Source organism: Desmodus rotundus, chromosome 6 (assembly GCF_022682495.2).
Source record: "Desmodus rotundus isolate HL8 chromosome 6, HLdesRot8A.1, whole genome shotgun sequence".
Lineage (NCBI taxonomy): Eukaryota > Metazoa > Chordata > Mammalia > Chiroptera > Phyllostomidae > Desmodus > Desmodus rotundus.
In genome coordinates, this window is record NC_071392.1 from 10,045,140 (window position 1) to 10,167,191 (window position 122,052).

Consider the following 122,052-nt stretch of genomic DNA (forward strand, 5'->3'; position numbering starts at 1 on the left):
AAGGTGAATGTTCTGCAGAAGGAAGGGAAGTGACCCCTCTTCAGTTCTATGACATACTGTCAGCTGGAGGGGTAGGGAGAGGACCAGGCAGCCTTGTTTGGGCATCTCGCCCTCACCCTCCACCCTCCAGTCATATATCCCAGGTCACGATATAAGAACCACTTCTCCAGCTTTAGTTGTTAACCCTCCTCTCTTAGAAGGGCTCCTGAACTGTCCGTGGAAACAGAGAAAGCACAGACACCTACATCCTGTCTCCTGGCCTGCAACCCTGCAACTCACCACCTCTCCCTCAAGTGCAAAGATGCCACGTCATTCAAAGAGACCAAATCTTTGGGCCTCTCTGCCTCAGAAGGCCATCAAATGAACCAGGGCATGTCTGAAGTGCCTTGTTTAGGCTCCGCAAGGCTCATCTAATTAATTATATGTAATTCCCTTCATTACAGATGGAGAAAAACATGAGTGAACCCATGAATGTGGCAAAGCCAAATGGTGAGGATTGAAGAGCAGAGACGCAGAGCAGCCCGCTTGAGCTCTGAGGCCACACAATAATGGTGACAATATTCGGGGTTGAGAACAAGCCAGGCTTTGGCATGGCAGACCTTGGGGAAAGGGCTGGTTTTAGAGACGTGCCTTAGGAAAGAGCAGCCAGCCTGCTGATGTGTGGAATGTGTCTGAATCCTTGGCAAAGGGACTTCAGTTGAATCTGAAGTTGTTTGGGCTCCTTTGAAAATCCTGGTATTAATCCAAGTCTGTTATTACCACTGCATTTTCACTTCCTCTTCTCTCTTATGTTTATATGTCTTGTGGCCCACACTAGTCCTGAATGGTTCGCCTACAATTGTGTACACAAACAACACAACCATTTTCAACCGAAGTCAGTTCACCTAGCGTCATTAATAGCCCTTTTGTTCATTCTGAGTGAGAGGAAAAATTTCTTCACATAGATCTTAACTGGGCTTGAACAGAAATATAATTTGATTTTCTCCTTTCATATATTAAGTATCATACCATGCTGACATTTCTCTGGGGCTCACATGATACTGATGGAATAGTGGGTGGAGGGATCCCCCACCCCCAGCTTCCCCTCTTTTGCCTTTTATTGTCCTCCTTCCACACTATTTCCCCCCTCCAAAAAAAAAAGGTGCCTCATGAGTCAGTCAAAATTCGGAATGGAGCCCTTCTGGAATGGCCGGATGCAGTCTGCCTTCTTCCTCCAAGGCAGATCTCTCTCCAGCAGTCATTCCTCTTCCTCGCTACCTAATGAAGCTTATGAGTTATTACAGACTTGGTCCAAGGCCTGGTTCCTATTCATAAAACCCTGTCATCTGTGGATGAACTGCGCTGATTAAGGGCCAAGATGATAATGAAACGCTGGCTTGCCAGTTCACAGCAGTGGGAGTTAGGAAGTACAGGAGATGCTGGCTCCAATGGTGAACAAAGACATTCTGAATACCCAGCGTCACTGCTTCCGAGCCATCGGTGGAAGCTGCCTCCATCCATTCTCTATGCTAACCTTTCCAAGCCTGGATCCTCATACGTTTATTGAAAAACATGTCTTGAGAGCCGTCCAATATCCTTATTTCAGATCTTTCGAAATACCACCTCTTCCAAGAAGCTCACTGCCATGAAGTGGAAGTGAAGTAATGACCATCCTTCCTGATTCTGCTGCCTTGGAACAGCGTCTCACTGCGGAGCACCCACACTGCAACCAACTGTTCGCTTCATTCGTCTCCAGATGGGTTCTTTTATCTATAAATGTGTTACTGTAATATTTTCTAGAACATAAATGGCTGAAGACATGAGAGCTGGCACAGAAGATATTAAAAAACTGGGACTTCGCCTCATTTAATTTTGTGTTTTCTGTAGGGCCCAGTACATAGTAGGTGCCCCACATTAGGTGGATGAATTCACGTAATGATGAATCAGGATGATTTGTCACCTGAAAAGACTTTGAGATGCCTCACATAACCCCCGCCTTCTTTAAGGGCTATTGAAGATTGTGCCTGTGTTTCAAAACACAGAGTATAAGTAACAGAAACCACTTGGACCTTAGACGAACAGGAGCAAAGCCAGGCGAGCCCAGCTCTGAAGCGAGCGAGCAGTGGCAATCATCCAGCCATTGATTTTTTTTTTTTCGTATCAGAACATTTACTGGAATGGTGAGATGTTGCCTTAATAGTGATTCCATGTTGCTGCTTCCTAGCCACTTAGCTTCTCCAAGATAATATTTTCTCTAACCGCAAACCACAACGGTCAGAACCACAGGATGACATGCTGTAACGAGAGCAGCATGCATTGCTACAGCTCTCTGAGAGAGTGATCCACCTAACAACAGTCCAGGAAGCCGTGGCAGGAAGTGTTGGGGTCCAAGTCAGTATCGCGTATCATACCCCCATCTGGGGCATTACAATGTGCAGCTGTGTAGGAAAGACTCTGAGAAGCTGGCCTGCTAAATTTCAGCACAGCATTCTAATTTCATGGAATATCTATCACTTTTGCTTAGAACCCACTTTAAGGAAGTTCATTGATAGTGTTTTCATGCCTATGCAGCAGGGATTTGCAACCCGCAGTATATTTGCACCAGAAATGGTATGCTGGCCCTTCTTTCCTGAACGGTGACCCTGACCATCTGCCACAGGAATTACATTAGACACATACTCTGCACGTGAGGACTGGCAGGTAGACCAGAAGGCCCAGAAAGTCTGACGTTCAATGCAGTCTTGCTAAAGCTGGCGATGTGGTAAGCTGCCAACCCCATCGTGGGTTGAGCGTGCACTCATTCCTAGAGACACAGCCATGTTTCATTGCTCAGGGATAGACTCTTGGCCACTCACAGGCATGGTTGGCAGCCCTGGAAGCACATCTGACACTTATATCAGCGGCAGATCAGAGACAGGCACTATTTGCTGGTTTGGCTATTACTTTGAAATAGGTCCATGACCTGGCAGACTGGCTGGGGAAATGTGCACAGTTTTCTCTACAAAATCCAAATCGTCTCAGGGGTTATGTAGGCTTCTAGGGCAAAAATATGCCCCAGACGTTGGCGTGTGAAACAGGTTTCCCAATCCTGGCTACAAGAAGCTGCGGTGTCCTGTTCAGTCACAGCGTTTTGCTTTCCCTGGTGTGGTCAGGTGCTAGACTGGTGTTTTCTGATGTGTTTTTCCCCTTCCCTCCATCCTTCCACCCTGTGTCCTTTCCCCATCAGTCAGCCTGACACCCAGCCTGCCTCAGAGATGAGGAAACGCCGCAGAAAGCTGAGAAATACATTAAAAAGTCAGCTCTTGGCTTTTGCTTTTCAACAGCCAAAGCCTCATCCAGGAAGAAACATCCAGGGCATGAAAAATTGATTTGGAAGAAAACCTGATGAGGGGACATCCTTTCTCCCTACCCCCACTCCCCAACCCGACCTGGGGTTTTCCCAGTGGGGAAATGGAGCAGAGAAGAAGGGTGCATGGACACCGATGGGTCCCAGAGGGGCGCTGTGCCCTGCTCTCCAATGCAGACTGAGATTCAGCAAGGGCAAGGGGTGACGGAAGGATCCGGAACATGGGAGGGATTGGAGTGTGTAGATTTGTGAAAGTGGCAAGATGGCAGAGAAGATGTGAGCAGACTTTACTGAGTTCTCTGTGAGAGATGCTGGGTTAGCAGGTGCCCAAGAGTGGCACTAACTTCACACAAAGGGAGAGCAGGCCCGGGAGGGAACAAGGGGTCACTCAGCAGTAAATCGACAAGCAAAACTACTAACCCACCACAATCCAAGAATCTGAAAGTGTTGTGAGGCGTCGAGTGGGGACCATGGGAAATGCTTCAGGAAGCTGTACATGATGCGGCAGAGCTAAGCCCGAACCTGCTTCCAGACCTCCGGCCTGGACCTAGGTCCTGGCCTCCTTGACCCCTACTGTCCCTGACAGATGTCCATGAAGACCAGATGTGACTCTCAGGTGCTGGCACTACACAAGTCCTCAGGAACTTGGACAATCTCAAAGGGACGGGTGGTGGCACAGGAGGGATGCTGAATTTATTGAAATTCAATTTCTGCCTCTCCAAGAAGGTTTAGGATAGAAATTAACTTCTCCTGAAGAAAAGTTTTATTTCGTGAATACTTTGTGGGCTCAGATTTGTACTTATGCTAGAACAGATAGCAATTTAATCCTAAATTATATGATCACTTCTGTTCTGACAAGTTATTGATTATCATGCTGAATAGTGATGGAAAAAAAGGGTACAGCCTCATGGTGCTCAGAGATAGACACATGTGGAATCACGGTGACAAGAAATGCCAAGTCATGGTTACAAGAAATGCAGTCATGGTGTCACAAAATGCTGAGTCATGGTGATGAGAAATTCTGAGTCTCAGTGTTGTCATGGTGTCATGAAATGCTGAGTCACAGTACAGAGTCAAGAAATGCTGACTTACCATCTCGGGATATGCTGATTCATGATGATGTGAAGTGCTGAGTCGTGGAGTAGAGAAAAGAAATGTTGATGCATGGTGACATGAAATGCCAGTTCATGGCGACATGAAATGCTGAGTTATGGTATCATGAAATGTTGAGTCATGGTGCCATGTAATCTGAGTCATGGTGACAAGAAATGCTGACTCATGGTGCTGTGAAGTGCTAAGTCATGGTGTAGAGGAATGGAATGCTTGTTCATGGTGACATGAAATGCTGAGTCATCATCACAGGAATGGCATATCATTGGGGCATGAATGCTGAGTCATGGGTACAAGAACGCTCAGTCATGGGAACGATAATGCTGAGTGGACAAACTTCTCTTGTAATGGTCCAGAGAGGAAGTATTTTTGGCTTTGGTCTCTATTGCTGTTACTCAACTCTGTCCTTGTAGGACAAAAGCAAAGACAAAAACAACTCATAGGCAAATGAGTGTGGCTATATTCGGGTAAAACTTCATTTACCCGAACAGGCTGGGTTTGCAACCCATTGTTCTAACTCACACACAGAGTCTTGGTTGGGGGCCTCTCTTGCCTGAACCTACAGGCAGTCTTTTTTGATTCTACAGTCCCATGACTTGAAACATTTCTAAAGCAAGAGATTTTAAAAGAATAATAAACCTTTGTGTTCATCAGCTAAATTCCACCCAATTTTTATAGCCATGATGAGGATGCCGGTTTTCATGGATGTGTGACCTTGGACAAGTCCTTCAATGCCTCTCAGCTTCAGTTTCTTCATTTGTAAAATAGTTAACTTGCTCTACCCTGCTCCCTCATGGGATTGTTGAGAAAGTCGAAATGATGCTGAGGATGATAACACTTTTCATTTGCAAAGTGCTTTATAGTGTTCCAAATTGCTTGCAAACCCATACTTACTTCTAAGTGCTTCATAGTGTTCCAAATTGTTTGCAAACCCATAATCATCTGTATGCAAACAGTGAGGTGCAGACTATGTAAGGAACTTGCTGGAGACTTCCAATTAGTAACCAGAAGAAAGCAGGTCTCAAAACCACATATCTTCATTCTCAGTCTAGGCCCACTTTTACTTCAAATATGTGAGATCTTCCTGTAGTGTATCCCAGTGCTTTTTGAAATATTATTTTTTTTTGTCATGGACCCTTGACCCTCTGAATTATAATTATCCTAATATTTAAATTTACCACAGTCACTAGACGTTTCTTACAACGTCCGTGACACATTTGAGTTATTACTGAACACGCACCATTTGCGCCTATATCTTGGGGTGTGCCAATAGGAACAGAAAACACGCCAACTTTGTTAATTTCTCCCCATCTGTGCTTTTTCATTAGGCTGCCAATGAGTGAGTTCACTGCCAACTTAGCAGTGAATGACATAAACATTGCTTCCTCTATTATCTTTCCCCCTAAAAATGACTCTCACCTGTACAGGTTCAACATGTATTTGGAGGCAGACATTCGAGAAACTTGCCTCTGCTTGATGGGTTTCCATGATTAGATCTGAGGCTGCCTCATTTGTTCATCGTGGCTGTTTACCAAATGGCATCCATTTCCTGATTGTAAATTCCAAGTCCAAGATCAATCTCTCTCATTTCAGTGGAATTACAATTTATCAAATAGCTCTTGAAGCTGAACTGTTTGACTTCTAAGGTTTAGAAATGTTTTGCATTCCGCTTGCTTTTGTGCTAAAGGGATGTAATAACAAATGCGTCCATCACTCATTAAAAATGTGGTTCTTTTCTGACGTTTTCAATCCTGTGAGCTCTCACTTTCATTTTGTTTACATTTAACTCTTCTCTCTCATTGTTTGCCCTTTCTCACATAGATTTGACAATTATATTTAAGATTTTATTTATTTTACTTTTAGAGAGAGGGGAATTTAGGGACAAAGAGAGCGACAGAAACATCAATGTGTGGTTGCCTCTTACATGCCCCTTCCTGGGGACCTGGCCTGCAACCCAGGCCTGTGCCCTGATTGGGAACCGAATTGGAGACTCTTTGGTTCAAAGGCCCACACTCAATCCCCTGAGCCACACCAGCCAAGGGCAGATTGGACAGTTTTAATCTTATAGAGCTGTGCTCCCCAGCATGGTTACTACAGACCACATATGGCTACTTAAATTTAAATTAATTAAATTTGAAAGCTTACTTCTTCTAGCCACATTTCCAGTGCTCCATAGCTCGTGTCACCATGGCTGTAGTGTATGCGGAAGCACAGATCCGGCACATTTCTATTGTCACAGAACGTTCGATTGGACAGCCCTACATATGGATCGAGACACTAATTTTGACAAACTTCATGATCTGGTACCAATTCACTTGAGAACTGCTCTTGGCCTACCTACTTTCCTCCTTCAAACCACCCATACTGATCTGAGGACCGAGACCAAGATTGTCAGTAATCACAGGTACCATTTGCTGACTACGCACCATGTGCCATACACTGAGCTAAGCCCTTATTGAATCTTTATAATAAACTCATGTTATTATCAAGACATTTGGAAACTGAAGCCCAGGGTCACAAACTAAGAGGTCGATTTGATACTGGAACCCAGGTCTTTCTGGCTTCAGAGCCTCAGCTCTCAAACACTCAGCTATACCAAGTCATCATCTTTATCCTCCTCCACCCCCTGCTCTGATGTGGGCTTAGCCAGGCAACCTGGGTTTAGGGCCAAGGCAGCACATCATGCTATCGGGGTACCCTGCCACAGCAAGGGCAGAGCTGGGCCTGAGCAGGCAGCGTGAGTGATCTAGGCGGGGCTATCTCATCCCAGGCTGATTTTGTGCCAAAATGAAAGCAGCATCCCTCATAACACAACCACTGAGTCCGTCCTTCCTCCCTCCCTCCCTCCCTCCCTTCCTTCTTTTCTTCCTTCCTTCCCTCCTGTTCGTTCATTCTTTCATTCTTTCTTTCCCTCCCTTCCTTCCTTCTATTCTTTTTTAAAGATTTTATTCATTTTGTTTTAGAGAGAGGGGAAGGGAGGGAGAAAGAGAGGGAGAAAAAGAGGGAGAGAAAGAGAGGGAGAGAAGCATCGATCAGCTGCCCCTTGCATGCACCCCAACCAGGGATCAAACCCACAACCCAGGCAGGAGCCATGACCAGGAGTTAAACCAGCAACCTTTCACTTTGCAGGGTGATGCCCAACCGACTGAGCCACACCAGTCAAGGCACCACTGAGGCTCTTCACAGACTGGATACTTTTCCACTGGAAAAGCCCAAATAAGAGTAACCACTAGTGGGTCTATTAGAACTGGTGAGTATAATCTGACATTAACCTAAAGAACTGGATGTGTGGGTGGCTTCTTCTTCTTTTCTTCTAATCTTTCCTTTTTTCTTTTCTTTTGGAAAGCATTTATTTCATTGCATAGGTCCCGTGTGCCAACTATCACTACAGAATTGATCTCAAAAACTCTCTCCGGTCCAGCTGGAGAAGGCTAACTGCTGCGACTCGTTCAAAGCAAACAGTCCCTATGTCTGCCCTGAACGTCGAGTTCTACTCTGAAGCTTAAATTGAGTTTTGGTTTTTACGCAGAGTAGATAGCAGGAAATTGTGTCTCTAGGAGACAGCCTAGCGGGTTTCTTTAGCTTGTTAGGGAAACTGTTTTACATCAATCATGGATTTCTTACTAAATTTTCTTTCCTAGCATTCCTTCCTCCCTTCTCCTCTTCCTTTCACACGATTCCCCGAAACTTGGCTTTTCAGTGGCCAAGACTTCCCCTATCTGTCATTACTTCTTAATTAACTCATAACTTTGCCAAAGTGAGTAAATCTAAACTGGAACAAGCAGGGCAGAGTTTTCCCCCAGAAGAATTTTAACAGAAAACATGCTGAACTCAGGATGTGGGGAAATTCCCTTGGAATCAAACATGTGGTCTTCAGCGTCCGATCGGGCCTCCTCAAACCTACATGGAAAGGTAGGTGAGTGGGTGGCAGAATGAGACCTTCATGAACCTCCCTCCCAGGGAGGTTCCGAATACGGTGTTTCAGATCCAGTCATTAGATCGTTCATTAAGTATCCATCTGGCACATCAGACACTCCGGGTAATTAGCAATCATGAGTAGGAACACGAGAGCAGACCAGTTAAAAAATCTCTACCTACTAGTCATATCTCCATGTTAGCAGTTATAAGATACCAGTCAAATTCTGCCCATGATCAAGAATAAAAAACACCTGTCAAGCCCTGGCCCGGTGGCTCGGTTGGTTGGAGCATTGTCCCTACACATGTCCCGAGGGTGCAGATTCGACCCCCAGTCAGGGCACAGACAAGAGTCAACCAATGAGTGCATAAATAAGTGGAACAAATCGATGGAATGAAAAGCATCTACTGAAAAGGCAGGCTCGAGATCATGCCGTCAGGAGTAGACTGAGCTGCAGGAGTCAGAAGGAAATTCACTAGGTCCACAGACAGACAGAATAATGTAAGATGATAAGATGCGAAAGAGAGCCAATGGGCTGGGACGTAAGAGAATCATGTGGACAAAACTGAGTATCAAGATTCTGGCAAAATTGTTACTAGATTTAATAATGTTAAGTGTACTGTAGACTTCAAGAGTCATGGAACATGTCTATTTTTGTTTTCTAATCCTCACCCGAGGACATGTTTATTGATTTTACAGAGAGAGAAGAGAAGAAGAGAGAGAGGGATGGATGTGAAAGATGAATAGCAATTGGTTGCCTCCCATACGTGCCCCGACTGGGGAGCAAACCCGCAACCTCTTTGGTGCACAGGACAACACTCCAACCAGTGGAACCACTGTCCAACCAAAAGAACCAGTCAGCCAGGGTGGACCACATCTGTTTTTACTTCCCATTGCACCTCCAGCAACAGACAGCACCCAGCATCCAGCAGGCATTCAGTATTTTCTAAATTAATAAAGTAACAAACACATAAAGTTTTCTATGCTTTGTCCCAAGTTCTGCTTCTCTTAGTCAGTATCTCCAAGGTGCCCGAGAAGCTGTCTGGCTGCTCGGGGGTCCTTCCTGGGTGGGCAGACTGTGATAAGCAACGGTCTCTTCCTCAGGCGTTTTTGTTTGACCTTGTAACCCCGTTTCCATTTTAACATCATGGTTCAGAGTGAGGACCCTGGATTGGAATGTGCCACTAACAGCTGTAAGACCTGGGCAAGTCACTCAACTCCCCAAGCCTTGGTTTCTTCCTCTGTAACTAAGGCACGTAAATCCTACAATACCTACCTCAAAGCACAGCTGTGAGCACTCAGGAAAACCATCCAGGTCAAGCGCCTGGCACAGTGCCTGTCTACAGAGAGCACAGACTAACCCTCCAGTCCTCAGAGTGGTCCCCAGACTCCAGCGTGGACATCACTGGGAATCCGTTAGACCTGCAAATTCTTGCTCCCGCCCCAAACCTACTGAACCAGAAACTCTGGGTGTAGGGCCCAACAAATTTTGTTTTAATAACATTTCTAGGTGAGCCCTGACCGGTGTGGCTCAGTTGGTTGGGTGCCATCCTGCACAGCAAAAGGTCCTGGGTTTGATTCCCAGTCAGGGCACATGCCTGGGTTGCGGGTTCTGCCCTGGTCGGGGCGTGTATGACAGGCAATCAATCGATGTGACTCTCTCACATCGATGCTTCTCTCCCTCTCTTTCTGCCTCCCTTCCCCCCTCTGAAAGCAAATAAATAAAATCTTTAAAACAAGGAGATGTCTAAGTGACTCTGATGCAACAAGCCCAAGCTTGAGAACCACTGCTGTAAACATCAGCAGTAATAACAACAGCAGCATTGAGATTATGATAATGTATGGGTGTTATTATTATTTTGACAGGGACCATTAGCATACTTCAGTTCTGTTGTTGATTTTGTTTGTTTGTTCATTCTGCTGTTTTCAAACCAAGTTCTGGGAAGCTTTGGGGTTTATGGAGATACATGGGAGACCACAGCAAAATGCTGAGGGGCAGATCAGAGACAAAGATCTAGCTCTGCTCCAGTGAGGGGGGCCCCCCTTATTAGTTTCGTGCACTTCGGTTCCATTCCACGTCAGGTTTGCTTCACAAAAGGTTCTGCTCTGAGGTAAGTCGTGAAGATCGCGGCCTCGCCCCTCATGTCGATGGGAATTAGGCCAGACTGTGGGGGAGGGATGGGGGTGACAGATTCTCCCGGGGCTGTCACCACGTAGGATGATTAACGCTGGCTCTGCCTTCAGAGCCAAACTCCACAGGCATTCTTTGGAACTGTGCTGGGAACCTTTGTCATACATCGTGCCATTGCAGCCTTGCAAAGTGTCACATCCCCTGCTTTCCAGAAAAGAAAATGAAAGCACAAGGAGGGGAAGAAAACATGTCCAAGGTCACATGGCTGGGACTAGAAGCCAGATCAGCTGACATGGAGATTTGTTATCATTCCCCAAGAACGGCTGCTGGTCTCACTTCAGCAGCTGAGCTCCCCGTGCGGGAAAACGGCCCATGGGGGTGCTGGAGGGATCCTGCAGGCACGTTCAGATCGTAACTCTTGGCCTCGCAAGTGGAAGGCAGCTGGCTTTTGCTCCACCATTTGCTCAGCACCAAGGCCTGGGACAACTAGTTTTTTTTCCAAAATGAGTCACAGTCACAAGGAATTAGAAAGTCCCCGTTTGGTGGGGTTATTCCCTTTTTGCCCAATTAGCCAGGCTTGGAAGATGACCTCAACATACCAGATTTGTAGTAGTGAGCTGAGACTCCGAGAATCTCAACCTCTACCTTACTACCACACCGGTTTTAGCGCACGGTCTTAGGCAAGGCAAGACTAACCCTCCAGGCCTTGGTCCAATACCTAACTGAATGGCCAAACCTGTTACTTATCGTCCAAGGTGGACTTTGAAACTGAGTTAGATGATATTGAGAGATCGTTGACCTCCTTGCCAAGTTGCATTAGATAAATACTTTGTCATTAACTGCTGTGTTTTTATTCACTCACTAACCCATTCCACACACGGTTATTGAGCACTCACCATGCGCCAGGCCTTGGGGAGGTGGGGAGGTGTGCCAGGTGGGGAGGGCGCAGCTGTGAACAGGACACGGCTGGACATGGTACTGAGTGTTACACATAAATTACCCCATCAATTCTCCCAACTGTCCCTCCGGGTGGAAATAATGATCTCCCTATTACAGGAGAGGAAGCGAAGGCTCAGAGAGTTTGAGTAACTTGCTAAAGTAGAGTTCACTGTCACTCAGTGGCAGGGTCTACCTGACCTCAGAGCCACGCTCTGAGCCTCTATGTCTTAGGTATTTAGGTACATCATACACACATACAAGAAATACCCCTTTTACTGTGCCTGGAAGAATATCTGACCTGTGGCAAGTTCTTAGTAAGTAGTTATGAAATAAATACACCCATCTGGGTTAAGCTAAAGCCAGAAGGCTCAGATGGTGAGGTGACTGAGGGTTGTGGAAGCTGAAGTGCTCACTCTGAGGAGCAGGGGCAGAAGTGAGGGAGCCCCATGAGGCAGCGGCCCAAGAAACGGGTGCAGGAGCAGAGGGACACCTGACACTGTCATCGGGCTGCCGAGAAGCCCCAGTGCTGCTGGGCGCCGTCCCTGCCCCCAGTTTTCAGGGAGCAGTACAGGGGACATCGGAAGAGAGGGCCAACACTCACATCTCTCCCAGCTGTTGTCACAGAAGGACGTCTGTCCATCAGGGGCTGGTCCATCACACAGACTGGAAGCTGTGTCCACCTGTGTGGCTTAATAAATAAATAAAATCTTTTTAAAAATCCTCAATTTTCTCATCTGTCAAGATGGCAGGGATAATAATAAAAATACAGGGTGGGCAAAAGTAGGGGTATAGTTGTTGGTGTGGAAAATAACACAAGAAGAAACTGTGTTTCACGAGCTCCCAACTATAAACCTACGTTTGCCCACCTTGTATGCCTGCTCTCTGGGAATTAAACTAGAAACTGTGCAAAAAAGTGTGCAAGTGTTGAAATCTCCCAAGCGAATAAGGAGCCCGGGCTCTGCCTGGGCTGAGGTTTGCAGAATGGGGGTGAGAGTGGCGACTGGAATTATACAGGAGTGGCAGGGGCCTCCCTGACCCGTGGAGCTGGGCGCAATGGGAGCTAAAGGCGCCATGTGAAGGGCAGGGCAAGGTGAGGACCCCAGAGACCATCAGAAGAGTTCAGCCAGAGGACAAGCGGGAGCAGTGTCAGGATTATGTGCAGGGAGCCTCTGATAAGGCGCCAGAGAAGCCAATGAGTGGGAAGAGTCGATTAAGGCACTATACTGATTTAGATACACAGAAATCGATTCATGTCAATGGCACTGGAACCCAGGGCTTGGATGCTCCCCACAGCTGGCTCAGAGACCCCACTGCATTTTATTAATGCAACCCCTCTTCACACCACCCCAAGATCCTAGGAGACTCCTCTTCTCATGTGATGCCCAGACCTCTGTCAGACTCCTCCCTCCCACTGCCTGCGGGGCACCTCTACTCGGATATCGGATGGGCATCTGAAATTCAACCTATCCCACTCTGAAGTCCTCACAGTTCCTCCAAGCGCCGCTCCACACACAGCCTTGCTCTGACTGCTCTGCAGGGAACTGAGAGGACAGAAGACAAGAGTAACCTTACAGTACGGGTTGTAAAAGATGCAAAAATCCAGATTAAAGTGTATAGAATAAAAGCTGACATCCTCCTCCCTCCCTCCTGTTGTCTTCACCCCTCTCCCCGGAGGTAACTCCTGTGAACAGTTGGACTTACAGTCTCCTGGACCTGCGCCATGCACCTACTCACAAAAATGAAAATCTATTTACATTATTTTGATGTAAATGCTATTGCCCTACATGGCTTGTTCCCCGACTTGCTTTTTTCAAGTAACCACACCTCGTAGGACTGTTTCTGTGTCGGAACCTAGAGCGCTCCCAGCAATGACCTGCTCACCACCTGTCTGCTGTCGACCAACCGTTAGGATGTTTCCCTGCCATTTTTTAATATCGCGAGCAATCCTACAGGGAACGCCCACATCCGTACGCACCGATACTTCTTCGGGATAGGTTCCTGCAAGTGGGATTGTGAAGTCAAAGTGTTTACACATCAAAAGATCTTTTCATGTGGCTGAACTAATGTATATTCTCACCTATAGTGTGTGATGCTGCACACGATCAACTTTTTAAAAATTTGGCAACAATGAGATGTTGTCTTAATTTGCAGTTTCCTTATGACTAGGGAGCTTGAACACATTGTTATGTATTTATTGGCCATTTGGAGTTGTTTTCCAGTGAACTGCCTCTCTTTACCCTCAGTTCATTTTCCTATTGGATTATTTATTCCAGATTACTAATGGGAAATCTGAGGACTGGAGAGATTAAGTTAGTTGGCTTGAAGTCTCACAAGTCTCTTGAAAATGCACACTGTCACCTACCAGCTCGGTTATTCTGCCTTCTCAGGGGTGGTCAGGGTTAACAATGAATGCAGAAACCTAAAGGCTGCAGAAGGAAGCTAGCAGTGCTCACCTGCATAGGGGTGGCCCTTTCTGCCTTTCCCTGAAGCAGCCCAGCTGTACACTGCGTCCCTTCCAGGGCTGGGCCTGCGGAAGTCCCTGGGGAAGGCTATAAGGCCACCTACACAACCACCATGACTATTGCGCTAGGCTGGCCCTGGCTGCTTGTTCTACAGCATCAAACAATTAAAATGCTCCTAAAGACAGGCAGCCAGAACTAAACAACCACCTCTGGCTTATGGCCATTTCTGTACTTAAGCCAATGAAGCTAGACAGCCCTTGGCTCTTGAAGCAATTCATTCTCCAAAATCCAAACCCCAGGCTGCTCCCTGAATTTGGCAGAACCCAGCTGTAAATGAAGGGAACTCACAGGCAGCTGCCATCCACTCGCCTCACATCATGCCAGGGCCACCCTACCTTTGTGTAGGGCAGAACCACCCCTTTCTTTGGAGAGGTTTGCAGCCCCACCCTTCACTGTCTGTTGGGACTGCTTCTCAGCAGGCCTGAGCGCCTGAGTGGCCAAGGAAAGCCTTCCCTATAAATAGAAGCCCTTTGCAGGGCTCCCACTGGCTGACAGGCCCAACAGCTTCCACGCCACGTTATACATTCTGCATGGGATGGGCTGCCGGCCCCAGAGGCCAGGAAAGTCTCAGGGGAGAAGCCGATTTGCTGAAGGGCAGCTGTTCAAATCCAAGAGCCGGGGACCAGCACACACCAGCACCAGGTGCAGACCCTTCTGCAGATGGCCGTGGCTCGCTCCACCGGGAGTGCAGGCAGCTCAGAAGTGGATTCTTTTTTGACTGGCATGTAAATGAACCTGGTTCTTTTCCCCCACACTCACTCACCCTGGTTCCAGTCTTTGTGACCAGCTCACCCTGACTTGAGGCTCCCTGAGCTCAACACAGACCCTGCTGGGAGAAGTGCTACAGGTGCAAGCGGGTCCCCACCAGAACCCAGTTCTGCCACCCAGTGGCCCGCCCGGCTTTGAGAAAGTGTCGGAGCTCTAATACCGCTCTCCAACCCAAATCCCCATTCCCATCTTTGGAAATAGGGAACCACCACTCCTTCCTCCGTGGGGTCTGCAACAGAAGGGTGGAGCCTGTGGTTGGGGTGACTGTACCTGGTAGCCAAACCTGCTCACATCGTCACGAGGGAGAAAGGCGGGTCTGCCACAGGAAAGGGTGTCAGGGCAGCGTGAGCAGGGAGGTGAGATTAGCACCCACGAGTAGGGAATGAGCACCTACGGCACTGAGATAGAAAGGAAGATGGAAGCGAGAAACACACAGGGACTCTGAGGACAATGAATCTTGAAGGTCCATTGTGCCAATGGCTCCCAGGGAGTTGGTGACCCAGCAGGGGTGGACTGGCCCTGTGATGCCTTCAGGAACCCTCCCCACCCCCTCAGCGACCATGAAATCGTGGGGCCCAATGGGGGTTGGTGAGTATTCATGGATGATTCTTCTAAACAGAGCGTGTTAGGAAAGAGGCCTTAAGAGTTCCTGTGGTTTTGAGAACAGGTGACGGGGCCGGATGTATACAATTCTAGATGTGGAAACTGAGGTGCCTTTATACTATAGACTGAATGTTTGTGTTCCCCCAAAATCCACAGGTGGAACCCTGATCCTCAATGTGAAGGCATTTGGAGGTGTAGCCTTTGGAAGGTGATTGGCTCATGAGGCTGGAGCCCTCATGGACGGGTGAGCGCACTTAAAAGAGACCCCAGAGCACTCCCTCGCCCCTTCAACCATGTGAAGACACAGAAACCAAGAAGCAGACCCTCACCAGACACTGAATCTGCTGCTGTCTTGGTCTTGGACTTCCACCTCCAGACCTGGGAGAGATCAGTTCCTGTTGTTTGTAAGCTGCCAGTCTGTGGTCAGAGCAGCCCAGGCTCATGAAGCCACATGAATAAGCAACGCCGCCCCGGTCTCTCAGCGCTGCCCGGGAGGCACACTGGGCATTTTCCTGCTCCCAGGCCCTCCTGCTGGAATGAAGCCATTTGGGAGTCTCCCCAGAGACAGTGTGTCGGCAAGTGGCCTCGGAGAGCAGCACCTGCCGCCAGAAACTGGGTGTTTTGTGTCTGCGCCTGCCTCTGGCCCTAGGGGAAACCATGCAGAAAGCACGAGGGGCCGCAACACATGTTCTTGCCTTCCCACCTGGATGTGGCTAGGGCTGTGTCCACTTTCCTATCTACTGATGACACTTGCTGGAAGGTCGTTCAGGGGTCACAGGGGGCACAGAGACCTGTGCTGTTCACCCACTCCTGTTCCCATCCCCTGGTAAAACCCACTCAGAGCCATGGCCAACTTTGGGGACTCCTGCCCCTTTGGCCAGTGGCTGGAATAAGAGCTGTCACCAGGGCAGCACCCTCATTGGTGACAGCACCCTGGACCGCACACTCAGGGCCTTGCGGCCTCCCACTGGCAGCCTCAGGGCCCACACTGGCAGGCGGTGGCAGCCACGTGGCACATTTGGTGGACGACCACTGGGCCCATTCTGGGCGCTGACAACCAGCTACCATCCTGGAGTTCTGCAGCGTCAGCAGACACTGTGGGTGAAGCCAGAAAGGAGGGCAGCAGGTGAAGATGAATGAGCTTGTGAATCACACAGGAGACACCCCGGGGACCACCCCTGCACAGTTGGGAGGAATCTGAGGAGGGCGGAAATCCCCAAGGCAGGCGTCAGAGCCAGAGAACTGTGACCTTGAGTCTGTAGTTACTTCTCTTCTCACCCCCAGGCTGGTTTGGGGCAGACGGATGACATCAGTCACTCTTTCTTCAGAGGGTGGGAAAGGGAATTAGTCACCCTGCCCAAGAGGATGTCTCCCCTCATGCCCGCCTCCCTGTCCCATCACTGCTCCAAAGTGGAGCACACTGCGGTGCCACATGACAGTTCTATTTCCAGAGGATCACAAAAGTGCCATTGTTTGACAACAGACTAACAGACGAAGGTCACTGTACTTCCCAGCCCAACCCCACACCCAGGTCACAGCACATCGGTAACCTCTCCATCCGCACGGGAAGGCGGAGGGCTAGCAGCTCACCTGACTCGGCTCTGCTTTCTTTTGTCAAGTCCAGTCCTGAGTCACCAACACTGGCTTCCAAATGGAATTTTCAGAGCACGTGGCAAATTTTGCTTGCGTGCTTCTAGGGCTGAAGAGTGCAGCGTCGGAGCGAGGCCTGAAGTGCCCCCCAGGGAAATGCTTTCCTGCATTAGGCAGAGCGGCTGGCCAGAGTCCTGAGGAGACAGAGTATGTGGATGGGTTGGATGAGTCACGAGCCCCGAGTTGAACTGACACTTTCGGCTTGCTTCTGGCTCGCAGACCTTTTTCCAAAGCTTGCAGGGCGTGTATGGGCGATGCCTCCCACCCAGCACAGAAGGGCACTGGTTTGTTTCTGGTATGGCTCAAGTTTTACACCAAGTCACTAACATGATCTCACTTAGCCCTTTTTGTCACCTGTTCCAGGAGTCCCTGGGGAGCTAGCTGGGCAGGGTCAGAAGTAGTATTGAAGGAAGGGGACATCGAAAGACATCAGGATAGGTTAGCTCTGTCACCAAGTATCACCCCCTCCGCAGCCTACACTGCACGAGCCGGCTTGTAAAAGGCATACTTAGGTACTTGTTATTTTTCATTGGGGATTTCTCTCCGAGTACTAAGTGTGAAAGCTAAGGCCACTTGCAAATATGAGGCCCATGCCACTGGCATAGAATTATCTAGTAAAGGATTTAACTATATCCCCATATGAAATTTAGATGCACTTTGAATTCCAAAGTGCTCAGTGTCGGACGAGGCGGGAGTGGAGGGAGGTGGGTGTGTGGAGGGAGAGGCAGCTGGAGACAGCCCTCACGAGGGTGCATTCAGCTTGAAATCTGACAGCAGAGCGGGACTTGAGGGGAGACTGCAGCTCCCATACTTTTCAGTTATTAATTTACATTCTCACAACAGGGAGTACTGGAGCCAGGAGCTGTGAAACTGATACTTTCCAACCCGATTTGAAGTTGATTCTTCAACAGCTGGTATTTTTATAGCCCCTTGCAGCCCGAGGCCCAGAGTGGCCCGTCAGAGCAGGAGAAACGAAAGGTTTAAAGACCAAGGCCACATGTGAAGCAAGAGTCAGATCCAGAAAGCCAACTGCTCTCCCGGCATCTGTACAGCTTCGTGATTCTTGGAGAGTTCACACATCCAAAGGTTAATGCTGACTCACCGCTTCCGCTTTCCTTCCTCTCCTGGGTGCAGAGTTCAGAAAACAGAAAAGCATCATCGCTCCTGGGGTTTGGCACGCACCCTCTCCCGGTAGCCGCTCACCGGTGAGCCCACGTGCGTCTGCCGGGACCAGGGGCCCTGCATTGTGGGATGTAGTGATGGCATTAAGAGGTCAGGGGCAAGGCAGGCAGGCTTGGGCCCCAGCACTTCCTACAGGACACCAACGTGGCCGGCTGCTCTTTCCCTGTGTCTGTGGAGGTAACCGCGGCAGAGATCATCCAAACCGTGAGCTTCCAAGTGAATTCAATTTGCCTTCGAAGTGTGTTCGCCAGTTTCCACGCACTCCCTCCACGCAAAGCTGTTCTAAGACAAGCATCATTACGTAGCCGCGGCAAGGGGGGCGGGGGGTGGTGGTTCCTGAGACTGGGCACTGTTGCCTCAGCACAGGGGTAGGGAAGGAAAGTTCTAGAAGGCAGGCTGGAAGTGTTTGGATGGTTCAGGGAGCTACATGGAGATGGAAACTGGGTGCATGATGGTGAGTCTGCTGCCTGTCGCCAGCTGGGAGTGGACAGGGAGAGCTCTCCTCTTGCTCTCAGGCCCTGGTCTGACTAAGGGTGAATTTTGGCTCCTGGTTATTTCAGGGTCAGCTGGGATAAGAGCCCTTCATCATGAGGGGTCTGTCATAGCCTCTTCCGTTATAAGAAGAGTCTGTGGTGGCCTTGTAAAGGGCCGTTCAGTGGGCAAGACCTGGTACAAAGGGCACAGAAAGGAGGGCACACTGGTTTTCCGGTAGCCTTGCCCCATCGGAGGCTCCCCATTTACCAGTCACCACGTTATTTCAACAAACTGGTCGACTCAGACCCTCTGATTCTTGTTGGGTGAAAAGCTGCCCTTTGGAGGCTCCCGAGGCTGCCTCTGGGCTGCGCTGTGGCCTCCCGGTCCAGTGAAGTCTGCAGTCATCTTGTGCCCTGGAGCCCCCAGGGGTGCTTACCCGTTTCAGAGGCTCCCACCAGTTCAGTTCTGGCTTGATCTCCTACAGATGCTTCAGTCCTTCCCCAACACCCCTGATCTGTGCAGGCCTCAGGGAGCCTGCTGGCTCCTAATCAGCAAGGTCCAGGCTGCCTCCGCACACAGAGCAGATGAAATGTCCTCTCTGGCATTTCCCCAGCCCTTCGAGAGTGAGAGCTAAATGCCACGCTTCATCGATCAGTCAACAGGTCGGGTTTATTGAACTGACAGTGTGCACAGGGGGGTGTGGGAGCTGTAGAAAAAGACAGATGAGAAGGGGAGGATAAAGTCCACCCGAGTCAAACATTAGTGTTAATGTATAGGAAAAGGACGCTGCACCTTCTGCTGTGTTCAACTGGGCTTTCGCCCCCCTCTTGCCCTTCTAGAGGTCAGCCAGCACTCCATGCTCCCAGGAAGTGGGCGGCTGCCTGCCCAGAACCAGAAACCCCTTTCTCTATGCGGTACTGACCTCTAGAGGCTTCCAATTAAAAAGCATCCCAAAGGACCAACTTAATTTTACTGCCGGTTTCTAAACCTGTGCTATTGCCCTATTTTCCTAGAAAATAAGGAATAAATGTCTCTGCCTCTTTACATGTGACCCGATAGGAAATGGCCATCTTATTTTTTGGCTGCCTAATCACAGCTTGCCCAGGTTTTTATAAATGTCACTGTTTTCTTCTCCAACAAGCAAAAAAAGGTGGGCCAGAGATAAAGTAGGTAAAGTATTTGCCTACTATGGAACTGAGAGGAAAAGTTAAGAGTGTCAGCCATTTCAGGACAAATCTCTTGCATTTCCAGAGAGCCCGTGGCCGAGACAAAAGGAAGGACCAAATGTTTGCTCAGCCCAGTTGGGCGGGGCGCGGGCAAAGCTGTGTGCCCGGTTTTCCCAGGCACACCCACAGTGAGTCCTAGCTCGGGCCCCAGGGCAGAGCCCAAACACTGGGGAGTGGGCTTTGCTTTGTGTGCTGTTTCTCTTTAACCCATTCATGTTCACAATGAACCCTGGGGACAAGGAGGTGGCCCCCTGGCCTGGCTTGACTATGGAGGTGAGACTCATCCTGCAAAGAAACATTTACTATACCCCTAAATGAAACACCCCAGAGCTTCCTAGTTTGTTGTAGTTTTTTATGCCATGTTATCGACTGCAAAGAGAAGGGAAATGTGGGAAGTCGGGAGAATGAAGTCAGCGATGTCAGCTTTAGGGCCACTATTTTGAAGGGGGTTATTTCTGAAAGGCATCCTAGGGAAGAGGCTTTCAAAATCAGAAATTCAGATCTGCCAGCATCCGGCGACCCAGCCCTGGTTTCATGGGACAGTGTTTTCTGTATGAACTTTGCTTCCCACCCTCCCTACCTCACTAGGCAAGACAACATCCATCTCCATGCCACTAGTGGCCAGAGGAAACTTGGAAATCAGTCTGTAGCCTCATTTTTACAGATGAGGAAACAAAGATGGGGGTAGGGGGAGGTGACACACCCATCATCATACAACCTTGACCCCAGCCAACCGAATTCAGAGGCCCTGCAAAGGCCAAGCCGTGGGTCTTTCTAACACCCGGCCCCTGCTTAAAGAAGCCAATCTGCATTTTCAAAGGTATACTTGTGAGTGATCGAATAACAGCAACAAGGGACTCCCCATACGAAAGGCTTAGTCTGGGGGAGACCATGCTGCTGCCCTGCCAAGGTCAGAATCCCACCGAGCAAGGTGTGTGATGCTTGCCCCATGGCCCACCCTTCAGCGCGATCTCTGACGACAGCCATGGCAAAAACAAAGAACCACCAATTACAGTACGCTGTGCCCTGTGCCCATTAAGGCAACTCCAAATCTAATTCAACAGTCTAATTCAACATACTTTTCATTTGAGGGAAGGAACTTCCTCTTAAATAATAGGACTTACCACCGACTTCCAGATTTATTCCTTAAATGCCATTGTTTACCGAATAAGTGGGAGGGAAGTCGTAGGGAAAAGGTGTCAATGCCATCATAGAATGACCACAGATTTTTAAGTGGTGTCACAAAGGAGTCCTGAGGAGGACAGGAAAAACGAGGCCCTTCACATATAAACCTAAAGGGCTAGTTTGAAGAGTGGAAAATTCCTGAATCCCAGCGACAGCATCAGGAGAGATAGTCAGGTCTCCAAACACATCAATTATTGACACTTGAATCCTATCAGTGGTTCCTATAACCACCTCCTCTCTCTCTCCCCCCTCGCTGTACTCCCCAGAGCTGCCAGCCCCAACAAAGGCAACCGCAAAGCTAGCCAAATGGTTCTTCTTCCTTGTTCCTCGATTTTATCAAAGGCCCAGCCATGTGTGGTGCAGGGAGTAAGAAAGAGGCGACAGTCAGTGTTTGGAAGGCTCTTTAATAGCAAGCGTATGGTAATTACATCGTTGGATGAGATTCTCTCTCTCGGGAGAAAGGAGCAGATGTGGACAGGGTTCGGGTCGGGATTCACACCGCCGGAAGCGTCTAACAAAGGGCAACAATGTTTGGCAACCCATTTCACAGTTTTGTCATTTACAAGAGATTTCTTTGAAAGGAAATATAAAGGCAAAGAAAGCATACACACCTTGCATGAAATGTTTTTTGTTGGTTTTTTTTTTTCCTAAGAAACGCCCCACCCCCCTCAAACTCTTCCTTGCTTTTGCTTCTCACTAGACAGCTGAACTGCTTTCACACACAAATTAAGACTGGTTCACGGATAGTTTCAGATTTGTTTAGAATTGACGATTTACTTTCTCCCCTGAAAAGCCCCCACGTGTACCGAGTGCAGACCCCTCTCCTGCTCTGCCCAGCTACCTACCAGAAGGGACTTAACGTAAAAAATAAATCTAACAAAACAAAAGAAAAAAAAACAAAACAGGGAAAGGCAGTTTTATAAAGAACAGACTGTCAGCTTTCCTCTGCTGCACTAAACAACTTGAATTCACAGTTCTCGGTAAATTAAATGTTATTTTTATGTGGCCTGGTTCCTACTGTTCACTGTGTATGCCTCTTCAGGCTTATAATGCTTTAAATGGGCTTTCTAATACAAAATGGTCATAGGTCCTGTATTTTTGCAATCCAAATTTTTAAAAAATATATCAAAGACAACATATTATTAACAATTTGCCCAATAAATGTGGGTAATAGATATTTTACCATGGACACCATGTTGCCGTGGACACCAGAAGCTACTGGCATCCTGGCAAGTTTTAGAATTATTCTGTATAAATCTAAACGACTTCAGCCTTTCACATTATAATATTTGGTATTACAAAACCAAGATAACTGATTGAGTCTTTATGGAAGAGGATTAGTTTTTAATTACAAAAAACCAAAAAACCTGTAGGCTTCTCTGGTAAACTGAAGACTAAGCAGGTGGGATATGAGACCCACCTGAGTTTTAACTGTGCTCTTTCTACACCCCTGAAGCTCAGTGGAGTAGGTGGACTTTGCCCTCAGGTCTGCAGGAGGGGCATTCCTGACCCACTGTGATCTCTGCAGCTGACAGCAAGATCAAGTTCGGTTCCCGTTCAGCCTGGCCTGTGATTGGAGCCTCTCTCAGATATGTTAGCACTTTGGAAAGACAGGCTCCTCTGGCTGACAGCTGGCTTATCTAGGGCAAGGAGTCCCCAGATTTGCAGGACACCTGCTGTCTCCTTGGCTAGGGGGCATTTTCAAAGCCACAAAGCCATTCCCAGCTCAGGCCTTGCGTCTGAACAAGCAGGCAGTTACCTTTGAGTTAAGCTGGCTCCTAGGGGCACAGCCATGAAGAGTTTTCCTGGACCTTACACGCTAATCGCCTCCTGGCGTTTTATTTTATTTTTCTAAAGAATCAGACCCCAATTCACTCTTTTGTTCTCCCTTACTCATCCTCTCCCACCCCAGATTCAAGTCCTGCCTACTCCTCCCTGCCTCCAGGACCATGGCAAATCAGACTGGTTCACACCACCGGTTCCCAACTTGTCAATTTTCATAAGCCAGGCAGAGTCCAATGATGCTCTCCTACCACAGCCCGCCCCCCTCGGCCCACACACTTTGTGCTCCTATCAAACAGAAACAACGTTTAGAGACGTCATTGTGCTAGAGAATGGCTTCCGCTGCCTTGAGAAAAATGACGGTAACTACGAGAGGAGAGCGGTTTCCATCTAAGGACACTGGAACCCTAATTCTGCACCAGGGCACAAGGAGAGCTCCTAAGGAAGAGACTTTTTGTGTTCTAGCCCCCGAAGAACAAAAAGGAATACGTGCTGTACTGAGCCTGGGGGACTGGAGTGGACACCGCATGGCAGGCACTGTGTGGGGTCCCTCCCTGGCTCCCTCATTCACTCTCTGATTCCCCAGAGTCCACTCGGTATGATTATCGGACAGAGAAAAGTAACCAGTAGCCATGAGACAAATGTCTCTGAGGCTCACCGAACCCCAGGACCTGGGTGGGTAAGGTCATCGCAGGCACGCTTCCATAGCCATCCACAGCGCTCACTCCCCTGTGCACACACCCACGCACACACACTCACTCACACTCTTACACACACACACACACTCTTTCTCTCTACTGAATGAGATGGCAAAAAAGATAAACGTCACCCATTTCCAGCTACACTTCATGCAATTTTCCCCTCTCAATGAAGTTAAACTTACTCCACTTCCAAAGCCGCAATCTGTCAGGGCACAAATAAAAATAAAACTATGCCTTCCACAGGCAGAGCTCGGACAACCGAGACAACTGTGTTCTCTGTACCTTCTGGGGCCTGACTCTCACCCAAGGAACAGTGTCATCGGCCCCTCAGGATCAGGCCCTGGGGGGCTCAGACACTCACAGACCAGCAGAAACACGTTCTAAGGTAGCCCGGTGGCCAGGGTCCTCAGGACAGGGAGGGTTTAAATATATTTCCTGCTCATTTCCCTCGAAGTCTCCTTGACTGTTGCCCTTCATACCCACACACATCGTAAGGCAGTTATGGAAGAACAGTGGTTAAAGCAGGAAGGGCAAGCGTCCCTTGTCTCAGGCTAGGTGAGGGACTTGCCCAAGGACACGTGGTCACTGGCAGTCAGTGCTAGAACGCATGTCCCTCCGTTAACTTCAGGGTCAGTGCTCCTCCCACTGTGCCGCATGGCCTCCTGGTGAGTGTGTTTATGTGTCTGTGAAAGTCCGAACTTGTCCAGCCATGGAGCCATTTCCACGCAGGCGACAGGCCGCTCGACTTGCTGACCAACCAGGGGACAGGCTGCACAGTGCCACCTCGAATGCCACACGCGACCCGAACATGTGGGCACATGTGTCAGCGAGTGCTGCAGGGTCATGCAGAGAAAAGGAAGTTTTAGAGGAAACAATCCGATCTGCTAAGCCTTTTGGGGTTCTTCCAGGAAAATAAGTAACATACAGCGATGGTATCCTCGACCCCTGGGCAAAACGAAGACCAGATTTCTCCCCCGCACCAACGCACGGCTGAGTCTACCTCAGCTCAATTTTTAGGAACAGAACATTCACATAAAAATACCAAACTGTATTCGGTTGATACCTAAACAAATTTTTGATAAAATACATTTTACATCAATGTCCATTCCATTTTCAAACATACGCAAATTCAGATGTTAAGCCTCTACTACATACAAAGTTCCAGTTTACCTTTGAATGGAGCAAGCTAGTCAGGCTTCTTCATTTCCGCCGGAGAAGTCATTCTTCCAGCCTGTTGTGTTAAAACAAAAGTGACCACACCTGCGAAACTTCTACCGAAGGTACAGCTTCCCAAACACCTGTGCACAGGTCTGGAGCCAATCAGAACACAGGAGAGGGAGCAAAGCCCAGAGCACCTTCATCCCATTGGATGAAACATCCTGGTTTGTTTTGTTAATAGGCTCCCTGGAAGGACATCCATTGTACTTGAAATTAACTTTGACTATGTTTCCCCATGACAAGAAAAAATGTGGCTACTGACAACAGATAGAAACCACCATCTTATTTTACCCAATGACGTAAAACTGCAGTACACAGTATGACCACCAGTGGCCGCACTCCTCGCAGCCCCAATTAGACAGAAACCACTTGGATAAGCAAGTTTACATCCCCGTGCCTGGAAGATAAGACTCCCAGAAGCTCTGTGCTTCTGCGGCTGCCGTTTTCCCTCCGCCCTTAAAAAAAAAAACAACTTTTTCAACCTAACAGGTACACATGTTAAAAACATCCTCACCCCAGATACTACGTTCAGTGAAATGCTGTAAAAGAAGCATTCGGCATCCTATGTTGTTAGAACCAGAGATGCAGAAGGGTCCAAGAAAATGAATATTTTCAATGAGTCCATAGGAACACGACAAAGGGTACCCCCAAGAGGTGGACCGTCGTTGTTCCTGTGAGTTGTCTGAGTATTTTGATCATTAAAACTTCCCCTCTGAACCATGCTAACCTGCGATGAAAAGAGTCTCACTTTTGTATCACGTTAAAAACTCACTGCAATTAGGTTCCTTGAAGCATGTGATTACAATTTTTAGATAAATTATACAGTGGGATCCTTTTCTTGACTTTTTTTTTAGAAAAAGAATAAAAGACGGATTAAGAAACAAGGATTCCTTCATAGTTTTACAAAATGTTATCCTGGTTTATTTTCCCATTAAATGTATGGCTTCAAAGTTGAAGTGGCCCTTGGATTCTGGATGTTTTCATGATTTTACAAGTTGCCATCTCATTGAGAGAGACGGTAAATGTTGCATTTCGTATGTGGGACGGCTTATAAACATTTTAAAGAAATCGGTAACTGATGGCACCCCATTTATATTCTCCACTGTTAACACTTTAAAAGTGGCTTTGGAATTAGCATGTTTGAAATTAACTGACCACGCAGGTATGTTTACACAGCCGTGAACCAGCTGCCGTGTATCCAGGTAACTCAGTGAGGGCAGCACACTTAAAGGTTCCTTGCCTCCCTTACTCTCTCCATCCAAAGCTAAGCGAAAATCCTTTTCTGCCCTTGTACTTGCACTTGTGCAGTGTAATGACTAGTTATTATAACTCATGCTTTATAAGCAAAACCTTTCACTTACGACACTTACGAGGTACATAAAAGTGCAGACTGCACTTCTTCTCTGCCATGCTTGCCCTCGATCAAGTCACCTATGAGGACTCGAAACACATCCTTAATACGTTCAGAGTTCTCTACATTCGAGTCAGCAAATGTCAGTTCTCCCACCTAAACTCAAGAGAGAATGGTCAGCCACAAAATGGACTCTAAATTCGAAATGGCCAAGGCTACCGAGACAACTCCATAGAAACCCACTGAAACGGGAGTAAAATGCAGGTCACTTCTGAGCACAGCTCATCCCAGATATTTTGTGGTCGTTAAAAAGGTATTTCATTTTCAATTGGAAGCTGGGAGTCAGATGTCCTGTTTCGAAGAGCTGACCCAGGAGCATGCGACCCCACCTCGGGTACCACGGGGCTCACTCCTTGTCAGATGGGAGCCCTCGCAAGGTTACTGCTGACTGACCCCCATTTGGGGGTGGTCTGCCTCTGGTTCCTCCTCCTCCACATCTGCGCTGTACTCTTCAAAGGCATCGTCATCTGCATCCGGGAGCCCCAGTAACTGCAGGGGAGAGAAGAGAAGCAGCTGTGAGCACCAAAGGGCCCCACGCAGGAAGACCACCAGAGGCACAGACTCCAAATTCAACAGCACTTCACAGGACGGCAACTACAGATTTCCCACAGGAGCCAACTACCCTGCAATTGTGTTTACAGACTTCTTAAATGGAAATGGCAGTCCTTCAGCGGACTGGTGGCCAAGGGGCTCTGGTTTACTGGGAAGCCTGGAGACTCTACTTTTAAGCATCAACACGATACCACCTACCACCTACACACTAAGATATAATATCTATGCACACGCATGCACACCTGGGATGTTAGCAGGACAATGAACAGTGCCGTCTCATCAAATGTCAAAAACCTATTCCTTGTTTTTCCCTAAAAACACACTATTATTTACGACACACACACAGAAATGTGCAATCCACTAAAATGTTCAACAAAGCGGTTAAATAAATTACGGTGCGCCTGGAAGATAGTCTTATATAGCCACTTAAGGTAGTATTTTAAATAATGTAATGATATTACAATATGCTCACAAGTATAAGCAAGCATGATAAAATCGTTTTCATTATGATACAGATTTCTTTATACACAAATACATTGAAATACAAAAGACTTCAGTGAAATACATCCAAATTTTAAGAGTGTATTTGTACAGACAGTGTGATTATGGATAAATTTTTTTCCCTTTTAATCATGTTGTATTTTCCAAATGTTCTCTAATTATCACCAGAGAAATTCACAATGATACACAGCAAGCATTTTCTTAAAGTACTGGCTAGCCTTTGGTGAGAAACTGAGCGAGTGCCATTTGCCGGGCCAGATCAATATGGACAAAAAGCTCTGGACTTGGCAGGGAGCTATGACCTTGGGCACGGCTCAGCCTTGTCCATGATCATGGGCATCCCTCCCCCGGCTCCTCAGTGCGATTAACAGCATGCAGGTGGCCAAAGGACTCTCTCACGTGGTGACCCCCTTCCTTCGCTGATCACTTGGAGGCAGCTTCACCAAATGGCCCTGTGATGCGAACTCGAACCGCATTAAGACACTAAAACAAGATCGACCACTCCGTTTACTTTGCATTGACTCCCGAGTGCCCTGCCACCTCCACCTCCTTGTTCCTGCTCCTTCCCAACTGTTTAAATGAGAGAAGGATGAGCAGAGTCCCGACCAAAATGCCGCCTTGACTCTGACATTCTTGAATGTTTCGCAGGTCTGCCAGAGCCCAATGACCACACTTGGGGCAAAATCGTCTGCCAGGCACCACTGGTCCTATTACACCTGTGGCCTGCCAGGGCAGGCACAGCCAACCACGGACACGGGCTTTCACACAGAGCTCCAAGGACGCAGCTGTCTCAAGGGACACCGTTGGCTTGGAGCGGCAGGAGCCCAGCTCAGCGCGGCCGAGTATTTATTTGTAACAACCTTGTGTGTGCCTGGGAGAAGGGAGAGGCTCCTTACTCCTACCGCTGGCTCCCATCCATGTCCTAGCAGATGGAATAAAAGATAAAATTTGCCGCTAAAGAGAGAGATGAGATGGTCGGTTACAATGGACGCAGGTGACTCGCGTTCCAGTGTCCAGTTTTTGTTTGAAAAGTGAAATAAGTCAAGACAGAAAAAGTTAAAAATTGTATGATTTCACTCATATGTGGACATAAAACTGAAAGCAACAAATAAACAAACAAAAAAAACAAACAAAAAACTCACCGACACAAACAACAGTATGGTGGTTACCGGACAGAAGGGGGGTGGGAGGAAGTGTAGGGTAAAGGGGGTCAAATACATGGTGCCAGAAGATTTGACCTTTGGTGGTGGGCACACAGTGCACTATAGAGATCATATATTCTAGAAATGTACACTTGAAACCTATTAACCTTATTAATCAATGTCATCCCAATAAATTTAATAAAAAGAAATAAAATAAATAATAAAAATTAACTGATCCAAAAAAATAAAAGAGCTGCTCGATATCACACAGGTGAAAAGTATCAAAGTAGTTATTATCCGAACAGCTAATATAAATATTGTTACCATCACCCATAACTCCAGAGTCACCTAAATGCTAAAAGAGGCATTCATTCAAAATGAATGTAGCCCCTCATTGCACTAAAGGGGCACCTCGTTAAAGAGGAGTGGCCCATGCGTTCCCTCCCCCTGAACAAATCTGACTGGCAGGGGCTCAGCGGGAAATATCACGGTCAATTAGCCATTAGTCGAAGGTCAAGGGCGCACAGATGAGGCATGCAGCTTTGCAAGCTTGTCCTAAAGAGACTTGCCATTGATTACTCTTTTTCATAATACACTTAGCAATTTTCAAGGACCCAAAGCATAGGTATCCCTCAGCACCCTCTGTCTCCTCAGCTCAGGGTGGGTGGCTTGCAGAAGAGGTTCCAGCTGAGGATGAAACCATTAGCACCTCCCTCCCCCTCCCTCCTCTTCTAGCTCCCTGCCTTACCTTCCACGTGAATCCAAAGCGCATATTCTAGGTCTGGAGCATCAGCCCCACGGGAGGCCCTTCCCTCTGGCAGGAAACATTCAGATGCTACTTTGAGAGCTGCTCACCCCCTGCCCCTGCAGGAGGGAGAAGGAAGAGGCCCCAGGGGCCTCCTGGACTTGGATGACACCTTACAGCAGGGTCAGCAGATCCACTGAGAGGCTGGTGGAAAGGCACTGGACCTGGAGTGCGGAAGCCAGGGCTCTCGCTGGGGACCTCTGCCAAGCCACTGCCTTAGCTGAGCCTCAGCGCCCTTCTCTGTCAGGTGGGGACCATGGCACCTGCCCTACCTCCAGAGAAACTGGGGAGAGCAAACGAGAAAGTGAATGTGGCCACAGTCTGCGAGCTGTGGAGCCCCTTGTGAATGATGCAGCTGTGTCACATGACCTTGACTCTCATCTGAAAGCACAGCCAGGTCAGTTGTTGGCGGAGAGTCGCTGCTGCAGGGCCAGACTGCCTCCCTGTTCATTAGCAATGCAGGAAGCGCAAGCGAAGTAAGAAACCCAGTTCCATTCCCCTCTTCATCTGATTGTCGGGCTTATACCCAGCATTCCACGGAACCCATCAATTTCGTCCTATTTCAGATTTAATAATAATAGGTAACACTGGTTAACTCATTATCTCCTAGACACTGTCTTAAGCAGCTTTACATATGTTAATTGCTTTTGTTCTCATAATAAGGCTATGGAGTAGGTACTACTATTACCCCCATTTTATGGCTAAGACCTGGAGAGGTGAGTAACCTGCCCAGAGTTACTGAGGAAAGTGTCAGAGTTGGGATTCAAACCCAGGCCACCTAGCTGCAGACTTCACATACCTAACCACTGGGCTATGCGGGATATTCCCTTCCAGCTGTCACTGCTGCTCCTATAGCTGGGGGCGTCAGTGGTCTCCACTGGGTAACACACCTTTCTAAGAATCCCATTTGCAGTGCTAATGTCCACACTTAGGAGTATGTGCGATTTAGAAGCATTACAGAGAATAGAATAAGCACCAGAACTAGAATCAGCCTGGGATTCCAAATGACATCACACAGACATGTAATTGTCTAGCATTCCCACCCCATCTCTCTTCCCATCTATGGCGGGTAAGTCTAAATTTAACTTCTGGACCCAAATTTTGAACAGGCAAGAGACATATCAGAGACAGAGTGCAAACAGACTGGTGAGAATTCTGGAGTCCTTGCTTTTACTGAGCCCACACGTTCTCATGGGGAAAAGGAGACAGCCAAGAAATCCTGTCTGGTACATTTAAATTACTGCTGATGGTTATAATCATTAATTCTTAATTCAAGAATTTTTTTCCAATTGACTGGAAGAATCTTTATGCTCACTCTGGACTAGTACTGGCATTTCTGGGTCTCGCAGTCCATCAAGCTTCCTTTGAACAACCTATGACCACATAAGAACTTCCAGGGCCCCTCCATCCAAATAGGACCATAATGAAAAGGAAGTGAGATGCCAACCCTCGAGAATTAAAGTTCTGTAGACCCCAGAGAGTATCAATTATCTGTTGGACTAACTCAGAGTCTTTTGGAAAGTGATGTAAACCAGCTGAAGCCATGTTCAGTTGGCATTTAGCACCTGCTCTCTCCAAAGGCGACCGTCACTCAGCACAGTGGGCTAGAGTGTCTTTATAAAAGGGGAGGGGGGCCTGCCTTGGAGCATAGTCAGCCAGTGAGGGCTTCAGCACTGTCCGTAAGTGCCCTGTGGTTTCAGAGGTCCCTGCGAGCTGCTTCCAGAGGATTCCTTGAAGCAGCAACCCTCCGGCTTCCCTGTGTGTGATTCACCCAGGGGTCTACTGAAAATGCAGATTCTGATTCGGAGGGCCTCAGGGGGGACCCGAGCTCCCGCATTTCTAACAACCCCCTGGGGTACGGGTCACTGCTGGCCCTGGAACCACATGCTAGGTATCGAGACACTAACGCATGCGGAATGAAGCACCGATATTCATCCTAATGGTCCGCAATGCCGGTGGTGCCCAGACCCACGACAGGCTCCGGGTCAGTCTGCCTTTGACACCAGGGAAAAAAAGGGGTTGGCGGCAAGATGACAAAGGGGTAAGAGGGGCAGGTACTCTTACTTTGGGGGGCCACAGTACTTTCTAAAAAGGCCAAGGGCTTGAATGTTTACAATGTAAGCAAAAAACATAAGCCGTAATCGAACTTAAACTGTCAGCTCAACGTCTTTTACTAAAGCCCACACACGCGTGTGTCGCCTTTTCTTCTCGGGCCTCCTGACCTACGAGCAGCACCCCACAGGTGCATTCTTCCTCTTCTTCCAGGCTCTTTTCTTAAAAGTATTACTTATTTATTTTTAGAGAGAAGGGAAGGGAGGGAGAAAGAGAGGGAAACATCAATGTGTGGCTGCCTCTCATGTGGCCCCCACTGGGGACCTGGCCAGCAACCCAGGCATGTGCCCTGCCTGGGCATCGAATTGGCGACCCTTTGGTTCTCAGCCCGTGCTCAATCCACTGAGCCACACCGGCCAAGGGCAGATTTGACAACGTTAATCTTATAGAGCTGTGCTCCCCAGCATGGTTACTACAGACCCCACATGGCTAGTGCCCTTCCAGGCTCTTGAGCAGACGAAGAGAGGAAGCGAGAACTGGACTTTGTCTGGGACACCCAGGGTTCTGCTGGCTTTCCAGGCAACAGTGGCAAACTGAAAACATCAATCTTGCTCATGCGAATAAGCCAGAATTAGGGGAATTTTTCTGGTAGACGTGTCTCTGCTCCTTGAGAGGAAACACGTAGCCACTCAGCATCCCCGGGGATGAGAGCGAGAAAACACGGGGAACCTCAGGCTCTAACTCCAGGTAGTGCCAGCACAGTAACCGCCACCAAAACTGCACACAAAACTGTCACAGGGACAGGCGCCTCGGGAACCTCAAGTCCGCAGTGCTAGTAGGAGAAGAGTTAATGCTCCGGGAAAACAAAATAAAGTTTGGAGAGAATGCAAAAGGGCAAAGACAAGGTTTGGTTTTGCAGCTAATGGAAACGGTGAGCTCTCTCTTCCCTTATGAACTGGTTTGAACGCGGGGGAAGCCTGTGGGTCGTCACTAAAGAAAAGATACAAAAACACGGAGGAGACAAGTGAGTGGCATGATCACCAATATTTAGAACCATAAGCACGGTTTTATTATCTAGCCCAACCATGTGACGACCAGCAACCGTCAACAGAGGGCCATTTAAACAAGAAAAGCGCAGGGCTCCAGAGACGGTCAGTTCCTGTTTACCAAGCCTGCTGACGGGTATCTCTGAAGATACTCATTACTGATTGTATGACACGGACGTCAGTGCCGTCTGCTAGGCACTGTCACTTGCTTACGTGCACCATTTGGGTATGACATTCCGGCAGAAAGGGAACAAAACCAGCTACAAGCAGGAGTCCCTGGAGTGCAGCAAATGTGGTCACCCCGACTCACGGATCCGCCTCTACCACCAGCAGCGATGAGCCAGAAACAAACAGCAGCCTAGTGGGGCAGCTCGGCTATGACCGTCCTTTACGTTCTTAATTTTGAAGCTCCCTACGAATCCACAAGACAGAGAAACCGATATGACGCCCATTTTAAAGATGGGGACACTGAGGTTGAGCAACCAGAGTTCTGGAGGCCATGCGGCCTGGAAACCAGAACTGATAGGGCAGGGCTGAGTCACCTTCCCCCTCCGGGGACATCTGTAAGGACTCTGAGCTAAGGGGCCAAGGGGGGCCTTTCTGGCCTTTCGTCTTGGCCAGCCCTCCTGTCCCTCTGAGCATGTGCAGACCCTGCCGTGTCTTCAAGTCCCACCTCCCCATGAAGCCACTGTCCCGCATGGCATTCCTGGGCGAGCCAGCTGCTCACACCTGCCACTCCTGGCCCTTCTGACACAGTATGGACAGCACAGCTTCTTAAAACACAACATAGTTTCTGATTGTACATGTTCTCTGTGACATCACAGAACACTCAGAAAAATACAGAAAAGGAGAAAATAAACATTGCCCGTCACCCTGTCACCAGAGACTTCTGGGTCACGCACCCCTCTAGGGATGGGAGTGTCCACGGGTCCCCCTCACAGCACTAGCATCCACCACAGCGAGCTGTACGGACCAGCTCCTGAAGGGTGGTCATTATTCTGCCCAAACCAATGCCGAGAAGCTTTTGACTACAGTACTCCAATAATACCTGTCTACCTCCTTTGGGTTAGCCAGACGCCTCTGGTAGGCATGTGCTGAAAGCACTTAGCGACTTGCTTTTTCTCTCCACCAAGAATCTAAGAGCCCTATAAAGCATGTCCCTAAGTCCTGCTCCTTCCTTCTCAACGGGATTTTACCCAGTGTCCCCCGCACGCCGGCATCTTTCATGTTGATTATGTGTAACATGCTTACTAAGTCCCCCACAAGAATTGTGTCATTTAATCATCACGACAACCCTCAGATGACTATTGTCTTTGTTTCCTAACGTTACAACTGATGAAACTGAGAAACAGAGAAGTAATTTGGCTAAGGTCACACAGCCACCAAGTGAGTGGCAGAGCTGGGATTTGAATCACTTCCCCCAGAGCTTGGGTTCCTCATCAGTAAACTACCCTGATTCCACATAACCGGGGGAGGAGACCACAAACAACACCCTGACGTTCACACTTACTAACATCCTCTCAGGAAACGTCTCCCCGAAGAACCAGCGGAGCACGCAGAGCGGGGAATGGAGCTCTTGGCGTGTTCCGCACAGTAAGTATTGGGCAGAGGTCTGGACCAAAATAAACGCTCTGTCCTGTAACGTGGAGTCTCTGTGCATTTCTGTGGCTGTCTCTCCGACCGCAAAGTCAGCTTCCGAGGGCAAGAGCGGGGCAGGGTGCCCGGCCCTCACTCGCCAAAGCTGAGCTGTGGCTAATGCAGGTGATCAATATGTTCCCTGGGTTGAAAATGGGACGAAGAAGTAGAGGAAAAAGACTAAGATGGCAAAACATAACATTTTTCTTTCCTTTCAAATCCAATCATGGATTTCTTGGTGGGGGAGGGAGTGGCTCTGATTGTGATATTGAGCATTTCAGTGGGGAGAAGCCAAACGAGAGAGGGGAGAAAGCACCCTTTACGAAGCGCTGCTGGCCTGCTCAGCCTTTCAGGCAGGGCCGCTGAGGACAGCCGGAAGATGACCCCTCTCTGCAGCTCTCCGCCGGGCAGGCAGGAGGCCGGGGCGTGCAGGAGCGCACGGGCGCCAGCAAACTTAGTAGACTCTGCTTGGCTGATGCCCCAAAAGGCAGCAGCAGGCTGTCGATAAACGGTCCTCATCTTCCTGGAGGGACTGCACAGGACAGGGGCTGGCTAGGGGCTGGCCGAGGGGAAACAAGGATTCAAAGCCACGGAGGAAGCTGTTCTACTGTGAAAGTGAAAATATTCCTGGCAGTTTCCTCGACTGTGAACAAAAACAGCCGCCAGAGTGGATCAGGTTCCCGGGAAGTTCCAGGGAAATGAGGAGCGGAAGCTTACCTGCTTGATCGCCTGGTAGCACTGGGGTATGTGTTACTTCAGCAAATGCTTTCAGCTATAACACAAGACCCCTCCCTATGTCTTAATTCTAAATACAGCGCTCCCTTATATAAAGCAAACAGGCAAAGGGTGGCAGTGGAAAGACGCACACTCTTCAGTGGAGACGGAGAGGGTGAAAGGGTCTCCAGCCGTCCTTCACCTGGCCAGCGACACTCCCTCCCATCCTACCTGGGGCACATCCTGGCAGGCAGAAATCCCCCTGTGCACTTCACCTTCACTAACCCTGAGAAGGTGCCTCCCACGCCCCTCTCCCTGCAGGGCAAAATGACCAAGCCAGAGGGTGCCCAGCACCCAATACCCCCCACCCTCCACACCAGAGAAGGGCGCCATGCTAGGTCAAGGCCTCCTCACCTTGGGAGCATCATCCCTGCCCGTGACTTAAGGCTCTGTGTTAGAAATGAACCCTGAAAGCCCCACACTAATCAAATCTGTCTCCATGACAAGCGGCAGCTGGAAGGGAAAGAAAATACTCAGCCAATAGAATTGTTTTCAGCGATGCATCTGATTTTGGGGGACTGCATTTTCCTCCCATTTACATGTGAAAACAATCCCATGTATTTACTTCCCAGGTGTTCTCACACTGGCAGTGTCCCCAAGCCCTGGCAGAAGGAACTAGAATTCTTCTCTGAAGGAAAGTACCCTCATCTTAGGCCTCAATTCATTCCTATGTATAAATTTACAAATACAATAACCACCACACAGAGATAATCCAGCACACAAAGAAACCCCATAGCAGGAGTGAGGACCAGTCGAAACAACTGGTGATAAACTGGCTTACAAACCTTGAGATACGGGAATGGCAGACACAGTCTATTACACAACCACGCCTACTATGTTCAGGGAAAGAAAAGACACGGTCAAAAATTTCAGCCGAGAAGTAGATACTGTTTTAAAAGATTTGAAAAATAAATCAACAGAAATTCCATAGCAAATGTCCTTGTACACGCAGAGGACAGTAGTCATGGAATTGAACTTGTCGCAACACAGATTTTACCTTCCAAATAGGACAACGGGAAACAAGGAATCTTCAAAATAAGGGGGAGTGTTCATTTTACATGTTTTTCAGCCAGCATGAAGACAAACGGCCAGCTAGCTGCAAACAGACAGATCCCTAAATCCTAAGAGGGGCGGCGGGAAGCAAGCTTTCTATAGTGAGTTTTTAAAAAATGAGAGAAGAGAACCAGCATCCAATGCTACCCTTCTCCTTACCCACGGACGTGGCCGTCCCTCCTGTATAGAGCCTGCAGAACACTTCCAAGCAGTTTGGTTTCAAGTCCCCTGGGTGAGGACAGGGTTACTCAGTTGTCTCAAGAAGGCTCTGTTTGCTTCCCACCCTATCAGAGGTTCTCATCTCCAGCGATGCTAGAAATAAGCATCATCCCCGCACCAAACAGCTGTGTCACATCCTGTTCCCCCCACTCCCGCCCTCAGCCACCCTCCACGAGCTATCTTTGTGCCACCAAGCAGACAAGAGGAAAACAATTAGTCATCCCAGGTTCTGCCTACTGTCCCCACAATCCCTGTCATTCAAAGCTCGGTGGGGGGAGAAAACAAAGAGGGCTCTTGCAGCCAAGCGGGCACCTACAGGTCTGAACGACTTGAAGACTTTTTCCAAGACTTCCTGGAGCGTCTTCTTGCCGCAGGAAGAGATGTAGTCCTGTGCTAGCTGCAAGAAAGGCAGGCAGTCCTCGCTCTCGCTCCACACGTGCTAGGCGCCCACCGGCCGACGGGGGAGAGGAGAAAACAAAGACACAGTCGTTATACTCAGTGTGAAAGACTGAAAGCAACACAGTTTTTTTCATGACATGAATTTGAGGAAGGCTTCCATTCCACACTCATTCCATTCTAACACTCGTGTGTTCCTTCTCGACTGGTCTGCACTGAAGGGTTCAGAGAACGTACGCTCTATACAAAACCCTGTGCTTTCGGTCCAGCTCAGTGCACCATCAGATCTGCTTCTACACTGTGAAAAAGGGCAGCAGGGTCAATATTCCCTCTCCCATGATCTCCACTGCCCCCCTCCTGGTGCAGGCTAAGCGTGGCTCTCAAACTGGGATGAGGAGAAACCAAGAGCCTGCAGGATCCTTACCTTCACCTCTGCCATAGTTTGTAACCACTCCCTTGGAATGAGACCTTTTTACCCAGACTAGCCTGTGGGGGTGATGGTAAACTTACTTCAGAATGAAATTAATTTAGGGGAACACACAGAAATCATCACTAAGTCTCTGGGGGATGGGGAAGACTTCTGAAAGCTCACCTTCCCTTAAAATGCTTTTAAGAGGGATCACACCCCAAGCATCACTTCACAATGTTAACATGCACCAAGAAGAGACTGGCTCTAGGTTTTTATTTTTTTCTTAAGTCTAGACAAGTTTTTCTTTTTTCTTTCTCCTTGTGAGGACATCCATTTTAGCACATCTGTGAGACTAGACAAGTCTCTCCCATAAATGTCCCAGGATTTGGAACAAGCCCGAGAAACAGGTTTGAGAGATCCCATGCAGAGGAGACAGGCGTTGGGCTGCCAGGATAACATCAGGGTATCCATCAGGTATCAAAACTCACTGACTGGAGGGGACCGATTAATGACAGCTCAACACTAGTTTATAAAACGTGTAGAGGTGTGGGAGACAGGGAGACAGTGGCAGATGACAGAAAGCAGCAGGGACTGGGCAGCAGGGGATGAGATTTCTTTGGAGAAATGGTTCGTGTCAAGCACATACTTACTCTCCCCGATTATTACAAATGATTAGGGCATTGTCCCAAAGAGTCCCATGACCATCACTCAATAAGCACATTCCACTGTCTTCCTTCTTGTGGCAGCATTTCTAAGAACTAGGTCTACAGACTTAAGATACTGCTCAGACCTAAGAGAGACTAAGGAGGTGCTGATGTGCCACCTTTACAGCCAATGATCTGTGTTTGGTAGATGCAAAGGTCCCACCTCACAATAAACATAACTTCTAGATTCTCTCACTTTGGAGAATAGCTCAAATATGATTCCCTATTAATTAGGGACCCTTAAAGCTGTCGAGCCACTGAAATGCCATTGATGTCAGTGTCTTCCATGGCACAAAAGTAGAATCACACAAAGTGCTTTTGTGTCCAGTATTGAACTTGATTCTTAATCAGCAAGGATTCAGCCAGAACAATCAGGTCCCACTTTACTGTAAGTTCTGCTCAGCACCCACGTTCATGCTCAAGTTTTAAAAAGTGTATTTCACAGTCTTATCCAAGTTGAAGAGGGGATTTTCATCTAGCGCCACACAATAGGAAATCTTTAAGCCTGTCTTCCCTACACTTGAAGATTAGAGTAAAAGTAGTAAGTTTAATAAGTGCCTGGCACAGGGCCTGGCTGGCACACAGTTGCTATTCAATGCAAGGCAAACCCAAGTGCCCTCTTAGCCTTTTGAATCTGCAGGAGAATGGGGGTGGGCCTTTCCACCAGCCACGTGGCCAAGGTCACACGCTGACCAAATCAGACACTCAATGCAACTTCTCGGAAGACACTACCCAAGGCAACTTGGGTTATAGTTCATTCAGAAGTAGGTGTATCCATGAAAATCTTGTATACTTGTTTTTTTTTTTAAGTGCATTTGGGCTTCAAATTACAGAGTAAACTAAGGAAGTGGACCACTCAAACACCGTCAGAATGAGAGTGTCCCCACCTCTGCTTGGAAGTCACAGTTTCTTTGGTGCAGTGTTATTCGGGCGTGTCAAACCTCACAAGTAGACAGTTCACACCACAGGCTTCATCGCTTCACTTGTGCGGTTGTCAATTTATGAATACATCTTGGAGAAGGAAGACGTAACACCCGAAAAAGGGTTTTCTGTCCAGTCTGCTTAAACTGCCCTCATTTGGCTAACTCACCCTAGATTCCCTGTCGTGTTGGTTTTGTGGGTTTAAAAAACAGTTGTTACTGAATCCTTTCCCTTGTAAACAGGCCTGGCCACTTGCTGGAATAGGACACAGATTTGCCTCCAGAGACCCGTGCAAAGACAGAAGGCAATCAGTGCCCAGGGACAGTGCCCACAGATAAAACAGAGCTCTTGGGAACTAACAGGCAAGATGCCAGAGGCAGGAGGGTTACCTCTTAGGAAAAGTGGAGGGACCCATTCCAACCCCAGGGGAGGGCAGGCAGGGTGGCAGGCGGATGGGCGGATGCTCTTGAAAACAGGATCTCAGGTCCAGTTTTGTACAGAGACAAATGGGTGACCAGAGACCCAGAGTCATGCACTTCAGAGCCTGGCCACTGTGACCTCAACGCAGAAGGTATTTGAAGCACGTGTAACCAAAGGCCATGAAAACACCCTAATGGGCCAGAGAACTCGTGGCTCTGAACAATGTACAGAACTTCCCTGGCAAACACAAATACAGGTACGGAATGTCTTGGCTTCCCAACAGGGCTGTTAAGAGCTCAGGCAGATCACAGACCGCACGTGTTGTAACAGGAGAAATGCCAAAGCAAAGGCTTTGGGAAGGGGAGGACAGCAGTGGGTCCCCAGCAGTCACCTGGGACTGTGACAATCAAAACACATCTGCTGGGTCCCACCTGGGACTGTCCGACGGGGGCAGGGCTGCAAATCTGCATTCCCAGCGGGTTCCCAGGGGATGCTGGTGGGGGGCGGGCGGAGGTCTGGGACCACACACACCTTGAGAACCAGAAGCAGAGCGGAACTTTAACTAACTCCAGATGTGGGGGTGGGGTGGGGAGGAGCATTACATTTAAAACGCTGTGTCATTACTAACACCAAGTCCAAAACTCAGGACAGCATGGGTTGCAGTGAAGAGCCCCTCTCCACACCTCCCCTCAGCAGCCTGCTCTTTCCAATAGGTTCCTCCCATTAGGAGTTGAAAGTCCCCGATGAGAACTTGGATTTTAGAACAAACAGGCCACGGAGGCCACCTAGGCCCTTCTTTCTGGTATTAAGTTGGGCGGGAGTTTGTTATCAAAGCTTGCCTGGCTTAAGACAAGGCACCATGTCATCTGCAAACAGGAACGTGAGCACCTTTCTGTCTTCCACAGTGTAGGTGGCAATACCCAGCTTATCCCAAACTGGCATTAGATCATCAAGGTCATTCAATCCCACAAACAGCTTTTCGAGCACAGTGGGCCGTTGCCATGGGCCTCATGCTCACTGGAGTCCTGCCTTGAGAATCTTCTGCCATCATCATTACGGGGAGGGGGGTGGGGGGCAAGGTGCTGAGTGGGCGTGGCTTAATCCCAAATGGACTGCTGCCCAGAGAAGCGATGGCATAAGATGAAAGCCACAAGCCACCTCAAGCCACCCAACGTATTTCTGCACAGGGTGGGAACAGCATGGCTGGCCGGACCTGTGACCTGTTCTTATGTCGGCCACTGATCTGTTGTGCCAAGGAGGTTACTGAGGCTCAGAGAGGTCAGGCAACTTGTCCATGGTCACACATGGAGCAAGAGGCAAAGCCAGGACATCACCAGGTGCAGGCCTCCAACCAGAACCTCAGCTCCTTCATTTGTAAGACACAGAACATAATCATGCTCACAGGGCAGTTATAAGGTTATAGGACATACCTGTAGACTGATTCTCATTAGCAGGGGTCCATTGATTTGAACTCACATGGGCCTAACTTTAGCCTCCTCAGGAGGAACCATTCCATGAATATACAAAGGCCATCTCTTTTTTCCCTGAAACAGTCTCTCTGTGTAAATAATGCAGCCTTGGAAGAAAGCCTTCTGGTCTACCAACATTCCCCACTGAGTCCTCCCAGTAATAATGTAATGTAGATATGACGATCCCTCTCTGACAGATGAGGAAACTAAGGGTAGAGTTTAAATTAGACAACAGAGTGCTTTCTCTCCGCTCTACCACCATGTGAAACCATGCAAGCTCATGTAAACCAGTTATGTCTTCTTCTCCAAGATCGAAAGGCTGTTACTGGGTCACACAGTTAAGAACAGAGACATGCTTAGACTGAAAACGGGGAGAGAATATAGACATGGCTATAAGCACACATATAAAGTTAAATCACAGAGTTTTTCTATAAATAAAGCTTGGTTCTTTAAAACTATCACAACTGCCATCTTTGTTTTTGTATTGAGGAATGATTAAACTACACGAAACTTTAGAACCAAACATGTTTTGATGGGTGGGCAGAAAAAGGAGGGCAACAGGGGAGTCTTCCCCAGGGAGAGGCGGGCAGTGCTTTGGGTTCAGACAGACCCTTCCTCCTGGGCTAGGGCAGGAGAGAGCAGCAGGGGCCGCCATGCCCAGGAGCACGGGCGCACCTACACATGTGCCCCTCGGGTCCAGCTGGCACATGAGTGGTTGCCCACACCCCGCTCCCCAAACCTGGCAGAGCCCTCGGGACCTTCCCAGTTGGCAGAAGAGGGGAGCGTGCCACCTGTCTGTGATCACTTGCACTCCCCACAGGCAGGGAGCTGGCAGCTTCATTTTATTCCGGGACCTGACCTCAGAGGCCATCCACAGGGAGAGGCCCGAATCAGGGCAGCAGCGTGGGGAGGGACCGCGTGGCCTGGATGGCCTGGGAATCGAGAAGGGGAGAGAGCGCACAAGGGACTGAGGTGCTGCCAGAGCGGAGGGAAAATCAAAGGCAGTCCTTGTTCCTGGGCCACTGGAGCTGCTGACCAGACCCTGCCTGGGGGACATTGTGCATGGCGGAAAGAACAGGCCTCTGGGCTTGGGCTCAAGTCCTGGTTCTGTCACTTCTTAGTGGTGTAGTCCTGGATGGGTCCCTTAAAGTCACCAAGCCTCAGTTTCCTCGCCTATAAAATGGGGATAAGAATACCTACTGCACAGAATTTTTGTGAGGCTCAAGAAGCTGCCCTTGAACCCACAGTCTGAACCGGGTCCCCAGGTCTCACTCCTGTGCTGTGTTTTCAGTGTCGGGCTCTGGTTCAAGCAGCTCTACCACTTAAAATCTGTGGGGAAGTTAGTAAACCTCACCGTGCTTCCGCTTCCTCGTCTGTCAAATGGAGATAATTACAGAGAACCTTGAGGGATTACTAAAACAACCGGAGTTCACGTCCCCCGAGGGCTTAGAGGACTGTCTGACACACAGCAAACGGCACGAGAGTGGTAGCTGTTATTGTTGTCGGACACCGTCATTCTTGAAATCTAACCTCTGTCTTCTACACTAGACTGTCATTCATTCATCTATCCTTACAAACACGGACTGAACACCTATCATGTGTCGGACCCTGTCCCAAGGGCTGGGATACCATGAGGACTAAGACAGCCAAGGTCACTGCTCTCATAAAGCTTCTAAGTCTGGTGAGGGAGGCAGGGAGCACTTATGAAGACTACTAAGTACTAATGAGTGCCATGATAAAAGACTGGAAGGGGAAGAGGTGCGGGAGTATGTGGTCAGAAGGTTTCTCCCGGGGCTAACTGGCGTAAAGGAGCTCCCCACATAAAGGTGTGGGTGAAGAATGTTCTAGGCAGAGGGAACAGCAAGTGCAAAGGCCCTGCCTGAGCTTGGCATGTCTGAAGACCAGACAGGCCAGTGGGGCAGGAACATAGCAAGCAAGGGGGTGGGGGCAGTGGAGGAATGGTGGAAGACAAGGTCAGAAAGGCTGCAAGAGACAGATCCCGTGTGGGCTTGAAGTCAGGACGAGGGCTTAGGTTTCGTGGTAAAAATAATGGGAAGTCAGTGCAGATGTGGTGGGGACATGACCTGGATTACATCTGAGATAGATCCAGAGACTCTGCCAGACTCACTAACATCACCACACCCATTTTAGGCACTGTTCCAAATAAGCCAGCCGGCGAAGTGCTAGTGTTATCTCCCCGTTTTACAGGTGCGGAAATCATGGGATAGGGAGATTAAATAAGGCTTCCACCAAGACGTACAGCTAGACGTGGTGGGTTGGGTGCAAACCCAAGTACCCTCGCCCCAGAGCCTGTGCGCTCCTAACCACTACATCACACCACGGTAGATGGCTAGACCGGCCCCAGGAGGATGAGGGCAGAGACCCTGTTTTTATTCTAGGTAGCCCTGACCTGGTGCAAAAATCAGCCCTTGATAAATGCTTGCTGAATAAATGATGTGAAAACACTTTGAGAGATGTTATGTAAATATTCTTAAGAAATCCTTCAGATTATAGCAATTCCAATGATTTCAAATTCCTTTCAATACTTAATAGATTTTCCTGGGAGAGGGAAAAGAACAGAGTTAGGACATTTACTTCCTGCCTAGGCTCCTTTAACTGGAGCAAACAGCAGCTTGCAAACCTGGCCTGGGGCAGACTGGAGCAGCCGCCTGGGCTAAGAAAACTTGGCTTGCAGTGGTTGGTGTCTTGTCCATTAAAGTCTTTAGAAACTTCGAGAAAGTGCCAGTCTACCCAAGGAATTACTTTTCTCATTTTCTTTCTTCCTTATCCTATTTCATTTAATTGTCAGCTATTGAATATATTCAAGCATTTCATTCACACAGGGGGGACATTTGCAATATAGGTGGCCTTGAAAAGGCCTGATAGACATTCTAAATAGCTCGATATACATATTGCAGCAAGACAATGGCCTTGCATTTTCTCCCCCCACCTAATCTCCCTGGAGTAGTTCTGGTGTCTCCTTCAGTTCCAGCAGGAAGGCTGTGTGGATCTCTCCCCATCAGAGCCACCACCTCCAGAGATTTGTGCCCTAGGTCACACAGTAAGGAGGGGGAAAGGCCACTGGCAGACTGAGGAAGCCCAGGGCTGGGCGGGACTCCTGACCAAACCCTACCGTAGCAGTTAGTTGGGTCCTGGTGCCCTTTCCACTCTATCCGTGGGGATTTCTCACACGTTTACAACGGAGTGAGTCCCTTTTTAGTGACCTCTCACTCCTCTCCGTAACAAGTCACACTTATTTACTTATTCTAACTACAGTTAACAGTGTTCTTACACACGTTTATAGCTTGGTCACTCTTCGCAAGTGCCTGTGATGGAGGCATTCCGATTTACTCATTTTACAGGTGAGAACATTGAGGCTCTTTAAAGAGACAAGCTCTAAACTCAGGGAACCCCAGATCCAACCTCTGATCCAGAATTTGTGGGGCTCTGGGTGTTGAGTGGAGACTGTCAGGTGCTTTATCTATCCAATCGCTGGGGCGCTGGTATTACCCCCATTTTTTTGGACGTGTAAAGTGAGCGGGGTGACTGTGACTGAGCAGTCACACGGCCAGAACTCAAATCTGGCTGTCACCCAAGGACATCCCTCTTTCAGAGTGTCGCAGGGCTAGGGTCCAGGTGGGTTCTTCCTCTCCGTAGGGTGGGGTGGAGGTGGTGGGGGCGGGTGCTTTATTGCCGGACCACCTCTCTGGGACCAAGAAAGGCGATTTCGCTGTCTCTCTAACTCCTTGGAGAACTTCCCATTGGTGGTAGGGGTGCGCGTGGGCGCGGACCTCCGCCCAGCTTTTCCTCACCCCACCTGAGGACCCCACCCGAGGAGCCAGGGCCAGGCATGCTCGTGGCGCCACCCTACCTCCGTCCGCAGGGGCAGCAACAGCGCCAGCTCCAGGCTCAAGCCGGTGACCACACGGTAACCCGAGCCCAAAGCCGCCTCCATCTTACATTTGGGGGACCATTATTTTTCCCTGTCCTTACAGACACTTCATAGAGCGCCATTCTGGCCCAGTCTTCCTATCTCCCACCCCAACTCCCTGCCCTCTGCATCCGCTTCCTAAATTGCCAGCGCCAAGATCCCAAATGGGCGCAGGGTGCAAAGTTAAAGATTTGGACACAGCAATTTCTGGTCCCGGTTCCTCCGAGCCCGGGACAGGAGCGGGGATGGGTAATTCCCTCTCATCTGGAAAAACCACAGGGCTTTTGGGGGCCGCGGCCGGTGCCTCAGCCGGACAGAACCCACTCAGAAGCTCATAGAGGAGCAATGGAAGCACAGGGGATAGGCGTGCCCAAGTGTGTGTGTGTGTGTGCACGCGCACGCGCGCGTGCGTTTTTAAGATCCTGGGTGTAATTCCGCAAAGAAGGTCCAGGAGATGGGGCATCGCTAGTGTGGACAGAGGCTTTGTGTCCAAACACGCAGCTTAGGGGATAACCTGGGGGGGCGGGTGGGTTTCCCCAGGCGGGAACAACTGGAGGACTTTGTCTGCGCATCGGGAGGGAAACGGGATTCCTCCTCCAGACCGGACGCCTGGGTGGAGGAAGCTCCTGACTCTGGATCCTGCGGGAGGGTCCGTGCGCCCCCAGCCGGGCTGGTGCGACGCGGGATACCCTGGAGATGCTCCAAGCCAAGTATCGCGCACTGGCCTCGGGGTTGCGTCGAAATAGCCCGCCCCAGCCCTGCTCTCTGTATGCTAAGGGTGCCCCTGCCCGCCGCCCACCGGCCCCACCCCGGGTGCTGACGACGCCTCGGCGGGCCCGAGGGCTTCCCCGGCGGAGAGCGGAGCAGCCGGGTGCGCGGCGGCGACCGGTTACGCCCCCGCCCCCACCTCGCGCCCACAGCCTCCGGAGCGGGAGGGAGCTCGGGCGCAGGGTAGCGGCCGCGCAGCCACACTCCCTCGCGCTGCTGTGGTCCCTCCCACAAGCACTCACAAAATTGTCCCCGCAGCCGTTGTCCGGACACAGCACGTAGAAGGAGACGCCGGGGTCGGCGTAGAAATCCATCCTGCGCTCGGTCTCCTCGGTGGCGATGAGCTCGAAGGGCGTGTTGGAGCACCATTTCTCCGCAACGTCAGCTAGCTGCTGGAAATCCATCCTGGCCCGCCGCGCCCGCCGCGCCCTCCGCTGCCTCAGCCTCCTCTCCGCCGCCCGCCTCCCGTTCCCTCCGCCTCCCGCCCTCCTCTCCTCCGGCGCCCTCCTCCCGGGCGGGTAGCGCGCAGCTTCGCGAGCTCTCGGGCAGGCGGCGGGGCCGGGCTGCGCGGGATCCCTCCAGTCCCGGGGCTCCTCCCGGCGGGCTCTGTTTACATGCTGTGTGTAACGGGGTGGGCGGTGGCCAGGGACCGCGCTGCGCCGCGCCCGGCTCCTCCTCGGTCCGCCTCCCCGCCCGCCCCCTTTCGGGCCGTCCGGGAACCTGGCGCCGGCTGCGGCCGGACGGGGCGGGGCGGGAGGAGCCGGTCGCTCAGCGGGCTCCCCAGCCCCTCCCCCCTTTTTTAAAATAAAGGGACGGGGAGCATCCCGGGGCCCTTGCGCGACCGGGGCCACCCCGGACCGTGACGTCATGGGCCCCAGCCAATCACTGGAGTCTGAGACCTTCGCCCTGGCTGGCGAGCCGGGTGATGTCACAGCGCGGACCCAACATCCGCGACTTTCCCGGTTGCAGGGAGACGGAGAAAGCTGGCAGCCTCTGTTAGCGTTTATCTGGAGTTAGAAGGCTAGGAAAGCGTTTTCCCGAATGCGATGTAAATGCAGGGGACACACACAGAATTGCAGACAACTTGTCCCTTGTCTGAGACTAGCCCTAGAGGAGCTGAGAAAATCTAAGGGGAAATGGAGCTTTTCTTTTTCAGCATCAAAGCTCTGCCCTCCAGTGGATGTAAAGAACTGTTCCCCCTAAATGTATTTACTAGACACTGACACGAATGTGCATTTGGAAAGGAAGATGAAACGCTTGTGTTTTTTCCATTAACCTAAAGCTGAGGATTTCTTAGAAAGAAGCCTCATAAGACTGTCTTGAATATTATTTGGCTTCACTTCATATTGTATAACCTAAAACGATCCGCTGCTAGTTTGGAAGAGGAGAAAGTAAAATTTAAAACCAGAGTACACGGCCCAACGATTGCACCTGTTGAATGCTCACTGGCTGCGAGGACACCACAGGCACTGCTGGATTGCGGAAAATGCATTGGACACAGCCCTCGCCCGCGGGAACTGAATGACTACCGGCAGTGACACGTTAAAATAGCATTCATTCTACAAACATTCAACCGGCTTTGATCTTTAAAGTTTGTCTTCTGAACCGGGCACCATGCTGACCCTAGGAATATAAATATGAATAATATGTGGTTGCATCCTCAAAGAGCTGCCAGATTAGCCGAGGGAAGCTCAGACACCGTGAACCCTTGTGAGCACACCATTTGCTCAATAGTGTAGATGCCATTCTGGTAAGTTTTCTCTTGCATATTTCTGCAATAGGAATTCTTTTCTCCTTGACTCACCTTAATAAATCAAAGCTGCCTTCCTACAGTAAAAGTAAAAACGGCACTCAATCTTTTGGTAAATCAGAGGTCCGGATGGTGATCAGCCGAAAGGCATCCTGGGCATTGCAAAAAGATCCGATCTTTTTTCCTGAAGGAGCCACCCTTACCTGGAAGTTACTGCTCCCATGTAGCAATTTCCTGACTTCAGAATTTCCCAATTCCCTTAAAACAACTATATTTGTGAAGATTTACGAACCAGCTACTGGATAGATACCACACAAAGATGCACAAAGTGGTTTTTTTTTTTTTTGCCATCAAGGAATTTACATACTGTAAACTAGGCAGCATTCTAAGACCCCCGGAGATCCCTGCTCTCCTGGTGCACGCACCCTCCCAATTATTCAATCAAACACTAATCTAGACACTGCTCTAAGGGATTTTGCCCAAGTAATTAAGATCTCAAATCAACTGATCTTAAGATAGCGAGATTGTCCACGGTGGGCCTGACCTAATCAGGTGAGCCCTTTGAAGAAACTGGGCTCTTCCTGCTGAGAGGTTCAAAGCACAGAGTAAATTCATCATCAGGGAGATTCTCCTCTAATGGCTTTGGAGATGGAGGGGGCCACCTGGCAGGGACCAGAGAGCAGAGTCTAGGAGCTGAGAGCAACAGCCAGCAAAAAAAACGAGACTTCAGTCTTAAAACTGCAAGGAGGTGAATTCTGCCAAAGACAGAATGAGCTTGAAAATGGACTTCCACAGAGCCCCACACAAAGACTCAGTCTGCCTGCGACCATGATTTCAGCCTTGGGAGACCCTGAGCAGGAACTTCAGTTATGTTATGTCGTGGCTGTGCCCGAACTTCTGACTGCAGAGCAGTGAGCTAGTAAATGGGGGTTGTCTTAAATTGCTAAGTTTGTTTTAATTTGTCATGCAGCAGTAGAAAACTAATACATAGGACAATGGAGGAGACAGAAACATTGATTTAAAAAATTCACTATGCACTCTTGCTTGTGTGGCTCTGTTGGAGCCCTGTCCCATAAACTGAAAGGTTGTGGGCTTGATTTCTGGTCAGGGCACTTGCCTAGGTTGTGGGTTTGATCCCCAGTTAGGGTGTGTTTGAGAGGCAACCAATCTATGTTTCTCACATCAATGTTTCTCTCCCTCTCTCTCTCCCTCCCTTCCCCTCAGTGAGTGTGTCTGTGGGTGAAGATTAAAAAAAAATTCAATATGCTATTGCAAATGTTGCTTTCTCTCTCTCTCTCTCTCTCTCTCTCTTTTTAAATATAGGGACCTCAAGATAGAGCAAGCTTCTTGCAATTATACCTGGTCCTGTCATTTAAAGTATATACATTAGTCTAAAAGTTCCAAAAATGAAGAGATTCCTTAAATTTGAGACTGAAATACAGAAAATACATAGTTTTCCTTCTTTTTGGAAAGGAGGGAGTTTCAAAAATACATCTGTTTTTAAATCCATCTATCAAATTTGTTCCAAGTGATGGATGACCATAATTACAAAGTTACATTTACTCAACAATTACTTTTTGTCAGAATATGAAAAACAGAACTCTGTGTGTAATGCAGTTGCTCAGTGAATCGAATGAACAGTGTTTTTCTTAGAAAGGCATTGAGCTCAACAACAGACCTTTGGCATTCCGGGTTGATTCCTAAGTCTGCAACATCAAGTTTCTGTACATCTGCAACTTACAGAATTGCCCCCAGCCTCATTTTTCTCTTCTGAAAATGGAGAGAACAGTGAGATAAAGTATGCAAGGTCTTTATTCCAGAACCTGGCACATGGTAAGAACTCAGGAATCGCCATTGTGACTCTTCAACTGCCTCTTGGGAATGATTTGTAGGAAGATCAGCGGATTAATTTTAAAAGTTAAATTCAGGAGTGGCCTGAGGGTGCTGGCATGGTGAGGGCAGGTCACAGATGAAGAGACATCTCTTTCCCCCCAGACATACAGAGCAGGGCTCTCAGCAGCAAGCAGCACTGACATTTGAAACTGCGTGATTCTTCCTTAGTGGGATGTCGTGTGCCTCGTACGATGTTCCACAGCATCGTTGGCCTCTACCCACCAGCCGAGAGCATCTTCCTCCACTTCCCCCACCATCGTGACACCCCAGCATGTCCTGGACAGTGCCAAACACATGTTCCCTGGAGGGCAACACTGCCTCCATGGGGAATCACAGACTTAGAGAAAAAGGCCCTGCATCGGCTCTGTGTCATTTTGTTAACGTACAGAGAGGGCGTGCGGCCAAGGCAGTGGAAATCAGTCCTGGGAAGTGCACCTGCATGAGTTGCTTGAACCTGGGAAAAGTCAGTTGCTTAGGCAGGAAGAGCGTAAGTCACTCTGCCTCCCCTCCCACTGGGGCAGAGTCCTGGGAGTATTCAGGCTCCGGGAACAGTTTGTTCCAGGACTTCAGCCGTGTCTTTTGTGTAGCTTGCGGGTGAAGAAACGTCAGGGTCACCTGAATCCCACCCTTTTTTGGAGGGGAGGTGCCTTTGGGCATTGTTTGGAAGTAGAAAGAAATTAAAACGCATCCTAGTGGGTGGGCAGACAGTTGTGTAGTCTTCACTGGGTGTAGAGAAGTGTTTATCTTCCTTTACATGAATCTAGACTTTGCTCTCTCCGAACCACTGTTGGCTTTGGGAGCTGTGAGTTGGTAAGAAGAGAAGGACTGTTGGAACCCCACACCGGCTGCGAGGTCTCAGGAGCCCAATCCAGAATCGCAAAGTGCATCCTAGGTTCTCCTGCTCAAGTTTCTAACTCAAGTTTCCCGTTTCTAACATTTTCATTGCCTTTCTTCAGTACAATACACAGAACTTTCTTTTCAGCAACTCCTCATGGGTGCTGAGCGAGAAACACAGACTTGGAGATGGCAAAACAGTTGTTTGAACATCTTCCTCTTCTTCCTTTTGTGATGATGTTTATAGTTTTTCGTCTCTTTTATTTGTCTGCTGAGGCTCATTAGGACCCCGTCATATTGGCTCACCCTTGGGAGAGGTGTCCCAAGAGCACCGGCCCAGGACTCCAAGGAGGATGGGGATTTCCTCTGGGAACAGGCGTGTATCCTGGTCATTTGCTAAACCAGAAGCTGCTGTCGTTATATTAACAGGCTGATCGCTTATGATACGTTCGTTTGATAAGGTATGATGATGTCGGCGACAGACAGCCTGCGTGCGGTGCTCCAGCACCGCCCGCCCGGGAGAGCTGCGCGTCCTGGGCCTCACACTGGGTACGCAGCTGATGGAAAGAGTGCAGCAAAGATTTGTGACAGAGTGGACTGCGTGTGAGAAAGACTTCCAGTCGTGACTTTGCTACTTACGAATTGCATGATCTTGGGAAGGTTGCCTAACCCCTGTAAACCCTAATTTCCTCATCTGTAAAAATAGAATGAAGGTACAGAGGTTGTGAACTTGTTGTAAATGTGTCCTAGGAGATGGTGCAGAGAACCAACAAGAAGTTTTTAAAAATGTGAGAAATTTGAGTATGTATCCAAGGTCTATAATGGTGGTCCTTGGCCTAGAATGTGGGCAGAGATATTAATTCTAGCTATTGTTAATCAAGTATGTATGTTAAAAGATTTAAGGTGTATCAGTTAGAAATCTCACCCAGCTAATAACAAGTCTTGACTAAAGTGATCTCTGTGTCCCGTGAATGAAATCTGGAGGCAGGCCGTGCGGGGCCCATCTGGCCCCTCACTCCCTGGAGTGCGGCCTCCATCATCAAAGTTGCCTCGTGGCCCCAGACGGTCTCTGGTGGTCCAGCGGCCACACCCACATTCCCAGCAGGACAAAGGAGGGATGGAGGAAAGAACAACACAGGACGACTGTCATTAGTACTCTTTTAATGAGCCTTCCAGGAAGTCCCAACCAACAGCTTCTGCTTACCTTTATTGTTTCCTTCCTGTGAGGGGAACTCAGAAATGTCGTTTTTCAGCAAAGTGTACTTCCCGGAGTTTCTCTGCTGAGGAGAAAAGGGGGAATGGCCACCGTGGAGGCTTCTAGCAGGCTCTGCCATAGGGTAACCACTGCAAGTTAGATAGAGGACGAGACACGTCCAATCAAGTAGAAAGGACAATGGGGAACAAAGACAACTCCATCAGTCCAACAGACAGCAGGAAAGGAATAAAAAGAAGCCAAGAAAAATCAGTATAAGGAAAGTAGACAAACTAAGATAGAGTAAATAATTCCAGTTGAAGTTTGGTCATGATGCGTGCGAACGGACTTCACCCACAGATGAGAATGGACATAGATTGTGGGGAAGTCAAACCAAACTCATGTGTACACTGTTTACAGGAGGCACGCGTTTTCCCAGAGAGAGTGCGAAAGAAAGCAAAGGAGTGGGAAAGTATGAAATAGGCAAATATAATAATAGGCAAAACAATCTTCTAAAAATGGTAAAGCCACAAGGCTTGGATAAATAGAAAATGAAACATTAAAGACTTTATTTTGATTCAACTCTTTTCTTAAAGAGGGAACCGGTAAGATGCCATAAAAGAGAATTCAAAGTACTACTGTTTTAGAGTTGGTGAGGAATGAATGCACGAACAGACGTAAATTGGTTACTATCCACAGGGTGGTTATCAACTGTACTTCACCAGAATAGTAGTCTATTCTTGGTATATTAGGATACAACTTTTATTTCTCTGTACAGGAGTAATTTGCATTACTATCAGTTTTCTATAAAGCAGCTCAAAGAAATCGAAAGGCACAAATTATAGAGTCAAAAAACTGAGAAGGGCGTGTTCCCAAACAATGCATAGTTTTCCACTGAAGACACCAAGTAACCTTTTGGTCTATTTCAAAGCTTTTCACAATTTTTCCCTACTTTCCTCTCTCCTTTGGTGATCATAACGATCTCAAAGAAAGATTATTCTTAAGTTTAATTTGCAAAATCCAGGTCCATGGAGTAATTTTACCAATTACAAAATGGATTTCTGTCTAGAAGTTTTCACAAGGAATCCCAGGATGATCTTTTAAAAGCTTGGCTCTCCTGTGGCTAGAAACTGTTGCTATTAAATTTGGGGCAGTGCGTAACTAGTTGAGAATTCGATGCACAGCCTTCAGACATTGTCTCAATCTTAACAATTGCTCTTTCCCCTGCCGCAGCCCAGACAGAGAAAAGAGAAGACTTACTTTCAAAGTGCTGTCGTCCTAACCAACTTTGTGCCGCTGATAAATGCCTTACATTTAAAGCAAGATAACGCTGTATCTCCCCCATGCATCTGACTTTCAGTGACTATTCTGAGAACTACTTATATTCTGACTACGTTGTCTGGTCTTCACTTTGCTGTAACACCCGTGAAAGGCACTGTTGCACGACAGTTGTGAGCACAGAACCTGGAGCTAAATTGCCAGGTTCAAATCCCAGCACTCTCACCTATTAGCTGGACGGACGGACACCTATTAGCTGGATTTCCTGATTACTGTGAGCTGAAAACCCTGGTCTCCCAAGAATGCTTCCCATCCTTCAGCTCTGCCTGCCTCTTACAATTTCCGGGATTATCTCTTCTTTGATGTTCACTGTGCCTTGTCACAATCCTATGCCATTTGGGATGAGTCACAATAGTTCTATGCCTCAGGTTCCTCCTTTGTAAAGTGGGAATATTAACATACCAACATTGATGGTGTACTGTGAGGATTAAATGTGTTCATGTATGTTAAGTGCTTAGAAAACTGCTTATCAAATGATATGTTCTAAATCCATGAACTTAAAAATAGACTCTCAGATATCAGACACAAAACCCCGACCATACGCTCTTCATAATAGATACATTTCCAACCCAAAGTCTCAGAAAGACTGAAAATAATGGAATGGCAGAAAGATCATACCAGTCAATACAGATTTAAAAAACTGATAGCACATTGCTCAGTAGCCACATCAGAGGCCAGAAGATAGTATAATTATATTGATAGCAAACAAAAAAAGACTTTAGAAGTTTTTAAGTTTGGAGTTATAAAGAAGGTCACTGCGACACAAAACCCCGAATTCAGTAGGATTATTCAATAGTTCTGAGGTTCTGTGCACCAAGCAACACAGCATCATTGAAAGAATGATATGGAAAATAGACAAATTCAAGTTTGGAACGTGGCAGACAAAAACAGAATATGGAAGATTGGAACTATGCAATTTATGTTGACTCAGCATTGACTGAAAAAGTCAAGGTTTTCTGACAACAGTGTTCTACCATTGGAAATTAGTAAGCAAAAAAAAAAAAAAGCCCTCCCCAAACATAAAAACACACTTCCACACAGTTTGTGTCAAGAAAGAAACAAGGGAAGTGGGTACACACTTAGCTCTAAAAGACAGTGACAACACCACGTAAAACACGGGGTGCAGCTAAAGGAGAGCTTGAGTCCTTTTCAGCCTTCATTGCAGACATCAGAAGAGAAGAAAGCCTGAAGAATAATAAGAGAAATGTCCATTTTCCAGTTATAAAACAAATATGGTAAGTCCAGGAGAGCAGAAGCAGTAAAACAATAAAAACCAGAAATGAATGAAATAGAAAACTAAGAAAAAAGAAAGAAAAATCACGAAACCAAAAGGTGTTGAAATTAAAAAGGTAAAATACACTGACACAAAATAGCCAGAACAATCTTGGGGGAAAAAATTAAGTTGGAAGACAACACTTGCCAATTTCAAAATTTACTACAAAGCTATGGACCTGAAGATATGGTGGCATTAATAAAGGTCAACTGATTTTTGACAAGTGTGACAAGAAAATCCATGGGGAAGGACAGTTTTTTGTTCAATGGTGCTGGGAGAGCTAGACACCCTCATGCAAAAGAATGAAATTGGACCCCTACCTCACATCATATAAAAACTAACTCAAAGTGAACCGTAGACCTAAAACTATGAAACGTAGAAGGAAACCCAGGAGCGTACCTTCGTGATCTTGGGCTAGTCAATGATTTCTTAAATACAGTACCAAATGCACAAACAATAAAGTAAAAAAAAATTATAAACTGAACTTCATCAAAATAGAGACTTCTATGCTTCAAAGGATCCCATCAAAAAAACAAGAGAGGAAAAGACAACCCAGAGACTGAGAGAAAATATTTGAAAGTCATTTATCTGAAGTCTTGTATTCGAATATAAAAAAGTTTTATGACTCAGTAAGGAGAAAATAACTAAATTAAAAATTGAGCAAAGGCTTTGAACAGACATTTCTCTAGGGAAGATATACAAATGGCCGATAAGAACATAAAAAGATGCTCAACCTCATTTGTCATGAGGGAAATGCAAATCAAAAGCGTGACATACCATTTCGAACCCACTAAAACGGCCATGATATTTAAAAAACCAGGTAAGCGTTCGTGAGGATGTGGAAAAGTTGGAACCTTCACACATCGCTGGCAGATTACAAAAGACCACAGAGTCTCTGATATCACTCCGGGCAGAGGCCCAGAGCAGAAAAGTCCATAGAGAGAGAAGGCAGTTTGGCGGTTGCCTAGGGCTGGAGGCGGGAGAACAGGAAGTGGCTGTTTAATGGGCTCCGTGTTCTTTTTTGGGTGATAAAACTATTCTAAAATTAGATTATGGTGAAGACTACCCAACTTTGAAAATACAATAAAAACCATTGAATCGTACACTTTAAATGGGTGAATTTTTATGGTACATAAATGTTACTCAATACAACTGAGGTTTGAAAAATGAAATACGATGACATTACATGCGGTGGTGTCCCCTGGACTGAATCCTGGAACAGAAAAAGACATTAGTGAAAAGACTGGCAAAACCTGAATAATGTCTGGAGTGGAGCAATAGCATTTGTACTAAGATATTTGTACTAATGTTAATTTTTAAACAAATTAAAGATTACGTGAGATGTTAAGGTTATAAAAGATGGGTCAAGGTCACACAGGAACTCTGTATTACCCTTGCAACTTTTCTGTAAACGTGAAATTATTCCAAAGTCAAAGTAAAAAACAGCCACAACAAACCTTTAGTACACTTGATGGAGAGAGAGAGAGAGACAGACGCAGAGAGAGAAGGCACAGACAATAATTAGGCATGACACATGCAGATTTAAACTACAAAATAGTGGCGCTGTAACTGTAACACTAGGAACAGTGATGTGCCAGTGCTGGGCAAGGCAGTGTCTTGCATTGTCACCACCTGGCAGGTGTCTGAGCTCGGGATGAATTCCACAATGTGACACAGTTTGAGATAAGAAATAGGCTCTTGGAGGAGTGACCTGCAACCCAAGGATCAGCGAGAGGAGACACAGTCTGTGGTTCACTGTCCTCCGTGGCTGCACGGCGGGTCATGTCAGCACCTGGGTGAGGAGAGGGTCAGCGTGGGCAAGCAGGCTGCTGGGCAGATCTGGATTCCAGGGCTTGGTGTGTATAGCAGTTGCCGAGAAAGCCAGTTGTCCAGCACCTGGAGACCTAGGGAGGCTGTGGGAAGCTGAAGACCCTCCTGGCAACAGAGGGGAGCTACCAGTCCTGGGGGAAGCTGAATGGGGGCCCCTGCATCTAGGAGAAGGCGGGTCTTGTCCAGTCTTCCCAGAGTAAGCTCTCGAGGTCACGTGGGCACAATTCTACACGATGCGCATAACCTATAAATTGCAAAATACATCAAATGCACAATTTCTTAGAAAAATATAACTTCATAAAACTACTCAAGAAGAAATATTTTTGGTTATGTTTATTACTTAAATCAGAAGGTTTCAAATCCACCCTCCTCCATCCAAAAAAAAAAAAAAACAAGAATAAAATAACACAACCCATTAAATCTAGAAAATTTTTTCAGTCAGACCCAAACTTCAAAGAACAGATAAAAATTATCTTAAACAATGTGTTCCAGTGAATATAAAATGAAGGAACACTGCCCACCTCGTTCTATGAAGTAAAATAATCCCGATGGCAAAATCAGATAAAGACAGAACAAGAAAGTAATAATTAAAGGCTAATCTCACTTTTAAATACAGCTGCCAAAATCCTAAATTAAATACTAGTCAACTGAATCCAGAAATACCTATTAAAAATACATCATTACTCAGTTGGCTTCACCCTAGGAATGCAAAGATGATTAAAATTAGAAAGTAAACGAATGGGATTTACCATATTAACTGGTAAAAGGGAGAGACCGTTATGCTCATATCAATAAACGTAGAAAAACTTCTGATAGTACTCAGAATTGTTTCACGATTAATGCCAATAGCAAACCAGAAGTAGAAAGCAACTTCCTTAGCCTGGTAAATGGCAGCTACCAAAAGTATAGGAATTTTCAAAATTATATAGCAAAAATTATATGTAATTATAAAATGATGAAAACATTCCCTTTCAGAGCAGGAACACGATGATCTGTTCTATCACCATTTCTACTCAACACCATACTGAACCTTTCCACTGGTGCAATAAGACAAGAAAAAGAAATAAAAGTTAAAGAATTTAAAAAGAAAAAAATAATACAAAAGAATCTATAAACTACTAAGAAATAAGGGTTTATCAAGATTGTTGAATGCAGAACTGATGGAAACCAGTAACACTGCTTTTCACCAACAACAAAAATTATAAAACTTTTTTAAAAAAGAATATATATTTCTTTTTTTTCAGATTTAATTTACTTATTTTTAGAGAGTGGGGAAGGAAGGAAGATAGGGAGGGAAACATCAATGTGTGGTTGTCTCCCACACACCCCCAACTGGGGACCTGGCCCGCAAACCAGGCACGTGCCCCGGACCAGGAATCGAACCAGTCACCCTTTGATTCACAGGTCGGCACTCAATCCACCAAGCCACACCAGTCAGGGCAAAAAAAGAATATATGTTTCAATGGCAACAATAAAATATAAGGTACCCAGCCCAGAAATAAATAGTGCATGAGACTTTTACCAATGAAATTATAAAACTTTATTGAAGAACATAGTAGAATACATAAATGGATGGACATAGAAACCATATTTATTGGTGGGAAGATGAAATTTTATAGCGACATCAGTTTCCCCCCAAATCAGTCTAATAAATTCAGTATAATTATAATAAAAATTCCAAAATGAGATTTTTCAAAGCTTGACAAGACCATCCTTAAATTCATACAGAAGATTAAAGCATGAAGAGCAGCCAACTCTTTTCAAAAGAGGAAACACGGGTGGGGGGAACTGATTCCAACAGACATCAACACTTTCTTTAAACAAGCAGCGTGGTATTGGCCCAGGGAGTGACAGGCAAAGGGAGCAGTAGTACGGAGTCTAGAATTAAACTCATGTCTGTCCGACAGTCGGCATTTAAATTATAGGAAAAGGATAAGGATAGCGCCACCGGTGCAGACACAAGGGGCCAGCCCCAAGACAGAGATGCAATCGGTCCAAACCACAGTCCATTCACAAACAATTTCCAGATGGCTTAATGACCTAAAGGCAAAAATACTATTAAATTATTGGAAAAAAATATCCCATGAGGTTTTAGTGATATTTGAACATGCAATTATTTCCTAAACCCAACCCGGTAAGCTCTAATCATAAAGGAAAAATGGACATTTCATTATGCTAAAATTAAGAACTTGTTTTATAACAAAAAGCATGAGATACAAAGTGAAAACACAGGCCGCCATCTCAGAGAAGATGTCTGCTGTGCACGTGACCAATATAACTCAAAACTAAGAGATAAACAACCCAAGGGAACAGTGATAAGTATGAACAAGCAATACCGGCCGATGTCCAGTGACACAGGAAACTGCACTCATCCACACGCCCCCTTTTTTAGCCGTTGTAGTTCCTCGCTTGCCAGTCATCTAGGTGTGTCCTTTGTAACTTTTTCTGTTTTCTGTGTATTTGCTAACTGACATGTGGGAGTTCTTCATGTTCGGAACCGGCTCTTTTGATCCGGCTATTCTGACCTTACGATGCAGACCCTGCTGTTTTCTCACCTTGTTCCCAAGAACATGTTGTTTACGTAACTTTTTAAATTAAATGTGATTTAATTAAATTTAAATTAAATGTTCGATACCTTTGTAACGAACGCTTTTGGTGTTCTAAGACATCTGTCTGCCCCAAATTCACAAAGATATCGCCCTGTGTTCCCTTGCAAACCTTCCGAGTTTTCACTTTTACGTTCAGTTACGTGATCTACTTTGAATTACTTTGTGTGTGGTGTGAGGTATGGGAGGAGGTCCGTCTTTTCCCTCCGTAAGTAGGCAGTGGTTCCAGAACCTTCTGACTTCCTTTCACCATTGAAATGCTGTGGTACTTTGACCAAAAACTAATTGACTATACAAGTCTGGGTTTATTTCTAAACTGTCTTTTTCATGGATCTTTACCCTCTTGGTTATTATAGGCAGTCTTGGAATTAGCGAATGTTAAGACCTCCAACTCTGTTAACTTTCAATATTGTTCTGGTTATTTTAGGTCTTTTACGTTTCCATGAAAATTTTAGAGTTAGTTCATCAGTTTCTACAACAATCCTACTAGAATATAAAAAAGTTTTATTGAGATATAATTCACATATCATACAATTCACCCACTTAGGTAAAGTATAAAATTCAAGTATACAATTCAAAGTGTTTAATTCAGGCAATGATTTTTGGTATATATTAATTTTTAGACATTGTGGTAAAATACATTTAACATAAAATTTGCCATTGTAATCATTTTTAATGAAAACAGTTCAGTGGTGTTAAGTACATTTACAGAGCAGTACAACCAGCACCAATATCTAGTTCTGCAGCCTTTTCATCATCCCAAACAGAAATCCTTCAACTAGTAGTGGTAGCCCCCCATTCCCCACCTCCCAGCCCCTGGTAATCTCTACTCTGCTTTCTGTCTCTACGAATTTGCTTATTCTGGATATTTCATATAAATGCAACCACACAATATTTGTCCTTTTGTGTCTGGCTTGTTTCCTTCGGTATAACGTTTTCAAGATTCATCCACGTTTAGCATGTATCAAAACATCATCCTTTTTCATGGCTGAATAATCCACGGCTTGTAGAAACCACGTTTTGTGCGTCAGTTCACCTGCCGATAGGCACTTGGGTTGTTTCCACCTTTTGGCCGTTGTGAGCAATGTGGCGATGAATATTGGCGCATGAGTGTCCGTTCAAGTCCTTGCTTTCGGTTCCTTTGGGTCCATGCCTGGGAGTGGAACTGCTGGGACATATAGCAATTCTATGTTTAACTTTCCAAGAAACTGCCACACTGTTTCCACGTAGCTGCTCCATTGTATGTTCCCCGGCAATGCACAAGGGTTCTGATTTCTCCACACTCACCAATACTTGCTATTCTTTGTGTTTTGGTTTTCCTTAGTCATCCTACCAAGTGTGAAGTGGTATCTCATCGTTGCTCTGATTTGCATTTCTCCAAGGACTAATGATGTTTGGTATCTTTTCATGTGTTTACTGGCCATTTCTATATATTTTTTGAGACACGACTATTTCTCTTCTGCCCATTTTTAAATCAGGTTGTTTGTCTTTTTGTTGTTGAGTTATAAGTGTTCTTTGTATATTCTGGATACGAGTCCCTTATTAGATACATGGTTTGCAAATATTTTCTCCCATGCTGTAGTTTATATATTCACTTTTTGGACAGTGTCTTTGATATACAAAAGTTTTTAATATTGACGAAGTCTAATTTATCTATTTTTTCTTTTGTTGCTCATTCCTGTGGTGTCATATCTATGTGCTAGTTATTTTTAATGGGATTGCACTGACTCTTTAGACTAGTTTTGGAAGAACTGAGATTGTAATATTATTATTTATAATGAATATTTATTTGGTCTCCCATTTAGGGCACAGAGACCCTAAAGTCCTTGGAATTTCCTAACTTAAAAGAGCAATAAAGGCATCTTGATATTCATAATGAACCTCTTTCAACCACATCTGAGCTTGTTAATGAGGTGGCTTTTGGAAAGCACCTAAGGATGGTGGCTGGTTGCTAGGGACACAGCCATGTGGTTTGAGGGGTGAAATTTTTAGTCCCAACCCCTACCCTCCAGGAAGGAGGTGACAGGCTGGAGATTAAGTTCAGTCACCAATGACCGATGATTTCATCAATCCCGTCTGTGTAGGACTGAGCCCTGCTCCTGTGGAATCTGATACTTTCTCTAGGTAACAGTGTCAGGATCTAACTGAGTTGACTTTAGGACTCCATTTGACACTGGAGAATTGCCTGGTGGTGTGAAAATAAAAAACCAAAACACACGTTGGAGACATCCTATCACCATCAGATCTGGTACTTCATGAACATGGTAGATCTTTCAAAATTACCTCAGGACTTCTCTACCTTGTCTCAGACACGGCCTAATCTATCCCTAATTATCTTCGAAAGACCCCACCTACTATATTGTGCTGGGGGTTGGAGTTTCCACATATGCACTGTGTGGGACACAAGCATGCAGTTCATAACAGAGATGCTCTCTCCCAGTGTCCCGGTACCCAGCCCTGGGGAAGTCCCAGGGGGGACCTATTCGGGAGCACATGCCCACTGCTGTGGCCAGAGACAGCCCAACCAGAACTCAGAATAGCAAAGGGACAGTCACTCTGAGAAATGAGTGTGCAGAAAAAGGGGAGAGGAGATCAGGGCAGAAAAATATATTAGGTGTCTTAAGAAGCGGGCGGGAGGGCTCCTCTGGAAAGTGTCAGGTCCACCCTAATGCCCAGTTAGCCGTTCTCCTGGAATCTGCCAGCTGGGAGACGGCTGTGAAGTACCCCAACTGGCTCCAGGGCTCAGGTAAGGAGAGGGAGTGTCTCCGTCTACTGGAAACATGATTAAGTGAAGGTCTTGTCCTTGAAGGTGGCAAGACATTCCATGCAGAGTGGGGAGACTGCCCTAGGGGACTTTGTGAATCCTCTGTGAGGTCAGAGGCAAGCGGCCCAAAGAAGAAAATGCATACTCAGCAGGGAAAGTCCAGGCACGATGGAGCTGTACTTCCCTTTGTAACAGTAACAATTATTAATATGACCACCAGCAGCATTCTTGGAGTTCTTACCCTGTGCTCGACACTGTGCCACGCACACGAGGCACAACTGTTGATCTGAGGTTTTGGCCATAGCTGTTACGACCTCTATGACTGGTGGAGTCTTTCAGCTCTAAAATCCAGTGATTCTCTTTTTATACTAATTAAGTCAAGGATTTGGGATTCCAAAATCCTTGGACAAAGAGGGAGAGAGGGTCCTGAGTTGCTCCCCCACACACCCCAGTAGAATGTAGGGCTTCCACGGGTTTCCACAAACATAATCCTGAATGGTCCCTACAACAAACGCTTATTGAATACATCGAGGGCGCTGCATTCCCTCATCTGCCATGGCTGCAGCTGGGTTTGATCAGCAGAAGCTCATAGTGAACTACAGCTCTACTGCCCAGCAATTTCACTTGGGCAGAGAAGGGGCTGACATCTCATTTCCAAACTCACAGAAGCACAGAGAAAGAACCCTTTCAGCTCCTCAGATGGAGTGCAGCCAATTCATGTGCAAAATTCCCTTGTTGCTGAGGCTTTCTGGCTTCCTCTGCTAAGACGACTGTCAGCCAGCCAGTCCAGAAAGCTTCTTTTGCCACCTTTCCATTTGTTTCAGGTACGCGGGGCAAGTCACGAGGTCTCACACGGGTGTTCAGGTTTTCCCATTAGCCATCAATGAGGGCAACACTTACACGTTGTATACAATGGGTTGACTAAAGCTTATGAGTGAAAAGTAACCAGCAGGGAAAAAAGGGGAGTGTGGTGAGATTAAATTAAAAATTTAATGGAAAGCAAATGTCATTACAAGTAGCAGCCTATGCCAGCGAGCCACCAACACTATACAAGGCTTTTTGATTTTGTTTTTCGAATACCCGCCCCCGACCCCCATTTTAAAATAAAAATATAGCATGCTTATAAAACAGAAGTCAAGCAATATAGTAAACTACAAAGAGAAGAATAAAACAAAGTCAATATCCACTTAGAAATAACCATCGCTAACTTGAGGTGAATATCATTCCTGATTTTTTCAACATTCCTGATTTCTTTTCTTTGGTGATAAAAGGATAGAGGATATTTTTTTTTATAAACAGAGACATACTTATTTTTATTTATCATGTTATTTTGCTTGTATTTAAGATAAGAAAATAAACTCAAATAATTACTAACCCTAAAATATTTCTTTATACTCACAGGTATTTATTTAAAAATGCATTCAAGTTTTTTTTTAATTATAAAAAATGAAGGTTAGTTATTTTTCTTTTTCCTTTTTTGGTAATATCAACTCTGCTATAGAAATGAGATTGGCACTCTTATAACCCCCCTTCCTCACTTCCAATTTACATCAGTTCAGTAGGGTTTATATTAGTAAGTAGCATGCATCTATGACTCTAACTCCCAGTTTGGTCTTGGTTCTTTGTAAATTCAATGCTCTCTCCAGTCCTTTTACGATAAGCTTCTCCATTATCAAGTTATTTGAGTCATCTCTCCTATCAAATGGTTTCCTTAACAAGGGCGCATAGGTGCTTAAGTGTACCTGACATTGTATTTGACAACTCGGCTGCCAGTTACGTACTTGCCACTTTTTTCCTACTCAGAACTCTGGGTACGTTCCTCCATTATTTCCTGTCATTAAATCTTGTGGAAAAGAAGTTTCGGGCCCTCGGTGACTTGCATTTCCTGCCCGAATGGTGAAGAATTCTCTTTTCATTCTTTTAGTTCATTCATTTATCAGGATATGTTTTGGGGTCAAGTGCTTCCTGTCAGATTTCCTAGAACACAGGGCACTTTTTCAATCTGAAGGTTAATTTCAGGAAACTTTTCTGTATTTTATCTTTCAATACTTCTTTAGTTCTTTTTTGGTCACCAATTACACATATGTTAGAGTGTCTTTGTCTTCCTATAATTATCCTCCTAATAATTAATTTTTATAAAGATTTTATTCATTTATTTTTAGAGAGAGGGGAAGGGAGGAAGAGAGGGAGAGAAACATCAATGTGTGGTTGCCTGTCACGCGCCCCCTACTGGGGACATGGTCCTCAACCCAGGCATGTGCCCTGACTGGGAATCAAACCCGAGATCCTTTGGTTCGCAGGCTGGTGCTCAATCCACTGAACCACACAGCCAGGGCTCAAAAATTAATTAAATCTTTTAAAAATTCTTTACCCATTGCAGTCACTCAAGTCTTGTTATCAATTCTGTGTTCAACCCTGTTTCTTGCTATCACTAATTCATGTATGTGTTCTATAATAGGGTTATTTTGATCAAGTTGTTTCCATCAACTGCCTTTTAATCTCATTCCCTTGTTTAAACAGCTCAGATTACCAGCTCTTGTTTTACTGAATTCATGCTGTTTTGAAGTTCTTTGAGAACACAATACAACCTTAGGAATTTTGCTTCTTAGATTAGCCCTTCTTCCCCATTGGTTTCATCCGTTGGTCACTCCATTCTCTCTGCTGGCTGTAGCGTATTTATGCAGCTGCCAGGTCATTTATTTAAATTTGCTTATGTTTAAGACCATTTGCCCTGTTCAGACCATTTATTTTAATAGCTAGTGCAGCCATACCAGTGTATACCAGCCAAACCCGAGCCCTGCGTGGGGAGGGAGGAGGAGCCACCTACACAGGCTTTTGTTCCAGGGACTGGACTCTGCTGTCTTCTGGTATGTGCATCAAGTCCCGTGCCACAGTGAGTTTCAAATGGACAGGAGACATAGCTACGATATCATGGGGAGAAGATTCTTGGGATTTAAGGGGTTGCTCTTAATTCAGGGACAAGCAGGGGGGTTTTGTCCCGTTCCACCCCTCTCTCCCCAGCAACACTCCCTCCTCCGACATGCACTGCGAACACACACCAGCCCCACTCAGAGGAAGGAAGAGATAAGACTACTCGTGCTGTCTAACTCAGGTTTTAACGAGAATTCTGGATGCTGCAAATTCCCCCAATGCGAGGCAGGGTTAGGAGCTCTCTTCGTTCTTGCTGGGGAATCTGATCTTTTTCTTTGGTGACCATCATTTGAAGTTTAAAGCACAGTGACAAGGGCTCATTCCCTTGCTTCACTGCTGGTGAATTTAAGTGGTTTTCACTTCTTAAGTTTTAATATATTTTGATAGTTCATTTTTTAGGCTCTAGGAGAGGGAAGTTCTGTGATGTGGCCTTATTTATCTTACTAAACTACACCGAAATCTTTGAGAGAAGCACTTGATAAAATACTTTAAAAATAAGTTTATTATAACTAATGAATATAAAATCTGACAGATGTTTTCGAACATTTTTGCAAAAAAAAGTAAAACCCCCCCTCGTTCCCCCTCCCCACAAGTTACAGAATAAGAACTTGGACAGTTTTACATGAAACACTAAACATGAAATCTTCATTCACTGATGGGTCCTAAAAGGCTCCGACACATTGTATTCTAAGTAAAGGTCCATTAAAATTAAGAAATCAACGAAGCACTTGACACTTGCTTTCTACTGTCATGATGCGCAGTCAAAACGCGGAGGGACAGCACAGGTAACGAAGACGGCCTGCGACGGATACTCAAAGTGCACGGGTCTCTGAGACCACAGACATTCGAGATAAGAACACTGGGGGTGGGACTCAACATTGACTTAAAAAATTAATCCAAGGAAACCTATGTACATTGTAGCCTTTGGCATCTGGTCTAACGTGTTTCTTCTGCATAGAGACGTCATTTTGTTCCATCTCTTAACCAGATCGAATCGGCCTGAACGCACGTCCCGTCTAACACAGATTGTCCACAGCCAATTTCACATGAGGTAGTTGGGCTGTTTACTGGCATTCTGGGGACTCAGATCAAACACACCGTGAGGCTGGCTCAGGAACCTTCTGGGAAGCAACAGAAATTACTTCTAGCTCACCCTCCTTGTCATCCCTGCCTCCACGTACACCCACAAAAAGACAGGCATGCAGGGGTCTGTGCGGATGAGACCAGCTTTGCAAAGGAGACCCCCATCCCAGGGTGGTGTCTGTTTATAAAGCCCAGGGAAAAAATATCGACCATACCTTAAAGGTAACAGAGAGGATGTGCTTAAAGCAAGCAAGATCTCTTTCTTGTGTTCTCACAAGAGTTTGCTAAAAACGTGTTCATTCTGAAAGAGAAGTGATTCCTAGGGTAACTAGAGAATTTTGGGACCCTTGCATTTCCGAGGAGTGGTGTGTGTTCCCCTTTTAATGAAAGTCTGTGTGCGGGCAGTGCAGGACGGAGACCAGTGCACGCATCAGCGGTCCGGCGGTAACCGGTGCCTGTGCCCTGGGGCGTCTTGTGCGGCGGGGCCTGCGGAGATGCCACGCAGATGGCTGCTGTGCACAGGACAGCACCGTGGGCTGCAGCGGGATGGACGGGGACACTCAGACGGGCTGGCGAGCAGTGTGCGCATGCGGCTGTTGAAAGGACCCCTAACAACCGTGTGCTAGCTAAGCGGTCTTAAAATCCCGTTAGACAGCTAGTGAGTATTTTATGTCATTATTGTGAAACCCCTGAGTAAGCAACTGCAGGTCACAAATGGACGCCCAGAAGCAGGACATAGCTCTCGATCACGCGCCCCACACACGCGTCCTAGGACGCAAGTGTACCGCACAGACCGAAGTCCACAGGCTGGCTGTGCGGGTCGCTGAGTAGCCCAAGGCCGGTGCTCTCCGATCAGACGCGTCAGCTCAGCTAGCAGAAAGATGGCTTAAAACGTACTTTACTCATAAACACTAAATTTCAAAGCATAAAAACGGGTGACAGTTCACCTCGAAAGGAAATGAACCATGAGGGTGGGGGAGCTGAAGAGTTGTAAAACCTCTGACTGAAGTCAGAAGCAACCGACTTTAACCAGGGATTCCGAAATGCACCACTGTGCCACCGACTTCTTGCAGGACATGATACAACAGTTCAGTAGAATAAACACACACACAGGGTTTCTTCGGAGAGTCTCCAAAACGTCTCACACCGTCGTATACTGCCCCTGAAATGTGTGAGCTCCACAATCAGATTAAATTTCCTTAATAAGATACCCTTTACTTCAGCTCTTTTACTTACTTCCAATTGAATAAAGAAAAATGTACTTTATTTATTGGTCCACATCACATTTTTTTAAATAAAAAAACTTTTCCAAAAATATAAAAGCGAGAGCATTAACCTTTTGGATATACACATACAGACAGTTAGTAATTACAAAAGAAGCCTGCAAACTGGCACACAGTCTGATGAACCCAGCCTTCCCAAGCCAGCCCCCGACGTGACCTGCTCGACATTCCGAGCCCACGTCTAGAACTCCCTGCGGAGCTGAATATCATCTCCGCCCCCAGCGAAAGGGCTTCCCTCCAGCAAGACACTTTGAGCAGGATTAGCTATAGCAGTCGAATGCACTCTCAGAGGACAAAACAGTTGCCATCGCCGACAGGACTGGGTTCCGTCAGGCTAACTCACCGCCTGCCCCCACCCCAGCACCAAGCCCGGCTCCTCCTCAGGGACAGGGGCAGACACATGGCAACTGTGTGCACGGAAGCGCCCTGGAAGGGGTCAGCCAAACGTTACCAACTGCAGTATCTCTCGATTCCTGGAAGCCACGTTACCTTTTCCCTCAGGACCTCCCTAAAGGCTGCTCCTGAAGAGGGACCCTGAGATGTTTGAGCAACAAGAGCAGGGTGCCCGTCTTCCCTGCGCTCGCTGTCCGGGCCAGCGAAAGCCCAGGCGTCTGTCTGGACATCTTGGCCGGGTAAGGGGAGAAAGCCTGAGCTATCTTTTCTCTTTGCCCCTTTCTGAGACACTGACTGAAATTTAGCACGAATTAGGACTTGCACTAAAACAGAGAAGCAAATACTGTAGATTCAGGAGGAAGCTCTGCCTGCGCCCAGCTCCGGGTCGGGCTGACCTTACTGTCCAGTACGAGGCTCATTTTCTAGTTCTTGTTACTCTCAGAGCTGTACACATCTTGGGCAAACTTAATACGCTCCAGGGAGGAAAACACCGAACACATTGCCCTTTTCTGTAGTGTTGGAAAAAGGTTGAGGAGAAAATGGAACGTATTCAGATTACCCTAATCTGGGCTCCCAGTGATCCCAGATAATATCAAACCCTTCTTCCCCAGAAAACTGGGTCGTACCCCAGCCGCACCTATATAAGTGTGAAACGGCCACGCCGAGCAGCTTTCTTTGCGTGTGTTCGCAGCTTCGAGGGCAAATGAGGTATATTCCGGGGGCCCGCTCCCTCCCCACTCGAGTTCACCTGAGGCGACAGCGAGCACCAGCAGGTGATGAGAGGGTCCTGCTTCGCAACACTCACAGTTTCCTGGTTGCATCCTTCCCAACGACAGGATGTCTGATGTGTCCTCACTCAAGCAAGGCACAGGCAAAGGTGGGCTGCTTTCCAGAGCTATGTCAAGGGCAGCAGCCCCTTGGGCCGCCCTCATTTGCACACCAGCCAGAGAGGGAGAGCCCCGCCGACTACTCGTGGGAGGGGAACGAGCACACACACACCCCTTCGGAGAGGCCAACAGGAAGTGCTAAAATACAAAATAATCAGTGTCATTTTAGCATCATTTTTCTCCCCAGCCTTAAAACATTTGATGTTGCTTTTCTAAGTTTTAGCCTTTTCCAAAAGTCCTTCTGTGAGCTGCTTCATTAACTTGAGCTAAATTAATGCCCCTTTGTCTAAAGACAGATGGAAGACAAAACCAACACCACTCCCGACACTCACCTCTCTAAGGAGGGGCTCCCTTTGCCCTCGGACCAGCACCCCCTGGGGCTGCTTAGGCAGCACTCACCTGTGCTCCGCAAAGGAGCTCACCTTCTACCCTGGGGAACCCCTCACAGTGGAAATGCCCTTCCGGCCACTCGGAGGAGGCGGCCTTTCACGGGGAAGGCCTATGGCCCCTCTCCCACACCCTCTACGGTGGTGTGGCCTCCTGAGACCAGGGACACAGTCCCCATGTCACTCTCTCCAGGGGAATGTCTACACAAGGTGATTTTATGAGAGGCTGACATCCCAGCAGTCAACCGTGGCCCGGTCCCAAAGCTCGGGAGATGGACAAGCAGCGGCATTTAGCTTGCTGCGAACAGCTGGCGACTAAACCCCGCTGCTCCAGAGCACACGGGAACCACAGCGCCTGCCTGCAGCCGCGGCTGGGTGCCGTGCTGGTTCGAGGAAGGCTGCCAAGTAAACCTGGTCCTTCTTGTTCTCCTTTTAACTGTTTTGCATCCACAACCGCCTCTTCCTCTTTGAAAAAAAGGACACATCAATGAGTTCATGCAGAAGACTGGATATTCGGTAAACTTGAATAGAATCTCATGGTTCTTCAAGTCTCTGTGCACAAGAATCACGTGACAAGTATTCAGATGCAGAGTCCTGAGTCCCCCCCAGTGATGTGGTTTTCAGGTCAGGGCGAGGCCGGGAGTTTGCTTTCTGAACAAGCACCCCATGTGCTTTTGATGCAGAGGTGGTCTGGGTCCCACCTGTTCCTCTACTTGGAGGCTGTGTCACGGTGAGCACATAAATCCCTCACTTTTGAAACCAGGTAACAATCCCTGAATGTCACGGCTTTGCTGTGCAGTCCCCTTGCGACATGCATGGGAAAGCACGGGAACAAGAGTGGGCGCTGGAGTACACCTGGACCGCACAGGCTCACTTCGCCCATGGAGCCACAAAGAAGAAGGTTCTCTGAAGAACGTCTAGGGCCGGCAAACTCGACATTGCAACAGCTTCCACAGAGGGGCTCTGCTCTCTCCAGATTTTTAGTCTAATTCTGAGGTGACAGAGACACACTGGCTATGAGCTGTAGTCCTTGGTACAGAATTTGCTCGCTTGCAGCTTGGGTTTGGGTGGCCTGTTAAAACTCAAAGCCAGAAACAAACAAACAAACAAAAAACAGTACCAACAAATTCATTCGTCAAATCTGCTCTTGTAACTTGCTGTGCAAGTCTATACAACAGCTATGATTTGGTTTCCAGGAGGCCCTTTGAACTGAAATATATAGCACCTTGATTTTTAAACACACAAAACACATATAAGCATTTTAAAAATTATACAAAAAAGCATTAGGCTTTGCTTCCTCCTCTCTGTGCCTGCAGGTAAGGGTGGAGAGGGCTGAAGCTGCTGCTGGAACAGAAGTGGGGCAACAACACACGGCAGGAAGCTCGATTCCCTGAAGGCAGGTGGTGCGCGGGCCCGCAGACGTCATACCACCTCGTCACTCTCCAGTCCGTGCACCTCGTATAAAGTGTCCAGGATCGCCAGCTGCTTTTCCATGGCAGGGAGGTAGAGGCTGAGGTCCCTCTGCATCCCGGCACTGAAAGCTGCTTTCTGGTGGTCACCCTCCTTTATGCTTAAAGCAGCCACAAAATCTTCATAGGATGGCGCTGCCCTCAACGCTAGCTGCAAAAGAATGGCCCGTGAGAGTGTGCAGCACGCCTCTTGCGCACGCTTTCCTTTTACACACACGTGCACGTGCAAACACACACACACACAGCTGAGCAGAGCAAAAGAAAAAAATAGGAATACACCCTTCGAATTCGTGGACTCTAAAATTTTTTTGAAGCACCAAATCAAATAATTTTAAGGCTCAAAGAAGTCCGTATGTGCTTGGGGCATCTTGAGGATGAATAACGCCATTAAGTCAGGGAATACAGAGAGAGCAAGTTTAAGAAAAGCTCCCTTCATTCACAGTGTGATCCAGAGTATTGCCCTTGACCCGTCAGGACCTACCCATGTGCAGGCTGCTCCCCCAGTCCTTGTCCCCACCTGGCCTGTGTTCCAGAGCACTTCTCTCCTATGGGGGCCTCACCTTCATACCTGCGTGTCTTTGCGTGTCTCCTATGTCCCCCACATGGATACTGTTTCCTCTGCACTCTTGACTGACTGTTTTCTAAGAAAGAAGGGAGCTCACACTTGTTGTTCGCTGGTGCACTGTGCTTTAGTGCGTATCTGTACAGGAACCGTGCAGTTTCTGTCCCTATTTCACAGACGAAGGTCACATCGCTAATGAGTGACCAGGCCAGGACCCGCGGGGGACCGCCTCTGCGCTTTGTCAACCGCACCCTCACACCACATCGCTGTCCTGACAGGAGATTTCCAGGGCCTTTAAAACTCCCTTCCTTGGCAGACCACCCGTTCCCTAAGCTCACTTAAAACGGCCACCTGGTATCCACCGGGTCGGCTCTGCTGAGATCTACGGAGACTTTTTAGAATCCTGAATTATCATTCTGGAATTATCATTCTTTCTGGAGCGTCCTTATACTCTGAATTTGAAAGCCTTGAGAATCAACTGCCCCCACCACACACACAGTGTTTGCAATTGGAGAGGGCTGGTAGTTACCCTGCCTGGGCCCCAGCACGGGGTGGGTCAGGAAGACAGGGGCTCGACTCCCGAATCCTTCCCGTGTTAGCTTGAGGAATTTAAGCAACGTGCTTAACCTCCTAGAACCTCAGTTTCCTCATCTGTGGCAGAGAACAGATACCACTTCCCTTATTTGAAGGGCTGATGGGATATGTGCTCATATGATGTACTTAATGCATTGCCAGGCACGTAGTAAATACTCAGATAACAGCAGGAGTACAAGGGAGAGAGCGGAGAATGAAGAAAAGGCCATTATCCAAAGTTAGGATGTGAGAAAAGCTCCTAGAACTGAAGGATATGAGAGTCCAGATTTAAAGACCCACCCAGTGCTTGGTGTAAGGGATGCTGAAGACCAGAAGGGGAAGGTCATGAAGTTTCAGAATGTGGGGATAAAGAAACGATCCCAAACACATCCAGAAGAAGATGAGGAACAGTTTATAAAAAATGGAACAGGAATTAGAATAACATTAAAGTTTACAATAGTAAGAGTGGAAGATAGAGGACAATAGACATATGCCTTCAAAATTCTGAGAAAAAATTATTATTAGCCTACAATTCTATACCAACCAAAGCCTCAGTCCCGGAAAAAAAGGGCAGAATAAAGACATGTTTGGGCACGCAGGCACTCAAAAATTGAGCACCCTGCGTCTTCCCTAAGGGAGTGCTGGAGAATGGGTGGATTAGACTGAGGCACGGGGCCTGGGGAATGAAATTTTGGGGAGGGGGGTTCAGTGTAGAGAAACTTGTGAGGAGGATCCCGGGCAACAACAGCACAACAGGCCTGAGGAACTAACTCACGCTGGAATGTGAGTTTAGGAAGTTCTGAAACGGAAGTCTCCAAGAAAAAACCCCCATAATTCTATACTTGTGAGTTCGGAGTGATGGTGACGTGAGAGATCTGATGGTGCAGGGGAAATATAAACCACATAAGAAAGAACAACAATAGAAGAGAGCCCCGTGGAATTCTGGTTCACCATCACCATATTAACTTGTGATTCACGACATTGGGATGGTGGAGGCAGTGGGGGTAAGACAGCGAGCTCTAAGAGAGCTGAATTCTAGTCTCTAGCAGGAGGCGGACCTTTAATAAGTACAAGTGATAAAGCCACAACGAACAACAAACACGCTCAGGATCTCGGAGGTTTTAGAAGAAAGGGCCACAGTTGTTGGAAGTGGCAGCCCCTTGGGGGTAAGCCTGGGAAGTCGGGAGCAGAAGAATCTTAAAAACTGGCACCTTTAAAAAACTTATCGGCAATAATATCAAGAGCCTTCAAGATGTTCTTGCTGTGTAACTTTGGATGTACCACCTCAGCCCTTTGGCTCTCAGGCTTTTTCCTCTATAAGCAGGGAAAATAAGAGAGCTTGCCTCAGGGTTGCATTAATAACTTTACGTACATACAGAACTTAAAACAATACCCAGTGCATGGTAAATGCTCGACTTCTAAGTTGTGGTTATAATTATTAGCATTAGACATAGCAATTCTATTTCTAGGAACCTATGACAAAACAAGAGGATTTTTTACTCGAAAATGTATATGAACGTGTGCTGTTTTATCTGTAATAACAAACTTAGAAACAGCTTAAATTTCCAACAGAGAGGGTTGAGCAAATAAATTATGGTATCTCTATAGTAGAGAAATACTGTGCAATCACTAAAAGTAACGGTTTTCAATTATTTCAATGGACTCATGGCGTTTAAAAAGGGTCACAGTAGAATCTATTAAGTATGGGGGGAAGGAATACAAAATTGTACTGCAAGCTACACATCAACAAAATTTATATGTATGTACAAAGTATACAAAGTGAAGATAATTATGTATATAATATAAACATGTAGATATAGAATAAATACTTGTAAGTAGATCTATATTTAGATAACATAAAATTAAATGGAATATTTAAATATATAAAATATACAAAAAGCTAAGAAGGTAAAATGCAAAAATGGTTATTATGAAGGGAAGAGAATATAGACAATTTCAATTTTTTCCCCTTTCTATTCTTCTGTAACTTCTACAAGGTATTACGATGTGTCTAAATTCCACCATATGGGGGAAAATGCCATAAAGACTCATGCTTACGATAAATTTTCTACTATAGCTGCATTCTTGTTGACAATTTCTCTTTGATCATTAATATTTCAGCATGTAACTTTACTTTCACACAGAAAAATAACACACTTATGTTTCTTGCACACGGGGCAACTCGATGTTCTTATGCTTTGTCATCTCACGAGCGGCCGTGGGTGCCAGACAAGCCATCGCGGCATTTGCTCAGGGAGGTGATGCGGCAGCGGCGTCCGCACTCTACTTACTCACCAGCTGTCCCGACCATTCTGTCTCCACTGCAGAGGCTGTGACGTGGGGAATGGGCCAGGCCTTTGCAGACCACATCGGGGTTTGGACCTGGGCTCTGCCATAGCCTCACCATGGGACTTTGGGACTGGGATTAGCAGTTCTGAAGTTCTGAAGTAGTGGGAGTTAGTCCTGAGGATTACCGGAAATAATAAGCATGGCACGGCTGGCACAATGCCCAGCACACAGCAGGTGTCTGAGAGCTCACGGTGGCTATTACCATGATCACTGAACATGCACAGAAAGTAAGTGGGGGCAGTTCGTAGCTGCCACTGGTCTGGCTCCTATTGATCTTCGTGCTTTCAAAAAGGATTTCATTTCCAGTAAAGTTTGGTTTCTTCCACTGTAAATTTTCCCCACTTTCTTTACCTGCCTCCTAATAAATCATGATCTAACGGTTCCTAAAGTAGGCAAATGATGTCTCCTATCCTTTTAATTAGTAAAAAGCACCACCTGCAAGGCTATTTCTATCCCCCATCTTCCCAAGGACACTCCTGCTCTACGAGGTTTCCTAGTGTCCCCCCCACCCCCTGAGCCTCTTCATGGCTGCGTCAGATGGACACCGGCCTCTCCCGGGTGGGAGAGCCACAGCATCAGGCCCCTGTGGACGGGCTCCACACAGCAGGCTGAGGGCTTTGCTGGGGGCTCTGTTTCCCAGGCATGTGTTCATCCCAGGCCAGCATGCTGGGAAGCAGGGAGTGGCGCACACAGGAGTGGAACACACGAATACAAACACCTTCACGATGAAAATAATTGGGTAAGAAGAGAATTCTGGCCCTAGCTGCCGACATACCTGATTCAGTTAGTATTCAATGAAATTCAACTAAGGAAAAAACAATCAAAATTTGAGAATGGACAAAACCGAACACAACGGGCAGCAGAGGGGCTATGAGCCTGTGGACACCACTGGCTGCCTCCCCTCAGTGGTGAGCACTGGGTGGCTCCTGCCTCCTGCAACAGGTGTGGAACAGGGTACAGAACGGGGTTAGGCTAAGAACCCCCAATCCCTGGGAATACAGGAAACCCCTCTGACTAACCCAGCTAGGGTGCTGGGGAAGCTTATCATGCCTGCCCAAGAAGCAGAAAGCCCCATGGGAAATGGGAGCTCAAGGTGAATATTTAAACTAAGGATACTGGCCAGTGGCTCCTTGGTCATATGGGTTGAAAGGGTGTAGAAGGACCCCCTTGGGACCCCTCATGACCTCCCGCCATGAGGAGGTGCCACGTGGTTTTGGATTAAGAGCTGGAGAACATGGCTGCATGGCTGATGGAGCTGGGGACTGTGGGACCTGTCCAGCCTCTCCCAGGTTAATGGGGGGTGCCTCAGATGCTGAGCCACGATCAGCAATGTTAAGCTGCGGACTTCTTTCCCTAAGAGATGGTATCTGGTTGGCATATTCTGAAACTAGCTTGATTTAGCAAAAGGGAGGCAGGACTGTGTGTGTGTACATGGATGTTTAAAGGAGAGTGGGATTTAATGGCAAAGTTCTGCCATTATTCTAAACCTGTAAAACTTTTAAATAAGTAATTCCTTTCCTTTTTGCCAAACTGGCATGGAGAGCCACAGAATTTTTTGGTGGCGGGCAATAGAACCCAGAGGTCCTGTTATACGACCTCTGCGCCGACACTCTGCACTGCCTTATCTGCTTGAAAGGCAACCACTTTGGAGGCAAATCTCCACAGGCCGCTGGGACTGGGTGGGGCAAAGCAGACTCTGTAACAGTCTTCTGCTCCAGACACTTTTTATCGCCAACATTTCCACACAACAGACACCAGAGGACTTAAATAAGCAACATGTTTTTCTTATTCCGGAAACCCAAGCACACAAAGACACCACGCACACAAAACAAACAAAAGCAGCTCTGCTGGGACCCTCAGGATATCAGCAGGCAGAAGGTTACTTACCGCAAAAACCCCTCGGACGACCCAGCCGTGGTGCTGCCGTAGGGTCTTTCCGTAGGCGTTATCTGGAAAAAGGAAAAGCCCCGCGAGGGGCAATTTCATCAGAATTTGCCGTGCTGGTCGTATCGCACCCTTTCTCATGTACGCAGGAGCGAGGTCCTGCTGGTGTTAGGGGCTGATGAAAGACGTCTAATTATGAGATCACGTGCACCAAAAGCCTTGAGTAGTACAAGTACCAGCACCACTTAAGGAATGCTTAGATTTAACACAGGATGTAAAGGTATTTTAAATCATAACAAGGGTGGGGTGTGGTTTCCAGGCCTGGCCAGACTTTGAGGACCTTTGCTGCCACATGAAGGATGCCAACCCTCTCCCCTAAGGCACGGTGGCAGTTTTATAAAAATATCACTTACTGCTTTGTTCTGATTTCATAAGTAATGCATTTTCATTGTTACAAAGATGGAAAACACAAAAAGGGGGAACTGAAGAAACCTATGCAGTCATGTCTCTCGGAGGTAACCACCGCGGGCATTCTGGGGTAGACCCTCTTAGTCTTTTTCCTACACAGAGAGTGTATTTTCTCTGACTAACAGTCATGACCTGTCTCATCTGGGGTCATGGTACTGAAGTCACAAGGTGAGACTCCTGTTTCTTTACAGCGCCCAGTAAATGTAGTCCCCCGGCCCCTGAGCCTTTAGCTGCAAGCCCCCTGGCCGGACAAACCGCCTGTTTACGAGGGCTCTGGATCCGGTGCTGTGCCAACCTCAGAGACTTCATACCTTTCCTACACTTTGCCATTTAAGTCAACCGTCCAAAAAAGGCCAGAAATCTTTTTCCATGCCCCCTTCTACAGGGCAGCCAGAAAGCAAGGGCGCTGGGAGTCTGAAGAGTATAGGCAGGCAGCCTGGTCTACGGAAGAGGGAGTGTTTGCAGAGCAGCATGGTCTGAGACCTCCCTCCTGGCCCTTCTGGGCGGTAGCTATTCCTCGTTGTGTCTGCACCCTGCCAGACAAGAGTCCCACAGGGAAAACTGTGGGCCGGGGGGCCTAACGGGAGAAGACGGTGACAAAGACTTTGGGCTGGGATCTGACTCAGGCCCAGCAAGACCACTGCTACAATTTAACACCAACAAATAAAATTAAACTCATCAAAAAAAAAAAGATTTGCCAAAAGTCCTTAGCTAACTTCTAGGGCTGCAAATATCCCTGCCACATGAGGCTGCATTAAAGTAAGATGAGGTCTAAGCCTGACCTATTTCGGTTACCCAGAGATTAGATAATGAAATACATTAATCTTCATGGTAATACCCATTCATTATCATAATGCGTGTTCTGTAATCTGGAAGTATTTTTGGTGTCTGAAAGACATAAATGATACCCTTCTCCCAGTTCTTTCAGACGTGTCACTTCCTCAGAGACTGAGTCAAACTTCCCGAGCAGGAAGCCTCGAGAATCAGTCACCTTGCTCAGTTCTCTTCGTTTACAAATGACGAGACAGAAAACCCAGAGAGACAGTGACTTGCTCAAGGTCACAAAGCTTAGAGTAATGAGAACTTGAGCCATTCTTGTCACATGGAACCATTCTGCCAAAAACTAACGTTTATCCTTTACATTACAAAACAAAGTAATAAAAATGAAAAACGCACTTTTTCCGGCCATTTCTTAAAAAAACTGGTAACCAACCTCAAGGGAAAAGTCTCAAAACACTCAAACTCATGGAGATTGAATAGCATGCTATTAAACAATGAATGGGTCAAGAATGAGATTAGGGAAGAAATCAAAAAGTTTCTGGAAACAAACAAAAATGAACTTACAACAATCCAAAATTATGGGACATAGTGAAGGCAGTCCTGAGAGGGAAGTTCATAGTGATACAGGCCTACCTAAAACAAATAGAAACATTTCAAATAAACAACCTAACCCTAGGCCTACAAGAACTCGAGGAACAACAACAAAGACAACCCAGAGCAAGTAGAAGGAAGGAAATAACCAAGATCAGAGCAGAATTAAATGACATCGAGACTAAAGGAACAATTCTAAGGATCAATGAATTCAGGAGCTGATTCTTTGAAAAGATAAACAAAATCGACAAGCCTTTAAGCAGGCTCATCAAGAAAAAAAGAGAGAGGAGCCAAATAAACACAATCAGAAATGAAAGAGGAGAGATTACAACTGATACCACAGAAATACAAAGGACTATGAGCCTGTAAGAAAGTAAGTAAGTAATTTTCTTACTTTCTTTCGAAGTAAGAAATTACTTCGAAGAACTGTATGCCAAGAAATTTGAAAACCTAGGTGAAATGGATACATTTCTAGAAAAATATAATCTTCCAAAACTCAATGAAGAAGAAGCAGAAAGCCTGAACAGACCAATAACACCTGATGAAATTGAAACAGTAATCAAAAAGCTTCCGACACACAAAAGCCCGGGACCAGATGGTTTCACAGGAGAATTTTACAAAGCATTTAAGGGAGAGCTAACCCCCATCCTGCACAGATTATTTCAAAAAATTCAAGAAGATGGAAGACTCCCAAACTCATTTTATGAAGCCAATATCATCCTAATCCCCAAAACCAGATAAAGACATAACAAAGAAAGAAAACTTCAGGCCAATATCGCTGATGAACATAGATGCTAAAATTCTCAACAAAATATTGGCAAACTGCATCCAGCAATATGTTAAAAAGATCATACACTGTGATCAAGTGGGATTCATCCCAGGGATGCAAGGATGGTATAATATTCACAAATCAATAAACGTAATACAACACATAAACTGAACAAAAGACAAAAATCACATGATCATATCAATAGATGTGGGAAAAGCATTTGATAAGGTACAACACCCATTTATGATAAAAATACTCAGCAAAGTGGGAATAGAGGGAGCATTCCTCAACATAATAAAGGCCATATATGAGAGACCTACAGCCAATATCATACTCAATGGACAAAAACTTAGAGCTTTCCCACTAAGATCAGGAACAAGACAAGGATGTCTGCTTTCACCACTCCTATTCAACATAGTACTGGAAGTCCTAGCCACAGCAATCAGACAAGAAAAAGAAATAAAAGGCATCCAAATTGGAAAGGAGGAAACAAAACTGTCATTGTTTGCAGATGATATGATAGTGTACCTAGAAAATCCTATAGACTCCACCAAAAAACTACTCAACCTAATAAATGAATTTGGCAAAACAGCTGGATACAAAGTCAATACTCAGAAATCAAAGGCATTTTTTGTACACCAACAATGAAACATTAGAAACAGAAATCAGGAAGAAAATCCTATTGATGTAGGAACAAGAAAAATAAAGTACCCAGGAATAAACCTAACCAAGGAGGTAAAAGACCTGTACTCAGAAAACTACACAACACTGAAGAAAGAAATTAAGGAAGACACAAACAAATGGAAGCAGGTACCATGCTCATGGATTGGAAGAATTAACATAATCAAAATGGCCATACTACCCAAAGCAATTTATAGATTCAATGCAATCCCTATTAAAGTACCCATGACATATTTCACAGATATAGAACAAACATTTCAGAAATTTATATGGAACCATAAATGACCCCAAATAGCTGCAGCAACTTTGAGAAAGAAGAACAAAGCAGGAGGGATCACAATACCGGATATCAAGCTGTATTACAACGCCACTGTAATCAACATAAAAACAGGCACATAGACCAATGGAACAGAACAGAGAGCCCAGAAGTAAACCCAAGTCTCTACGGTCAATTAATATTTGACAAAGGGGGAAGAAGCATAAAATGGAATAAAAATAGCCTCTTCAACAGATGGTGTTGGGAGATCTGGACAGCTACATGCAAAAAAATGAAACTCGATCACCATCTTACACCATACACAAAAATAAATTCAAGGTGGATAAAAGACTTAAATATAAGTAGTGACACCATAAAAGTCCTAGAGGAGAACATTGGCAGGAAAATCTCAGACATTCTATGCAGCAACATCTTCACGGATATGTCCCCTAAAGCAAGGGACATAAAGGAAAGAATAAACAAATGGGACCTCATCAAATTAAAAAGCTTCTGCATGGCTAAAGAAAACAGCATAAAAATGAAAAGAGAACCAACTATTTGGGAAAAAATATTTGCCAGTGATACCTTGGACAAGGGTTTGATCTCCAAAATATATAAAGAACTCATATGACTCCAGGAAGACAAAAAAAAAACAATTAAAAAATGGTCAAAAGACCTGAACAGACACTTCTCCAAGGAAGACATACAGAGGGCACAGAGACATATGAAAAGATGCTCAGCATCACTAGCCATCAGAGAGGTGCAAATTAAAACCACAATGCAGTACCACCTCACACCGGTCAGAGTGGCCAACATAAACAAATCAACAAACAAGTGCTGGTGAGGTTGTGGAGAAAAGGGAACCCTAGCGCACTGTTGGTGGGAATGCAGACTGCTGCAGCCACTGTGGAAAACAGTATGGAACTTCCTCAGAAAACTAAAAATGGAACTGCCTTTTGACCCAGCAATTCCGCTGCTGGGATTATACCCTAAGAGCCCCGAAACACCAATCCAAAAGAACCTATGCACCCCAATGTTCATAGCAGCACAATTTACAATAGCCAAGTACTGGAAGCAACCTAAGTGCCCATCAGCAAATGAGTGGATCAAAAAACTATGGTACATTTATACAATGTAATTCTACACAGCAGAGAGAAAGAAGGAGCTTATACTCTTTGCAACAGTATGGATGGAACTGGAGAGCATTATGCTCAGTGAAATAAGCCAGGTGGTGAGGGACAAATACCATATGATCTCACCTTTAACTAGAACCTAGTCAACAGAAGAAAAAAGCAAACAAAATATAACCAGAGACATTGAAATTAAGAACAATCTAACAATAGCCAGAGGGGAGTGGGGAGGGGGTAGTGGGGAGAGGGTTTACAGGAACTACCATAAAGGACACATGGACAAAACCAAGGGGGAGGGTGGAAGCAAGGGAGGGAGGTGGGTTTGGCTTGGGGGGTGGGAAATGCAGACAAGTGTAATTGAACAACAATAAAGTAATTAAAAAAAAAGATGTCAGGCACAGCACAAAATGTCAAAACAACTCTTCAGTTAAGGACAAACACATTTCTGGCTGGAGTTATTTATAATTCTGTTTTTTATCCTTTTAAATGGCTGACATTCTAAAGCAGGAGTTAACCTGTGATTTGGTAACAGTAACAATGACAATTTAAAGTAAAAAAAAAATTGGGACCTTATTCTGTTTATGGAAACAATACAAATGTGATTTCTTTACTGGAAATTCAAAAACTCACTGTGAGGTATTCCGAGATTGTGAGAACATCCTTCCTATTACTATTGGTGGACAACTATTCTGTCCAGAAACTGAATATACGAGATAGCGTTTCTCTATGATAAATCCATAATTGGTAACAATTTGTAAAGTTACTTTGGGTTGTAGTGAAGACAAAGGAGAAATTCGAGTCTGAGTTTGAAGAGAGAGCTGAGGAGGTAGACGCCAGAGCAAGGAGAGGCAGACTGGACCCTTCACGGAGCCCAGGAAACAGCAGCGACCGCCTGGGCTGTGCAGGCGAGCTAGGCTAGCAGTCTGTAGGGAGGAGTCGGGAGCCGGGGAAGGTTTGAAAGCAAATAAGCAGCGAACAAATATGAAACATCATACAGAGTGAGAAAGGAAGAATATATATAATGTGACACCAAGCATATGAGTTTAAAATACACAATGAAATACTACATACTGTTGAGGGACACACAAATATAGAGTAAAAGTATGAAAACGTGCATTATATAACGACAAACAGCAAACCCCGGATGAAGACCTTCTCTGGCAAATGAGGAGCTGTGGGGCCAAAGGGGCGGCACACGGGGGCTGTACTGAACTCTTTTACATATTTGGTGAAGTGGTAGGTGTTTATTAAATGTGTGAAAGACTTAAAAAATACCGAGCTGCTAGAAAATCCCCTGTGAATTCTTTATAGTGACTAAGCTTCAGGCAAAATGAATTGTCTAGGGAAAAGTCAACCAGTCACCAGGGGGCAGAGGTGAGACAAGTGCCAGGGACATGTTAGGTGACTTCAGGTACTGTCATGATGGGAACTGGTGCTGAAGCGGGCTGTAAGGAGTTTTGGAGAGAGCACAGCCTGATTCATGTTCCACAGTATTTTCAGAATAATTAGTGCCGTTACAATTGGACACTAAGTATGTCCCAGTATGAGTTCCGGTTTTCTCACATAGCTCTCCTGGTCCGTGAAAGCCTTTCATATTAAACACACAACGGAGCACGCTGGAGCTCTTGGTGGGGTTAATATTTACCTGACATTTATGGGGCCATTCCAAGGGGAGGGATGCGGCAATATGCTGTCCCGGGCTGGGGGCACAGTGCAGAGCATGTAACATTTAGTACAATGGTGCATGAAATGCCAGAGCAACTTGCCTTCCTTCCTCTTACGAGGATGCTCTCTGTGAGCTCTTTGATATGGCATCTGTGGATGGAGGGGCTCAGCTACAGGCTGGGCCATTAAACATATCTGCCTTGTGGAGCCAACTTTTCCTGAGAATGACCTCTAGAGAACGTCACAGGACACTAAGAGTTCACAGCAGCTCTTGGCATAAGACCACCACCCAAATCCCCCTCTAATCATCATTATGGGGAAGCCACATGATGGAGCAAATACAAAGGGGCACCAGTATAAAGCCCAGACGCCGGGAACTCATTCTAGGTCACAGAGCTGCAGAACAATGACTGTCCGTGCGTCTTCCAGGGAGTGAACAGGTGCCAAAGCTTCTGTTATGTCACTTAGGACTTTCACATATCATCTACCAACTTCAAGGCCACGAAGATTACACGTTTTAGGAACATCTACCTCTATATCTTCCTTAAGTGGTGTTTTCAAATTTGGGAGTGCCATTCAGTGACTAAAGGTTTATCTTTAATTTATTCCTGTCTTGCTGTTCTAGGTTGGGAAAAATTTTCATTACCATGAAAGGAAGGCAGAACTGACTGATGCTGAGGATAACTAAGGGAGCTTCCACATCCTGGCTCTGCACCTGCGGGTCTCGCACTTCAGCAGGGAGAGAATCACCTCCATGAGTTGTTAACACAGATGGCTGGGCTCTGCTAGGCTCTCTGAGTTGGTGGGCGTCGACTGGGGCCAGGAAGTCTGCATTTCCAGTAAGTCCTCAGGTGATAAAGATGCTGCTGTCTTTGGACCACTTTGAGAACCACTGATCTAGATCTGAGACGCTAGGGGCGCTGCTTGCCCTCTCCGCACCCCAGTTTCCTTGCTGTAAAGGGGAAGTATTGGGAAGAGTAAATGGAGTGTTTATCAGGAACCCGCTGTCGTACCTGCAATGCATGCACTCTAAGCAGTCGCTGTTATTACAGTAACTCAAATCCAATTTTAGAATTTAAAAACATACAAGCTAATTTGCCTATGTATGGCATATAACCTGACATACACTTTCTTTTACTCACATACTCAAACTCCCTCATTTCAGGTAAGATATCAGTTCTACTTATAAAGGCTGTGATTTTGAAATGAGAAAAGAGAAGATGTGAACACAGCAGAAATATGCATGGGGAGCCTATGGGCTGTAAATAGTTAACATGGAAACACTTCTCATAAAACTGTATGTTTGCACAGAGCTGCTCCTGTCTGTGCTTGGAGGGGAGGGTGGGTTGGTTAGGGAAACCTCTCTCCGCATTAACCAGCAGCAGGAAACTAGGGATTCCCATAAGGAAGGTATGATTTAAGTCAGGAAAACCTCTGGAACAATTCTGAACATCAGATGCACATCTCAGATCGACAGCCCCCTTTCCTTCCCACTGAAGACAGCGCTGAAGGGGAAACGAGGAAAGGAAAAGCTGAGATCGGCTGTGAACTATCTCAGTTCTGAAGCAGCATTTGCTCTTCAAAGTCTCTCTTCACAGAGTCAACATTTCCTGGTCTACTTTTGTCAGAAGTAGGGGAGAAAAGGGGGCCAACATAGGGCTGGAGGCAGGACAGAAAGGGTGTAGCCTTCACTTCCTCCCCAACTCTGGGTGCAAAGCTTTTCTTTGCACTTGCTAGTGCCCTGCAGGCAGCTGGGTTAGCTTCCGCCCAGCCCCGACCCCCTCCCCAGCTCCGGCAGAGGGGAAAGGAGATTAGCATTCCCCTCTACCCCTCCCAGACGGCCACACACAGCATCGGCATCGCGTGACAGGCCCCCTGCCGCATCCAGCAGGTGGAGGAGTCTTCCTCCCAGCGTGAAATGCCCACACTCTGAAGAGGCATTTGTGGTTTGGCACCTGAGCTTTATGAACTTTCCATTTCTGGTTTGAGACCAATAAACCCCATTTCCGGGCGGGGTGGTCACCAACCTCAAGTGTCCTGATGGTAAGAACACAAATGGCAATAGGAGCTAGTCTCTACTAAGTGCTTATCAGGTGCTACTTTTCTGATCTTTTCACATGCACGGAACTATTTCATCTTTACAGCAACTTTGTTAGGAAAATTGTATCATCATTCCCATTTCACAGATGAGAAACTGAGAAACACAAAGGTTAAGTAGGATGACTAAGGGTACAACGCTATGGAGTATGAGGTGGAGTCCAGAGAGCCCGTGGTCTGAACCGCTCCACACACCTAAGAGTTCCAGACGCTGGGCGGGGCGTGGGCAGTTACGGGGGATACACTTCTGGTGCTGAAATCAGGACACAAGGAGGGGAATGCATCTGAGACTGTCCTGGAAGTTCAGGGATGTATGAGAAACCCCAAAATGCAGGTGGCCCCAGCATGGTGGAGACTTCTTGTCAGGGAAATGAGGACCCTGCAGGCAGGAGCCCCAAAGGGACCCTGATTCAAACTCTCTGTGGTCTTGGCAAGCATGTACGTCTTTCTGAATTCTGGTTACCTCACCTGTACAAATGGACCGATGTGAGGGGTAAGTTGTCTAAATTCTTCATAAAGTGTTACAGAAACATCAGTTTTTACTGTTCCATGGCACACTGGCAAGTTTCTAGACAGAAAAACCTGGGCAAATCACATGGGGGCAGAATCCCTCAGGCCTCCTGGCTCAGAGGGAGGACTAGCAGGAGAAGGTAAGGTCCCAGAGACTGACAGAATGCTGCAGGGGACACTGGCCCCCCTGCCCAACAGAAGCTAGTGTCCAATGCATCTTTCACTATTTGTCATTGTGGCTACTTAGAGTGTGACCCTGGGCTGCTTCTCTACACCCTAACAATACAGGACTTCAAAGTAATAGGGAACTGCACTCCCCAACTCTCCTCCATCCCCAGGCCTCAGGGCCCACGCTGGAAGAATTTCTCATGGGGCAAATGTGAGCGCTCAGCCACTCTGTTAGGAGCACTATGAGGATGCTTCCAACCCTTAAATGTTTTTCAAAACTGACCCGATAGATACATGGATTGAGCACCATGTTCTAGTCCTTTGACCAAGGCCCTGACCCCAGGCCCAGCTCTACCACTACAATAATGGGGTACGTGGGCAAGGGAGGAGCACAAGACTTATCTTGCTCCAGAGCAAATTCCAAGGGTTCCCCACCCCCTCCCAAACTAGCTTCTCTTTGGATATTTTAGAGGACTGTACTGTATTTGAAGATCAATTCAGGAAGAACAGACTTCTTGGAAATGCTAGATTTTCCTATGAAGAGATGGCTCTCTATTAATTTTGCTCTTCTCTAAGATACACTGATTTTTATAACTTAGTTCTAGGTTACTAGGTGACTATCTCATGGGTTCTTTTTAAAGAAAGCATATAAGAAAGAAACAATTAATAATAATGAACAAAAAAGAAACAAAATCGAATCCTGAAAAGCAGGGATTTCCCCTCCACCCTCTCTCTCTGGCTCCATGGGTCTCCACTCCACATTCTGTTCAACTGACCAATCAAAACGTAGGGAACGCTTACTCAGGGCTGTCTGGATGTCCTTTTCTCCATTTTTCACTTCTGTTAAAAATCCTTTCAAAAATTTAAGACCTCTAGAAACAAAAAAAGAGGAAGAAATGTTAGTTTCAAAATTCACTTATGTTCAATGGGTAGAAAGAGAGGGCGGGTCGCAGCATCTTCTCCAGCAATACCTCGGGCATGGCAGGGAACAGGTGAAGCCATGTGGCTGTCCTTTCTGAGTTCCGTCCCTGTCCTTGCCCTCGACTTTGCTCTGGCCCTTCTTATCTGATGCGGCTCAGCAGTGGTCTTCAAAATGTGGTCCCAGGGGACCGCAGCTTCAGCATCACCTGGGAATTTGCTAAAGCGGATGATTCTGGGCCCACTGCAGACGTACTGAATCAGAAACTCTGGGTTTGGGCTGGAGCATCTCTGTTTTTAACAAGCCCTCCACATGACTCTGCTGTCCCTGGAGTTTGGGATCCACTGATTTAAATCAAAACCAGTGAACTTTTTTATGTTTATTGTTAACAATGTTTATCACCATCAAGAGAGAGGAAAAAAAAAACCCCCCAAAAAGTGGTCTTCTTTTCCGTTAGACCCTCTAGAAAGGCTGTGCAGTGAAGTCAGGTCCTTCACTCAGAAGTACTCTCCCTTCCATGACAACGGTTTTTGCAGAATTTTAACTGTGGCCCCTGCCTCCGCAGCAGCCTCACCTCTTCAGCCACAAGAGGGCTTCGGTAGCCGAGTTCCTGACCTGGGCCACGTCCGCCTCCACCTCGTGCAGCACGATCTTCTGGAGGGTGGCAAACTTCTCCTTGTTGGTGATGAACTTCTGATTCACTTTCTGCAGGCAAAGCAGGGGGGAGACCTAAGCTCAAAATGCTAAAGCAACCAAGCCAATCGGTATAGCAACTGAGACTTTTCCGTCTGTCACGCAGACCTCTAAGAGATCAAAGTAAATGTGGCTTCTGTTACTTTCTTCCCTATGTTTGCAGGTAATGTTATTTTTGTTTAAGAATTCTTATGAGGCTTAACTACAATTAAATGGTTAGTTCTCAGGGTTTTAAAGTAGTCTTTTTAAAGTGTTTTTTTCTGCCCCAGGACCTCTCTCCCAGCTGTCCTGTACCATAGCTCTGTACTTTCTGTTCTGAGATCAAACTCAGTAATCATTCGTTTCTGAAGGAGATTTCATGCAACTATTTCCTCCAAGTATACACTCTCCCCAGAGACGAACTAGTACATTCACCTTAATATTTCCAACGAGATCCATTTTAACAGGAGCAAACACCGTGGGGCCAAGTTTGTCTAAAGGAGAAAATTAAAAACACCTTTGAAAAAGCATTTTATTTCAAGTGGAAAACATATTTTTAGTGTGTCAATAAATTTAGCAGGTTCCCCCCCCACCAAAAAACTAAATAACTTTTGTTTTGCCTTTAAATCATTTTCTAAACACAAGTAAGCTTCAAAGGCTTCTAGGATACTACCCTGAGGTGAGTAACTATGACAAGGCCCTAAGAGGCAGGTAAGGATAATTTTACACACTGAGAATCAGCGGTGTAGCCTTAGGGCCGCACGATCCAATGTGAGAGCTGTTACATTTGTGGCCACTCAGGGCTTGCAGTGAGCCAGTCCCAACTAAGTGTGCTGTAAGTGTAAGACAGCTACACACCAGAGTTCAAAGACTTAATGCCGAAGAAGAATGCAAAATACCTCATTAATGATTCTTTTACATTGATTACATATTGAGATAGTATTTTGAATATTCTGGGCTAGATAAAATAAATTATAAAAATTAGTTTTATGTTTTGTTTTACTATTTTATGTCCATGCTAGAAAATTTAAAATTATACATGTGGTTTGAATATTTCTGGTGGACAAGAACAACTGAAAAAGTAACATAAGTGGGTGTAGCTAAAGCCAAAAAAGAAAATATAATGGAATTCTAAGAAATACTTGAGAGATCCAAAAGAAAGACAGGAACAAAGATAGGTAGGTAAAAAGCCAAAGAGGAAATATTATTGAATACTAAAAAAATAACATTAATTGGCTACAAGTCAAAAAAAGAGTAAAAAAGGAACAAAAAACAGATAGGAGAAATATTGGGTTGGCCAAAAAGTTCGTTTAGTTTTTTCCATACTATGGCTCTCGTAGTGCTTAGATGTTTCTAACTTATTTGAAACAGTTCTGTTAGATTGTATTGTGGTAGCTGTCATATCAGTGTATGTTTAAAAAAAATCAAAATTAGTGAATTTTTGTGCAGCCATTTTAATATTGAAGATGAAAGAAGATACGAAGCATTTATAGTATATTATGCTTTATCATTTCAAGAAAGGTAAAAATGCAAAAAAAGATTTGTGCAGTGTGTGTAGAAGGTGCTGTGACTAATTGGACCTGTCAAATGTGGTTTGCAAAGTTTTTGGTCCTATCGACATTTTGGCCAAATAATTCTTTGCTGTGGGCCTGTCTCATATATTGGAAGGTGTTTAGCAGCACCCCTGGCCTCTACCCACTAGAAGCCAATAGCGGGAGATAGCTGACATACTCAAATATCCAAATCAATAAAGTTATTGGTGAAAATGAAAAATGTGTCTTTTATCTTATGGAAAAAACTAAGCAGAATTTTTAGCCAACTCAATAGAAAATAAATAACAAGGTAGTAGACTTATATTCACTCAAACAATATAATTCACTGCATTAACAAAGTACAGGGGAAAAAACCATGATTATTTAAATAAATGCAGAAAATATATTTTAAAATTAACTCATTCATGATTATCAAAACTCAATGTACAAAAGTCCATGGTATCTATATGCTATCAACGAACAACTGGAATATAAAGTAGTTTTTACAATGGCATCGACAACCATAAAATTCCAAAATTTATTCCTAATGAAATATGTGTAAGACTTCTACACTTAAAAAATGATACAAACATTGTTGTGAAAATGACAAACACCAGGGTGAACGGAGCGACAGAGCGTGCTCAGGGGTTAGAAGACTCAGTGGTTAAGGAGTCGATTCCCTCCTTGGCTTACAGACTCAGAGTAATCTTAATCAAAATACCAACAGGCGTTTTCATAGAAACTGAAAAGCTAAAACTTATTTAGACATGCAAAGGACCTAGAATCGCCAAAGCAATCTGGAAAAAGAACAAAATTGGAAGACTTCCATCACCTGACCTCAAGCCTTACTGTAAATGCACAGTAATAGGATCCAGAGTATTGGCTTAGGAAAAACTAACAGATCACTCAGATGGGAGAGAGAGTCCAGAAACAGACCCCCATGCAGGTCAGCTGATTCTCAACAAAGCTGCCAAAGTAATGTAAAAGGGAAAAAATGTCTTTCAACAAGTGGTTCTTGAACAACCGGACATAAGAAGAAAAATAAAAGAAAGAATCTCAACACTTACTTCACACCATGTACAAAAGCTAATTCCAAGATGGTAACAACAGATGGAAACAAAACCGAAAGAGTGCAGGAGATGGCACGGGCGAGAGCATCGTCATAAGCTGGGGGTGAGCAAAGATTGCTAGGATGCTGAAAGCACTAACGTAAAAGGAAGAAAACAGATCAATTGGGTTTCATGAAAATTAAAAACTGTGCTCTTCAAAAGACAGGCTAACAAAACGGGCCGCACAGTCTGGGGAAAACATTCACCACGCACATGTCTACACTGGAATGTTACTCAGAATGTATAAAGAACTTTTAGAAGTTAATAATAAAAAGAAAATCAACCAACTTTTAAAAATGGATTAAAGATTTTCATATAATTATATGAAAAAGTGCTTAACATCATTAGTTGTCAGAGAAGTGCAAATGTAAGCCATAAGATACCGCTTAACACTCACGGGAATGGCCGAAACCAAAAGTACTGACGCCACCGACTGCTGGTGAAGAATGCGAAGCAACCACAACACACACATACTACTATAGGAAGTGTACGGTTGTGCAAGCAGTCTTTATAAAGCTAAACACACGAACCCTGGGAATCATCAAGTCCACGCCTCGGTATTGGCTCAAGAGAAAGGAAAACGCATGCCCACAGACACAAAAGCATTCAGAGCAATTCCATGTATAACTGCCCCCAACATAAAAGTACCCAAATGTCTACCAACAGAAGAATGAATGAGCAAATTCTTAAATTCATTTAATAGACCACTGAGCATTAAAAAGGAACGATCTGCTAATACTTGTGACAAGGACAAAAACATGATAGTGAGAGAAAAAGCCAGCTGCAGAAGGGCACACAATATGGTTTTATAGATGTGAGATTTTAGAACAGGTAAAACTAATCTATGGTGACAGAAAGCAGCAAAATCGTTGCCTCAGGCCGGGTGACAGGCTGGGGACTGACCGGCAGAGGGAACACTAGAGGCTGATGAAAACCTTCTCGGTCTTGTCAGAGACATAGGTTACGTAAGCAGGTGCCTTTGTCAAGACTCATGAAATCGTAACACTTCAGTTATGCAAGTTGTACTGTGATTAAAAAAAAAGAAAGATGCCGAGTTAAATGGGTCGTGTAGCAAATTTCAACACCTTAGCAATTCCAGTACTCCTGACTATAAAAAGTAAATGTAGTTTGAGCTTAAATAAATGTATACCTCTATATTTTTTTGAGCTTTGAGAAAAAGTTTTAACTGGTAACACTTTTCACATAGAACCAATGGATTTGAAGGTCTGTTCCTCAACGACTTTCACTTTCATTTTTAATTACGATTTCTAGAAAACAGAATTCGCTTTTTTTTGTCACACTACTGGAAGGTCAATATTTAATCACGAAATGAGAATATGCGATAATGCTTCAGGTCACGCATTTTCTCTGCATGTGGCTGGCGATGTGAAGAGGCAGCTGGGAAGGGCCGCCTCGCTACACGCACGGTGCGGGCTCTCTATGCGGCACAGCGACAGGGAGACAGGCTCTGGGGGTTGATGGACTGAAGGCCGTGCAGCGATCTTACCCAGTACTGGAACCACAGCATAGCACGATGCCAAGAACGCTTCTGTGGGAATGCCGCTGTCTTCCAGAAGTTCGATGTCGCTAAAGCTAAGCAATTTGGTAGTAAAAAGGAGGAAAAAAATGCAAACATTAGCACCCTGTGCAGCTCAGAGGCAGTCATGAAAACAGCTGCCCCTGCACAGGGCAAACCATGTGTCTGGTTTCACACATAAGCCCCAGTGACTGTTTTTCTATTATAAAACAGTCTCATGAGAACCTCATTTTCCAAAGGTCAATCTTCAGAACAAGCCAAAATTTGTTCACGGAATATACTCTCACAGTCCAATGCCTTCTCGCCCACAGCTTCAGACAAGGTGAGCAGTAACACGGGAACTTGGGCTGCCCACTGTCTCTATCCCGCCCGAACACACCATCCCTGAAAGGAGCCCCAGGGCGGATCTTGCGGAAGGTCTCCAACCTTGGGGGTTTAGAGAGCACAGAATACCTGGTGTTCATGGTACTAAAGAAAGTCGGGATGACTTCTTGGCCTTCTTCCCAGCGGGGCTGCAGAGAGCTACCTGAGGGGCTCGGCCCTCGTGGTGCCGAGTTCTTGTGATTTCCCAAGTCTTCCTCTCCCTCGCCCTTCATGACTTCACCTTGGGCTGCAAAGTAAAGATACTTATTGCTAACCCATTACTTATTACAAAAATATATGTATGTATTCATTGTCAAACATTTCTAAAATGCAGAGAGGTACATAGAATAAAAATCAGTGAAGTACTCTACACACACATATATACATACACACACAAACTGGGTTTAAAAATACGTAGATTTGTATCGTGCTTGCTTTCACCGACGTCTCAAAAATATTTTCACTATCATTAAATACGCTGCAAACCATGCCTCTAATGGCCACATACAACTGCATCATGCTCGAGTGGAGGGCATTTATGTGGTTTCTAGATTTTCACTTCCAGAAATAGCCATTCCTCACCATTCGTGTATTCTGGCTTTGTGAGTTGGCCTACTTGCTAAAGTTTATTCGGCGTTCGAAAACCAGTGCTTCCAGCACTTTTGCAGTTATTTGTGGACATGTGCAGAGTGGTGAAAAATGGAGTCACCTGACAGATGGGTTCCCAGCTAAGGTTGAACAAGGTGACACTCTGCCTTCTTATTTCAGCTCCCACGCTGCACACAAGGGTTTATTTAGTGCTACCTTTTGTGCATTTTGTCGCTGACTTCCCTGTTTAAAAGGGCCCCCGAGGGCTGTGCTGTCTGGTGTTCCTAAGCACAAGAAGGCTGTGACGTGCCTTACGGAGAAAATACGTGTGTTAGATAAGCTTCGTTCAGGCATGAGTCGTAGAGCTACTGGCCATGGGTTCAATGTCACTGAATTAACAATACATATTAAATAAGGTGTCTTTAAGTAGAAACACCCAAGACAAGGCTATATATTGATCAGCCGACAAAAGTAGTCGACAGAGGCTTTGCAGAAACCTAACTTGCGTTTCCCCTCGGAGCAAAGGTTCAGCGGCTGCTGACTCAGTGTCTGCAATGACTATAGGACAGAACTACCACGAATAATGAGAACCAACTGTAATGTCATAAAGAACATCCCTGTCCAGAGATTTGTCCTTAAATATGACTATTCCCTGTGGACAAATTCCTAGAAGTGAAATTACGGGTCAAACAATAATACTGTTTCAAGGGAAACTGTCCGTCTTTATTATTTACCCAAGGGACAAGACTTCAGTGATGGGTGGATCACTTGCCTTATAGTAACAGTTATGAAAATACATCTTCTTTTTCCCCAACTTGTCTGGAAAAATGGAGTCTCTTACTTCAAGGGAAATGAGGAAATTTTTTTTCACTTTATTTTCAACAGAGTTATTAAAAACTGATAACACAATTCAAAGCTCTACTACAGCTGTGGGTTTTAGTGGTTGGAGCCAATGGAATTAGCACATCTGAAAGGGACTGTGGCCTGATGAACACAGAGAAGGCAGGGCGAGGGCCTGGTGGCGGCCAGTGAATCCTGACTGAGTCAGGCCTCACCAGAGGCCAGGAGGATGGAAACCTGGCCTGCCACAACCTGACACACTCTTAAGTCCGATATCATAGTCTCAGTTCGAAGGACTTGGATGTTCAGAGTAGGCCAGTGAAATAAACACGCACGTTCTCTAAAAAGTCAGTGCAGACTGCTAGGCGCACTGCCGCCCACAGACGTCTCGGCCAAGACCAACGAGTGGAAAGTCGCTCTTCTTCCTGCTCTTCAGCCTGTGGTCAGATGGTGACTGACACGTGGCCTGACATCCAGCTAACACATCTGCCCCAGGAGCCGCCCAGTATGCGGCCTTGAGTTCACTTCCCACCAAGTGTCCCATGATGGACAATGGATCAAACCACCAAACTCCTAAGGTGGTTCAAAGGTTTGCTTCAGACTTTAATTTCGTTTTTACCTGTTACATTATCATCTGCATTCTCCTCACTTGATATGCTGCCATCCATCTCTGCAGATTTCAAATATAAGGAACTCTTGTTTTTCGTTAGGATTTCTTCATCGTCATTTATCTCTATATTTAAAGATCCATTTTCACAATTGTTTAACTCCATTTGCCTGGAAATTTTTTTTAAAAGGAAAGGTCAGAAGGTCCAATTATTTGGTGATAAACAGATTGTTCAGGTGGATCTTATTCTGAGGGGAGGGGAAGGGTTTACATGGATTAAACAGAGCTGTTCGATCAAGCCAGTCTCTCCCCAGCCCTGCCTCCCACGCAGGCACCCGCCAGTGACTGAGCAGGCCTGTCTCCAGGCAGAAGCTGAGAAATCAAAGAGCCATTCACAGCTCTTCGCTCTTCCTGCACCCTCCTGGGGCTCAAACTTCCTGCTCCCCACCAGAAACAGGAAGTAGTCATTGACAGTCCTTCGTTTTCAATCAGCTTTCTACAGGTACCACATTTAACACTTTTCTCATTCTCTTCTTCGGCCTCTCCCTGAAAGGTGTTTTCTCTCCTCAAAATCACCTTGTTAAATGTGACAAAGCTCTCAAAATCACCAGCCACCTCCTTGTGTTTGCCTAGCAGCTAACTGTCTGCAAGCCACATGCTGTGACCAGAGAAGAATTCTCCCTGCAAAGTATGTGTGACAGGTAAAAAACGGGGGTGGGGGGGGGGTGGAGAAGACATCCTAAGGATGTGTTGCTCTTCGGGGTAACAGAAAAGGCAATATAACATACAAGTGGAACACCCGGTTCTCTAAAAGGGACAAATATGACACCTTATTATAAGTGCTTAGGACCAGCTAAACTAGAACAAAAATTTTCTGCTCATAAAAACAAAGGGGAAGGGTCCAAGCTACATGATGACTCCAAGAAAGACATTTATTCTCTAAAGAAATATCATATTCCAACTTAGCAATGAAAAATGTATATTAAGGAAATACATCAAAAGAAAAAAAAAATCTATAAAATTCTTAGTAAAAATATTTAGGACAGGAATTAAAATTTTAACAACCAAATTAGGATCAATCCTGTACTAAAGAAACAAACTATAGTACACAAAGAGATGAAATATTACATAATAACTTTAAAAGACAAGTATATGGACTAAGTCAAAACATGGGAATGCTTCTATCAAATAACTGAATAAAGACCCCAAATAATAGGAACATAACTATGTAAATGTGTCCTTTTTTAAATCAAAGGAGTATTGTGAGGAAGAAATAGTTTAGATCTTGATATTATGTTCTTTTCTCAACCTGTAAAGCTACCTAAGACTTATTTTTATACAAAAAATAGCGCTGTCTTTCTGGATAAAAGAACACTTAGATCAAAGCTCAGCTCCTTCACAAGAGAAGCAGTTCCACCCTCAGTTCACTAGAGAGATGAAAAGTCACTACAAGGGGTGGGTCAGAGTCGTGGCCATGGCGGTGGCCGTAGCCAAAGATGCAAACGCCTTCCCCGGCAGTCGCTGCTGAGTGGAAGGAGGGTCTGCAGCTGCTTCGGGCTCCCCCAGAGGAGGAAAACCAGGTGCTGTTTCCCTCTGGTATCATCTCAAATCATGAGAAAAACCACCAAACGATCAAAATACTCTTATTTTATCTTTTTTTTATTTTTAGAAGGAAGAAAAACCAAAAACGTTACTATACCTTTCCAATGAATTATGAATCGGTACAACAGGATGTTTCACCTTTAAAAGAAGCACAGAAATGAAATCTACATGTTACACTTCCGACAGCGCACATTTAACTGACCACACATGAAACTGGTAAGTATGACCATAACATTCACCGCTCCAGCTTTGGGACCACGTTAGGTCCTCCTAAAGGAAGGGAGTCATTCTTCCCAACCAGCCCTTCATATTTATTCAGATGAGGGTGTCCAAATTTCTAAGCAAAAAGGAAGATGGTCTTTGAAGGACCTAATTATCAGAGCCAAACCCTCAGTGCTTCACTTCCTTATAATTTCAGTTGTGCTCATTAAACATCAATAAGTACCAAGGTATGATGCAGCCCCATAGTAAACACTGGAAGTTTAAAGGTAAACAGTGTGGGGTTCCTGCCCTTCAGGTAATGTCACTGTAGAGGACGACTGAAATCAAGGGAGGCAGAGAAGAGGAGTGCTCAGCCCAACTTAGGGATTCAGGGAAGAAGAGAACAAGCATTGAGGGATGAGTAAGCGCTAACCAGGGGAAGAGAGGGCAGAGGGCATTCTTGGCCCTGGGAAATGGCACCCAGATGTGGGGGAGCTACGCACGAGCAGTTAACACATTCAAGCCAGATACTGACAGCAAAAGAGACTGCTGGGGATGTGGGAGGGGCAATGAGGGGGCCTCGGAAAGGTCTGGTAGAGGGCCCAATGTACACTGCGTGAGTGGGAATACTGTCCAGCTGCCTGCGAAGGTGACTGGTTGGAAGGCTACCACAAATCCCAAAGAGACCCATTGGTCAAAGAGGCTGGAGAGAAGAGGCTAGCTACAGAGACAGGCTTAGGACGTAAAACTGCTGAAAGGAACTGACTGGACAGGGGAGACTGGGGGCGGATATAAAAGTGGATGTAAAGAAGTCCACTAAAAAAGTCTTCATCGGTCACCAAAGGGAGCACGGCTCAGTATATCGCTTCTCAGCATTTCCACTTTCCATTCACCCGGCTGCGGGCCAGCAGCACAGGGCTCTCACCTTGCTGGACTTGAGCGTGGCCAGCTGCGGGGACCCTGGCGGAGTGCGGTAGAGCAGCTCGGAGGTGAAGGCTGCGTTCGCAATCTGCATGCATTCTTCCAAGGTCTTCAGAAAAGTATTGCACGTTGATTTCAGCAGCGTTCCCACATCGATTCCCTCCTAAGAAACAACCAGAGTGGAAGGCTCCTTTACCTTGCCAAAAAAGAGAAAGCCCAATGGTGGAATGCCCTTCGAGGTTTTCATCTGCAGCATCGTAATAACAATGTTCCCATCTATTCTGCACGAGTTATAAGAGAAAGGGACTGGGTGAGTCCACGTTATCTATGAACCACACAGGAGCTGCACCCTCACTCTGACCCTTCACACTCACCCCGCACTCCGGCCAGAGGCAACAATACTGTGTGCCCACGCAGGTGCCGGGCACAGGGCCCTCGTGAAGTTCCCAGTCTGCAGAGGTGGCAGACATGAGAGAGGGAGTCGCACAGACTGAAGACCAGTGGGATCAATGGAAAAACGTCTCCCATTGCCTGAGTGAAAATGAGGTTCTAAAACAGAAGCATTAGAAACCAACCACGAATCATGCAATGTTTGCTTCCAGAATGGGCTTTCTGGCTTTCAGTTCAGGTGAGTCTAAGAGGTTTCAGCAACTGGAGTTGTTTTGACTGTCTAATCCTTTTTTTTCTAAGTTATTTTACTTGTTCAGTGTGTTTTTCCCCTGGATATTCATATGAGTGTGTTGTTCAGAAAACTGACTTAGAGAGTGGAGTAACCGCACCCTGGTAGTGTTAAAGTCACCAGACTGGGCCCAAGATGGAGTTGCTCACGCTACCCCTCAGGTCACCAGAAGCCTAACTAAGTCTCCATGCTGGGCTCTCCCAGAACAACATCCCCAGACTTTGCCAGATGCTTCCTGAGGGCCAAAGGGATTTAACAAAGAGAATAAATGGGTGCATTTCAGCCCATGGAGGCACCTAACTCTCTAGAATGAATCCAGGATTAATTAATTGTTAATGATTAATTGCTCTAGACTAGCGATTTTCAACCAGTATGTTGTATGAACTTTTAAAACATGCAACATCTGACTATTTAGTCAGGGGCACAGTCCTCTTTTGCCTTAGATTGTCAAATTATTTTAAAAAATGATAACAACAGCCAACACAACAATAGTCGTCCAGCATGAATGAATCAAAATTATACCTTTTTTATTTGTCAGATCAGCAAAATATATATTTTTTGGTGTGCCGAGGAATTTTAGTAATTAGTTTACGTGTGTCCCGAAACGAAAAGGTTTAAAATGGCTGTAGTAGAGAACAGACGCCCCAGGGACAGGACTGAAGATGTTTTTGGTGCCCCTCCCCTTCCCTATTCCCAGCAGAGTGTCTCCTACACGATTGGCAGTTGCTGAATGAGAATATGAGCCCAGAAGGAAGTGAATGAAAGTGAGTCCGATCACCCTTACTGGAAAAGCTATCAGCACACACTCTCCTAGTAGCAGCGTTGGAGAACTACGCAACGTGAAACCATTCGCTATAACCTGCAGAGCCTTTGTCTCACCGGCCTGGGGGTGGGTTCTAACCCGCCCAAGAGCAGAGCTGTGGAGCCCCTGTCTGGTGAGTGTGGGCCGTTCAGTCCAGAGCTTGACGCCAGAGAGACCTTTTCCCATATATTCTAGGATGGGGGAGTGGCCACTTTATTAATAAATGCTAAAAGTCGCAACCTTTGCTGCTGAAGGAGCGAACAAAACTTGTCTCCATCTTTGAAAGCACTAGTCTGTCCTAGAGCACGACAGTCACCAGTGTCACCGAAGGTGACAGATCCGCACTGACAGACCCGATGGGGATAGGGGAGTGGCCACACCTAGGGAAGAGGCTCTGCTAGGCAGGCGAGGTGCTGTTTTAAAGAGCGACGTTTTTGAGGACATCAGTACTGAGTGTAAAGGTCCCAAATGTTGGCAGTTAATTGATCCTGAATTCATTCTAGAAAGTTACATGCTTCCATAGACCGAAATGCACACATTTATTCTTTGTTAAATTTTATCTTTTTTTTTTTTCTCTGAAAAACAGTAACATCCAAGACAGTCAGGGATTATGTGACAGTAAGCATCACCCGTAAGCAACATCTGGCACCACTTCGCACGTGGCTGAGAGAAACAATATTTTACCTCGGAATTGGACACACCCGCTGTGGTCACTTCTTTTGTTTTCTCCACTTGCTGGACAAGGAGGTCACAGTAGAGTCTTAGTTCCGACATTTTGGTTTTCAAGTTTTCAGTGTTTTCAGCAAACTCTAAATAACGACACGATGACGATGTAAGTCATTCCCAAAATGAATAAATGATTTACTAGTTAGTCTACCACACAGAGAGTAGGCTACGTAGCCTATGCCTGAAGTCGGCGGCGCATAGTGTGGGTTACAGGCAGGGTATCAGTGGAGATACGGAGCAAGAGAAACCGAAAAGGAGACTTCCAGTCTGTGGAAGTGGTCCACGCTATTTCTCGAGCCAACTATTGCCTGATCAGCCATACAGGGAGGAGGAGGTAGCTTACTTCTGATCCACGTGTCGCAGCCAGGAGCAGACACTGTTTTCCGTTTAGATTACATGAATGTTTGGCCTTTAACAGCTGGGAGCACAGTCCGGGGTTCGGAGCTTCAGTCTCGGTTTCACCCCAGTTTTCTCCATGTGTAAAATGGGGTCACGGCTATCCACCTGCCAGCACAGTGCTCAAAACTGGGAAACAGTGTCCTGCACCGTGCAATTGCCACTCATGAGGTGGCTCACGAGTCCCAAGGACTGGGCCAGCATGCCGCCGGTCAGGACCGAGGGCGCCCTCTCTGCACCTGCTGCTCCCTCGTTAGCCCGGCACTCCGGCCACCCTGGCGCCAAGGGCGCAGCAACAGTCATTACTGCCTGTTTCCTTCTCCATAAAAATGCTGCATGTTACCACCGGATCTGAGTCAAAGCTGACAGTGTCCAGAATTTGGTCTCAATTTAGCATTCAGAACCACCAGTGAAGAGGTCACTTTACGGTCTCTACCTGAAGAGGTAGGTACATCTGCCACACCTGTCATGAGAAAGGTGTCCTGGAACACTTTTTCCCAGAGGCCCTCCTCTCTTCCCGCTATCTTCAGGTGTATTCACAGAGCTAGTTGGCTGCAAGGTGGGGACCAGGACTCAGGCAGGAAGCCCTGGCACCTGTGCCCCGGTCCAGACAGAAAGCTGTGCTGTACTTCTTGGACCTACGGATATCCAAGGTCATGAGCAGTAAGCAGCAGCAACCTGACAATTAAGTCCCCATCCTGCCCCAGGGAAAGGGAGGAAAAGCGGGGTTCCTGCAGAAAGCTTCCTGATCCCAGGCTTCGATGGCTCAGCTGCTCTTTATCAAAGGTGAACTCTGCCAGACTGGGTACTACGGGCTTCCTGTAATCACTAATGCGTGCTGTAATCCTTCTAATGTACGTCACTGCCTCTTTTTAAAATATTAGGAAACCGAGGATCAGAAAGATTACTAAGTGACCCAGGCCAAGGTCACGAGGCCAGGAACCTTGACTTGAACCCAGTGCTACTCTGGTGTGCTCAGACAGAGAGCCCATGGTTTAAATTCCACTGTGTTTTGTATTGCCTGCATGATACAAGAAGCTGGCTAGCTGCTCAGAAGCCAGGTAGTAAATTCCAGACCCAGAGATGACAGTGGGTGATTCCCAAGGTTCTCAGACCAGAGGACAGTCGCTACTTGCCTTTTTCCTTCTGGGTCCTACTGTCCGTCAGGCAAGCCTTGGCTGACCCCAGGGCTACCAGCCACCGCTGTCTCTCCGCCACACTTCTGGCTTTCAGGTAGAAATACTGCTCCCCGGGGATGATCAGGTCCATGCGTGTGTTATCTACAGAATGAACTGGGAGCAAGGTAGAGCAAGGTCAGAGACCTGTAAGAGCCCACCCTGGGTAGCCGCCACCCCGCCCAAATCCTTGAGCTCAACTGGTGCCAGTCACTGAAGTCATCCCAGATGCCTCTGCCGATGGCGAGGGAAAACCCTGCCCCTGGCCCCCAGGTATCACACCCAGACTTTGGCCTAAAAAAAAAATCATCAATTCTCCTTTGGGTCTTTTATCAGAACAGAGAAGGAGTTGCTCCTGTGGCTTGTGTGTGTAAAGTAAGCTGCCCTGAGGTCGAAACAGCCTGCATGCCACACAGTAAGAGGGCGCCCTTTATCTCCTTGGGTTTACTGGAAAGCAATCAAGAACACGAAGTTTTCCCATTTTCTACTTCCCTTCACAAGTCGGAGCGAGAGCGAGAGCGTGAGCACTCCCTCAGAGCCCTCAGAAGAAAGGCGCAAACCGCACCCTCCTTTACCCACCACCCACCAGCCTCTGACCCCCAAATTCTCTTCTAATCTGCTTCCGAACCACATCTCAGTATGTCTCATGATCCCCAAACCAAGAAGTAAGGCTATTTACAGGTCTGTTAGGCGTCTGCTTGTTTTGCTTTGAGTATGTGGGGGCGGTGAGGAGTGTGTGTCCTGAATTAAACACGGAAGTGTTTGACGCTGCAGTAAAAAGATTTAAATGAGCTTTGCCAACAGCTACGGGCCCCAGGTGGGCAGGTGACTACGGAATGGGCGCTACTGTGTGGTGAGGCCCACTGCTCTCATTTGACTCCCTCTTAACCAACCGCCTTGTACAAGTGGCTGCGGTTTGAGGTCTTACTGCAGAGCTTTCTTTTGGGACATAGCACCATGCATTTTTTTCTGAACCACAGGAGAGGCAGAGGAAGGCAGCAGAGACCAGTGCTTTTATTATTTTGGTGAGGAGAGAAGGAGAAATAAAACCGGCAGCTCTCCTGGTTTCTCACCTTGAATTTCACACACCGCCATTTGGATGCTGCCTTTGCAACCTTTCCAGGCGTCTTCAGGAGAATCGTAATAGGATAATATCCCCCCGCACAGAAGGAACCACCGAGGCTGCCAGCCTGCAAACGGAAGAAGAGCATGGCCTCAATGACTGCCCGTGCTCGAGGTGCCTCCCAGGACACAGGACTAGGACCTGACAAAGGACGCGGGGCCCAGCGCCCAGGAACGCCCATTTCAGGGAAAGACCTGTACGTCTGATCCCATTTTTGCAAAGTTAAAAACACCACAGAGGCATATACTTTTGGTCGTGTAACGTACAGGACAAGTCTGAAAGGATCAGCAGCAACAGTGTGATGACTCTCGAAGGAATGGGATTTCCGATGATTTTGATTCCCTCCCCCCCTAAAATATGGTACCAGTAATCTGTGGTTTTCAGGTGTTTCCTGAACATTATTGTTATCACACACATGGTCTCCTCACCTCTGGTTAAGAAAATTATCCCAGACTTAGAAATGAGGCAAAAGACTACACGGCCCTTTCAACATCACAGAGTGCTAACAAGTGTGCCTAGGGCCGTATGACCCACGGGAAAAGATTGCTTTGGCTCACTATTTGGTATTGATCCACTGGAATGGAGGGATCTTAAAACATTCAAGGGCTCAACTACTTTCACTTCGGAGAATTTCCGGGTCCCAATGCACACCTTACCGTGCCCTCTCACACACCCCGTGTGCCCATCAAACTGAACGCAGTCGCTGTATTCCTGCTTCTGGGCTTCTGCTCGAGCTGCATCTTCTCCGTCCTACGTGTCCGTCCCTGCCTATCCCTGCATCAGCCTTGTCAGTCTCCTCAGTCAGGTTTACTTTCTTCTTTCTCTGGAATGCCATTGCCCTTTAGGGACACGTGTCTCTCACGGGACTGCTCTGTGGCGGGGGCAGCAGAGAGAAGGGGGCAGGGGCTTTGGGCAGAGCCCCAGGGGTTGTTCAGGTACAGGCATGTGATGATGGGCCCCTGGGGACGGGTTCACACAGACCAGGTGGCTGAGACACCCAAGGTGCCAGTTTATTACGTGATTACAGATCGGCATGCCTCCTGAAGCTCCCCAGCCTCGGATCACGGTTCAGGGACGCGTGCAGTCCGGGGGTTAACTGGTCGGCGCTGAGTCTGAGCTCGGCAGAGGGTGGGTGGCAGGTGTGACGTGCCACTCATTTACTTCATCTGTGTCTGCTTTTCTTTTTTTAATTAAATTTATTGGGGTGGCATAGGTTAATAAAATCACATAGGTTTCAAGTGTACAACTCTTCAATACTTCATCTGTACATCATATTGTGTGTTCACCACGCAAAGTCAAATCTCCTTCCGTCTGTTTTCCTAGGAACGAGAATACTCAGGCCTGCCAGGTGACCGCGTCTCTCACTTCCATAAACAGAACGGGGTAACTACTAACTCTCCACATCCACCCTCTAGTAATTCATAGCAGTCATTGAAATATCCCGCCATGCAAGCCTTTCTCACCGAAGATAAGTAGTCTTCTCTACAACTATAGCTATGCTGGTCTGGTTACTTTTTTATACTGAGGACTTCCTTCCCAGGGAGACGCCTAGACCCTTTACTGACTGTAAGGAGCCCCATGGCCTTATCTCAACACAAGTCAATTATTGGCCGGCAAACCTCTTGGGATCAACTCATTCATTTTTATTTCAGAATGTGATGCTTCCTGACCTTAGCCACAAATTCTATGGAAACTCACACTTGAAGGCCACTGTTCTTCACGGAAACATTACAACCCAGGAAACCACACTGATCATCAGACGGTGTCTTGTTGAGCAGAGAATCAGCACTCCCGGAATGAGACTTCATTGGTGATATTTTAGAACGCTATCCTGGTATAGAAGAGTAGCATCTTCTCACTTGAAGCTCAACTCCCGTGACTCTGTTTGGTGTGAACACTCCCTAGAACCAGTACGACTTCTGAGTAGAAGGAATTGAGGATACCCTCAATTACAACATTTTACCAAATTTAGAACCCCATCAGTATTAGGGCTCTCCAGAGGAACAGAACCAATCGTATGTGTATGTATCTCTTTCTCTCTCTACATATATACACACTTAGGTAATGGTGGAGACTGAGAAACCCCAAGATCCACAGTTGGCAAGCTAGGAGCTCGGGAGAGCCGATCGGTAATTCCAGTCCAACAGACAGCAAGCAGGCTTGAGACCCAAGAAAAACGAATGTTTCAGTATAAGTCAGAAAGCTGGAAAAGATGGTCTTAGATCAAGCTTTCCCTCTTAGCCTTTTTATTGTGCCTTTGAATGAGACCCACTCACGTTAGGGAAAGCAATCTACTTTACTAGATCTACCGGTTCGAATGTTACCCTCACCCAGAAACACCCTCACAGACAACACCCAGAATGAGGTCTGACCAAGGATCTGGGCACCCCCTGGCCCAGGCAGGTTGACACATAAACTTAACCACCCCACACCATCAGTTTTAAGATATATCATTATTTTATGTGTCACAGGAAAGAAAACTCCCCTGCTTATTAAGACATGATATAGCATTGATGCTAAAATGCTTCCTGATTTCAGAGTTACTAAAATGTGAAAAAAAAGTCTAAAAATTTTTTAAATACTAAACTAGGTTTATTTAACAGGAATCTGAAAAACGTTACTCCCCCACTCCACACACACACACACACACACACACACACACACACACACACACACAGAGCCCAGCTGCAGTAAGTTCTGAAAGTAGCTGGTAAACAATTATAGTGACCGAAACCAAAACTTCCCTGTAACAGGTTCGGTATTTATCTAGAAATTATAGTTATGCTAGGGGAAGTTCAGTTATTGTTTTCTGTAGATTGTAATTACAAAAACTATGACCAAGAAACACTTTTCTTTAGAGCATAAAGTCCCTGGGATTTCGGCAGGCACAGGAAGAGACCACAGAAGTCTCATTCTCATTACATGTATGTGTCATTTAAAGCAGAGCGATGGAGAGCCCCCTGCATTATTGGGACGCACTGGTCTTTCATGACGGCCAGTCCTGAGGAGCTCAGCTACAGCTCAGGAATGATGAATTGTATGAGAAAAGAGGCATGGATGATGAGGAGACCATTAATCCTTGTCTTGCTTTAAACTGCAGTTGCCTCGGTTGGTATAGGATGGTTCCTTTTATGTATCCAGGGGACTGTGCCAGCTGATGACCACAGTGCTGGTGAAACATCATTTCTAGGTGTGTCTGTGAGGGTGTCTCGGGGAGAGATCAGCATGCGAACCAGTACACTGAGTAAAGAAGATGGCCCCACCTGTGCAGGTGGACACCATCCAGTCCACTTGGGCCTGAGTAGAACAAGAGGCAGAGTAAGACCGAACTTACTTGCTGCTTGGAACAGAGGGAACTTCAACCTGATAAACGCATCTACAAAAACTCCACAGTTAAATTACAATTAATGAGAAAAGACTGGGTACAAAATAGTCAGGGGGAGGGTAAGAATAGTATAGGAAATGTAGATGCCAAAGAACTTATATGTACGACCCATGGACATGAACTAAGGGTGGGGAGGATGTGGGTGGGAGGGCAGTGTGCGCAGGGCAGAGAGGAATAAAGGGGGGGAAATGGGACAACTGTAATAGCATAATCAATAAAATATATTTAAAAAGAAAGACTGGATGCTCTGACCCCAGTATCAGTAACAAGACAAGGATGCTTGCTCTCCCCACTTCTTTCAATACTATACTGAGGTTCTGGCCAGGACACTTAGGGTACAGAATGAAATAAGAGGTCTCCAGATCAGAAAGGAAGAAGCAAATCTACCTCTATTTGCCAACATGCTCTTATACATTAAAAAAGGAAATTAACCCTAAGTAATCCACTAAGAAATTATTAAAATAAATGAGCTAGTAAGAACATTGCAAGATATAAGGGAAGGCCCATACACAATGTCAACTGCATTTCTATACAGTGGCAATGAAAAATGGAAAAATGAAATTAAGCAAAAAATTCCATTTACAATGACATCAAAAATGAAAATACTTAGTTGTAAACTTAAAAGAAGTATTATAGTCTGAAAACTACAAACATTATTCAAAGAAATTAAACATCTGAAGACTATCCCCAAACCGTTACCACCTTATTCTTTCCTCACATCGTGCAAATGTCGTTCTTTACTTGACAGCAACTGTTTGCAAAATTCACTTGTTTCAACTCAGCTAATGTTGAGCAATAGACATTTTCCAATGAGCATAATTTTCTTCAAAAAGTACACTTATATTTGAATCTAAATGACACAGGCCATGTTAATTTTGTACTCTATGTTCTTCACAGCAGCCACGATTTTTAAATCAAAATTTCTTTGTAGAGATATTATTATTCCTTTGAAGATCCAGACCAGTATGATTACTTGTGAATCATACCAATATCTGACTAAAAAATACTGACACTTCCTTCTTTTATTACTCACTGGCCTTGTGACAAGTAGCTCATCCAAATACATCATTTCCAAGAAAAAACTGTATTCCAGTTAAAGACATTTAAATGTTTTTCAATATTTATTTTTTAAACTTACACGCAGTAAATTTCTTCTTCTGGGTTTTGATAAACACAGTTATCTAACAACCACCGTAATCATCAAGACAGAAAAATTTCATTATCTTCCCCTTAAAATTCCTGTGCAGTCAGGCCCTCTCCCTGCACTTCACCCCAAACCAACCACTGTTGTGTTTTCTTTTTAAATGGAAAATATTTTCTAACTTTCTTGGAAACTTCCTCTTTGGGTTACTTAGAAGTGTGCTGTTTAATGTCCTGATATTTGAGTATTTCCCACATCTTCCTGTCATTGACTTGTAATTTACTTTTATTAAAGACAGAACATCCTTTTACATTTGGCAGCGTTTCTACCACAGCCCACAACATGGACGATCTTAGCGACCGTTTAGTGTGCATTTGGAACTCAGAGCAGTATTCTGCTGTTACTTGGGGGATTTGTCTATACACGTCAACGAGGTCAAGTTGGGGGACGGTGTTCAGATCTTCTACATCACTGGACAATTCACTGTCTGCCTGTCCTACCCATTACTGAGAGAATGCTGAATTTTGCACGTAGGTCTATTTCTCCTTCCAATTCTGTCAGATTTCCCCTCAAAAATTTCAGCGTTGTTTTTAGATGTATACACATTGAGGATCCCTGTCTTTCCGATGAATTGATCCTTCCGGAATTATGCAATGCCTTCTTTATCACTTTTTCCTTGTGCTGAAGTCTACTTTGTCTAATATTAATAGAGACAATTCAGCTTTCTTTTGATTAGCATTTTCATGGTACATTTTTTCTTATCCTCTTATTTTTTAAAAAAACTTTGAAATATACTTTAATTTTTAAGAGCAGTGCTAGGTTTAAAACAGAATTGAGAGGGCGGTACACAGACTGCCCACAGGCCCTGCCCCCACACTTGAGTAGCCTTCCTCATTATCAACATCATTCACCAGAACAGTGTTTTTTTTTTTTATCATTTACATTGACACATCATAGTCACCCGAAGTTCAGAGTTCAAAGTTCATTCTTGGTGTTGTACATTCTAACGGCAGCCATTTTCAACCTTGTTCATCTCCGGGCACACATAAACTAATTATTAAAATTCTGCAGTACACGCCATATGTATTTTCTTGCAGATCTGACAAAAAATAGGTATAATTTTGATTGATTCATTTAAATGACAGCTATTGTTGTGTTGGCTGTTGTCATTTTTTAATTGGGCAAAAAAGGTCAGCGTTCCTGACTAAACGGTCAGGTATTCCATGTTTTAAAAGTTCTTGCGGCACATGAGTGTACCAGGGCACGTGGGTGGAAAATCAGTGTTCTGTGGGTTTGGGCAAATGTATAGTGATTATATCCCTCATTACGCAAATCCCACCACAACCCGCAAGCCCTCGGCAACCCTGCGTCTCCACAGTTTCGCCTTTCCAAGGTGTCACAGGGTCGCTAGCACACACGCACCCTCGCAGGCTGGCTCCCTTCACTTAGGAAGATGCATATTCGTTTCCCCACGTCTTTTCGGGGTTTAACAGTTCTCTTCTTTTTTTAAGTATATTTTATTGATTACGCTATTCCAGTTGTCCTATTTTTTCCTCCCCTTTATCCCCCTCTGTCCTGTACCCCCCTTCCCTCCAGCATTCCTCCCCTCAGTTCATGTCCATGGGTTGTACATGTAAGTTCTTTGGCTTCTCCATTTCCCATACTATTCTTCACATCCCCCTATTTTGTACCTACCAATTATGCTTCTTAGTCTCTGTACCTTTTCCCCTATTTACCCCCAGCCCCCTCCCTGCTGATAACCCTCCATGTGATCTCCATTTCTGTGGTTCTGTTCCCGTTCTAGTTGTCTGCTTAGTTTGGTTTTTTTTAGGGTCAGTTGTGAGTTTGTTGCCATTTTACTATTCCTAGTTTTGATCTTCTTTTTCTCAGATAAGTCCCTTTGACATTTCATATAATAAGGGCTTGGTGATGATGAACTCCTTTAACTTGACCTTATCTGGAAAGCACTTTATCAGCCCTTCCATTCTAAATGATAGCTTTGCTGGATAGAGTAATCTTGGATGTAGGCCCTTGCCTTTCATGACTTGGAATACTTCTTTCCAGCCCCTTCTTGCCTGCAAGGTTTCTTTTGAGAAATCAGCTGATAGATAATCTTATGGGAACATCTTTGTAGGTAACTGTCTCCTTTTCTCTTACTGCTTTTAAGATTCTCTCATTTTTAATTTTGGGTAATTTAATTATGATGTATCTTGTTGTGTTCCTCTTTGGGTACAATTTCTTTGGGACTCTCTGAGTTTCATGGAGTTGCATGTCTATTTCCTTCGTCAGATTGGGGAAGTTTTCCTTCATTATTTTTTCAAATATGTTTTCAATTTCTTGCTCTTCCTCTTCTCCTTCTGGTACCCCTATCATTCAGATGTTGGGACATTTAAAGTTGTCCCAGAGGTTCCTAAGACTCTCTTAATTTTTTTGAATTGTTTCTTCATTCGATTCTAATTGAATGTTTATTTCTTCCTTCTGTACCAAATCGTTGATTTCAGTCCCAGTTTCCTTCCCTTCACTGTTGATTCTTTGTATGTTTTTCTTTATTTCACTTTGTATAGACTTCACTTCTTCCTTTATTTTGTGGCTGTACTGAACCATTTCTGTGAGCATCCTGATTACCAGTGTTTTGAATTCTGCATTGATAGATTGGTTATCTCCTCGTCGTGTAGTGCTTTTTCTGGAATTTTATCTGTTCTTCATTTGGGCCATTGTTCTTTGTCTCAGCGCACCTGTTACATTGTAAGGGCCAGAGCCTTAGGTATTGGCCAGGGCTGAGCAACCCACTTCGTCCTACTGTGGTGCTGTATGAGGGGGAGGGGTCAGAGAGGGGACAATGCTGCTTGCTTGGCTTTCGCCTCACTTTCAGTCACTTCTTTGGTACCCACAAGCGAACTGGGCCCTTCTGGTGCTTATTACCGGTGGGTGGGCTTGTGTATGTTCTAGGACCCTGTGGGTCCCTCAAACGGACTCTCTTGTGAGAGTGGCAGTTTCTCCTACCGCCATAACCCCCACAGCATTTTATACCCAGAGGTTTAGAAACTTACTTTTTCTGGCACTGGATCCCTGGGTTGTGTGGTCTGTCTTGCTCTGCAGTTGTTCCTCCCGGTTTATCTGCACATGAAATGTGGGACCGCCTGTTCCACCAGCTGTGACCTTGTGTGTATCTTCTCTGCCCCAGCTGCCCGCCTCTGCCCCTCCTACCAGTCTAGATGAATGTTTCTTCTTTGATTTCTTGGTTGTTGAGCTTCCATACAGTTTGATTTTCTGGCAGTTCTGGTTGTTTTTGTTTTTAAATTGGTTGTTATCCTTCTTTTGGTTTGAGAGGAGGCAAAGTGTATCTACCTATGCCTCCAACTTGTTGAGGGTCAGAAGCTCCTCAACAGTTCACTTCTTTTAAGCTTTGAATAACATTTCATTGTCTGGAGGGACCACAGTCTACTCATCCATTTACCTACTGAAAGACATCTTGGTTGCTTCCAAGTTTTAGCTATTATGAATAAAACTGCTATAAAGGTCATAGTGCATGTTTTTGTGTGGACTTAAGTTTTGAACTCTTTGGGGTAAATACGAAGGAGCATGGCTGGTGAGTCATATGGTTGGAGTATGTTTAGTTTTGTAAGAAACTGACCAACTGTCTTCTAAAGTGGGTGTTCATTTTCCATTCCCATGCGCAATGTACAAGTTCCTCCTGCCAGCATCCTTGTCAGCATTTGGTATTGTCAGTGTTCTGACTTTGGCTGTTCTAATAGGTGTGTTGTAGTAGCTCACTGTTGCTTCAGTTTATGTTTCCCCGTTGATATACGAGCTACTTTTCATGTGCTCATTTACCATCTGTATATCTTCTTTAGTGAGGTGTCTATTAAGGTCTTTGGCTCATTTTTCAGTTGAGTTCTTTGTTTTCTAATTGTTGAATTTTAAGAGCTTTTGGTATATTGTATTGTCAGATGTGTCTTCTACAAATATTTTCTCTCTGTCTGTGATTTGTCTTCTAATTCTCTCGATATTATCTCTCCCAGTGAATAAGTTTTTAATTTTAAGTGCAGCTTATCAATTATTTATTTCATGGATTACATCTTTAAAAAAGCATCAAAAATACCCAAGGACATCTAGGTTTTCTCTTATGTTGTCTTCTAGGAGTTTTACAGATTTGCACTTTACACTTAAGTCTCTTACCCATTTTGAGCTAATTTTGGTGAAGAGTGTAAGGTCTGTGTCCAGACTCATTTTTTGCATGTGGATGTCCGGTTATTCGAGTACCATTTGTTGAAGATGCTATCTTTGCTCCATTGTATTGTCTTTGTTCATTTGTGAAAGTTCAGTTGATTGTACTTATATGGGTCTACTTCTGGGCTCACTATTCTATTCCATTGATCTACTTGTCTATTCTTTCACCAATACTATACAATGTTGACTATTGTAGCTTCAGAGTAAGTCTTGAAGTCAGGTAGTGTCACTGCTTCAACATTGTTCTTCTCCTTTACCATTGTGTTGGCTATTCTGAGTCTTTTGTCTTTCTAAATGTACTTTAGAATCAATTTGTTGACATCCATAAAATAACTTGCTGGGATCTTTGACTGGGATTGCATTGAATTAATAGATAAATTGGGAAGAAAAAGTGACATCTTGACAATATTGAGTTTCATATCCATGAACACAGAATATCTGTCCATTAGTTCTTCTTTGATTTCATTCACCAACTTTGCAGTTTTCCTCATATATATCTTGCACATATTTTGTTAGATTTATACCTAAGTATTTCATGTTAGGGGTACTAATGTAAATGGTAAATGGTATTGTGTTTTAAATTTCAAAGTGCACTTGTTCATTGTTGCTATATAGGAAAGCAATTAACTTTTCTGTGTCGTAACCTTGAATCCTGCAACCTTGCTATAATCACTTATTAATTCCAGGGGTTTTTTTGGTCAATTCTTTCAAATTTCCTACATAGGCGATCATGTCATCTGTGAACAAAGACAGTTTTATGTCTTCCTTCCCAATCTGTAAACTTTTTATTTCCTTTTCTTACCATATTGCATTAGCAAGGATTTCCAATATGATGTTAAAAGAGTGGTGAAAGGGGACATCCTTGCTTTGTACCTGATCTTAGTGGGAAAACTTCTAGTGTCTCACCACTATGATGTTGGCTGGAAGACTTTTGTAGATAGTCTTTATCAAGTTGAGAAGGTTCTCCTCTACTTGGTTTACTGAGTTTTTGTCAGGAATGAATGATGTGTCAAATGTGTTTTTCTGTATCTATCCATATCATTGTGTAATTTTTCCTTTTTAGTTTGTTGATAAATGAATTACATTGATTTTCAAATGTTGAACTGGCCTTGAATATTTGGGATAAATTCCACTTAGTCATGGTGTACAATTCTTTCTATACACCATTGGATTTGATCTGCTGATATTTTGTTGAAGATTTTTACATCTATGTGCATATATCCTTTTATATCTAATGTATAATCCTATAATTAAAGTAGGTTTCTCACAGCATATAATTTGGTCTTGTATCTATCTATCTGAATCTGTATCTTTTAATTCATTTGTTTAGACCATATATGTTTAATATATTATTGATATGGTTGGAATTACAGCTATTGTTTTATTATTCTTTTTATTGTTTCTTGTTTTTTTTCTTTTCCTGGTTATTTTTTTGCTCCCTTTCCTGTTGTCCTTGGGATTATATAATTCCATTATAGTTTATTTATGTACTTTTTGCTCTATCTCTTGGTAGTTTTTCATTGGTTGATCTAGGGCTTAGGAAATACACACCTAACTTTTGAGCCTACTGAGAATTATTTGATCATTTCAAGTCCTTTTAGCCTTCCCTCTTTATGTTATCACTATTACTTGTATTACGTCTATATAAAGTCAATACCTCCACTGATAATGTTATAATTTTTGCTTCCTGTAGCCATACACATTTTAAGAACTTCAGAGACAAAAATAGTCTATTATATTTACACAGATATTTATCATTTTTGTTGCTCTTCTTTAATCCTGATGTTCTAAGTTTCCCTGGTATTATTCCCTTAAGGTTAAAGAACTGCTTTTAGACATTTCTTTATTATAGTTTTCTTTTATCTAAGGATGTTATTTTACCTTAACTCTTAAAGAGCACTTCATTGACTATAGAATTCTGTGTTGACAATTCTTTTGAGCACTTTAAAGATGCTGTTCTAATGTCTTCTAGCCTCCATTTTTTTCTGGTTAAAAAAAATCCCAGATATTTAAATAGTTGCTTCCCTGTATGTGTTAGATTTTTCTACTCTTGCTGTTTTTGAGCTTTTTTTTTTTTTAAAGTTTTCAGCTTTTTCATTATGATGTGTGTGGGTATGTCTTTGAGGTTATACTGGTTGAAATTTGGTGAGTCCCTGAATCTGTAAATTTGTAGTTTTCACCTAATTTGGGAAGTTTTCAGTTTTTATTTTTTCAAGCCCCTTTTCTTTACCATTGTCTTTTTCCTTCCCCCTTCTCCTTTCTCAATGCCCACAGATCCCTGTGGTTTTATTCTCTTTTTCCCCCAAAGTCTTTTCTCTCTGTTCTTCAGACTGAATAATTTCTATTGATTTGTCTTTAAGTTCACTGACTTCTGCTGTGTCATCTGTATTCTACTGAGCCCATCTACTGAGTTATTTTGTAAAAGTTCATATACCATACTTATTAGTTCCAAAATGTCCATTTAATTCTTTTTTAATAGTATATATTATTCTTCCAAGAATCTCTACCTTTTCATTTGTTTCAGGAGTATTTATCATTCAAGTTGGTCATTCAAGTTTCGTCTTCCCTCCCCAGTCTGCCTGTTATTGTGTATCTTTCAGAGTGCTCTGATAGTTGCTTTTAGTACTCTGTTCAGAGTTTGTAGTTTTAATAAGTAGAAAAAGAGGCTGCAGTGGACTTCCTCCATCTTGGCCTAATTACGACACTCTTAAATAGAACAACCAGGAGGATGCCCACTAAGTGAAATGCCAGCCAGGGTGCGCCACTCTGCCTATAAAGCCATCAAAGTTTTCTCAGAACTTTAGCCAACTAGTTGTTAGGGGAAACCAGTTTCCAATACTACAGTTGAACAGAATAAAAAGAACACATTAACACATTGTAAATTTTTAAAAACCCATAATGAAATGCTGCTGAGTAGAAATGCAGAAAAACATGAGAAGGGGCTATTTAAATCCATTTGTAGAAAATCAAGCCAAAAGTAAATAAAAAAGTGAAGGAAAGGTGCTTTTTTATCAACCAAAAGAGGAAAAAATGGTAAACATAATTACACGGGTATAGAATAGGAGAAGCAAAAAGGGTGAATAGGTCCCTAACTTCTTTCAGCTTTAGATTCTTTTTTTGCGGATTGAGAGCATGAGCTTAACAGGCGTTGGTAGTCTCGATTGGCTTTCAAAACCCATAAATCTCCACCTTCATACAAAATAACAGGAAACTCAATTCTTTTACAGAACCTACTTCAAGAGAAAGTAACTAATGTCAAGAGAATAAAGTGAGATTAAGTTTCTTGACAGGGTTGACAATCTTTCTGAAGTGATGAGTCAAGACTTAATTTATTCACCATAAATTATGGTTACTGTTTTCATAACCCACGCACATTATATAATGGTTATAATTCACTATAGTATGGATGTTATATAGATATGTTTGTAGTAGTTAAAAAAAAACCCAACTGTTTTTAATGGAAGCAAAGCTCAGTTACTGACCCCTCATCTCCATGGCCTTGGTGTTTCCCTCGTCTGGCCCTGGGTGCGCCACCTCATAAGAGCCCTCCCCCATAACTCAGCTTCCCCGGGCGAGCTCCAGACAGGACAGTAGATAACAAAGCTGTGGGTTCTTCTGCCAGGTCAGCCGGTAACAATTTTGCTGTAGCTGGGAAGCAAGGAGGAAGAGACACCCCTAATAGTAACAGACAATAACCAAGCATTGGCTAAATTATAATTCCTTAGTTTACCATTAATTAATTCACAGAGCATTTTTTTGAGCACTTGTAATTTGTCAGGCTTGGTGATTTATAGAAAAGAAGAGCCCAGCCCTCAAAGGAGGGCAGCCCACTGGGCCATCAGGCATGCAGACGGTGAGGAGACTACCATTACGATGTATTGTGTGAGATTCTCTCTAGAACCCGCTGGGAGAGCCTGCTGCAAGTCACCCTGCCTGTATGCTTTAAGCTACTGACCTGGATGTTTCTTATATTAAGTTGTTCTGGGCAATGCCTCTCCTACACCCCACCATCGCCTAACTCAACAGACTAGTCAGAAAACTTTGGTTGAAGTTCAAACTTATAACATCCAGGTGTGTCATTCTGACCACGTCACTCAGACACTTAATTCCTCTGGGCATTATTTTCTAACTTATAAACTGAGAGAGATGGACTGAACTCAGTTTCCAGGGTTTAACATGTCCTCTTCCTTCTGACTACAATGTCTCTCTTAACAAATCCAGCATCCTCCTACCATCCTGGCGCCACACCTGAAGTCAGTTCTGCCCCGCCCCTCCAGGTCAGTCGGCCTCATTCCCAGCATTCCACTGAGCCTGTACTGGGGCACAGAGCATGAAGGACGTGAAGTCAGGCAGACCTGGCCCATTATTTGCTCTATCATTCTAAGTTGTTTGTCTTGTGAGCCTTCATTTATTCATCTGTGAAATGGGAGATCATGCCTCCCTTCTCCCCTGCCCTCATCATCTTGCCCCCATAACGCAGCATGCCCTCTTCCTTTATCATGTTTTAGCCAGTTGAATCTTTCTTGTTTTTTTTTTTTTTTAAGATTTTGTTTACTTATTTTTAGAAAGAGGGAAGGGAGAAAGAGAGGAAGAGAAATATCAATTAGTTGCCTCTTGCACGTACCCTGTCCATGGACTGAACCTACAACCCAGGCATGTGCCCTGACAGGAGCTGAACCAGCGACCTTTCCCTTTGTGAGACAACGCCCAACTGAGCTACACCAGCCAGGGCTCCTTATGTAGTTTTTTTAAACATGCTCTTTCCTCCTATTTAGAAACCCGAGTGACTCCCTACCGTACCAATTCTAAACTCTCAGAGTTGGCTTGGTTTACTAATCTAACCCCATCCAACGACACTCAGTATTTCCTCCTGCTCCCACACAAGAACTCTCCTTTTTAGTCCTGCTGGTTTCTCTACTGAGGGTCGCTTCTGTTCCCTCACCTTCCCCACTTTGTCCAGGCCAATTCCACCCACCCTTTGGTCCCACCTCCTCCACAAAGGTTTCCAGGACTACTCCCAAAAAAGATTCTCTACATTTTTCTTGACAAAGGTATGCCTGCCTGTTTTGACCAGTTTTACACCTAACTCACATTCTTACTTTCTTCTCTCCTAATTTCCAGCTGCTTACATCAGTCTTAGAAGTTGAATGGCTAGTCTCCAATCAAATGGTACCTGTTGGCCAGCAGAGGCAGAGAAACAAAAGGATACCTGTAATGCCAACCTGGTCACCGAAGACTTTATTTAACATTCCAGCCTGTCAGGGGTGCCCCCAATTTGCCTTTTAAATTTCAGGAAACACAGCAGAGAGTGATAGTGACACCTACCTGCACTTAGAGACCAGTTATATGCAATGTGGTACCTCTAAGTCTTGTTAAGCCAAAGCCTTGGAGCAACCACCTAAAAGCTTAAAGGTTGAAACCACGAATTTAGCTGAAAGAGCATTATCGCAGCTGAATAGGATTCCCGCTAGACTATGACCTCCTCTGAGAGCAAGAATCATGCCTTACACAAAGCAGTATCCCCAACACCACCCCCCCCAAACACACAGAGGGTCTGGTGAGCTCTGATGCTCAGGGTTACATGAATGAATGAATGATTGATCGGTAGACTGGGAACTGCTAAATGGTGTTAAAAGTAGATTGTTAAAGCCATTCTTCTGGTAGTTAAAAATCAAGGCAGAGCCGTCCTTATCTTGGATACACAGGAACAATTCTATCTGAAGGACATGAAGTAGATTCCCAAGCAAATGATATTTTGCTCCCTTTGATGTGATAGAAATACTAGGAAAGGTCAGGCCTCTCTCTGGCTAACTCTACAGATATTAACCATTTCTCCATCTCTCCTGGTACTCTCACATCCTCCAGAAACCAACCTGACATGGACCCGGAGAGAGAAATGCCCAAGCGTCCTGGCATATTTTTGGCCTACCCTCCCTGCTGTCTTGCTTATCTGTCTTATAGCTCCACTGCCTGTTTGTTCTTCTGCCTGTCTGCCTGTCTCAAATCTATTCCTAATGGAATGTAACTGGCTTTGGCTCAATTCTAAACGAGATGAAAGTATGGTAACAGGAAGTGGCAAAGATTAAACACTGAGAGCACAGTCTAAGAACAATGGTTCTCAGGCTCCTTTCGTCCACAGACCAACTCCAACGACACCAGACTCCACAGCTGACTCCTAACATCTCCTTCCACAGCACACATCCAATTCAGTGGTGCTGCTCTTGATGGAGTGCCGATGGAGCTCTAGTCTAATGCCTCTTATGCTCCTTAACAGATATTCATTAGTTTTTGCTGGAGTCAAAAGTACAGACCAGTGCTACACAGAATTACACGATCTGTTCTCATCATTCACCCCAAAAGATGACTGTCAGGGGACGACAGAGTCAATTACAAAATTCAGATGGTTTATGTGCACCTTTCCCTTTAGAATTTATATCCATCCAACTTCCAAAAGGAGGACTTAAGGAATTCAAAATACATTTACTCTCAAAAGCCACCAGGAGCCACAATTTGCAGACAGACAATACATATACACTAAACTCTCTGGTATTATTGTTAATCTACCCTTAAGTGAACTATGTGCCAGGCAGGTTCATATATGGTTTTCCATTCCATATTAATAACAAAACTAGTATGGCTATTATTCTTGCTGTCATCTTAAAACAGAGGCTTGGGGTGATCAAGTAGTTGTTCAAGGTGTCAGCACTAGCAAGTAGCAGAGCAGAGGTTTGAACTCAGGGCTTTCTGACTCCAACCTTTTGCACTTAGGCATTCAAATATACTGGGCCCCGGCCCTGTCCCTGAAACCATGGATAAAAGTGTTTACCACTGGACATCTGTGGACAAAGAATGTACCCTTACATCATACACACAAGTTAATTCAACATGGATCTGATATAAACATAAAAGAGAAAACTATGAAAACTTTTGGAAAAAAGCATAGGAGTAAATCCTCATGACCTTGGGTTAGGCAATGGTTTCTTAAGATCTCACCTTAAAAGTTTACACAAGAAATCAAATAAAAATGACAAACTGGACATCAAAATTAAGAACGTTTATGCTGCAGCCCTGGCAGGTGTGGCTCAGTTGGTTGGAGCGTCGTCCCATCAACACAAAAGGTCCTGGGTTTGATTCTTCGTCCAAGCACATAGCTGGCTTGTGGGTTTGGTCCTTAGGAGAGGCAGCCGATCGCTGTTCCTCTCCTGCATCAGTGTTCCTCTCTCCGCCTCTCTCTCCCTCTCTTCCCTCTCTCTAAGGTCAGTAGGCAAGTCCTCGGGCGAGGATTGAAAACAAAAGAAAGCATTTGTGCTGCAAGTGATACCATTAAGAAAGTGAAAGACAATGTATAGAATAAGAAAAAAATATATGCAAATCATGTTTGGTAAGGAACTCCTATCCAGAATAAAGATCTCTTACAGCTCCACAATGGAAAAATAAACTCAATTAACAAATGCGCAAAGGATGTAAACAGACATTTCTCCGAAGATGTACAAATGGCTAATAAGCACATGAAAAGATGATTAATGTCATTAGTCATTAGGGAAATAGAAATCAAAAGCACTTTGACTCACTAGGATGGATATAATAAAAGAGACAGTAACAACTGTTGGTGAGAATGTGGAGAAATGAGAATTTTCTTCACTACTGATAAAAATGTAAATAGTGCAGCCACTTTGGAAAACAGTTTGTAAGTTCTCCAAAAAAATGGAGCAACTCAAGCATCCCCAATGGATGGATGGATAAACAACATGTTATCTCCATACAATGGAATGTCATTTGTTAATAAAAAGGAGTGAAGTACTGACACATGCTACAATGGGGGTGAACCCAAGCAACGTTCTAGGTAAAAGAAGCCAGTCACGAAAGACCAGGTAATGTACGATGCCATTTATTCGAAATGTCTAGAATAAGCAAATTTATACAGACAGATCAGTGGTTGCCCAGGGCAAGAGGGGGTGGGTGGCAGTGATCGCTAATGTGTACTGAGTTCTTTTTGGGATAAAGCAAGTGTTTTAAAATGGATTATGGCAATGGCTGCACTCTTTAAACATACTAAAAGTCACACTAACTAGCATACTTTAAATGGGTGAAGTGTATGACAGGTGAATCATGATCTCAATAAAGGTGTTAAAAAAACAAACAAAAAAGGTTGACCAGTAGTTGTGAGACCATTCGATGCTTGCTCTGCATGACTCATACTCCAGGTAGCCTCCTGGCATTGTTTCCGCAGCACAAACACCTGGTGGGGGTGGGGTGGTAAGCAAAATTAGAGCACCTCTTCCGACAACCATCTGGTCTGCATGATGCAAGTGTCTGCTATTTTTGGAATGCAGCGCAGCAATGGGCATATGCCCTAACCTGCTGGAAGGGCCCAAGAAGCTGGCTGCTGCCTGGAGCTTCTGGCAGCAGCTCTTGCATCTGCTGAGTGGGCAGGAAAGGGACCTAAAACTGCACAGTAGAACGCTCACAGCTGGCTCAGAGATTTTCCTTGTGACAAGACATATGCACAGCACTAGGCAAAGTCTTCCTCACTCTTGAATCTTCCCCACCTCCCACTCCCAAATAAAGTCTGCTATTCTAGGTCAACATACTTTAAATGTAAGTGCATTATGAATCAGCTAGAGTTATATAATGATCCAGAGGAAAGACCTTTCAAAGTATTACATAAGGGAGCATTGACTCTGGAGCCACTTTCTAACTGTGTGACCTTGGGCCAGCTCCTCTACCTTTCTGCGTCTCAGTGCCTTCATCTGGGAAATGGGAACAGTAAAGGCAATTGCTTCCTAAAATCGCAGTGATGATGAAATGAACTGACCCATGTAAAATGTTTAGAATAGTGCGCGAAATACCGTGTTAAGTTTTTCGCTCTTATGCTGATTGACAGGTAAATCTCATCTTTTTGTGGAGGAAGACACTAAGCTTGGCAGTGACACAGAGGGCACAGACTTTAGGTCTGTGACTCCTCAGCTAGTGTCCTTTCTACCACAGCGCATCTGCGCAAACCATGCAAGTGTGATAGCCCTTGACTAAGTTTTAGGGCTTGAGAGATACAAGTCACACGCATATGGGGCCTAGCCCCTACGTCTCACACGACACAGGTGTTTGTGAAACATTTAATCCATTCTCTTTCCACTGCAGGTTCAATCTGCTAATATCTGAAGAGAGGATTTGGCACTAAACCCCAGAATGTCCCATGTGCAGCTGCTCAAAAGGCAGGAGGGGCTTGGGGCTGTTGAAGAAAATGCACGTAAGCAGGTTCCCCGCCCCCCCCCCCCCATTTTCCTCTGAAGGAGCACAGGGGACCTGAGCATGTGCAGTATAATAGGGCAAAGGGACTTTTCTTCCTTTCTCTTTCTGTATTTTAGTGGTAGATTCATGCCAGAATTATAGATGTTATTCTCAAGGCTTGATGTTATCAACTTTTAATAATTGATACCTATTAGTTTAATTTAAGAGGCAAAAGAAGTTCACAAAAATAACTACATTATTTGTCCAAATACAAAAAAAAAATGCAGCCAAGGGAAGCTTTAAGCTTCTAAATGATCTTATCTTCCCCTCCTCTCCCACCCCAAACACAATCACTGCACAGTGTCTAGACCAGCCTACGAGGCCCTAAAACATCAGGCCTTCCCCCCAGCCCCTGGTTTGTTGGAGGCTCACTCTTCTCAGCTCTCCAGCCATGCAGGCCTGGTCTTCTTTCATTTCCTCAAACTCACAGGTCTCTATTCTGCTGTAAGGCCTGCATACTGACATTCCAGTACTGAGAAAGTTCTTCCTTACAGCCTCCAATTGCACCGCTGCCTTGGCCTCACCACCTAATTTCGATTTATCATTTGGACTCTCTTAAATCTTTTCTTCAAAGAAGCTTTCCCCAATGATCTGGACTAGCCTCTCCTCTTCCCCTCTCCCCATACCACACACACTTGGAACATGCATCCGACCACTTGGCCAATGAACGTCTTTCTCCTCCAGCCCCTGCACTGGAAGCTCAAGGAAAGCAGGGACTGTGTCCGTCTCCTCCAGTGTCGCTCACCCTGCGCCCAGGTCAGAGTGGGCAGTGAAGGAAATTAACAACGCTCTCCAAGGGTTCAAAGGATTAGCTGCTAAACGGACTTCCTAACTTTTCCACTCAAATTTGACACAGCGTTCCCTATCAAGCTGGGTGCATGACGGGAATACATAAACTACACAGAGCGTTACATCCCCGCTTTGGAGAAAAACTCAGACAGGACAAAAACTTGGACTTGGGATTGCATGTATTTTAAAGTTACTGTGCGCAAAACCATAAGAAAAAAAGGTTACTTTTCTAAACAAGCTTCTTTCTTTGGGGGAGACTAACTCACATAGGCGGGTGGAGGAAACGAGAATGAATTTGTTCTCCCCAGGCTCTGGCTGTTCCTTCCCCAAGTAAATGCATCTCCTAATGTAGTCGAATGGGTTGAACCGTAATTCCAAGTCCACGCAGGAAGAGTGGTGTGAGGGGCTTCTGTAAACAGCGTGCCCACAGTGAGGCAGCCCCGGAGGGCCAAGGGAGCAAGCTGCATGGTGTGAGGACAACGGCCCCTTCCCTTGGGCTTCCACCCTGGCATTACTCACAGAATGAACTTCTCTTACTTGGAGAGGAAAAAAGTAGACTCAGAACAGATGGTGCAGGCATCACGTGAGGAAGATTCCAAAAGATTCTTCTAGAGAAATTGTGCTCTATTAAAGGATAACACAAAAACAGCCAGGAAAAAAAATAAGGGGTTTCCACTCTCAGAAGGTAGGTACTGTACCAAGAGACTAAACTTTCTACATGGAGAGAAGAGTTAGAAAAGAGAGACAAAAAAAAAGGAGGGGACAGGGGGAGGGGGATGGAGAAAAAGGAAGAGGAATGACTGTTGAGGATGAAAGGAAAAAGTTACAAAGCACATGTGATGGAAAGAGATGATTGAGCTACTAAATTGTACTCAGCGGCATAAGATCCATACTTCTTGGAGTTTAAAGATACGTCAAAAGGAAAATTACCTGATCAAGCACCCTCCCTCTAGCTTAGCAGAGTGCCAGCCCTGGACATTCACTGAAGCCCTGCCATGAGTTACCCATATCGAATGCAACAGCTTGACATCAGTGAAGGTCCCTGAAGAAAAGGCCTGGTCTTCCACAACACCACTCCTCACTCGGTCTCAACTAATGATTACAGGAAAAATAAACAGAGCTCACTTCTAACCTCACTACGCACAGGAAAGAGATTCTGGGTACACCCAACAGGTGCACTTGGCTGTGCTGTGTAACCTCATCCAATTCACTATGCCAACTATCCCTCCCAGACATAATCCGTCCCTAAAACACCCCAGAGCATCGCCACACTATGACCCCGAAAAACTGTCCTATCGGAAAGGATGGGAAAATATACCTCCCAGATTCCAAGACATACTGGGAATATTTCCAGTTTCACAGACATTGCTATTAGAATTAAAAATGCCTAGCTCATTTCCCAAAATTAAAAGTTTAATTCCAAAAAAGTGCCTAACATAGTTTACAGAGGCTTTTTATTAAATGCTGTTTGCACAAATGAAAAAAAATGCTAGCTGAATCATTTTCACTGCAGAAGAATAGTCATGACCTCAAGATATGAAGGAAGTACTTCCATAAATTGGAAAGGAGTGGGCTACTATTTTTAAGCTACTCTGTTCTGTAGGGCAAGAAAACAGCTGATAATGTTTGCATTGATTTTATGGTTCTTTCCGAGTCTGTAAAACAAAAAGAAATGCTCGGCGAGAAAACCAAAAACCTCGTGCAAAGCTTGGAGCTCTGAAACTGTTGGGATGGAACTGTGACAACGAGGTCTGCACGCAGATGACTCTGAAGGTGACAAGGGAAAGCGTTTGCACTGGGGACTTTGAAAAGGTCCTTTCCCCTCTGGAATTCCAGGTTACTATGGGCATGGCTAGACAAGATCAGCGCCTCCCTCCCGATGACACCGAGGGCATCCTGCTTTTCAAGTCACCTCAGATCTCAGGATTTCGTAGGTTTCATTGAAGTGAAAGGGTAGCTATTGTCCTCACCCAGTCCCAACAGGGGAATGTATCCGTACGGCACGGGGGACACTGTCCTGTGAGTGAAGTGCTTTGAAGAAATATTCCCGGTCCTCACAGGTCTGTCTCTATGGTCCCTGGAGGGGTCGTGACCCCGACCCCCAAGAGGCGCATCCCGATGTCGTCCTCCAGCTGGTCAGACAAAGGACCGAGCCCCTGGCGCGCTCACCACTCACCGCTCAGATAGTTGGTCCACTTGTACAGCACCCCCTCCATGGCGCCCGCGGCCCCTCCGCCTCTGCTGCGCTGGGGCCACTGGCCCTGGATCGCCAGCCCCCTCACTGCTCCAGGACCTGGGAGGCGACAAGCACCCGCAGCAGGGCCATCTCCCGGGGCTGCCCAGCTGCCCACTCCCGGCGCCCGGGTCTGGTGCGGGGACACCCGGCTAGTCTCACATTGTCAGCCCGGGGGCGGGGTCACTGCGGCGGCCTCCGCAGGTTAGCACACGACAGGGGCTGGCGCTCCTCTGTCACTAGATTAAGACGCTAAGTGGGCCAGAGCAGCGACTGCAGCCTTCCAAGAGCCGCAAGACAGGCAGCGGGTCGCTGGTGGCGCCACCGCGCGCTACCTGAGTCTTCGACCTGCCGGGCCCACGGCCCACTCGCGCATGCCCACTGCACCGTTCACGTATCCGTTCCTAAAATCCACTCCGGGGTTTGGCTGCTACAACGAGGGCGGGGCTGAAGGAGCCAGGAGGCCCGCAGGGAAATTGAGTCCTGGTCGGCTGGCTTGCAAGAAAGCTTTGGGTGAAAATGGAGGAGGAAAGCCGGTGGGACAAGTGTAAATGGTGCCGTGGATGGGTCGGGTCCCACCCCCCCACTGATCGGGGGTTAACATGGCCCCTTAGGGTGGCCCCTGGTTTCTAGTTCCCAGGAGATTTCAAGGCTGCCCAACTGATCCCACTCACTCCAGGTATCCAACAATAGGGCTTAGGGAGATGATGGGAATTTCACCACGGAATGCTGTGTGGCCAGTGTAAATGACTGTTGTAGAAATTCTAAGGCCTGGCTTCTGGAAATGTGGTCCGGGGACAGCAGCACTGGCATCACCTAGGAGCTTGTTTGTCAGAATTGCAAAATCTCGCCTCTAGCCCAAATCTCTGGAATCGAAATCTGCATTTTAACAAGATCCCCAGGGGATTTCTATGCATATGAAAGTGAGAAAGTTCTGTCCTAAGGTTAAGTGAGCAGGGAAAATAACTATAAATTGGGTAGAAAGAGGAGGTTTCGGAACAAAGTGCACAGTGTGTTCTAAATTATTTTAAGCATATGTCACAGAAGCATGCGCCAAAATGTTAGGATTATTTGCGTCGTTGGCGTTTTTTTTTCTTTAGTGACCTATTTAGCAAATAAAAATACAGAACAATTCGTTGTTTATCTGAAATTTAAATTTAATTCAGCTCCTGTGTTCTAACTGGAAACCCTCCTTTAGTGTTTTCCAATTTCTTCCGAGTGGACTACAATGAACATCTGTATTGCTTTTGAAATTAGGTGGAAAAATGTAAAACTAATTAAGATGAGCCTGGGTAACTTATAATTGCGGTTACTTTACATCTAACTTCTTTAAAGCGGAGATGTGCACGCGCTTATCCTCGATGGAAGCTATTATACACATTCTGGATTAAGAACACCTAAGTCCTAAGTGATAAATTACTAGTGGCTGTAACTATGCGGTATTGTATAATGCATCAGAAGACCTGATTTGAAGGCGGAGCTCAACTGCTTTGGGGCCGAATAACCTTAAGCAGGACACTTAATCTCTCCTAGTTTAAGTATACTTATTATTTTTTATATGGGATACAAGAACTTGCCCTACTGGCAGTGGAGTAAGGGTCACTCCCAGGAACGCGTTTCGTGAACCCCAGAGCACTGTACGTGTTCACTGTTTATACCGTAAATTAAATAATAAGCAATAGCAGGGGTGTTAGACTGTAGAATCCTGGGGCTTCTCACCTTGGCGAGAATAAATACTTCTGGAAACCTCTACCGTTTTCACAAGGCCCCAGGACTCCTCTCACCACGCTCAGTGCCGGTCTTACACGGGTAAATCTGCCCTGGAGTTTCCGGTTAGCTTCGTGCCCCACCCCTCCCAA

General features: G+C 45.7%; 2 protein-coding genes and 1 long non-coding RNA gene across 4 annotated transcripts; all 3 read right to left on the minus strand.

The window, feature by feature from the left end:
- Positions 1-10,210: 10,210 nt before the first annotated feature.
- Positions 10,211-17,097, minus strand: LOC128781199 (uncharacterized). The gene is made up of 3 exons (XR_008427102.2): positions 16,905-17,097; positions 12,023-12,109; positions 10,211-10,683 (listed from the first exon to the last, which is right to left on the minus strand). It is a non-coding gene; the product is annotated as an uncharacterized lncRNA (long non-coding RNA).
- Positions 17,098-21,422: 4,325 nt separating this feature from the next.
- On the minus strand, positions 21,423-45,710 carry MTURN (maturin, neural progenitor differentiation regulator homolog). 2 transcript variants are annotated; one of them, XR_008427101.2, is made up of 4 exons: positions 45,183-45,710; positions 36,239-36,361; positions 24,685-26,632; positions 21,423-24,347 (listed from the first exon to the last, which is right to left on the minus strand). XR_008427101.2 is itself a non-coding variant. In XM_024562917.3 (3 exons), exons 1-3 carry the CDS (start codon positions 45,342-45,344, stop codon positions 26,522-26,524), a joined length of 396 nt encoding a protein of 131 aa, XP_024418685.2. In that variant the 5' UTR covers positions 45,345-45,710; the 3' UTR covers positions 21,423-26,521. The 2 variants fall into 2 exon arrangements, 1 of the variants encoding a protein (XP_024418685.2); XM_024562917.3 differs by having other exon boundaries at positions 21,423-26,632.
- Positions 45,711-68,069: 22,359 nt separating this feature from the next.
- On the minus strand, positions 68,070-120,545 carry PLEKHA8 (pleckstrin homology domain containing A8). The gene is made up of 14 exons (XM_024562931.4): positions 120,137-120,545; positions 99,078-99,194; positions 97,966-98,121; positions 96,392-96,516; positions 94,231-94,389; positions 93,202-93,242; positions 91,515-91,672; positions 89,558-89,714; positions 89,075-89,160; positions 85,362-85,420; positions 84,829-84,959; positions 84,137-84,207; positions 74,224-74,285; positions 68,070-69,003 (listed from the first exon to the last, which is right to left on the minus strand). Exons 1-14 carry the CDS (start codon positions 120,174-120,176, stop codon positions 68,806-68,808), a joined length of 1,560 nt encoding a protein of 519 aa, XP_024418699.2. The 5' UTR covers positions 120,177-120,545; the 3' UTR covers positions 68,070-68,805.
- Positions 120,546-122,052: the final 1,507 nt, after the last annotated feature.

Bases quoted from the DNA above. Each gene is read 5' to 3' on its own strand.
- MTURN (XM_024562917.3), bottom strand. From the start codon at position 45,344: ATGGATTTCCAGCAGCTAGCTGACGTTGCGGAGAAATGGTGCTCCAAC. The intron at 36,362-45,182 runs GTGAGTGCTTGT...GTGGGCGCCTAG, and splicing joins ACGGCTGCGGGGACAATTTT to CACGTGTGGAGCGAGAGCGA. The intron at 26,633-36,238 runs GTAGGTGCCCGC...TCTCCCCTGCAG, and splicing joins TCTTCAAGTCGTTCAGACCT to TTACTGGGGCTCCCGGATGC.
- PLEKHA8 (XM_024562931.4), bottom strand. From the start codon at position 120,176: ATGGAGGGGGTGCTGTACAAGTGGACCAACTATCTGAGCG. The intron at 93,243-94,230 runs GTGAGAGCCCTG...CTTCTTTTAAAG, and splicing joins CCACGCTCAAGTCCAGCAAG to GTGAAACATCCTGTTGTACC. The intron at 84,960-85,361 runs GTGAATGTACTA...CTTTGCCTGCAG, and splicing joins ATCTCGTTGGAAATATTAAG to AAAGTGAATCAGAAGTTCAT.